The sequence below is a fragment of the Photinus pyralis genome, unplaced genomic scaffold, assembly GCF_008802855.1.
Source record: "Photinus pyralis isolate 1611_PpyrPB1 unplaced genomic scaffold, Ppyr1.3 Ppyr1.4_LG5, whole genome shotgun sequence".
NCBI classification, from domain to species: Eukaryota; Metazoa; Arthropoda; class Insecta; order Coleoptera; family Lampyridae; genus Photinus; species Photinus pyralis.
This window is the reverse complement of record NW_022170596.1, coordinates 2,247,541-2,391,719: the sequence shown is the minus strand read 5'-3', so window position 1 is coordinate 2,391,719 and position 144,179 is coordinate 2,247,541. Positions and strand designations below refer to the sequence as shown.

At 36.4% G+C, this 144,179-nt stretch overlaps 4 protein-coding genes and 1 long non-coding RNA gene across 7 annotated transcripts in view; 4 read left to right on the top strand and 1 right to left on the bottom strand.

Moving 5' to 3' along the window:
* Positions 1-64,953: 64,953 nt before the first annotated feature.
* LOC116170472 lies at positions 64,954-65,299 on the top strand. The gene is made up of 2 exons (XR_004145244.1): positions 64,954-65,071; positions 65,126-65,299. It is a non-coding gene; the product is annotated as an uncharacterized LOC116170472 (long non-coding RNA).
* A 15,798-nt stretch (positions 65,300-81,097) lies between these two features.
* On the top strand, positions 81,098-93,760 carry LOC116171911 (transcription factor glial cells missing-like). 2 transcript variants are annotated; one of them, XM_031488947.1, is made up of 6 exons: positions 81,098-81,250; positions 88,053-88,393; positions 88,446-88,696; positions 92,633-92,729; positions 92,785-93,304; positions 93,356-93,760. In XM_031488947.1, exons 1-6 carry the CDS (start codon positions 81,240-81,242, stop codon positions 93,675-93,677), a joined length of 1,542 nt encoding a protein of 513 aa, XP_031344807.1. In that variant the 5' UTR covers positions 81,098-81,239; the 3' UTR covers positions 93,678-93,760. The 2 variants fall into 2 exon arrangements, with proteins under 2 accessions (XP_031344807.1, XP_031344806.1); XM_031488946.1 differs by having other exon boundaries at positions 92,785-93,760.
* Positions 93,761-96,798: 3,038 nt separating this feature from the next.
* On the bottom strand, positions 96,799-113,090 carry LOC116170301 (RB1-inducible coiled-coil protein 1). Of its 2 annotated transcripts, none has more exons than XM_031486583.1 (12): positions 112,792-113,090; positions 112,338-112,459; positions 112,073-112,287; positions 111,743-112,025; positions 107,684-107,897; positions 107,454-107,636; positions 107,047-107,406; positions 106,535-106,992; positions 106,225-106,351; positions 99,891-100,944; positions 99,549-99,844; positions 96,799-98,612 (listed from the first exon to the last, which is right to left on the bottom strand). In XM_031486583.1, exons 2-12 carry the CDS (start codon positions 112,403-112,405, stop codon positions 98,343-98,345), a joined length of 3,528 nt encoding a protein of 1,175 aa, XP_031342443.1. In that variant the 5' UTR covers positions 112,406-112,459; positions 112,792-113,090; the 3' UTR covers positions 96,799-98,342. The 2 variants fall into 2 exon arrangements, with proteins under 2 accessions (XP_031342443.1, XP_031342445.1); XM_031486585.1 differs by lacking the exon at positions 112,792-113,090 and adding an exon at positions 112,737-112,755.
* An 8,900-nt stretch (positions 113,091-121,990) lies between these two features.
* On the top strand, positions 121,991-130,125 carry LOC116170248 (cytochrome P450 4C1-like). Its single transcript, XM_031486489.1, has 12 exons — positions 121,991-122,072; positions 123,456-123,615; positions 123,663-123,769; positions 124,450-124,540; positions 124,595-124,780; positions 126,262-126,331; positions 126,421-126,547; positions 126,982-127,137; positions 127,193-127,261; positions 127,313-127,481; positions 129,481-129,660; positions 129,712-130,125. The coding sequence occupies exons 2-12, from the start codon at positions 123,456-123,458 to the stop codon at positions 129,876-129,878; spliced, it is 1,482 nt and encodes a 493-aa protein (XP_031342349.1). The 5' UTR covers positions 121,991-122,072; the 3' UTR covers positions 129,879-130,125.
* Positions 130,126-143,703: 13,578 nt separating this feature from the next.
* Positions 143,704-144,179, top strand: part of LOC116170249 (aquaporin AQPAe.a-like) — a 63,349-nt gene continuing 62,873 nt past the window's right edge. The window contains exon 1 of the mRNA XM_031486490.1: positions 143,704-143,842. The gene's annotated coding sequence lies outside the window, so the exon portion shown is untranslated. The remainder of the gene's footprint in view (positions 143,843-144,179) is intronic.

The following is a 144,179-nucleotide window of genomic DNA, read 5'->3' as shown; positions in this document are numbered from 1 at the left end:
GGTGTAGTTAGTAGGTAAACAGACTAAAAGTCCCCGCCCCTGAGGAGTGAGCTAAAGGGGGGAGGGAGGGTCAAAGGTGCCATTTTTAGATTTTTTCATTATCTTGGAAATGGTGGACTCTAGAAAAAATTGTTTTACATAAAAATGAAAACTAGTTAAATTTCATATAAAATCATTTCTATACATATTTGTCCAATTGTGAACGGTTTTCGAGATATACGTTATTGAATGTCGAAAATTTTCGAAAGATCATTTCATCTCTTTGCCACTAGTTGTTTACATAACATTTCAGGATCATTTCTCAGAAAAAAAGTTAAGAGCAATAAAGTTCCTAATTTGATTTAGTATAACTTTTGTTACTTTATCTTCAACCAATCAAAAGTTATGGAATTTCAAACATGTATGCTCAATTTCGATTTCCTGTAGAAATGAGCATTTAAGCAAGAGATTAGCTTCAGATTAAAAAATTCTCCTAATATGTCACTGTTTGTCCATACCGTTAACTCACTTGATCGTTACAATATTAGAAGATTCTAAAAAAATGGAGAACTTATTTAATATAATGAAGAAATCGAAATATTTACCCAGTCAATTTGCCTAATAAAAACGTGACCTACTTTTTATCGCAAAGAATTAAGAAAAGAAAAGGTTCTACGATTTCTCCGAGTACTCGATGCGCATCGCTGCTGAGAGTAATTAGCTAAAAGAATTGAAATCACTTTGGCTTGACAACCATAAAATGTTTACTGTAATTAGAACAAGGAAAGACATAATAGCGTATGCAATGCGGCTGTAGTAGGTTAAACCGAATCGATGCAGGATAGGTACGCCACAGGAAATAGCTGACGGCTCCATCTTGTAAATATTCGAAATTTCCTGTCTACTTGAAACGGTCGGGGCAATTCCCTTCTTACAGACAGGGGCTTTAAGGGCTGCAGTCCAAGGCCCCCGCGCCAGTGAGGGCCCCATGCCGACCACTACTTAATAAAAACAATAAGTCCAATAAGATGCTAAACTATCTTAGATTTTCAAACTTTATAAAGCACGAATGTCTCTAGCGCGCAATAGTCGGTGTAAATGTAACAGGTACATAGCCACGAGGCGAAACCTTAGACCTTAGAACATTTGTACATGTAATGTCATCTACGAGTTTCTTTTTATGATATATTTCATAATTACAGGTAGGTTGCGGTAATCCGACCTTTCGTGCAATCCGAGGTCCAAAAGAAAAACAAGATACGAAGCATCGTATACGTTTTGAGTAGGGGAATTTTTTGATACTTAGCTCGCATTCGGAAACGCAAGTTTTAATGCGGCTCATAATCAAAAGCACTGATCCTTGAACTCGTTGTAGTTGATTGAAGAAGATTTGCGCTGTTTCTTTTCGAGTTAGACGAGGTACAGACGGACGGACAAAACCATTACATAAGGGAAATTTCTTTCAAACAATTCCTCTAAAACACCTGAAAACTCTAATAAGTATTCTATTTTCATGTAGTCACCGTGGAGGCAATATTCTACGCTACTCACCCCAAAGCACCGGGTAACGTGTTGAAAGTCACTCTGATTCTCACAGGTCTAGTCCTAAAAATAGATCGTGGTTTTCGAGCTTCACTGTTTCTGTGTAATCTGTGCTTTTTGAAATTTGAACCCTACTGTATTTCAATATTTTTCATTCAATTTATACTTAGTGCGTTTGCCTTACACCTGTAATAATAATAATAATTTTCTGAAGAAATAATAGAATAGAAATGAAGATGTTTTTCGATAACCCGAAATTCATTAAGTAGTCCGCCCCTGCTTACAGGTGTCTTAAAGGAATTGTAGATCCAACTGTTCTGCCATCGGGGTAGCAATTAACATGTCGAAAGTAATTTGATTTAAGCTGGCAGCGATTGAAGATGAAAGAACGCGCTAACGAAGCATGCAGTTCAAAGAATAAATCCTTTGCGCAACCACAGCGGTCATAACTGAAACTAAAATTTAGCAATGTATGACAAGTTGCCTTACAAGAATTCGAACGGTTCTGAAGATTCCGAATGTTCCATTCATTCTAAGAAGCTTCTATTGAAATTTTAAGGGGATTCTAAGGAATTTGAAGGGTCTGTTTAAACTAAAGGGTCTAATCATTTTATCGAGATTCTATATATAAATTCTAGGAAGATTCGGAGACGATACTAAGAATAAAGTTTTAAAAACTCTAAATTGCGAAAAAAATATATATATGATACATATTTTGAAACCTGAAACCACCACGTATTTATTTTGAGAAGTTTTATGCAAAAGTTTTAGTGTTGATAACTGCTTGCAATTTACAGTGCGCTTATGGGCAATACAAGGTTTATAAAGCTCAGGCTATTTGTCTGCTGAACAATCCCACCGTTTTAAGAATGTATCATTAAAAGGAGCAAGATACATAAAAGACAATTAAATGTTGCTCATTTAAAGGGTGTTAAATTTCCGTTTTATGAAGCTATAGCAATATAACAGTTAGCGTGTAGGTATATTAAATGAGAAATAAGGGTGTACAATGGCGCAGTAAAAATCTTTAATTTGTTTAATTATTACACTCATTCAAGCTATGCGTCCCCAACCAGACAGCCGTTAATTAAATTAAATGAAGTGTATTGACAAATCGTAATTATTATGACCTTCAAAGGCGTATTTCACATGGTGGGGTCCGAGTTTAATCTGTTAAATAAGGTACCGGTAACCTTTTTACAATTACCTAATTGTTTGTGTATTTACTTTCTTGTCGGGCTGTATTTTAATAGCAGCTATCAAATTGTAGTGATAAATTAGTCTTCTTGTTTGTTTCAATCCTTTTTGCGAAAAAAACTCCCTTTGTGTTTTATATTACACATGTTCCACTCGTTCGATTGTCCAATACGAATTTTTAATGAAAAAATTTAAAAACTTCGTGGATTGTTTCTGGTTGGAAACTGAGACAGCAATTTCAAAATCATGTGTATATTTACCAGTACCAGAAAACTGCATCATAAACAATATAAAATTAACGTTCATTATGCCGTAGGGCGTAGACCATCTCAATCGATTCTCTGTTTACTTAACTGTTGTATTTTGGTTCGCTTAAGAGATCTCCTCTAACTGAAATTGTTACTACAAAAGGAGTTCTCTGAAGTTCCTACTGTCCAACACCAATGACAATAACGGGCATTTAAGTATGCATCTTCTGGATTACATTAATTTTATATGACATTGTACATTCTAGGTATAGTTGGCCATCTCTTCGATTAATATTAATTCTAGGATAGTTACCAAATTACACTTTAACCGCAACCTAGTTTACCTATGTTTCAACCACTTTATGTTTTAACTTTAGCGGCACAAAAATAAACATAAATATTATCTGACTTTGCCAACAGTTTTCTTTATCGCAATTTCAATTTTACATTGGATATTGCAGTAGCTTTCTTTATCACTTGTGGCACTACGTAGAGTGCGGTAATGTTTGTAGAATTTGCTGAATAGTACATGGACTATGAATATGGACAGTGTCTTTATCTAACTGATTTACGCTTACGAGCTTTTAATCTTCTACGCAGTGATGTGAAAATATTCCCTGAGCGTAATTTTGTATCACGTTAATCCTTACTGAGATTGCACTTTTCTCGCGAACTAAAGGGCGCGATAATACGCATTTAAATGTACAATGCGATCAAATATGGGGTGCTGTCGAGTCACCTTTGGAATTTTTGTTTAGATGGGAAATCGTATTTAACTTGAACTTCCAAAGCCCACTCGACAGCAACTCATTTTTGATCGCCCGTTACAACGATTGCCGCTTAGATCTAGATTACCTTTTTCTTCAAAGCTCGATTTTTCCGAACGCCAAATGGAATTACTTAGACTCTAACACAAAAAAAAACGTACAAAAAGGCCGTACTGACCAAAACGGATGTCAAAACGAGGTTATCTGGTTGGCGACTCCAAAAAACAGTCTTCCTAGCACCATGGCTTACACTCGAATTCCTCATTTCGTGCAAAGCTCATCCCCTCTTTCTATACTAAGTTAACTTCAAACGCCTCTTTCCCAAAGAATTCGCAATGTCAGATTTGAAACATTATTATGACCGCTTTATATCATGTAAAACGATACAAAATCTCACCAAAATACAATTAGGAACAAAGACGTTATTTATTATTTCACTCGAAATTCACGTTTGCAGTTTTGACTCCATCATCAGTAAGGTCTTGTCGGGGGCTATATCACATTCCCTTTGTCGGTACCCACTTCCGACGTCCCGTTCACCAGCAATTCGCGATTGAGCTCTAAGAAACTTTTGGGCGTCCAAACTCGTACCCCTCGAAGACGCGCACCTTGCAAAAGGTGGTTAATTTCATCTCTAGGAAAAAAAACAAAGTTCCGCCACGCAGGAGTTGTGCGCGTTTACAAGATCTTTCCAACGACACCCATTTGAAAACAATCGGACCAAAACTGTAGAAGATACGAAAAAACTGAAACATCTCCAGGATACCTACTATTACACGCTCAGAGATGGCGAGATGGCACCGACCCCACATGATGAAAGAGGGTATAATCTGACCCTTTTCGGTGCCTTTTGGCTAAATATGCAACTTTGGAATAACAAATATACTCGTATAAATCAGGTAATTAGCCCCTGAATGGGTAAATGGGCAAAGGGCAAATGATCGAAAGCCAACATGCTGGAGATTAAATGATGATGGCTACACGACAGTGTTGCCTTTACCGATGACATAGTGATTGTAGTACGTAGGGGATTTGAGGAGACCGTATCACTTGTGAGGCATGGAGCTTTAAATCTAGTGGAAACATAGTGCGAAGAGGAGGGCTTGTCTGTTAATTCAACAGGAACAAACCTCATTAGCTTTTCTCACGTACAAAAGGGCCGACAAAGCTAACGGACGTTGCAATGTAGGGCACCAAGCTACAAGTAGTAAAAGAAGGTAAATACTTGGGCAGCTTACCTTCAAATCACAAATGGAAAAAATAGCGAACGTCACAAGGTCCCTGTGGGGGGCACTCACTGGATATCCACTAAACTAATTATACCAGTTATTACGTATGCGTCACTGGTGTGGTGGAATAAGATCTTCGCCCAGAAGAACATACATATACTTATCAAGGTGCAGCGCAAAGTTTGCCTTAGAATTACGAGGGCAATGATACCGACCCTGACAGTAGCTATGGACATGGAGACAACTGACCGCCACTACACCTGTTAATTATGGCAGAGGCATTCCAGACGGGCATACTGGCTGAGAGTCAACGGAGAGGAGGAATCGTCAAGGATGAGGCATTTGCTTAGTCTTTGATGAAATCTCTAAAAATAAAATCCTCGGTAGCATAACTGAGAGGATATCCAAAACAGTTTGTGATAAAAAACTGTTTAAGATAATAATCCCCGCTCGATACGGATGGGAGGATAATACCAGTAAGGTAAGGCGAATGGAATCGTGTATTACACAAATGGCTCAAAAACTACGGAGGGCACCGGCTGTGGAGTGTACGGAAGCAATGGACAGGGCTTCATAATCTAGGACAAAAAGCAACCGTGCTCCAAGCCAAGGTATACGCAATCCTGACGGCAGTTGCTCAACTATATGAACAGAAAACCTTACCAAAAGGAAAATCTTTAGAGTAACAGACAGCAAAGCACCGATTGCAGAATTACACTTATATGTACTCGTAGTAGATTCCGAACTTTTCCTTGGATGCACACAAGTACTAAGTTTTTTAGGCTCTCTAATACCGGTGCTCTGGGAGTAGTTTGTTGTGTTTTCTGTTTTTTTTTCTTGGGCCATAAGAGTGGCACGAGTATGGGGGAAGATATTCCACCCGCGTCGTGCCCCCTGCACACGTGTGGGGCGACTTAATACAACGGTGTGGCGCCATGTGCTCCGAATGGATCAAAAGAAGAGGTACATTGGTCCGATTAGCTCCTAACACTGAAGAAAACATTCAAGACTACCCCAAGTTTTTCACTTTTTACACAAACAAATGCACTAAAAACTCACAGTCGTATGCAAACACAGAGAGTACGTGCTGATGCAACTAACCGGTAGCTCAGAGGTACGGCTACTGTGAAATGGACCTGGCCGCCCTCAACGATTGACTATTTGACCTATTGAGGGTGGAGCTCCAAAATTAGACTTACTTATATAACTATACTCGTAATTTATGGACAAAGATTAATTTGTAATAAATAAAGAAAAACAGATTAGGGGCTATGCCAGAATAGACCTGGCCGCTCCCAGGATGATATCTATTTGCTCTTTTTAAGAGTGACGCTTAAAAATTGCAATTACTTGCAAATGAAAGCCTTTAAGTAGCTCGTAATTCATGCCTTAAAATTAATTTGAAATAAGTAAAGATACCAGAGGAGGAGAGACTGCGTCCAAGTGGAAAGGCCGCCCCATCGATTATACCTATTTGCTCTTTAGGAGTGGCGCTCAAAAATCGAAATTATTTGTAAATGAAAGCTCTTAAATAGCTCGTAATTCCAGTACAAAATTTATTTTGATAAAAGTAATATTCATTGACTTGACTCGTGCGTTTGATTGCATCTCACACGACATTCTCGTTAATAAACTAGTGCATATATACAATTTTGATAAAAAAGTGCTTCCTTAATAAAGTCACATATTACCAATCGATTTCAAACTGTGCGCGTTAATAACGAATTCAGTGAAATACTGCCAGTGAATAAGGGCGTTCCGCAGGGAAGCACACTGGGGCCGCTATTGTTCTTCTTTACATCAACGACCTACCAACCAGCATCCTTCACGAGTGCGTATGTATAGTATATAACCATTTCCCGGATACCATAAAGGCTTTACCTTACGCAACCTACGAAACTCACATTAAACGCCTATTTCTATGGGGATATGTAGTGTAGACCGTATGTCCCAGGGAGAACGCACCATAGGGAAACAGAATTAATATTTTTTCTCGCGAAGGATCGCGGAGGCGTTATGGCACTTGCCTGATTCTACAAAGAGATTGGAGTAGTACGTTGAACGCTAATTTCAAAGGTATCGTGGATCCTTCGCGAAACAATACGTTGCCGTTTCCCTATGGTCCATTCTACCTGGGACGCAGTGTATATGTGAGGCAACCAGAAGTAAAAACAAGAAAAAAGGTAACCTAAAATGTTGCATTGACTGCTTTAATTTGTGGGTTGTTGTTTTTTGTCACTTATAATTGCACAAGAGTTTTGTATTTTACCGAGTAAATTTGGGTTGTTTAGGTAATGAAATTCTGTTGCTTAGCAATTGCTAAAAGGAAACAGATTTGAATTGCAACAACCCAAATTTACTCGGTTTCAATACAAGCCTCGAGTGTAATTCGGCAGGACAATTTAACGAACAAGAAATTCACCAAACTAATCAATTATTGACAGACGTCAAATGGGAAAGGATAATGCGATAATTGGTTCGAAAATGAATAAGTGAAAAAACCACTAGTGCATTTGTCACTGGAAAAGTTGCAGTTAACTTTTGCCGCTGTCAAAGTGACAATTGCACTGCGGCTTATGCGATTTTTTATACAGTTGAATTGTCAAAACAAATTATATTGACTGTTTTTGATAAAGACTTTCCCTGTAATTTTGGTAAAGAACCATCAACCATAATTTCTAGTGGGGGCAAGGCCACGTTCTCGGCAAGCCCCTGGCTACTAACCTGCATCATAAGCTTATCATCTTTCAATATACGTAAATAAAAATATGGTTCACATTTGTAACCACCGCGCGAATCAGCGCATTCTATAAACATTTCGGGCGCTCAATGCGTCAAAACCCTGAATAAAGTGGAAATTCGAATATAGGAAGTTTGTAGTACGCCAAGATTGAAATTTACGTTCATTATTGTGTGGTCAAAGTGAGAGTTGATCAGTGTAAACATTTTGCGAAAGGGATTTCCCCACATTAAACCGAAAAGTAAAAAACAAACGTTTAAAAACAAGTTATGCTCATTTTTTTCTTCAAACCACAAAGTTGAGCAATCACTAATTAATAGAACAACCACCAACACTACAAACTTTACGAAAACTGTAGTGGGAGTTAATCATATCCATGCCGTCGGATTATGAATGCGTTTCCAGCCATCAGTTGCCAACTGTACCAATGTAAAGAATCATCCCCGTGAGTTGTAAACCACCTAGGTCTCAACACCAAAGATCACCACGACAAGGTTACGTACTCATACTATATTGTTATTGTCAAACTTAATCGACAGCTTTATTGTCTTGTAAGAAAACAAATTTTGAAATAGTATTAGACAAATTAATTTCGGAACCGGGTCATAAAGGCGTCGAAAAAAAAATTGTATACATTTTTCTACTCTCATCGAATGAAATTTCTGAGTTTGTGACCAGTCTTTACAGACTTTATCATAGTTTTCTGGAATCCAAGCGAATTCCAATTCCTCTATGTACATTGCGTCGATATAAAACAGAATAAACTGTAATTAATCATGTCCGTGTTAGGTAGGAATGTCGGATTTAAGTCATTTCATAAAAATTACTGTACCTGTGTTTTACTCAATATATAAAAAGTTAACCATTTCGGTAGTTGTTATTGAATTGACCAGTGCAAATTATTTCCAGGTTTCCAGGTTACTGCGGCAAGTCCCTTGAGCAAACCAACGCATGACAGGTAAAAATTAAAAAAAAAGAAATCGAACCAATTGAGCTATTTACCGGAGAAATATTTTTGTGTGACAGTTTCCTGATTGCAATTTTCATTTTTTTTATGAAGCCAAGGTCAATAGGTAATTAACAAAATGTAGCAGCGTGTTAATATTGAACCCCCAGATACAATGTCTCGCATCTCTTCTTGCACCACCTAGAGTAACCTACAAGAGAATAAAATAAGATAATCACACCGTGAATTATATTGGTGGCCTTCTCCAAGTAGTGTACTGTTACGACGACCACTGTGACTACCATTGTTCTGCTATCTGCATTCGCACCTCCAGATGCAGTATGAGGTCTTATGGACTAAATGCCTCTCTTACTAATTCCTCATCGCAATGATGCCAAACTGGCATATGATTGAATTGAAGTATTTAAAACATAACATAATCTACTGTCTTTGTCACCTTTGTTAAAAAAATTGGTATTGTACCTACTGTATGTCCACAAGCACCATATTGCATCTGGAGTTGCGAACGCGCTTTTTTATAGTCAACCTGATACACTAGCATACAATTGTTATGAAGTCAATACCGAATTAATTCTTTGAGTAGATGAATACCTTTTACGTATACATATTATGAACTATTCGTCAATTGGCTAGAATGTTTGCATTGCATCTATATTGCAGATGCTGTGAGATGACATATAGAATTCGATTATGAAAGGGTATTACGCGGTGAATTTTAAATGCAAAAAAACTCTTCCGCCCTCCAAATTAACGTCACATTTATCAATCTTCGGTCACAATGTTACAAAATTAACCCACCCCCTTTAAACCCACCCTATGTCTAAACATATGTAAAAGATAAGTACCAGTGTTGCTTTAATAGATGTACCCTCATTAGCTTTTTTATTCAGCATTCACAATTGGATATCGAGATTTGAGCGTGTGAAAGTTAAAACTGTCAAGAGGCCTGACGTATTTATTGCTCGCAACAATTAAAATATGGAAGTGTTGCGTGCGGCGCGTTTAATTTTCTGATTGAGAATAATGATTGGCGTTGCATTTTGTGCTAATGTACGCATTGAACGAAATGATTTCATACATCATTTTAAACTATTAAATACGTTTGATTGCCAATATTGGGTAATGTACCAAATATCCGGCAATACTTTCCGATTTTATGTTTAACATTTCTCGGCTTCCCGAGTGAATAAATGCCACAGCGTATCTACTGCATGTTGTAAATAGGCCTAACACTTTTAAAACAAACCCCTATCCATAACACTCTATAGTTTCAACCCCTGACCACAAATGACCGACGCACTTCAAAATAAACGCGTGACACCCTTCATAAATAAATCACAAATCTTTTGTTTCAGCATAAAAAACTTGTAATGGCTAAAGGGTATTTACATACAATAAATAGTTTATGCCATTATCCTATTCTTCCATTATTCAAACTAATTTTTCAAATGCGACAATGCAAAGCTCGATTCTCTCACGATTTCAGTCAGTTTTTAGTTGAGAGAATAATGGTTTGCTTAAATTGTTTTTTGAATGTGGAGTTATTGTTTTACAGACTGATATAGTCAGTAAGTATGAAAAAATGATCAAAGTCCTCGTGTGAGATCGAAGGGACTTCAGCGCATTTTTGTGTGGCAGATCAGTGTTTTATTAGCCAATATTGACTCCACCATCAATAAGATCTTGCCGAAAGCTACCACGTTCACTTTGTCGGTACCATTTTCTCACTTACCGTGCCTCGCAATTCGCGTTTGAAGTTTTGACTCCACCATCATTAAAATCCTTTGGGGGTTACCATATTCCCTTTGTCGACACCCACTTCTGATCACCCGCAACAATTCGGATTTGAAGTTTGACTCCACCATCAGTAAGATCTCGTCGGGGGTTACCACATTCCCTTTGTCGATACACAGTTCCGACGTCCCGTTCATTCGTAATTCACATTTTGGTAGATTTCGCTAAAATCCCGGCATAAAATCGTATTCAACTTTTGGGTACTTCACATAGCTCGACCTTCTATTAGTGACACGAGAAAGAGAGACCGCGATTCGCGCTGTAAGAAACTTTTGGGCGCCCAAAGTCGACTACCCCTCGAAGCGCGCCGCGCAAAAGGTGGTTTATTTCGCCCCTAGGAAAAAAAAACAAAATTCCGCCACGCAGGAGTTGTGCGCGTTGACAAGATCTTCCCGACGACACCAATTTGAAAACAATCGGAGAAAAACTGTAGAAGAAGATAGATAAAAACTGAAAAATCTCCAGGTTAGTATAATACGCTCGGGGATGGCGTCCAGATGTCGTCGACTCCAAATCTTGTAGCCCCATCCCTAACGTTCTTAATTACACGGCCCCGATAGTTACATGTACACTCCTTGTCTTTTTACAAGCGTTTTTCTACGGGCGCGCATTTACTGCCAGCCAGCCAGCCGACCAGCCAGCCAGCCAAAGTGAGATTAAAAGCTACTTTTTACAAAAAAAATTTTTTGCAAAAATGCGCTAAAAATCCGTAATGATATAACGGTAACGCTGACATTTAATCATTTTTCTGGGACTGCGACTCTGCCCAATTTTTTGCAACTTGTTACTTTAAGCTCCTTTCCAGCGGGCAAGGTCCCCACTCCCAGGATCGAGGAGGAGTTTCCACGTTGAAGTGCGAGGCTGATTCTTTGGAAAAGATAACTTGTAGCTCGTCGTGCCGGGACTTTGGTTATTCTTGCTCCGATTGCGTTGATCCAATCCATGGTTTGGCACCAATAAACACAATTAATTTATTGATAATGGCAAAAAATTATTCCTAAACACAATGAAACAAAATTAGAACAAAACCCTTGCAAGAAAGAAAAGCTTACAAAGTGTGTTTGGACATACACGTATTACCCCGCACTCAGAAGGGCGACAAATAGGACTTGCAATAATCAGGCGCACTTAACTCACACAAACCCTAACAGCTTCTGAACTTCAGTTTGCTTTATAACTATATACTATAATATATAATAAAATAAGAATTAGATGAACACTTATTTGATGAGCAATATGAACAAATTTTCGGTGGTTGTTCAAACGGTAGAACCTTTTAACTTTTAATACGAAGAGAACTTTATCAAAAGGCCTGATTACATTAAACTGCTTCCTCGTTCAACTCGAAAAATCGTATAACACGCAATAAACTTTTTTGTTTCGTTAAGTTTAGGCGTCGATATTAGCCTATTTAGAAAAATGGTCAGATCTTATCAAACATTTCTGTAGACTTTAGAAACCTAGTAACGTTTTCGATGCGTTGTGTCTCGTCTCCAGGCTTTAGAATGACCTACTGCTCTCAAAAACGCCCTGATGTCCAGATGCCTCACTATCTGAACGTCCGTATGCCCCACAAAACCCCTTTTCCAACCACATCAAAACCGCTGTACAAAGCTTGAATCCTCTGGACGAGTCGATCGCGGGGAAATCTGGAGTTAATGCTCTTTTAGGGTACTCTAACTATCACTCGCAATCGTCTCAGTTACTGCTCATAACGCAGAATAACAAGGCCTGCCATATAGCATACGAATACAGTGAGTGCAGAAGGTAGACATCGTCCATTCAATTATTGCCATTGGCACAGATTACGCATCCCACTCCCGATTGTGTCCCAAACTCGTCCGTATAGGTAGCCGTTAGGTCACGGTGCTAATCGATGGTGGCTTTGAGCTCTCTCCGTGTTCTTCTCAAGATTATACAGATCGAGACAGGTGTCCATCTCGGGGACCGTCCAAGGGGGAACCTCTCCATAGCCTATAGGTAACACATTTGGCAGGTTTACGTTCAACGTCCGTAATAGTTCCAATGCTCTTACCCCGGTCGCTCTCGTCAACAAAGGTCTGTCCTCGCAACCATGCCGATCCCCGAAAAGAATTGCGTAGGTGAGGTGGTCCGACTGAGCACGTATCCCCGCTACATACTTACACAGAAGCCGGTCACGTCTTCGGAAGAGAGGAGAAAACCCAGTCACACGACTAGTTGGAAGCGCACCTATAGAGTATCTAAAACCCGTATGGAGTCTAGCTTCTTCAACGCAGACTTCCAAGTCGAGGAATAGACCACGCACCCGTAATCCATTTTTGATAGTGGATGGGAACGGTGGATATCCAACATAGTGTCAAGAACAGCACGCCACCTGGTGCAGCAAACGCTTTAAGACTGTTGATCGACAAGGTCATCAATGTGCAGATTCCACCTGACTTGGTCGTCAAATATGAGGGCTAAGAATTCCATCAATCTTGTTGTTGGGATAGCGTTATTCCCAAAGAAAAGAACTGAATCAAAATGCGGCTTTTTCAGCCGACAAAAGTGTAATTTCGGCATTCTGTACTATCTGGTTTATTGCAGGTTTGAGGTCACGAGAGGTTTGAGCAATAGTCGCTCCTGGGCAATAAATTGCTAAATCATCAACGTGAAAACATCTTTTTATATTATATTCGACGTTCGCCGCAATATCGTTCACGACTATCACAAATAGCTCCACAGGTAGTGGAGAGTCGTGAGGGATTCCACTTTCCGTCACCATAGGTTCCCCATCCGTATCGAAAAATAGGGCCACCGTATGATGTCGGTCCCTGAAAGAATCCTGCACAATGCTTTCGAGATAAACAAGTTGGTGGGTGGTCGAACGGTTCCAACGTAATCCCGCCTGATGGTACACCAGACACTTCTTCGTCTCCAAGTACCACATAAGCCTGTTGTTGTTGGTAATTCTATCAAAGATTTTGCCCATGAAAATCAATTACGCGCTCTGGCATTAAAATTGGTAGGCCTGTTTTTAATAGAACAATATCATCCCGGTCCAGCAGTTCTTCTACTTTACGACCTCTACTATCTCTAACATCTGAAACCCATATAGGGCTGTGTGCATTGAAATCGCCCCACCAGTAGGAAAGGAACCGGGGGCTAATCCAATAGATATCCAACATTTGCAACTTCCCCACCGTTCCTCGGTAGATATAGACTGCACATTGATACCAAAATCGGCCGGGACATTCGTAATACCACCGCATGAAGGCGTGTTTAGGTGTATCTTTTCAGACCGAGCGTCAAGCTTGGTCATAATGACGATTCCCCCTGCAGCCCTTACATCTACATCATCGTCCTTTCGTACAGTTCTGTAATTTCTCAGCCCATAAGGTTGGCCATGTTTCAAATGCATTTCTTACAGACACACACATAAATGTTCTTGTTTAGTCAGTACCGTCTTGAGGTCACAGTACTTTTGTACGACTCCGTTGCAGTCCCATTGAATAATAGTGTTAATTCTAGTTGATTGAATAAATAAATGAATCTATACATTTTTATAAATATCAACGATTAAACTTTTGTAGACAAACGAACATATGTATCACAGCCAAAAAAAAAGAATAAGATGGTAAAAAATGTACACGCTTCTTTCAACCGTCGCGAAAACTTGCAGCAGCAGCCACGTTTACTCGTCTCCAGTATTTAAGGAAAGACCATCATAAAATAAACTCGAATTTTGAATAACTTATCAATAAACAACGGAATACTCCAAACGTCCCCACTTCTCCAATATGAAACGTGCAATTTTTCGTAGCATCATCAGCATCAAAACACATGCGTTAATTTTCGCGTGATAATAAAACTTCTTATCGCCAACGACCTGTGTCTTACTTCTAACGCCTGATATAAATTGAATAAATTACAAAAACGCTTAAATTTAAAGAAGAATTACACAATTATCACAAGATTTTTAAAAGAACAAACTTGATAGCAAATAAAGACATCTAATTTACAGATCCTTGTAACAATAGCAAAAACAAATATTAATTTGACATCAAAATTGAATACTAAGGCTGTACGAAAAGAATGTCGAACGAGTTTAATATAAACATCAGGGTGGTTTCCATTACTTACACTGTTAACCAATAATTAACCACTATTAGGATTGATAGGTTAGCTTCATTTTTAAGGCATTTTGGGGTATACCCTCTTCTAGTTCATTGTCTATAAACAGCAGTAAATGCACTTCAGAGTTGAGTTGTTTTTACAGGAAGTTCGTCTGAACTAATCAAAATGGAAGAACGACATTCCACTCTTGAGTTGCACTGGTTCGAAGTTTTGCGACCCAGAACAGAAAGCCATTTGGACCTTATTTTGGAGATGTCGAGGGGTATTATGCAACTGCCTTTCCGTAGGAACTTACCCTTACGCTGCCGATGTACGAAATGACTAGAAAAAGGACAACTATATTCAATATGCTACTTTTAAAGACAAACAAAATATCAACTTTTTTACCAATCCTAGAAAAAAAATACCACTCTTATTCCGTTTCTTGGATGTTAACTGCAAAAGATTGGAATCGTATTCTTAATAAAGCTAATTATAAAAGTTTATAATTGCTGAAAATCGCGAGTAATTTCATAAATCACACGACGACGCAATGTTGATTGTCACCGGCGATAAGTTTACATGTGCAATAATATTCGAATTGAAACAGGTGGTCTAATTTTCATTTTCACTGTATGTAATGCAATATGCAATAAAGTTTAATTTCTATTTTTAAACCGCTGTATCCCTATCCTTCAATTTTAGTTTTATGCTAGTCTGTAACTTCCACTTAACTTAATTGAGTGAGTCACAAACGGAGGGTTCGAAAGTAACAACCCTCGCATAATATCACACACGTGGTCAAATGATAATCTCACTAATAAAAGCTATTAACTAGTAAGATAGGTTGTGCACTTAAAATGGCATAAATTGTCACACTATGGCCGCCGGTAATTACCTACTTTACGTGTACGGTATGAAACCATCTTTTGTAGTCTGGTTAGTTTGGAGATCTATTTAATTCAATTCTGTTGAATTTTATCTGCTTCACCCTTTAGAAGTCTGCGGTATTTAGTAGGTATAAGTAGCAATTATTAATAGATCCGAAAAACGTATACAAAAAAATTAAAAATGTTAGAACATCACTTGATCTCAGCGTAATCGGTGTCTCGGTGAGCTGTTATGCTGTTTTGAAAACGAATTAATACCAATTTATCACCTACGCGGGAGAAATGTAAAGCATATGTAGGTATAGAACATCCCATATTAAAAATGTTAAAGTAGCTTCGGACCTTCCTTTACAACAAAGGGGATGGACAGTGATAGAATCATAGAACCACACTGAGGGCATAAATTAGAAATAATTTAAATGTGTTGATCGGTCGATTCGCTTTAGTGAATTCCACGTGGTAAAATTTTAAGTGACTAAACTCATAAGTGCGTCTATTTATTTAGATTAGGGAAACATAGAAGGGTGAATAAATTTTATTTCCCTAAAGTATTCAATTGTTAACTGATCTAATTTAGGGATGTTACAAACACAATTAGTACCTTTGAACTCTTTCTCCACGCACCGACCTTCGGGGACGTAATCCTCACCGAATTTCTGGCTAGAACAATCAGCAAGTGCATATGTTACTATTATGTGCCGTAAAAACATTGTAGTAATGTCTTCTCCGTCTGTCCTTCGGTCCGTACGTCCGCACGTACATCGATCCTAAGCCGAATGGCTTGACACACCTACAATAAATCAGATTTAATACGCTGGTAACATACCAAGAAAAAATTAAAAAAAGACTTGGGCTACTTAATATGGAAACGATCTTGAAGCCAACATTTAACGTAATAATATATCGAATCCAATAAAGCATGCAAAGAGTTGGAGCGGGTACAAGGAGGTGGGTACGAATAGGAAGTGCGTTACAGCCTTCTAAGGAAATGCCCCAACAAAACCTAAAGGTACTGTTTTTCCAACAATAGCATACATGCTTCAACAATTATTTTTACAATAAAATACTTTTTTCTACAACTGTCAAAAAAACCTGTCATTTTCTGACGGATTTCGAAACGCGAAGTACTAGATTTTTAAACGGTTAATTAATAAGTAAGGTTGCTATTGACAACGTGCGCGAAATCGTCAACAGTGAAAAAAAGTATTTCGCGCACGTGACAAAGTTGAACTTAAACAGCAAATTTAATTAACAATCGGTTCAGTTGTAGAAAAAATATTGTATATAACGCTAGCGCGAAGTTATTTCGCGCATTTGACTGATATTTTGACTCGGCTTCGCCTCGTCAAAATACCTTCAGTCTCAATGCGCGAAATTGAACTTCGCGCTCTTGTTATATAAATAACTATTATTGTGCCAGTCCTGTTGTTTAGTAACTAAACGTCATGTGCTAGGACCCTAGATTTTGACACCGTACTTGATTTAGTTTTTAATTATGGAATATTCAACAATTTCTTGAACATCATTGAATATTTCGACCATTTTTTTTGCTATTCCGATGCATCTGCTTTATATCTCTCGACATGCTTGGAAAAACAAACTTAATAAAACCAGTTGAACTTTTTTACTTTGAAGATACTAAATGGGTAACAAAAACTTTAATTGCTTGCGGCACAACTAAGCCGTTTCAATAATAGTAAAATGCACATAAAATCCGTATCGGAATTTTAGCAGTGTTATTACACCACGAGTAAGTATTTGTACAAAATTTACGGCTTAATAAAGCTTATTGATGGAATGGTAGGAATTTAATTTTGTTAACTAAAAAAACCGCGATGATTACCGTTAAAACTGAAATTAAAAAAATTGTATTAACCATCATTACGAAGGAAATAGTCGTCAGTTAAGTGAGAGGTGGCTACGCATCAGTCTCTTTAATTATTATGTAAATTAAAGATGCATTTTTCTTACATATTTTATAAATAGCAAAAAAATAGTGCATAGGTAGGTAATGTTTTGTACTGTAAAACCTGTTCTATGATAAGCTGCATCCTGTAAAGGTGTAGAGATGAGAATTGAAGCGCAAGATGCGCGACAGGAAGATGCCCAGGTAACCTATAGACCTAGTACAGGTGTCTAGTCTGCCGTCTACTGCTTGGAGTTAGTTGCGAAGTAGGTAGCCCATTATTGCTTTTTAATTACTAAGCGCGAGCAATGCAAGTGTGCTTTGTACAGTAGACACACGTACAACCAGCAGGATTGCAAAATGACAAATTTTAAATGGTGAACTATTAAAACTTAAAAGCTTTAACAAGGTGTCGAATAAATTTCATGCCAGCCTATGTACCCGTACCTGCTACTTATACATTGTAACATATCCTTAAATCGTATCGGATGTCTTGAATTTATGAGAGTTTTCGTTTACAATGGCTGGCGGTAAGGCGGACGTGCTTTGCAAACGCTGTAAAAGTAAAGTACTTATTTGAAATAGTGAATTCCATGACAGATGTGCTGATAAAAGAGTGTAGTAGGTACCCGCAAAAATAACGGTAAAGAATTTATGTGTTGTCATGGACTGGATTTACCACTAGAGCTAGGGGCGCATGGTTCCAATGGACCCACGGCTGCCAAACCAATTGAAATTATTTCAAATGAAAAATGCACACTTAACAAAAGAAGAACAATTAATTATAATTATATACGGTCCCGCAACAGTGCCTGGCTAAAAAAAATAAACAGTTTGCTGTGGCTAGCACAGCTACCATACCACCCGCACATCTGCGCATGCGTGGTTTTGACCAAAAGCTTTTCAGTTCTTCCTTTTATGTCTAAGAATATGTGTACCATATTTGGTTCCAATCGGTTCAGTCGTTTAGCCGGATATGAGACGAACCGACAGGCCGACATCATCGAGATTTTGTTTGAATCGGATTCCGCAAAACGTGTATTTCCGTCAAAAAAGTGGGGGGTTTACCCCAATACAATAACTCTCTTACTAACGTGCAGGTGGTAAAAACGAAGAATATGTCAAAGGGACCCGAGTACCTTACTGCGCATGCTGTGAATAGCTACCAGTAAAGTTCCCAAAAAAAAACCACTACAAGTTTAGTTTCAACTTTTATTTTTTCATTCAAGCAAGTCAAATAAGTATTTTTGGATGTGATAATCTTCTCTTTTTGAATGTTCCGTGTTTCAGCGATGTGGTCAGTTTTCCAGATTGGCAGCAGCAATAGCTGTAATGAAAAATGAATTAAAGTTACCAAATGTTACTTGATGTAAAGTTTCATTTGGCTGGCGGAATAGAAGATTGGTCTGCTTGTATTCAAGAGCTGCCTTCCACTGTTGGTTATTATGAAAGTTTCTAAGGACTAAGGTGGGCAGTCCTAAGTCACGATCAATGACTAATTTTTTTGCCAACATTTGTTTTATTTAATGAAGAATAAAACAACTTACTTTCCTCTCTACAACCAGCGCAACTAGGCTGACATGATGGTGGACAAGCAATCATCACTGCTACCGCTACCGCGGCTAGGATGGTACGTAGGATACGAGACATAGTTGATGTTGTTTAGGCTTTTGCTTAAACGATCATGAATCTGCTCCGCTTTTATAGTGCTTTGGAGAGGTGCAATTTCCAATGCTAAATTGTTTACACATATTAAGTTTTATTATTTGAAATTTAGGTACAATTTTTATTATTTTAATTTGTTTTGTACTTTAATGTTATACTGCATTTATCATCCATATTTAGAATTTAACAAATATTTTGACTATTTTAAGTGCATAATAGCTATTTATGCATCAAGGGTATTAAGGCGTTATTTAGGCCGAGGGCGACAGACAGTAAGTCGCCCGAGGGTTATATATCGAGTAATGCTTGAGGTGCATACAAAATTTTATTTTTCATCGTTCCAAATAATGCATTTCCAATATACAACTGTAATGACTATCGTTTGCCTAACATTAAAATGCTTCATACGCATCAAGTAGCATCTTTTTAGCATTGGAAATGCTTATGTTTTGTATGGATATGAAGTTACCAGATTTGTGAAGCAGAAAAGAGACAGTGGTGTCGCGTCTAGTGTTGATTGTATCGTACTCGACTGCAATCGGTAGATTCAGGACTATACGGTACTATTAACAGTGCGTAGGGGTTTTGTTAATTCGAATTTAAAATTCTCGCACATCGCCCGTGATAATGTAACAAGCATGTTACGCCGCTTATTATTCAGATAGTTTACGTTTACGAGCAAGATTATTCCGTGTGAATAAGGGTTATTTGCTCATTTTAAAATTGTACCTCAAGATATAACAAATGAAGAAGTCGTACGAATCGTTAGTTCTTTCAAAACAAATGCTATGGGAGCGGATGGAATCAACCTAAAAATGTTAAAGCTAGTGCTTCCGTACTACGTACAGTCACTGACTCATATTATAAATCAAGCTCAATGTACCGAATATCTGGAAAAGAGCGGTGGTAATCCTCATACCCAAAGTTCCCATGGCAAATCAACTTAACGAACTCCGCCCTATTAGCATCCTTCCCCTAATGTCTAAGATAATTGAAACACACGTTTCCAACTATTTAAAGAACCATTTAACTGCAAATCACATACTCCCTAGCACACAAAGCGGTTTTAGAAAACAACATAGTACTGCCTTATTAAAAATAGTGAATGATTTCACAAACGCTGTTGATAAGTCAATGGTGACTTTCTTAATTCTACTTGACTTTAGCTCTGCATTTGACGTACTAAATCATAATCTACTTGTACAAAAACTGATTTATTATGGGATCGATGACAACATTGTAAAGTGGATAACAAGCTACCTTACTGGAAGAACACAAGCAGTAAAACTGGAGGTAGACATATCTGGATTTGAAGTGGTGAAGCGCGGTGTGCCCCAAGGGAGTGTTTTGGGCCCACTCCAGTTTACAATTTTTACTGCTGATTTACCCAAACAAATTTTCAGTGATTGAAACATCCACCTCTACGCGGACGCCACCCAGCTGTATAAATTATGTAAACCTGTTCAATGCAATAATACTGTTGATGAGTTAAATCGTGTATTAGGTGTGGTTAGTGAGTGGTCTCAACAAAACGGCATGATACTGAACCCCTCGAAAACTAAACTGATGTGCATCGGCAGTAGGAAATTGGTCAACAAAACTACAGCACTTCTCCGAAATAGAGTGTGGTTAGACAATGTGTGCATTGAAATTTGTGAGGAAGCAGTTAACCTTGGTATTCTTTTAGACAGTAATTTGAACTTCGAGAAACATGTAATACACAAACTAGGTTTAAGCTATATAACAAATTGAAATCTTTATGGAAATTTAGAAATATTCCCCTCTGAAACTAAGTGGAACTTAATCAATACACTTATCCTTTGTAATTTAGCATATGGCTCTATAGTGCAGCGGAGAGAGCCGCGAAATCGTTCAAAAAATTTTTTCGGAGTAGAAAGAATTGGGACCCACACCATTTTGTTCAGAAATGTTTGAACCTTCAGAATCTCGCTTTACGACATTTTCCCGTGGTCCTGACAAAAGTTATAGGCCGCTAAAGTTGAAATTTACTCATTTTCGCGCGCGCGACTAGACCACCGAAAGTATTTATTTTCTCAGCAACTAAGCGATATACATCAATAATTCCTTTTGTAAAATGAAAGTACATTTATAGCAGAATCTAAAGCATTCAATTTACCTACCTTGTTATGCACAGTTTTTAGAAAAATGACCGTCAACTTCCAAAATTCGTGTAGCAGATGAAAAGTGCGCACTTTGAACTCTCATAACTTTTTATTTCACGATATCGATTTCCAATATTTATAGCTCATTCGATGCTCCAAAGCATTGTGATTATTTTATTTTCTATAACATTACCGTGAATTTTTCATAATAAAAAAGTTACGGTCATTTAAGTAAAAACCTACCGACCTCGCCGAGTCGGTAATCGCGAGTGAGACGGAGAGGGAAGGATAGTCAGCAGCGTTCGCTAAACAAGGAGCGATGCGTAAAAGATTTTACTTTACTAAGAAATTTCTCTCCGAATACCAAAACTAGCTATTTAGGCCGTTTAGTTTACAAATGCATTCCGCCGAGTTGCATTGTAAAATCTCAAACAATTCATTAACTCCATGTATCTCAGTTCTTTGGTGAAATATATAGGTACAAATAGGTACCTTTCCCTGTAAATTTTGGGGGTTACTCCACATCAGGTATCTCTTGTGCTGTGCTGTATATTGCAAGATCAGCAGTAACAACGGTATGATTTTGTCCCAAAGATTCAGGCTTGTTTTTTGATTTCACTAGACGATTCATTCATTCATTTTTATTTAATTCCTTCGACAAATAACATTTGTATGGAACAAGTCAATATAACATTAATTAAACAAACGAACAGTTAAACAAACAATTAAATATTGGAAGATATAAAAAATTCTTGTATGTTGTAGAAACACCCATTGACTAGATAATCGTACAATTTCTTTTTAAATTTTTTTCATGTAAGGCAAGTTCGATGGTTAGGATGGTATTGTAGCTCGCTGGTGGAGAATTCAAAAACGGCATAGGTATATTATATTGAATGGTAGATACCGGAACTTACTTAGGAGGATTATCAGCAGGTACTTAGGCTGTTAAAGTCAGTTATCTGGTCGTTATCTAGTGATAGGTAAACGAGGAATTTGGATTTCTTCTGTCGATGTATCTCGCTTTTGAAAAAAGACTGTGCGTTGAATTTTTTTCGTCTGTTTCCACAGAATATGGCCTACTTATTCTTATTCTGTGACTGTTTCCTCATTGATGTCGAAGTTGCTCGCTGTGATAAAATTATCATTTTTTATTTGACAAATTTTTGTGAAATGTAGGTAGACACCCTTAGCAGAACATGTAATATTGACGTTTACTGTACTTGTTATGCCACTGTCGGAGAACATTTTCTGACCCGAAAGACCAATTTACAAATGAGTGTAACTTTTGTTTGAAAAATGACCTTAAAAAAAACTGTTCAATAATTTTGTTCCGTAAGTATGTACCTAGACAACAAACTTCGTGGAATTTTGTCAATTTTCGTTGTCCGGCCAAGAATTGCAGTGGAATTATTTTTTTCGAATTTTCAAAAACTAATTTCAGATTCAAAAACCACCAGATACCAAATTTCGTCGAAATCAACATTTTTTCGCACCCCTATTGAGGGGTGTGTCCTTTTGCGGTAGGAATTTTGAAAAATTATTTGCAAAACCGGAAAGGGCATACAGCAAAACCTATTCAAAGACTTACCACCAGTCTCTGTAACTGTTGCTGAGAAAAAAAGAAACTTTACCACTTTTTTGAGGGTGGCTCCTAAACGAATACATGGATTTTTTTTTTTGGTGTTTGGATCCATCGTTCCTCGAAATGGGGGTTGAAATATATTGTGTGATCAAAACTCTCTAAACCTTCCCCATATAGTTTTTATTCGTTGAAGTTTTTAAAAATAAAAGCGACTATAGTTTCGGCGTACTGCCATCATCAGGCGATGTGAAATTTAACAGGAAAACGGTAAGTTACAAACGTTGAAGACGAATAAGACGAACATGTTGTTTTTTAATTATTAACTGGCCGAAGCCAAGTGAAAAAACCTGAAGGGTGGTTAAACCGGAAAGGTTGTCCTAAGTTTCAAAACGAATTATTATCAAGCCTTGTTAGTTAAGACAACCAACCGGAGGGTTGAATTATTACATTAAAAGTTGAAAGTTGAATTTAACACATTTCAAAAGAACCGGGGGGAAAAAATAAACTCATAAAAGTTTTGAAACTATTGAGCTGACTTAAATTTAAATTATTTAAATTTTAAATAATTATTTAAATTATTTAAGTTAAGTTTAAATTCGAGATCATGCAGACGGCATGTCTAGAAATGATTGACCACCAGGTTTACCTATCACTAGATAACGACCAGATAACTGACTTTAACAGCCTAAGTACCTGCTGATAATCCTCCTAAGTAAGTTCCGGTATCTACCATTCAATATAATATACCTATGCCGTTTTTGAATTCTCCACCAGCGAGCTACAATACCATCCTAACCATCGTCTAGTGAAATCAAAAAACAAGCCTGAATCTTTGGGACAAAATCATACCGTTGTTACTGCTGATCTTGCAATATACAGCACAGCACAAGAGATACCTAATGTGGAGTAACCCCCAAAATTTACAGGGAAAGGTACCTATTTGTACCTATATATTTCACCAAAGAACTGAGATACATGGAGTTAATGAATTGTTTGAGATTTTACAATGCAACTCGGCGGAATGCATTTGTAAACTAAACGGCCTAAATAGCTAGTTTTGGTATTCGGAGAGAAATTTCTTAGTAAAGTAAAATCATTTACGCATCGCTCCTTGTTTAGCGAACGCTGCTGACTATCCTTCCCTCTCCGTCTCACTCGCGATTACCGACTCGGCGAGGTCGGTAGGTTTTTACTTAAATGACCGTAACTTTTTTATTATGAAAAATTCACGGTAATGTTATAGAAAATAAAATAATCACAATGCTTTGGAGCATCGAATGAGCTATAAATATTGGAAATCGATATCGTGAAATAAAAAGTTATGACAGTTCAAAGTGCGCACTTTTCATCTGCTACACGAATTTTGGAAGTTGACGGTCATTTTTCTAAAAACTGTGCATAACAAGGTAGGTAAATATGAATGCTTTAGATTCTGCTATAAATGTACTTTCATTTTACAAAAGGAATTATTGATGTATATCGCTTAGTTGCTGAGAAAATAAATACTTTCGGTGGTCTAGTCGCGCGCGCGAAAATGAGTAAATTTCAACTTTAGCGGCCTATAACTTTTGTCAGGACCACGGGAAAATGTCGTAAAGCGAGATTCTGAAGGTTCAAACATTTCTGAACAAAATGGTGTGGGTCCCAATTCTTTCTACTCCGAAAAAAAAAACTACCTCAAATAAGCGAGTTAGCGCCGGCTCTCCGCTGCACTACTACTGTATACTACAGCCATGAGCCATTTATCTCTACAGTTTAAAAACAAAATACAAAAACTCCAAAATTCTTGTTTAAGATTCTCTCACAACATTATTAATAGATTTGAGCATGGGCGTAGCCAAGGGGGGGTTTTCGGGGTTCAACCCCCCCCCCTCCCCGAAATGTTCAAAACATTAAAAAAAAAAAAAGAAAAACAGAAGAATAATTCTCCAATGCGATGCAGTTTCTGTGCTTTATTTTTATTCACATACATATTGACGTTATTTTATGCACTCTTTGTCGTTTTATTTACTTGAACCCCCTCCGAATCTAAAACCTGGCTACGCCCATGGATTTGAGCATATTACGCCACACTATAATAGCTTTGATTATCTCAAAATAGAAAGTAGTTTTACACTTACGTTTGCTACTTTGTTATACAATTTGATTCATATCTTTGTTCCAGATCATATTTTTAAATTGTTAGTAAAACGAGCTGATATGCATAATGTTGCTCTTCGAAAGATCAATACCCAGTACACTATACAATGACTAGGTATACCTAAACATACTACAGCAAAATACAAAAGTTCCTTTGAATACACAGCCCCTTGCATGTTAAATAAGTATCATCTACTATTTCAACTGTCATCTGTTCATCAATTTAAGGAAAAATGTAGAAATCATTTGTTAAATTTACAGAAATTAGCAAATTAAGCCAAGTCCCGCTTTGTAGTTTGCAATTAAGAATTATTACGTAAAATAATAACAGTTACCTATTTATAATAATCAAAAATACCAATCCTCTTCAATTTTGTAAATTTATTTCGATCAATCAATGTCTATTTGTGTTTACATTTTTATAATTTTAATTTAGATTGTAGGCATATAGAATATAATAATTATTGTTTTATTGTTGATTTTTGTTGTTTATATACATATATTTTATTGTTTCTATATTTAATCTAGTTATGCATGTTTATAAGACCATTAATGTTGTTATATTTAATTTTTTGCATGTTTATAAATGTTTATAAGATGTTATAGTTGAAAGATTGTCCAGGAAATATGGCAAGTTTTTAGGCAGGATTGAAAACCGGCTTTGCCGAATCTTGTCCTTTTGATTACTTAATTATTTAATAATCAATAAATATTATTATTATTATATTATTATTATATTATTATTATTTATTGCTTTATAGGTTATACGGTTATCATTTCCAATGTCTCCGATAGTTGCAATGATTGCGAAATCTGTGAATTTTTTATTACATAATATAACTCCATCAATATATTTGAGAGGCCGTTATTTTATAACACGTGTTTAACCGCATGAAAATCCGGACCTTTGTGATAAATCTATTGTTTGCAGACGACTTCCTAACACATTTGATTGCCTGCAGCTACAGAATGACATATTCAAGTTGTACGATTGGTGCAAAGTCAATAGACTGCACTTAAATATTCAAAAATGCAATATCGTAAAATCGTAAAATCGAAACAATCAAGTATGACTAGGTACCGGGTTGCTGGAATGTCGTCAAACAGGAAGGCACTGATCAAAGTTTTGGGTATAATGTATGATAGTGCACTCACCGTCTTATATGCACGCAACAGCAAAACAACGTTACCAAACAATTGGAACTATTGCAATATGTTATGAATGAATCATTAAGTTAAAATTGTCTACATTATTTACGTGAATAGGACGTGGTTGTATCTTTTTGAGGTAAAGCTATTTTGATAGGATTCCTTCATTCGTTAACATTTTTCTTTTTAGGTTACGTTTGCCATATGTTTTAATTTAATTACCTACGTTTCTCGTACCTATTTTGTCACGTCTAGGGGGTAGCTCTATGCATACGAGAGGTGACGTGACTATAGTTGGGGATCGTTGTTACAGATAGAGAATTGCATTGTTTAAAGGTTTATTATTTAAGTATAAGCTGAAGCGAATATTACAAAATCTTACCTTTGCATTCTTGTAGGAAGATTATAACTATTGTATGGCACTGGTGTACTACCGACTGCCTCTCTTAGCAATCATCATCTGCTATTTAACACTTCATACTCTTGGCGTCATATCCTCCTGACAACACCCTATGGTGAGCAAAGCACGAACACGTGCAGAACCTTGATCATCCACAGAATACTGTCAGTGGTTAGAAATTCTCATTACACAATTACGTGATTACATAGTACAAGGCTATTTTACCAATATCGGGAGGAAGATGACTACTTAGATTTTGAGTGAAATCTCCATGAGTAATTTCTTGTCGATTTATGATTATGTAGTCATTAAAAATTGGATAAATTCATTCATTGATTTTCTACTGTGTGACAATATCACAATCCGTAACCCATTTATTAATCGGGTACGTAAGTTTGAATTAATCGGATTTTAGTCTGATATTGGTATTGCAGTTCTTGGATGTCATTTCTTTGTGTACCTTACGAGCATTGTGGTGGTTGTGTTAAAGAAGTACTGTGTCCATGAAATGTAAACACTCACTTTTGAATTGAAGATTACTACCTGCCGGTTAGCTGCAACTCATCTAGTACATTATATCTAAGATCGAAGAACTGCTACGCAAATGTTTATCTCAAATACCGGAAATTGCAAAAGTGCAGGTAACCTGTAATTGTTTTTATCATTATTTTCTCTTTTCCAATGTCGTGACAAATTGCTCTGCAATTAATATCCTCAATATAAAAGGTGCCCGAGGATTCATAAAGTTGGTATTCTTATTTTCTTTTTAGTTTATATTTGTGCACGCTGGCGCTCAAAATTATAAGAGCTTTGTCAAACCTCGGTGGGTGTTTCACAGGAAGACCCGTTCCCCCTGGCTAGCCGTGATCAATTCCCTTTTTCTTCTCGAGGTTCGCTGCAAGATCGATTACATTATCGCAAATAAAACTGTTTAAAGTAAATCACAAGTCATTTTTACTATAAAGGTCGATTCCCACTTGCGCTGCACTCAGCTCGGCGACGCGATGCGATGCAGTGTCGCGAAATTTTCATTTTTTAAATGCGTGGCGTCGTAAACTTTCGTGTAGCTTAAAGTGAGAACGCATTCATTTATAAACATGACGAAGAATCGGCCTTAATTGTAGACACATCTTAAAATACTTAAAGGTGATACATATGAACTCCGTAACTGTGCGACCTTTTTGCGGCATCTTGTGTATTAGATTATTTTAAATTCAATAGTATTACTAAACAATCGTATATTATCATTTGGGAAAACAATTATTTAAAATGAATAAGTGCATGCATATAATTAAATGAGTAGTGGGAAATTGTCCTACAACCGAATCTAGCAACTTGCGAAGACTTAGGTATGTGGACGCAAAGTTTCTGGGGTTGTACTTTGGTAACATTGGATCTCATCCGTCATTCATGTCTTGAAATTAGGTAAGGGTAAATGTTTTCTATGCCGCTCGTAAAAATACCATAAAATTGTCGTAATTCCAGTCGTTAAAAATTTGCATATTCTCTTCAAATCGGTTACGTTTATAGATTCGCACCTCAAATTTGAATAACCCATATTTTCAACTGAATCACAATATTTGCATAAACCTAAGAACGCTCTAATAATAGACAATAGGTGATTCTAACTATAGCGGGTAAAATTTATTAGATCATAAACTTAACATACAAAGGGATGATGGGTAGTCAATGCGAACTCAACTTTACGCGTATGAGAATTTACGACCACCCTTTGAGAAGTTTACGATTTATTTCAGGAGATTAATTTTTATACTTACAATGTTATGTGTTAACTAGATACAGTGCCGTACTTTGTTCAACAATTGTTGGCTTAAAATGAGTAGACCGTGCTTCAGTTAAACATAAAAGGATTGCTTTCCACACCCCTTTTATTCGTAATTACATTCTTCAACTTACTAAAGGGTTATAAATTAAAATGGAAAGAGTTACCAATGAAAGGGTTATATTAAAAGTAATTCACCCTTTGCGTACCTTTTAACGAGTGATTGCTTAATCAATGTCATAAATTATCTTTAGTTAAATTAAGGCTTATTGACGTGGCAATGGGGATTCTTATTTATTTTCTCCTCTGTTTTACACTACTTAAATATTATTTTCTATGTAATCCCGTAATTTTTAGTTCCGAATAGGTAAAAGCAAGTAAATCGACGCACAGGACCTCTCGTAGAAGAGAATTTATTACTTTTTCGGCAATCTGTCGGTTATTAGGAAGAGCAAAGTACGGTTCACACTATTAGCGAATCATTAAGGTGAAACATAACCTCATCATTTCGACACGTGCTCACTAATAGCCTTAATGCACGCTAAGCAGATTCACACGGTAAAAATATTTAACAGATTAGCTTTAAAGGGAGGGTGAGTTATTTATCCACAAGTAAAGCTTAACTCTATAACCTACAACTACAGATCAAATTCACACAAATTATGGTAATGTAACTAGTAGTTTACCTTTGCAACACAAATGAAAGAAGTGTGTGTATACTTTATTAACTGCCGTTTTATACTATGCACCTTTGCAAGAAATTGCATTTTAAATGTACCTAAGCTAATTATTGTCGTGCGACAAACATGTGGGTACATGTGATAGGAGAATTTTTTTTCGTTATCGAACGGTGCCGTTTAATACAAAACCGCTGTTTATTATCTAGTCTAGTGTTACGCACTTAATTCCCAACTCAAATTACTTTCCTATATAAAAGTTCAATATTTATTTGTATTTAAATAATAGCCCATAGTCAAAGATGTAACTCTTCAAATTTACAATTTCCTTTTCGGTCCGTTTATATATATAGTAATGATTCCGATTTTATTCCGCGGAGTCGTTTATTATGGCGCCGCGCCGTTGTTTTGGCTTTTAGCGCATTTTTGCAAATTTATTTGCAAATTAACTTTTAATTTCACTTTGGCTGACTGGCTGGCTGGCGGGCTGGCTGGCAGCAAATGAGGACCGAACACCTCTAGAAAAGCGAGAAGTGTATATGTACCTACCGGAAGTCCCTTCAATTTCACAGGAGGACTTTGATAATATTTTTGTTAAATCGTTCTCCACATTCTTTCCACCGTAGTCTATCTTGTCTCGCGTATTCCATCCTACACATTCTTGCTTTCGTTTTCTGAGTATCTTCTTTTATCTCCTTTCTTACGCTTACGACTTTCATCTGTCACCTTCAATTTCCTGTTCCTCGTGTCTCGTAATTTTATATCCACGTACAGTTTTTCGTTTCGCTCTACTTCTCTCTTGCTTTGTTTTCTACCAATTAGGTCATCATCTTCCGTCGCCTGTTTTCTGTATTTCGTTTTCCATTCCTCCTTTTTGGCTCAATACAAAAAATGTAACAGTAAGACGAATTGTTGAATGTTAGCAGAGCTGAAAACCCAAAACGCCTCTGAAAGTCAAAACTTGTTCGTATTGGGTAACTAGAGAAATTTTAAACTGCCCATACGAGAAGGTTAACGGATTAATGGATAAGGCAACAAAACCGCAAATAAGCTTAGTAAATTGAACATCGAATTTCTTTGGCTTAAGAATTTTGGTTTAACAAACAAAGTTAAAACAACAAAATTTTGATTTTTGTGGGTTGTGTGAGAAGAATCACAATACTCAAGACGTCAAGACAAGACTGTTTTATTCCGTGGACAATGAAGGAAAGAGAACACAACTTAAAGGGACAAAGCGTTGTTTTACTTGCTTAACGTCGGACCATAGACCAAAAAGTAGCAAACATCCAGTAAAGTGATCTAAAATCAAAAAAAAATGGAAAGGATAAAACTTATCTACAAGTGTGGTGAGTGGTATTATACGTAGAGTATATGTAATTCTTCAAACCCTTCATGAGAAAGGCCTTGGAAAAAGTAAACATAAAAAAGTACCAACATTTATCGACCTTTGGGGAAATCCTCCCGTATATGTGATGTAACGCATAATTTTAGTTTTCGTAATTATTTTTATGTTTATTGAGAAAGGTTTATCACCCGCTACAGATGATTCGTCTTTAGGGAGGCGAGGCCTGTACCCTGGCGGGACTTATTCTTGGATAAAGACATCATTTGAATATGCTAACACTAGAAGATTGACAAATTAAGCCACCCTGACGATACATAATCAAAAGTGCTAAAGCGATGACAGTTCAAGAGGGCGATGTCAGCCGATATCCCAGGCAGTTGATGTATGGAGGATAAAAAAATTACTAATTGTAGGTACAGCACAGAGCACATACAGTTTTACTCTTGTAACGGTAAGAGATACAAGGTGTAGGTTAAATAAGGGAAAAATTGCTCTTTTTTGTAACTTAAAAAAGCATTTGAAATTTTTGAAAAATCTTAAAAATAACTGAGATGTCACTGAAAAACTGAAAATCGAGCTGAAAATGTCAAATTTTGTTTTCATTTTCTCTAGCTTAAACGGTCGGAAATGGACGGTTTCGGTTGGCACTTTCTTTCGAATATAAATCTGTTATCAGGATTTCCATAACACGTTAGATGTAAAAACTACAGGCCACCACTTTCTTATTTATTCTGGACGGCATATTGGATTTTTACGGAAAGAGATAGAGAACAAAAAAGGAAATAATGACGTGTCACACGTCATACTTTTACATAAATTTACAAGAAATTCATTTTACATTCACGGGGGACTATATAGATCTTGCTGAATCAACATGGCTATGATGGTGATGCATTAAAATGAATTTCTTTTTTGTCCTCTATCTCATTGCGTAAAAATGCAATATGGTGTCCATAAGAGATAAGAAAGTAATAGTCTGTAGCTCCTACATCTAACGCGCTATGTAAATTCTGATAACAGATTCAGATTCTCAGAAAAAAGTGTCCATAGAAGGTGCTGAAGGAACCGCTCATTTCCGACATTTTCAGTTTTTCGGTAATATCTCAGCTATTTTCAAAGATTTTTCAATAATTTCAAATGCGTTTAGTCACAAAAAGGGGGAAGCTTTGCCCCCATTTAACCTACTCTACTCTATCTCTCTCTCTCCGTTATAAAGATCCCAACACAACGCCACGAATTTCCATTTTACTACATGTTGAATCTCTAGAGGGGGACTGCTGCCCTCCCCTGCCTATCCCTGGCGATTCTCTTAGGTGACATTACATTTGATATGGTCCGGGCTATGCCCAATTTGAATTTCATTCAATTCGGTTCTCACTGGCCGAGATGATAAAAATTATCAAAGTCCTCGTATGACATCGAATGGACTTCACCGCATTTTTGTGTGGCAGATCAATATTCTATTAGCCAGTTTTGATTCCACCATCACCAAGATTTTGTCGGGGGCTACCATATCCCCTTTGCCGGTACCGACCTCCTACGTCCCGTTCACCCGCAATTCGCGTTTCCATTGTTGAGTCCAGCCAGTATCAGAAGTTTTTACAAATAAATTTGCAAAATTACGTTAAAAAGGCTCTGTGAATGTCGAATTGATTAAGCTCAACTTTTGGCATTGCGTATTATACTAAAGCTATGCTCAGCTTGAATTTCATGCAATTTCGTTCATAACTAACTGAAATGTCAAAATTATGAGTTACGTTACACAAAAACATTAGTAACTTGACTTTGGAATTGAAATATACCAGTTTAACAAAACTACAATCAAGAATGATCGATTGATTTGATGATCTTAAATATAAGTTTCCACAAAGAAATTGATGTTCCAATCACAAATGCGTACATATAGACGTATAGACCAAATACAAGCAAAACAAAAAGACAACGCTTATCTTGTGGAAATGGAAATGTAAATGTAAATTGGATGTCATCCAGAGAAGTGATCTCCGTTCCCGGATTTATAATAAACCTGCAAACAAAAGAAAACTACCAAGCCACAGAGCTCGGAATACAATGAACGCCTGAAGGGCTTCGCCTTACTTGCAGTAAACTTCTATCACAAGTAGGATACTGACTCGGCCGATTTCTTCAGAAGGAAGTGGCGTCGCGTGTAAAACTCGACCATAACTAAACAGGAAAGTGTGAAGTAGGAAAGAGTGAAGTTTTGCGAACGAAATTACGTGTTTTTTATGCACGTCAACTAGACATTTACCTACCAGAAACGACTTTGTATTGTTTTTTAATGACCCTGGCCACATATAAACCCTAAATTGGTCGACACGTTAAAATGAAGAGACTGTTAAGTTAATCTAACCACATTAGCAATTTATGAAAGGCACAGGGCACACTGTTATGCACTAATCTTCTAATCAGACGTTTGATTAATAAAAAAAAACTGTTAAAAGTCAGTGTGAGGCGCTGATACCAAAGCTTAATCTCTAGATAACATCAAATAAGGGGTGTAACTTGCAATTAGTATTAATAGATTTCAAGTTTAATTACCACTATATTTCCGAGGTCCTTAAAATTTAAACTAACAATTGATTATGAATTATAAAAGGGGGCAACACTTTCAATAGGATTAGATGTACGGATTCAATCGAGCGTAAAGAACAATCTGGAAAGCTTCCAGCGAAGTTGTTGCTTGAATTTTAATTAGAAACTGTAATTGGGGTATCAGCGATTGAAGGATGATTTTTTCTACAGTTAGTGGGTGCTTTTTTATAGGCGTTTAATGTCGCCTTACAGAAATAAACAGACCACACAAATCTAAAGACGTATTTACTTTATACACAATAGCGTACACACGTATTGTATTATTTCTTAACCCTTCAGTAGCATATCGTATAACGCAGGTCAAATTACTAATGCTATTTTTTAAGTTAACGGTAACTACAGGTAGGTTTGAATACAATCATTACAAACTTTTCGTTTGGCATAAACAACAAATTAAGGTGATTATCAGGTACATGAAGTACATTATTTTTAAATATTAAAATTAAAGCGTTGTATACGGGTTTGACGTAGGTATAGTTTGATATGGCAAAAACTTGTCGACTAGAAAGTTGCAAATAATTCGTACATCGCCCTCAAGAAGTGATAATTTCACTATCAGGTAGGGTAACTCACATGGGGGTACTTTCTATTTTTTAAATTAGACCTTTCTCTAATTGTAGACATAGCTTTTTATTCTCTACGATGGGGTGCCGTACAGAATTGTTTCAATTGACAGAACCTAGTTACGTACTTCGGTGCCAACTAGTAAAAATAGATAAATATCAAAAATTCATTTTAGGTTCTTACCAAAGAAGGGATGGTTATATTTCCTGAGTGGGCGTGGAATTATGTAATTCGTTCACTTGAAGCGTAAACCAATGCGTCTTTTGCTTTTTAGCGCATTTTTGAAAAATTTATTTGTAAAAAGTAGCTTTTAATCTCACTTTGGCTGGCTGGCTGTGATAGTAATTATGGAAGCTCATATGTTTTGTATCAAAGATACAAATCCACTGATCAGCTTCTCTTGGGTCCAAATTTTTGAAGAATTCACTGCCATAAACGCTGGATATTTGCTAAAAAAACATAGATAAGCTTAATAAAAAAATTATTTAAAAAGGGGTAGTGAGGAGGTCAGTTTTTGGAATGGAGTAGTCACCCCTAGCAAGAAGTAAAGAAAAGCACTTGGCTAGCAGAAATCCTACATGGAAATATTTGTTTTATGTACCTACATGGTACATGGTTTCGAAACTTTTATAGGCCATAGGCTAAATTTAAGAAAAAGGATTGAAAAAATTACAAAAAAGTTCAAATGATTCATAAAAAATTTTTTAATCTTTTTGAGTTTTTTGAATTTTTTTATTGTTATATTTTTGAAAAGAGAATTTAATACGCTAACTTTCTAGAATAAAATCTACAGGGTGTTCTAATTCAAAAAATGAAGTTAGGTCTGATTCCTTTTTTTTACCTGGCCATTTATTTTGACAACAATAATTTTAATCAACATTTTAATATACTTATCTCTATGAAATATGAAAAATATATAGCTAATCTGAAATTGTGAATTTTTTTATTTCGCCCCATATCTCTTAAGCGAGTGAATATTTTCAAATTTCGATTTTACCATTTAAGTTTAACCCAAAAGGGGCTCATAAAAGTTACATTACATTTTTGTCGCAAAACGGACACCCTGTACATTATCTTTTGGTTTAGTGTTAAATCGTTTTGATTTTTAGGCCAGTAAATGACCGTTTTGCCGTGTAATTTTTCGCGCCTCGACGGATTTGCTTCAAAATTTGGATTTAGGTTCCTCTTACCCTCTACTTCAAAGGTGAACATGAGCCCAGGGTTGCTTTTACTTGGGGGGTGATATGCACCCCTTCTCGGGGGGGGGGAGATACGTTCAAAATAAATTGATAAACTGAGTAATTCTAAGCAACTTTTGTTCTATAGAGTTTTTTCACTAAGTCAATAGTATTCGAGTTAATAGCGAGTGAAAATGTTCATTTTTCAACAAAAAAAACTACGTTTTGAGACGGTTTTTCGCAAATAACTCTAAAAGTAAGTATTGTATCGAAAAAAGTATTCTTAGCAAAAATATATCTTATAAACAGACAAACAAAATGGTCTATATATGAAGTCTGTAGACCCAGTAGAAGCAAAGTTGTAGCTCATGAAAAGTAGGTTCTCATTCGTCAAATTCCAAATCGAGTACTTCAACGTGAAATAACCAAAAAATGAAGCACTTTTCGGGGAAAAGTTATGAATACTTTTTTAAAGTCTTTGAAAAAACCTTTCTTTTTCTTTTCAAGAAAAGTTCCTAGCATCAAAACTAAGTGAGTTACGCTCAAAATAAAGTTGGTCCTTTTTTTTGCTAAAAATAATTGAGGAAATCACCCCCTAATTAGCACCCCAATTGTAATTAAGCTTTACCGCTTTACAGTTTATTGATTTATGTATTGTTTATATGATCTGTAAGTTTGACCGGTGCAAAGTGCTTATTTTTGAAAAAATGCAGTTTTGAAGTAAAAAAAATTTTGAAATTTTGAAAAATTGTCATTTTTTTTCCAAATAACTATTAGTGTATTAGTTTAGTTAGTGAAAAATTGCCCACTGTAGTAAACTAAACTAATACACTAATAGTTATTTGGAAAAAAAAGACTTTTCAAAATTTGAAAATTTTTTTTACTTCAAAAATGCATTTTTTTCAAAAATAAGCACTTTGAACGTATTTTTTTCCCCCCCGAGAAGTGGTGGCATTCACCCCCCAAGTAAAAGCAACCCTGGGTTCAAGTTCACCTTTGAAGTAAAGGGTAAGAGGAACCTAAATCCAAATTTTCATGCGATTCGGTGGAGACGCGGAAAATTACACAGTATCGCCGTATTCCACGTTCATTTACTGGCCTATTTGTCTTTTTATAATAATAGGATTAAATTACCATCACCAGAATTACACCACACAATTGGTTTTGTACACACTAAACTTTGCCGCTCCTGTGAAAATTTTCAGGTTGCACATTCTTGTGAACGCAGCTATCCTATTCGATAAAGCACTTCTACAATCTTAGTCCATTTTTCTGAAATCGCGGGTATTCCAAGTTCGTGCTAAGTTGCGCTTCAGTTCTTTCAAGTTCAGATAAAAATATCACATTTTCCTCAAATTCATATTTCCCATGAGTTCCCTTCACGATGTTTTCAAGTTCGTCTCAAATTTTCTTCAAATTCCCTTCATAACCCACTAAAATACTGGCAATTTTTCGCAAATCCTTCCGGTTTCTGCTTAAGATTCCTGCAATACGATGAAGCATAAAAACAGAAAAAATCGATTTTTATGGGATTAAGGGAGAATTTGGTCAATTATAGCGCATTTGAGTGAGAGGTCCAAAAATTATATGATTTCAGAGGAAGTAACTGTTGGTGTCATTGGAGCCGTAGTAGGTAGCAAATCCCACTATATCAATCACTAAATCAAAGCTGAATCCGGAATATTTATATTGACTATTCAATTCATCTAACATTTGTCACATTTCAACCAGTGAAATGTCTCGATTTCAAATTGCTGCGCCAATGGGAACGAATTATAGTGATAATTCACGTGTGGTATTTCAGCGATAATTTCACGTGTGGTATTTCAGCGACAATTCAACTCATGTATAAAAAATCGCATAAGCCGCAGTGCAATTGTCACTTTGACAGCGGCAAAAGTTACCTGCATCTTTTCCAGCGACAAATGCACTAGTGGTTTTTTCACTTATTCATTTTCGCACCAATTATCGCATTATCCTTTCCCATATGACTAGTTTGACGTCTGTCAATAATTGACTAGTTTAGGTGAATTTCTTGTTCGTTAAATTGTCCTGCCGAATTACACTCGAGGTTTGCATTTAAACCGAGTAAATTTGGGTTGCTGCAATTCAAATCTGTTTCCTTTTAGCAATTGAACTCGAAAAACTGTCAACTTAAAAATGCTCCACCTGCGGTGTCGCATTTTTATTAGTTGACAGTTTTTTTCGTCTAATTGCTAGGCAACAGATTTTCATTACCTTAACAACCCAAATTTACTCGGTAAAATACAAACCTCTTGTGCAATTATAAGTGATAATTGCACGTGTGGTATTTCAGCGATAATTTCACGTGTGGTATTTCAGCGACAATTCAATGCGATTATTCAATGACATTTGTCAAACTTCCACCAGTGAAATGACGCGAAATTTTGTCGTATTAACCGGAACACTCTTCTTAGTTTGTTAATCAATTTCGACAACCGTCTTATCACCACATCTTTTAATTTAATCACTCATAACGAATTAGCTTGGAGCACAAAAGTTCGAATAGAATCAATAGCAAAATGAAAAGCAACTTCCATAATTTATTTTGACGTTTATTGTTGTCATGGACATACATTCGCGTGGGTAATTATGCTTAATTTTTCTTTTGATTCATTGAATAGTCCTCCGAATACCATTCGTAGTCGAAGTATTTGTAGATTATTTTTGAGCTGCTGCTCCACTCATGCTAGTTAACTAGCATTCGTGACAGCACCTCAAAAATATTCGACAATACTTCGACTACTTATGGTATTATATATGAAAACAAATTCAGACCCTACATGGTGCGGCAATAACAACTAGTTTTGAGCGAAGAATTCAACGAGATCCATTTTGTACACGTGGTGTGCACTCTTTCGGAATCGTGTATTAATTTATGAAATCTTTCAAAGACAACAACTCACAGAGATACCGTGATATCATGGATCGGCTCGTCGTTGATGAGTACAAGAAGTAATTTAGAGTGAAATAATACATTGCTTCAATTTTCAAGAAAATTGGCCACTACGTTCACCTGACTTAACGCCGCTTGATTTCTTCTTTTGGAGACATATAAAGAACATTCAATATAACGACAATAATAACAATCCTGTAATTGCCTACCGTTTCTAAAAAAATGATTTCTTTTTACCTTCTACAGTAGGGTAGAATTTGAATTTGATAGTGTAACTTAAAGTTAAATTTCATTAACAGTGTAGGTACGTAATATTATTTTAGCACAGTAAGTAAAGGATTCGCAATTGTGTCGCAACAACTATGATTCATGAAGTAGGTGATGAAAAGAAAGCATCATTCATTCGCTCTCTGAAAGCGACCACATACGTTAGTAACGTGCAATATATAAAACCATTAGCGCTAAAATTTGTTATTTTAAAAACGGGTTGGTCTTACCTATAGTTAAAGGCTAAGTGAATTATAAAAGTGACTACCAGAAAAGGAGAGTAGTGGCAAAATTATTCGCCAAAAAATAAAAGAGCGAGAATAATTTACTAAGAAACCGTACGTCAGCTTCATTGTCGACACCGTGAAACCTCCCATTGGTAAATAGACATTTAAAAAAAAAAAGATTACAGGCGTATCTATAAACCGCATACCAGTAGCACCCTAATTTCTTTAGTACGTAACCTATTAGCTATACAGGGTGGTGATAATCTGCGATGCCATGGAATTTTCTAAAACAAAAAGATACCCAGTTATCAATTAGCAGCAGTTCGAAATGGATTTTATGATCGACTTGGTTACTGTCTTGCAGTTAATGGTGACTTATTCGAACATTTATTGTAAATTGTTATATTAGGAAACCGTTTTTAGTAATATGGTCTTTCTTCATGTTGAATTCGCTGTTCTAAATATAATACTTTTTGATCGAGTTTGATTTGTTTTATAGCAGACATTCCATGGCATGACGGATATTGGCGTAGTTTTTGTATTATAAAATTCCATGGCATCACAGATTATTGAAAAATATGGGGGTTTTATTTTTCCAAAATGTTATGAATTTTACATTGAAATCCCTATGATGCGCTCCGCAAGTCACCGCCCTGTATACCTATTTTAAAGGTTGAAACCCGTAACGAAATACACGTACATACGTCAGGTATGTATTGGGTAAAATCGTAGTGTTTGAAACGACTGACAATGGAGAAAGGTGTATAATGCTTTCGTATTATTATACAGTGAAGTATTCGAGCCTGGAAAACAAAAAATACCTGGGGCTTACACTCGTAATCACAACCTAGCTACATTCACCATCTATTCTGGAATCCTATACCTACATGCAGTGATCTTTTCTGCAGGTTCTCAAATTGTGGATGCGAAAAAAAATTTCTTCAGCCAAAGAGGCGTGCATCTATGATCACAGAAAAACTTTGGGTATAACATATTTTATAATCAAACAGGAACACAAAAATTGATTTACGAAAATATAAGCGAATAACAATCACAGTGTAGAATGGTTTTCGTTATTAACTCTCAAATTAGAGCTTTGTATTTGTACTCTCCCTCTTACATAGGTAGGTACTCATTCAATTGAATGTGTAACAAACCTTAAAAAATAAGTTAATTTGGTTAAACGAACAGTCAGTTAGTGGTTAAACGGAAAATACTGTATCCGTACTTGCAATAATAAAATGTTTAACAATCGCCAATAAACGCGCATTAATGAACGTGGGAAGTACACAAAAGATACTGACTTCCGCTCGATGAGACACTTGATAAGGGAAGTTGGTCGGATCGTGATTGTTAGAGGGATGAAACAGAACAATGGGGTCCTGGTAATTTGACAAAAGGAGAAAAACCGCATGAGTATTTGTCTAAAATAGGGACAGCCACGTCCGCTTTATGTGTAGGTACCTAATTTATTACCAAATTAGTATATATTCAATACGTTAGATGCGAACATCTTGAAAGTCGGACAAAGGTACTTTTACGTAAAAAATGCTACATTACAATAGTAAAATCAGTATTGATAATTCCGTAACATATCATCACTATTTTTGCATAAGCGTACGTAACAATAAAGTAGATAATAATAGGGGTGTTCGGTTCGGACTTTGAATTATGAGCAGATGTAAATAGCATCATCCATTACAAGTTACCAGTTTATAATTTTTGCGCAACTCTGTTTATTTGCTTTAATAGACACCTGCCCAGTTTTTACAATCAAATGCGCAAAGTAATAGGCGAAAATTGGTCGAGAAAACGCGGGTCACGTGACCCCTACGTCTGGCGCGTGGCGATGTCCAATTCACATCAAGCATTTTTGACGGTACATTTATCGTTTGAATGCTTGTATAATTTAGACACATTGCACGAATATTAATCACAATTAATCTTTCAATCTCGAATTTTTCGATTTTAAATTGCATTCGTCATTGCGATATATTAAAAAAAAGTAAGGAAGGTGTGGATAGTGAATATGAGTCTATTAAAGTGCTTAATACAATGAAATTATATCGCATTTTGGCCACAAAATAAAATCTACCTATCACAAGTGTTCTTGCCACGTAGTTTTCTTTGCCAAGTTGGGCAGAAAAAAATTATTTGGTGTAATCACGTAAAATGTAATTCCATTGTGTACACTGCAGAATAAATCAATTATTATTATTATATTATTAAATTCTTTTGTATAATTATAAGCTGTCAGTCTGTAAGTCTGTCGTTTTAAGACAAGTTAACGATTAAAATCTTTTTAAGTTCCATTGTACATATGAAATCGCATATACAGTAATATCTTCCTTTAGGTATTGTGGAATGGAAAGCTTTGAAATGATGACCAAGTGTAACGGGAGACTACATACGTATTTTCCTTCATTCGATTTTGTAAATATTCTATTGATTCGTATTGATGTTTCATAGTTTGTTGTTCTAACATTTACTCCTGAAGGAGCGAGCAAGAATAACCCTACCGCAGTGGTGACGAGATTATATTTACCCATTATTTATACAGGGTGAGTTTTTTTCATTTCCACTATGGGAATCTCGTAAACCGTAAGAGATAGAAAGTCGCTTAAATAGGCAAAGTTTTGAAATATTTTATGCAGATTAATTTTCCCTTGCAAAGTTTCTTGAAAAAATACAATTAAATATTGATATGAAGGAGTTAGATTTACTCTATAGATTCCTCAAACTGTGTTCCCGTTTAAAGATAGGACTATAAAAGCCGGAAACGCCAAGCTGTCGCGACATTAAGATGGAATTAACTATAATTACATGACGAGCTTGCTGACACAGGTTCCACTTTTATCTAGCCTGGGACGCAGCGTGTAAATTGTGGATTCAGCGTTTTGCTTTCTGCCAGTTTCTGCTGAGTATATGGGAAAGCAGGCAATTTTGGATCTTTGGAGATGTGATTGGCCGAAAGAAATGAACTTTATTGGTGGAACTGTCCGAATGGTCGCTGGGCGTAGTTTCAAAAATTAAGGTGGGGGAAATTAAGCTTTTAAGTTTCCGTCGGCAAATTCTACTTAAATGATTTTTCTGATGCATCGCGGTTTTCCGCACGAAATCTTTTTGAACGATTAACCTCTGTGTTTATACATTTTGAACAAGCAAAAAATTTTAGTACCTAGAAAGTTGGTTGTTAAACTATTTTATATTATTCTTAACTGAGTAGTAAGTAACAATTTGTACGCCCTAATTTTTTTACAACTGCGGGAGGGCGGGAGGCTACAACATTCTTATGATTGCCATTCCAAAGACAAAGTTCAATCCCCTTTTTTTGACTACCTCCAACGTGAGACAAAGGTAACGCGCTCGTGAAAGTAATCGGCGTGTCCGATGATCTTCCCCGAACAGAAAAAGCGGAATTAAATATGAATTTGTTCCTTTCTTTGTGAAAACATTGTACAGTATCTATAGGTACTGCAGTATGCAATAAAATTCATTGTTCGTATCTATTTCTCGAATTAAACAAAGAGAGAAACACGTATCTTCTAACTGAAGAAGTTACCTTTACAAACTTAAGTAAACAAACATATAAACAAATAAATAGCATTATTTAAAAGAGGATGTATACTAGGTATACTAATTCCGATTTAATTAATTACTTATGATACATAAGTATTCATTATAACTGTAAATAGGTTCTTAACTTTCATAATATCTTATGTTGGTCATATCGCCAAATTCCTTTAAGTAATTGGCGATTTGAGTTGAATTTTTTAATGATCTTTCTTTGTCCCCTCTAACGGTAGGTAGGTATTAGATATTTATATAAATCGGAATGTCAAGAGATTAAATAATTATTAATTATACCCGCGCTACAGGGGCAAATATATAAACACTTAAATTCCAGCGAACCGAGTTCAGTTTTGTCATACTACTATAGAAGTAAACAAATTATCAGAATCGAAAAAAAATTTAAAAGAGATCAAAAACGGATAGATCAAAGCGAGCTAATTAATTCCAAACTCAAGTACAAATAACTAATTTAATCGAGCCGTGTCTGATGAGACTGCCTGCTCTGTTCGCAACACGCTTACATCGGATAGCCCTTCTTGCTCTGATCGGATGTCACAAGTCTGCTAGTAAATCTATTGCATTAAACGTCAGCTGCAGAATCTTGATGCAATGTGTAAGGATGTAATCGACGTGTACGGAGAGGATCTGCGCCAGATGGTATTAAACTGTACGCGAATATTTGTTGAAATAAACACGGAATTCTATGTCCGAAAAAAGCAATAAATTAATGTTTTGTATAAAATATACAATTATGATGCCCTCAGACCGTGGCGGTGGCGTGGCGAACAATTAAAATACGCTTTAATTCGATGCCATCTCAAACGCATCTGTTTTAGATACGCGTGATAAAAGGATGACGCATATCGCAATTAACAATATTGTACTTGTACACCCTCACTTAATTTCATTACTTCTGTATAATTAGCGTAGGTATAATTTATTCAAACTATTAATCATGGTAGATACCCTAATGTTGTTGAGCACTGGAATTCTTTGTTTCTGGAGATCAGATTATACAATAAGACATACTAGCAAATGACAAGTTTCGCTGTGTTCCAAATTCTGATCAAAAGACATTGCTATTTTATTCGTACGCAAGAAGGATTAAATAGTATATTACCTACTTATTTTATACGGCCTAGAAATGTGGCGCATTTTTAGCGCATTTCCACAACAAAATTTAAAAAATGCGCTATTGTGGCCACTTTGTCCGTCCGTCCGCCCGTCCGTCCGCTCGTTCGTTGAGACGCTACTAGTTCTTTATCTTAAGAGCTATTGTTCTACTTTTTTCGCTATTTGGTTCGTTATGGTGTCGAGGCTTGCGTTTATTGCTAAAAAAGTTATTGTAAAGAAACCAAACAACCGTTTTTTACATGTTCCATAATTTTACAATTTTGCCGTTTATTAACGATCCTAGAGATCGTTTATAATTTTGCATTGCTATCTGTCGCCTGCCGGTTGGTCTGTCCGTCTGTTTCTTTGTCTGTCTGTCCATCTATCTGTCCGTGTGAACGATAACTTTGTTTAGAAATGTTCGATCGCTTTTACATCTCCGTTAGTTATGCACTGAATTGCCTGAAATTCAATATGGGCAGGGCATAGCTTTAGCCATATAATACGCAATGCCAAAAGTTGAGTCGAATCGAATGCATACAAAACATTTTTTTATATAGGTAATACATTTGGTCAATATTTAATTTAAGCAGCTTACCAAAATTTAATTGTATATTTTAATTATAGGCATTGAATAATAAATATAAACTTTGTTCAATGTTATGGGTAAGTCAAATGCCTCCACATGGTGTAGCATCTAAAAACCCACGAATCATAACTATTTGCGTTTTTTTCAATGGAACACCTCCATATTTCACTGAAAGGACTTGAGTCATAATTTTTTTATGTAACATACTAGCACACTCCGCGGACTACGTATCGCCTTTGAGAAATCTCGTTTTCTTGGTTGTCCATACGCCGGCTTTTGGCGGTTACGCCGCCTCATATATACGAGTATAAAAATCGGTCGAGCCGGTTCGGAGCAATGCGACCACAAACACAGTGAGACGAGATTTTTATATATTAGATTATACCCGATTTCGCTGTTATAACCTCTTTTCCTCAAAATTTTACCGTTTTTAAATTTTTTTTCAGAAAAACTAAATCGTGCCGGCGGTTAAGTTTTCGAATTGAGGCACAAGAGTCTTCCACCTTCACTAAATTTTGTTAGGTAGGTACGTCAGAATGATGATGATTAACTTTCTCCAAATGAAACATCCTCAAGGTGTTGTCCAGCGTCTCTACGAACCCAACCCACTATACATTTACAAATATCCATGCCCGAACCCGTATTCGAACCATAGGGACCCTTAGTACCGTAGTCGATATTCCACGTCACTGCGCCACACAGGCCGGTTGGCGACCACGTACGTTTGCGGTATCCCAGTACGGAAGCGGTCCATGAGCCTCTGGAAACTGACGGGGGCGTTTTTTAGCCCGGATGGCATCTCTTGAACATATACAATCCAAAGAAAGTCACGAAGGCGGCCTTGTCCCCGTCCTTGTCTTTGGGACACATGGCGACCTGACAATCTCCTGCGCGAAACAGATTGTCCATCCTTGACAGTGGATAGGAATTATAGGAGACCGTATTTCGCTTCGGTAATCGACGCAGAGGCGAGTTGACCCATCTGGTTTAGGCACCGCCACCACTGGAGAGGCCCATCCGGAGTCGCACTCTTCAATTACATCGTTCATAGTTATGGCGGAGTTTTTCTGAAGTATGGGTGCTGGAAGTCAATAGGGCAGCAGAGCAACAAAGAGTGGGGTGAGTGCTCTCACACACTACGTTTTAGTGGGCGTACAGAAGTTTGTTGAGTCGTCCCCTCATCCCGTTGGGTAGGTCTTATCCTTCGTGGGGCATTAGCTCGAGTGTTTGCCCATTCCGGGTGACGTTGCTTCTTCTTACGGGGCGAGTACGAGAGATCTTGGAAGCGAAGCCACTCTTAACTCGACGTACAGGTCCGCAATCTCGGGATCCAAGTCGGAGGTAGTCGAGGGTGGTCTCCAAAGGGTCGATTCAGGGAGTTCTTCATTCTGCGCGGATATATGGCAAAAGTATCGGGTACTGTTTCATACGAAGAGAACATTCCATGAACTACGGCCGGAGATTGTTTCAGAATTGATAACCTGGCCTGGGGTAAGCGCGTGGCCTTGCTCTGGATTGTGCAGGAAACTACCATTTCCGCGGCGCAGATTTAAAATAACCCCGGCGTCCTCAATGAAACCATACCGAGGAGAAGACGGCATTATTAACGCATTTCGGGCAAAGATAGTGCGCAGGATATGGTGTACAGGAAGCGTCGGGCCGAAGTTTTCTCTGAGGAGAGTGGTAGCTTCCTGCAAGGTGCTTACGGTATCCTTAACTCATTGCGACCATTTCCCTGCGGTGTCGCATAGCAGCATTGTCATTCCCTTTAGTGCATGGGCGTCACTCACGTTTTAGTAGTCCTTTTAGATGTTGACGGCATCGAGGAAGCCGTCGATGTCTGAGTTGTTTGCGATGGTAGCCATCTCCTTCTGTTTTCGTCTTTGGCGTGTTTTCACAACCATGAAGGCCTGCAGTTGAGCGCCACTTGTAGAAGGCGACACTACTTGCAGGAAGGTTTAAGTGAAAGTCTGTGGATGAAACACCGATGCCTAAATTTTATTTAACAACTACTACAACTTGTTTCGGGTAGCGTGTTATGTTATATATTTTTAAAGTGTGCATAGTAGTTAAATATGATGTTTCATCCTCCCTTGAACCCTCCTACAATAATAATTTCTTTCAAGGATTCTCCTCAACTTCCTATCGAATTTTTCTCACGTGCTCCCCATCTTTCATTGACTTCATCCTCAAGCTAAATCTCCTCATGTCGCTCTTAACCATCTCAGGTTATCTTCAATTTTCCTTCAAGTTTCTTTTAAATTTCCAATAAGTTCCCATCACATTTTTTTTTCAGCTAATTACACGTTAATTTCAAGTGTTCCATTTTCGTTCAGACCTCTTCAGGTTCACATCAAATTCCGTTAGTATCCCTAATATTCCTTGCTCTCCTCACGTTGTTTTGGAGTCTTTTGCCGGCCCGAGTGGCGCAGTTCAGTTGAAGATGGACTGTGGTACTAAGAATCCCTGGTTCGGGTATGGATATTTGTAAATGTGTAGAGGGTTGGGTTAGTAGAGCAACCTTGGCTGAAACCCCGCCCAGTCAAGAATAACGGCAAAATAAAAAAAAATAAAGATAAGTTACTCGAAACTTGCCACCATGTTCTTCTAATGAAGCTCTTTTTTTTACCGGAATAGTTGCTCTGAGCAGTTTCACAGTCGACAACCATCGGTAGAACTGGCTAGTGATTTCATGTTCCAGTCAACATACAGGAACCGGAGGCATTTTCCGGCGACTTCGAGTCAAAATAGGCATAAAATAGTCACGTTTTTACACTAGTATAGAAAGGTTCAACTAAGACAATGAATACGTAATCAAATTAGAAAAAAAATAGTGTAACTGATTTGTGGCCATGGAAAGAATATTTGTCGATTGAAAGGCTGAAAAATATGTAAACTTTGCACGTACTTCCCACATGGGAGATACGACTGCTTTAAATAAACGTTCAACAGTTAATGTTTGTCTGACTTCAAATTGATCAATTAGTTCTACTATCAGAACAATGTAATTGAGTATGAATGTAACACACCCTTTCCAGCTTTCATCATATCCACCAGTTTCTGCAGGTAAAAGTTAACCTTTTGCCTTCTTTACTATATCACCTAGACCACTACTTGGTTCTATTATGCCTATTATGGATAGTCCGCCACTGATTGTCATAGGGAATAATTTCAATTTCATTATATTGTTGTATTATGAATGAACATGGTGTAAATGTACTTTGTAAGACATTCAACACGTGCAGATTGTAGCAAGACTAGTAGGTAATAAATTAAGAGTACTATTATTTTATTAAGTGTTCTGCAATTTTTGGCGGCTAATGTCATACGCAGCTGCAACTGAAACTACACAAAAATTCATAATAGCAATCGTACAAACCACTTAGCATTGTTCCAGTGTCTAACCGCATTGCTCCGTAACGGTCCTTTGAAACTACAAGAATAACCTCTTAAAACGTAACGACCCTTAAATCTTAAGTAGCTGTTATTATATCTATATTAACATTGTGACAAATTTATTTTATTTGGGGGAACCGAAACTTAACAATGTTATCTTTATACATCTGAATTCATCCGAAATCACATTAAAGTCAGTTTTGTTAGAAAAATCGTAGTGCAACACAAAAAGATCGAGCAAATTGATATTTTTTTCGAAATCTCTTCAGTTATACCGTTAAGTTTGAAAAACACACAATAACACGCTGTCGAATGTCAGAAAAAAACGCTTATGAATATGCGGACAAAAGTAAACGCGACTATAAAAAATTTACCGCAAACACGAGTGGTCAAGGAAAAAAATCACCCCTCCGCGTTGCGCCGCGGGATGTCAACATAATGCGATAGCCCGGGGGGCAAATAGTACCAATAAGTTACAAAATGATAGTAAAATTCGCCCGTAATAACGCTGACAAAAGCCTATAAGTTTTATGGAACGATTCACCCTAGTATCAAATAATAAATGCACAGTGTAAAAGTTGCCCTTTGTTTTTTGAAGTGCCCTTAAACAATGAGTAACACTACACCACTGTTTAGTATAATATGCAATAAATATAAAACTAAGTCTACTCGTGGGAATCTACCTCAACTCGACGACGCCAAAGTATAAGAGGAATTAACTACGATTTTAATTCAACAACTACGTAAATCACCCAGAAAAGTATCATGGCAAAGCGACAGGTAAGTACACGTAGATCAGAGCGAAACTGTTGCTCTGATGTACCGAAAAATTTATTGATTCCACACCCACATCAAACGATAATAAAAATGGTTATAAGCCAGTGTGAAATTTTAAACATGTGTAATTACCGAAAACCACAAAGTCACAACTGTTTAAATTTAATTGTTCGTGTTCAAAATTTCGACTAGTCTTCCGGGAGTGAATTTGCCTGTGGGCGTGTTTTCTAGGGGGATAGTATTCGGATGGCGACTTTATTGGAGAGAATTTCCCGACACAAAGACGATAGATAGAGAAACCGTTATGGGAAAATTCTATGCAGGGTGTAGGCTGTTTCACGCAAACCGTATCCTAAAAGTATTCAGGCTTTCATTGATAATTTAAATTTGAAAATTTGCATACCAACATCGTTATTCTTTTTCATGACCTATGGAAAGAAAATATTATCATGATCGTTTTCAGTTTTACCGGATGTGGATAGCAACTTTCTTATTTTGTATAGAGCACCCTGTATTTTATTGTATATTCGAAATGTATATGAAAGTACATCGTTAAATACCATATTTTCGTATACCCAGCGTCGAAGGTTTTAATGTAGATTTCGAAAATGCAATAAAATACAGGATGTTCTATTTAAAATAAGAAAGTTGCTACCGGTGCTAGCACTCCTAGTGGTATCTTATAACGCGCAAGCTTAGAATGCAGGGCACTATAAAATACTATGTACAATTTGAAATCAACACACGCCGCTGATCGGCCAGGTAGGCCCGTTATCAAAATAGTTAAGAGCGTAGAGAAATATGCTTTTACTCAGGGTAGTAGGTAAGTGAATTAAAAACTTTGACCACAAATTATTATAAAAGGTTCCAAGTAAATCTCCGCAACTAATACCTGCTGGTGCTTCGATTCAAGTCTTTCGGGCGCCACCTAACTCCACTAACAATTTTATCTGCAGCCACCGGAATTAGGAAAGGTGGCTTCAGTATTATTTGAGTCAACAATTGACCCACAAGAAAAATTATTGTTTATTAACCAAAGAATATGCAAAATACAAAAAAAAAATGAAATCTGCCCATGAACCATTAACGCAAAAATTAACCCACCAACAATCCCTGAAGATATGTGACACACCTCATATCGCTAAGCAACGACAAGTATAATTACTACAAATTAAAATTGAAATGATGTACTATAATTGGTAGCTTGAGGTGTTGAAGTTAATCGTAGTAACGAGCTCTTTACCTTACAAGTGATTACTTCTCTAGAGTAATTCGTATTTGATAGTTAAACAGTCCTAAAGATCAAGCATACTAATTACACGTAAAAATTTCCACTTACATATGTGGGTTAAATAAACTGTTCATAGATATTTAGATCTTAACAACAAAAAAAAGAAAGAAAAAGGGTGAAGGTACATCACCGCTAACGATAAATTGTGTCGGCAATTCCAAAGGTTCCTGGTGTAACCAAAAATAACCCCTACGGAGGTAACCAAGCTTGTGAATGATTCTACGGGATGTTTTACAGCACACTCATCTGCAGTATGCCGATTATTTTCCCGGATTCAGCTGAATATTAACCCTCTTGCATTGACTCTAAAAAGTAACCTAATTACGACTAAGTTATAACCCACAATGATACTAACCTCTTAGTCAGAGAGTACACAAAAGAAAAAAAACTGGATACGTCCCAAACGACTTCAAAATTTACTATATGGTCGGTATTTGTTCCCCTACAATTGAAAAAAGAACATTGGTAACCTCAATTCGTCCACAAGAAAACACTTACTGCTTGAGTTTTCCGTATTAAAAGTCCATTTCGGAAAAAATTGTAACCGAACGTCCAAAAATAAATTGTCGGCACAACGGGTAATCGACTGATTAAAAGATGCTTCCGCTATGTAATAAATCAATGCGACCATTGGAAAATATATCAAACACCCAAATTCGGAAATTTAGTACGACCGATTCTATTGCAGATTGCTGGAAGACACCACAAGTTTCGAAATTTTACCCAAGCCAAAGCTACGGATAGTTATCTCTGACAAATAGTAGGGTAGTATTTGATACATAACCATATAAGATAATTTAATGGTTAACATAAAAAAAGCAAAACAAACTAAATGTCCTCTAACGACAACAAGTTAAATCGGAGAGGCAAACACAGAAATGCAAAAGTAACTAGAAATTGGTCGCATTCAATGACTCGAGAAAATTTAGAAAATATACAGGTGGAAATTGAAATATGGACAGAAATGTTAATATTATTTTAAAACTGTTACAAACTTTGCTTTGTGGATCAAGTTTGCGATTTCTTTGGTTTGTTTCGATATCTTGAGTGCTACGCTGCGGTAGTGGCTACGTCACATTCAGTGTACTATATTTAGAATCTTGGAGTCACGACTGCAGCTATCCGCGTGCCTACCACGAACCCTTGCAACTTACTTCCGACATTTGCACTTGAATGCGTTCTCTTTGTAGTCCCAAGGTTTGTGCGGCGCTATCTGCAGTAAAGGATACTTGTGAGCTGTGACCCTTGCTTGATGAAGACAAAATCCCTGTGATCGTTGCTTCGTCGCAAATACTATCGTATACTGCGATTACCAGTAATCACCACCTTGGAACAAATCCAGGGTTTTCTTTTAAACCCCGCAAACATGCCTAACGTCACCGTTCCCTTTACTGAGAAGGCGAATGTGCATATCTTCGGATAAAATCCTATGAATTCCAGACATCTCACAGATCAATGGTTCGGTGACGGTCTTCACGAACGAGAGCATTGATTTTGTCGACGTTTTCGTCACTTTTCGACGTTGAAAATCGAACTATCAAAACCAAAAATATTGAACCTATAATTCTATACCAGGTAAGGGTTTTGTGTAATGTTGTATGTTCTTTCAGACACAATTAATAGACATGACTAAAATTAACCCATATATTTCGAGAATTTGTTAAAAATTCCGTATTTTTTGCAAATTTCAGAGTGTTTTGTTAAAAGTTCGCGGAGGAACTATTTCGTTAGAGTATGCTCTCTCATTAGTTTTTAATTTTTTTAAACTTTAGCTTTGGTAGTGTCCAGCATATTGAACAAAAATGAATTTGAATACAAAAATACAAATATCAGGATATGTAGGTCAAACCAAAAGTGAAAAATGTTATGCAACGCGTCGCATCGGGGCAGAACGCAACGAACTTTTGTCTTGGAGGCGGATTTTTGCGAACGCTGCGGCTCTGTCCGTCTCTAGTCGACGCATATGAGTTGCATTTGCGTCGGTTAAGACAGTCTCATATTACCTTAAACCATGAATGACGATTTATTAATTTCGTTAGTATAGTACAATACAAACAAATGTACGACACAGGTGATCCGCTTTACTATGACAAAAAAAAATATCTGGGAAGAAATTGCAGGTATAATTAAATTAATAATGATTATGATTAATTAATACATATATGTACATTGGAATTCATCATCCTGTTAATACTGAATTCATACATCAACTGTACGCCGCATATACGCTATAAAGAAAATAAATTTGCAAATCCACCAACAATGGACGCAGTCACAAGAAATGCGGCTCGGCCCGGCCCGTTGCGAGTTGCGACCCGTCTCAAGTGGACGCTTAGCTTAAACAAAATAAGAAGCTACGGACACACAGAGCGTATGAAAGAACTCTCGAATCACTCAATAATTTAACTCTTTTGACCTAAACAAACTGGGACAGCACTAATAGGTTGCTGCTTTACTTATTATCGACGATGGCAACCAAATGTTTCTGTTTGTTCATTTATTATCAAAGACTGGTGATGTAGGCCTATTCCCGTAGAGCCGCATTTATATTTTCTACACGAATAGTAGAAAACAATTGTAATAATCTAAAACCGATCTAAAACGTTCCATATGCTCTTCGATGGCACGCGCGATAAACGCTACCTTCAACCCCCAAAACATATCTAAATGATATGTAAATGTATACATTTTGCCGAATGTTTAACTTTTACTATTTTAACAAGCAATTTTTAATTATATAATACCTATGGACACGTATTACAAAGAATCCATTCTGTAAATATAAGCGTGTGACCACAACAGAAAAACATGAAAAATGGCACGCGTGCATATACTATTCCTCAATAGTTGTCAGATAATAAGACTGATCACATATTGATGGGCACAAATAGGCAGTTGTCTATTGTTTGTCACCCTTCGTACATTATAAAATTTTTGACAAAATAGCAAGTATAGTGACCGCAACAATAATTCCTAACAAGCTTTGCATATCCATAAACTAAATCACTTCCGTCACAGCAGAGATCGCAAATAGTATGTCCCAGCCCAGATTTTTATCGTAAATACGTAACAATTGCAAATCCCGTATGCATAGGTACACAAATTGCGCAACGTTTCTAACACAAATAAAATGTGGTGAATTTTCCCACTTCATAACAATTCGGCCACCCTCGCAAACAGTCAAAATAACATAACGTATTTGAAACGAGAGAATAATAGACTGATTGAATTAACCGGGGGCTTAACATATGTATTCTGACGTATCAGTCACTGGATACACTCTTAACAATATGTGTTTATAGGATATAATGGAGGGTTTGGACCACGGAACGGGGGTGCCGAACTACTACGCAATAATTATTTCACAAACGGTGGCTGCCTTTCCAAATAGGTTTATAATAAACGTTCGAACCCATATTTCGTCTGAGATTTCTCCCACAATGGATTTTTTATAAAAAAAGAAGGTGCGCGAAATAACTCTTCTTTTAACGAAATGGACATTAATTCGGCGCGTGGTTAAGATGCGGGTACAGCTTACTGTAAAATTAGCGTTAGCTCGTGCCTTTACGGTAAGCGAGCACCAGGCTTTTTCTACCTGGGGGAAGTAAAAGCTCATACACCTGGATTGACTTTCGGGTGATCACTCAAGTAAACACCGCAGTTTTTTTGCGGCTGTTTAAAATTTTATTACGCTATGTGACTGACTACGATTAAATTCTGTTTAATTCTCTTTATTTATTTTAGTATAATATGTATACGTACTTTGATGCATCAGACTAAAAATCTACTGCTCGTCTGTAATGTACAGAGTGTTCAGTTGTGTGCATTCTACCGGAAACCCACCAATGCAAACAGAGTGTGTATACGCATACTGCATACGACTGTCGGACTATCTTTTTTAACGGAGTTGGCCCATACTTTGTTATTTTCATGTAATCTCCTCAGTGGCCACTATACAATATACATACAGTGAGTTTTTTTTAAATGCGAACATAGGAGTTTGCAATGCAACTTTAGGATACATTTTTCTTATACTTACGGTAACTTGACCTCACAGGCCACTCACTGACACCACAACTCATTGTGAACCAACCTTCAATTATTTGTAGGTCATGTGCACCTGGTATTCTACTAATTTGATCTATTCAATACATAAATGAAGAAAATAAGAAAAAAATAAATACCGAAAACAATTACCTACAATAAATGTTCGAAGTGTCCTCCTTCACCTCCTTGACATTCTAAGCAATAACTTAACCGATTTCGTAATTAAATTTGACGGCGGTATTTTTAAAATATGACAGCGGTCAATAATTGTATCTACTACTCATTTGAACTACTCAATAGATTGATGTTTTTTTAAAATCGAACGTTAGTGCTTGTTCACAATGGACATAAGCGTTACAAAAACATAACAGATACATAAAACATAATATTGACATAAGACATAATTTTACGCAGGTGGAGAAAGTGTTCACAGTGACCGTAAGATTATAATTATCTGCGTAGGCGCAAATCCAAAATTTAAACTCGGCAAAACGTCAAGAACATAGCAATATTATTTGTGGTGTATATGTGTGTGTCACTGAGATGGATGGAAATTTCAACAGTTTTATTGCTTTTACTGTTAAGAAGACAGAGAGACAAAGTTGTTACAAAACAAAAACGGCGTTGGTGGGTCAGACCTATAAATCGAGACCGAGAGAAAAGGGGAGAATTTAAGAATTTAAGCGTGTCTAGAAATGAAGCTGCATGATGAAGAATGGTTTTTTTCATACACCAGGATTATTCGATCACCTATTAACCTTATATCTTTTGTCCCCTTTATTAAACAATTAGGGTTTTAATCGCACCAAACTAATCAGTAATTCGACGTCTATATGTTTTCCATGCCGTGTTGGATATAATCAAAGAACAACACACGAAGGACCAAACAACACCAAACTATGAAATAATGCGCCAAAAACTGTGTGCCAATTTAAAAATAACCAGATTATGTTGGCAGAAGAGATGTCATCGACGTTAGACGTAGTAACTGAAATGTCAAACCAACAGCGCAGTGCTGCATCTTTGCACCCAACAGAAATACACCTAATTCCACTAGATTTTTCATAAAACCTACGTAAAGTTGAAACCGACCCAACTTTATGTATTTTTTATGTACCCTTTCGGTAGGACATAAAACATACACAAACATTTACAAAAAAATAAAAATTATGTAATCATTGTGAACACCTACGTTGGTTTGCTACTATTCAACATTATGAATTATGCATCTGTTATGTTTTTGTTACGCTTATGTCCATTGTGAACAAGCACTTAGGGAAATTACATTGCATGCAAACTCCTATGTTCGCATTTAAAAAAATTCACTGTATGTAAGGCCATAGCTGGTCGATCACTATGACCGACAGAGGGGCCAAATTAGTCCCCATTTTACCTTTTTGTTTTGTCACCAAGATATATGGTTAAATACGATGAAATTTTTTTGTTATCTACTTCTCGCCTTAATTTTGTGTAAACTTTTTATAGCCCCATCTTCAAGTTTGATTGCAAATTACAATAAACATGTTTATTTGAGTTTAAAGACGCGAAAATGTGTTAGGTCCAAAGCAGCGTTATGAAATTGATACCAAAAGAAGGCAGTGTCAGAAGAATAATCCATGAAAGAATAGTGGGCGTGGGAGTACGGAAAAACAGCGCATCCTATTTTTAAGTCAAATTTCGGTAGTAGTTGGACAGGGAATGGATTGATGATAACTCAAAATGTGGAAAATCTTTGGAAGCACGAACTGGCGAAGTCATCAAGGAACTTGAAGCTTTGGTGTCGCGCGAGGAAAAATTTCTATTGTCTCTAAAGAAATGGGGATATCAGTAACGAGTATTTTTTAAATTCTACATGAACATTTGAGGATGAGCAAAGTGTGGGGACGATGATTTTTCAACCTGCTCAGTCCCGAACGCAATCTGTATACATATGTATATATGATAAAATTCCGAAGAAAACTTTCCTGTTTTATCCCAAGGTGAAGACTGGAGATGCCATCTACTGGGGTCATTCTACGAAACTACTACTTCATGCAATAGGTTCATACAGGCTCTCCACCTCTCCAAAAGGCGAACCCGAGCACGTGCATTTCAAAACTATAAAGTATAAAGTTATGAATTTATACCTACATTAGACGCCGCTGCAAAAAATGTAAAGCCCTAAATTTGCTAATCAGTAGATCTATTGCGCAATTAAACAATGTTGGCTCAGCTCACCTCCTATTATACGAGATACACCAAAAATAAGGAATTCGAATTGTGCACAGTGTTGAATGTTTATAGTGCTGCCCAATAGATGGCGCTTTTAAGTATAAATACTACAGTGACATTGTCACTGTATAATACTATTATAACTTATATAAGCTGGTCAACTTTGTACAAGAAGTTGCATAGTAACTCAAATATTATTTTTTGGTTAAGGGAAAGTAAGTGAGCAACATTCACCGGTAATTGAACGTTATTAAGTAATAATCCATTGTAAAGTAGTTCAATTTGATCATTATTTTTTGAGCACTTAAAGAAGATATGATTCATGTCGCATATAGAAGCATTATCGCATGAACACACAGCAGATGGAATAATGTGCAGCTTCGCGAGGTGAGCTGGGAATCTACCGTGGTTACATTTTAAGCGTGATATAGTAGCAGCTGACTTTTTGGAGAAGTTGAAGGTGAATATATGTGGGATGTCTTTTGGTAAGGAAGGATGAAGGAGGAAGTATTGGTTATAAGAACTATGGGAATTTTCCACCCATTTAAAAAAGTCACTTTATACATAAATGTGTCACCCATAAAATGCATAAGGTTAGCAATCTGTTCTTTGTGTATATCTGTGTCTGAATTAATAAAGACAATTTTATAAGTGGATTGATGTTATTTCTTGCAGACAGAGTACTGTTGGTCTGTCTGTCTGTCTCAGGATCTTAATTCTTCCGTTGGTCAATACAATTTTGTTCCGCAAATGAGATTGGCGTACACGCTCAATTTAACTGGGTGGTTATTAAAACTTGATTTGACATTTAGGAAATCTCTTAGTCAAATTTTACACACTACAATACTTTTTTTTTCTTAGCGACACAAATATCAACTTAAATATTATTTGATTTATTCTAACAGTATTCTTTGTCGTAATTTCGTTTTACGCATAAACTTAAACTCAACTTCCTTTTACTTGATTACACTGCGTCGACACATGGGTAAAGTTTTTTGAGGAATTTACTGACGAGCGGTTATAATTCCATTGACGCACTGTGTTCTTTACTAACTGAAATCGACTCGATTGCGAGTTTTTCAACTCCCACAATGCGTAAACATCCCTTGGTAAGGTTTCTAACAATTTAATCCTTGGTGAAATGGCACTTTTTTAATGAGAGCACTTGAAAATTGACCTCAATCACAAAACAATCGGCTTGGAGCAGCGTTACTGCAACCATCTGATTCAGATTTTTCGCAAACGATCTTACTCGAAATCCAGTATGGGGGTTCTGCTCAAAGCAACGACCTTTGATGAACTATTGACCTCTTCAAACTTTGATGATAACGCCGGCGCGTTTGATAACCTGACCTCGTGATGTTTTACCTTCACCGCCACCTTTACCATACACTTTGAATTTGATGATGATATTAGGGTTATTATTTGGTCAGAGCGTGTGAGATACAAGGTTTGACCATGCCGTGCCATGCCTAAATATGAATTATAGGCCTATTGCAAGTTGTCTGTTTATACTGAATTAACTGGCTCGAAGTAGACACGAAATTGTTGCTTCCTGCGACTGGCATTTGCATCCAACAGGTCAGAGGATATTGCTATGTCACTTAGTTTAGACGACAATTACCTAAACCACTTTCTTACTTTCTAAATGCGTTTAAGGCGCCGAGCAGGCGTGGTAGATTATTAAGTTGGTCACCTGTAGTTTGGCACCGGGTACCTTTTTTATATTGTGCGAAATTCGTGTTTTGTAACCTTCAATTCCAAGAGATAATTTACGGCATAGAAAATTATTACGTTGAATGCGAACAATACCGTTAATTTTAAACGCGTGGAAGTAAATCATTGTAATGTTGTCTAAAGGATAATGCAAGTATTAAACTACATGCCGTAATTGGCAGTGCGTTTGTCGCGGGCAAATTCGCGCAGATAACATGTTTTAATAGCGTTGACGCTTGACGTCGGATTACGTAATTTTGGAACTTAAAAATCAAAGACGCCATTCATTATACGAGATCTAGGATTTTGTATCAACTGTCCTTGCAACCGTGGGATAAAGAAGGTAGACAATCAATACTTGTTGTTGAACGATTTGGTAGTATTTTTATATTCGAAATAAACCGGTTCTTTTACGAGTGTTGAAAAGTTAGAATTTTTGTCATTCGCTTAGTAACGAAAACAACTCTTAAGCCCCATTCACATAGGTGGTAGTGCGGTGCCGTTGCCTTGTTGTGCGGTGCGAGTCGGTGCTGTCGAGTTGACATTTGCTTTCACAATCACCGCAAAATTGGCCCGCCTACACAAGTATGACCAATCAACGACAACAGCAACAAATATGTTGCACTTCTATTGGTGCTTGCTAACGGTAGTGCAGAAAGTTTGAAGTTTACATACTTTCGGCACACGGCTGCAATTCGTCTGCACTGCACATGTCATTGTGAATTGTCATATGGATATGCGTATTTCAAACTTTTATACAAAGGCACCGCACCGCAAACAGCACTGCACTACCACCTATGTGAATGGGGCTTTAAAGAATCGGTGATTTCACTTTGGCCGTTTCAAGAAATGTAAACGTATAATAAGGTTGATTCTCACTTAACATAACGTTTCCATACCATATCCTTTCCATAACCATTCCGTAAATTATTATACCTATGAAATTGACCTTTAAGTGATATGTGCGTAAGACATTTAGCCGCGCGCTAATACACATTCTCCTTTCCGTTCACATATGGAAGGCGAATGTGTATTAGCGCGCGACTGAATGTCTTACGCACATATCACTTAAAGGTCAATTTCGTAGCCTATAATAATTTACGGAATGGTTATGGAATGGATATGGTATGGAAACGTTATGTATAGTGAGAATCAGCCTTAATTCATTATTGTGAGGACTCATCTATAGGGGAAAGCAGATTTACAAGTGTACCTAAATTTAGATAACGAAAATCCTCAGGCTGGGTTCAATATACTTATTTCTTTTAAATTGTAAATTGTTAGTCCAGGGAATAGTTATCCCTTTGTTTTTTGATTAAGGGAGCATGGCGTTACTAAGAAAAGGTGGACACTTAAATCATTTTTATTACTGGCTGTTGTAAACAAATTAGCATTAGGGCTGTAGATGAAGGCTGACTGATTTTCTTTAATTATTGCAGATATTTCGAAATTTAGACCTAATTTTTTGTTGATAATTTCGAAGCATACATTTATTCCTTGACACTTCAATAACGGTCACATACGTAACAAAATTCCTACTTAAAATTGTTGGAAATATTAAAGATTGGAAAAAGACTGCACAAAAGCCGGGTGTTATGTAAACTGATAACGGGAAACGTGTTTTGTTTGAATGATAGATTAAAAGTGAAACACCTTGCCATGTATTCATGTTTTAAAACAATCACGTGCAACTATAAACCGTTGAAATAAGTTCGAGTACCTAGGTGATTCATTTGTTTAATTCTAATGCGTATGCGTATCCACCTACAAACAGTTAGTTCAATTTGTTAAAACCGTCGATCTCTTAGGGAAAGAAGCCAACGGTGAAAGGTAGGTACGTGCTAATTGGACGCGATAACAGTGCCATATAAAAACCACCAAACTTCCCTTAAATGTTATCTGAAAAATAGTCGGCCAGAAGCAATTATAGCTGGATTCACTATCTTAGATTAATTGTGGATTAAGTTCGATCTTTAATGCTGTTCCATTTCTTTGATAAGGGTCAATTGCTGGCATAAATAAAAACAGGAGAGATTATGGAGACATTACTTCTTACGGATTGAACTCGTTTTTAACACTTTTTGTTTGTGCTTCAGTAATGGACTTGCAAAACAAAAGTCTCGCCTGCACTTTCAACTATTTATCAGGATAACTTCATTACGACTATCTTATATAATTTCTCACTAAACATCCAAGAGAATTCATTTATTTTTACTTTGTTGCGTACCTCATCCTCTGCATCCAAAAGATAAACTTCACAATTACACGTACATCAAATATCAATATAAGTTCTTCCGTGTAGAGGAATGTACCGATCTGAAACCTAATTCGTGCCATTATGTAGCGAAAGCTCTACCTTGAATACCTATTCGCGATTCAGATTAACACTAGAGGCGCTGGTCTAATTTACAAATGGCGTGTATAAGGTGGGCCGTTTTCGAGACTGGAAAATATAACTCCATAATCCCATCCTACCTGACCTTTATGTTAAAAACTCGATGCTGTCTTAAATTAGCTTAAATTAACTTAATTTTCTAATTACAAATAAAGATCACAATTTAACATTCAATTTCTAGCGCACTCGTACAACTCACCGACATTCCTTTACGTCGATTATGCTTTAAAACAGCCTTACTATTCGTGGCATAATTACACTGACCACAAACAATCCGTACTTTTCGATGTGTCGTGCTTGTGTATACGACGAGTTAAGTTTTTAGCGCATTTTTACAAAAAATTTTTTTGTAAAAAGTAGCTTTTAATCTCACTTTGGCTGGCTGGCTGGCTGGCTGGTCGGCTGGCTGGCTGGCTGGCTGGCAGTAAATGCGCGCCCGTAGAAAAACGCTTGTAAAAAGACAAGGAGTGCACATGTAACTATCGGGGCCGTGTAATTAAGAACGTTAGGGATGGGGCTACAAGATTTGGAGTCGACGACATCTGGACGCCATCCCCGAACGTATTATACTAACCTGGAGATTTTTCAGTTTTTATCTATCTTCTTCTACAGTTTTTCTCCGATTGTTTTCAAATTGGTGTCGTCGGGAAGATCTTGTCAACGCGCACAACTCCTGCGTGGCGGAATTTTGTTTTTTTTCCCTAGGGGCGAAATAAACCACCTTTTGCGCGGCGCGCTTCGAGGGGTAGTCGACTTTGGGCGCCCAAAAGTTTCTTACAGCGCGAATCGCGGTTTCTCTTTCTCGTGTCACTAATAGAAGGTCGAGCTATGTGAAGTACCCAAAAGTTGAATACGATTTTATGCCGGGATTTTAGCGAAATCTACCAAAATGTGAATTACGAATGAACGGGACGTCGGAACTGTGTATCGACAAAGGGAATGTGGTAACCCCCGACGAGATCTTACTGATGGTGGAGTCGAAACTTCAAATCCGAATTGTTGCGGGTGATCAGAAGTGGGTGTCGACAAAGGGAATATGGTAACCCCCAAAGGATTTTACTGATGGTGGAGTCAAAACTTCAAACGCGAATTGCGAGTGCACGGTAAGTGAGAAAATGGTACCGACAAAGTGAACGTGGTAGCTTTCCGCAAGATCTTATTGATGGTGGAGTCAATATTGGCTAATAAAACACTGATCTGCCACACAAAAATGCGCTGAAGTCCCTTCGATCTCACACGAGGACTTTGATCATTTTTCTTACTAGTTGTGGCATGCGTAATCGCACAGAGTGCACGTAACATCCTTTAATGTGAATATTCCGCTTTAAATTATCGTGAGTAGCGGAATTACACTGTTCGCAAATCAAATGTTTGAGAAGGTTGTGTGTGTTAATAGGTGACACTTTAAGCGAACGCTTAATTGTGGCGTAATTGCATTGATGACAATGATAGAAAATTATTCAAAACGGAGTGTGTCAAGGAATGACGTATATATCTCCTATTTTTTGTTCTGTAATTGCACTGTTCACAATTAAAGACTTTGGAAATATTATGCGTTACACTACGATTTCTTAAATTATCCTTATTGTTGGTTACATAATTACACTGATCACATTTAAAATTCTTGAAAGTAACGTGATAAAACGTGACTTTTAAACGTTTAAACTATCCTCGCTCTTTGAAGTGTAATATTACATTGACTGCAAATGTAATTTTTGCAAATGTATTAACTTTTACAGCCGTAAAAACTATAATATTGATTACTTTGGGCCATTGTAAATGAACAGAATGGCGGTATTACACCACCAATAGTAATGTGAATGTGCTACCACCAGAGGTCTCACTGTTAAACTAAATCACGGATACATTTCGAGATTGTAAAATAAGTCCGTCGACATAAACTTCCATCTAATATTAGCTACACTGGGTCCTCGTATCTGCTATTTCGTAACCATTAAGTTTGTGCCAAATCGAAATTTATTCACAAATCTTTTTTGAAAAATGAAAAGAACGCATGCTTTGATAGGCAGTAACCAAATTTCGTAGCCTTCCTGTTTTGATCAATATTTTCGACGATTGTCAAAACTTAAAATGTGTATGGCTGTGATACCACGCATTATTTTAGTTTGTAATTTTTTTATGTTTAAGAGAAAGATTGCTTACGCTACAGATAGTTCATCCTAGGGTCCGTCTTTATTTAGATTAAATGTAGACCTTTGTTCGATAAGAAAGTTGATGGAACCCGTATGGAGATTTTGAGAACCTGATAGCAATTTAAGTAAAGAGTTTCGGAAGACCCTAAAAGACGCTTCATAGGAGCTTGAGAGGGATTCGAGGGGACCTTATGGAAATTTTCAACGGAATCATCTAAAGAAATTAAGAATATAACTTTGAAAGCAGTTTGAGAGAAACTTGAAAGAAATTGAGAGAGTTTTAAGAAGAAACTGAGAGAAACTTAAAGGGAATTGACGAAAAGGAGTGTATAGGAACTTTAGGAAAACTTGAGAGAAACATGGAAATACTTGAAACCTGAAAGAGAGATTGAAGAAGTTGAAAAGTGAGAATGAAAGTAATTTGAGGAAACCTTAAATTGTTAGGAATTTTAGAAGAAATTGGTATCTAGAAAGTTTAAGAGAAACTTTAGCGAAAATCCTCCAAACTGACAACTAGAGTCTCTAAAAAGGTCGTCGAACAAAGAGAAATCAATTGATGGAAATTCTTGTAAGGAAGGTTTGGCATTTTCTTAGAAATTAGAAATTTCAAGCGATTGCAAAATTACGCAATCGGTCGGATCAACTAATGAAATGCGGCACCGGGTTGCGTTATTAGGTGGTTATTTTTTTGTTAGTGAAACGAACTAGAAATTTGATTAGTTTATGGTTTAGGTCGTTACTTTTAACCAGTAAATACATTATTTTATTGTGTTATATTATACATGGTGGAAATTTTGACTGGAAGAGAATATATCTTCAAAACAACATTTTTAAAGATTTTGTGGTATCCAAAATTATAAAAAGTTTTCTACCAACATACGTACTTTAAATTTGTGAGCAGTGGCGTCCTTCTGTATGGTCAAGGGGGTATAGCAACCACTATTTTTATTACATATTCTTAAAGTCCCATTTTATGCTGCTACACCCAAAAAAGTACAAGTGTGCATCTAATAAATTGTAATGAAAGTCACCGTGGTACAAATCTCTCGATCGTTCTGAACGAAGTACTAAATAAAGAAGAGCACCTTTTTTGTTGATTTACAATGATTCAGCCGTCATGACAAACCGACAGAGACAGAGACAGACTAGCAACAATTTCGCGATTCTGTTATAATAACGCGACAGAGCCATCATAATTATTACATATATTCCATCGTCTTTTGTAGATGTTTCGTATATGATCAAGATTCTAGATGTCCGCATGGATAAGGTTCGTATGGCTAAATCGCGATTTCCAAAGAAGCTTGTATAACGGTAAACTAAAATTTCCATAAAACAATCGTTTCTCATGAAAACTCAGACAGAAAGCAAATCGAATAAAATTGCATCCCCTAAATTGACGTAACCAAAGTGGTGTCCCACAGAGTCGATTGCAGATAAGCACTTTGGACCACCCGTTCACACGCAAAGAATGTAACCCCAATACAGTTTCACCTGGACTTTTACGCAATTTTACACCAAAATCAAAATACATATAGAAACACCCTACCTACATACTAATTGCTCCGAAAATTTAAAGAAAAATTGAGTATAATTACGATATCCAAAATTATAATTGAAACTGAGCAATTAGTGCCGGGCGTGTGAGTATAATAAGATCTATATCTATAACCGTCGTTATTACTACAATTGGGGTTGCTTAACCCTTTAAATGCGAAGAAAGTACAAGCTGCAGAGCTTTAACGAGATCTCCAGTGTTTAAAAGATGTTATCGGTATTTACAGTAGTAACTCCGACTTATTCTTTTGACTGTTTGTAGCTGATCGTGTTAGATAGGACATGTTTGGTGGCCATTGTTGTGAATTAATAAAAATAAATTATCCCTTAAAATTGCGTCAGTTTAAGATACCCACTTCTTTACATCCACCAACGGTTATATTGATTTGATCGAACTTGAAACGAATACGCATCAAGAAGGCGCTTTTAGTGCAGAATTCACTTACGCAGAAGCGGATCGATTTGCAAATAGAATTTTAATTTATAAATTAAGTCTTAATGATCCGTTCAGTTATAAGAACTGTAAAAGAACGATATTTTACTAATTAGTTATGTTTACGTTTTCTATAGCTTATCTTAATTATTAAATGAACTGATTTCGCTTTAGATAGTGCCTTGAAGACCGATCGAAATGGTCGTTTGTCTCCTTAATTAAACTGCGTTATGGATCGATTAAATTTCGAAAAATGCGAGTACGAATGCTAAAAATACTGCAAATAATGTCCCATTAACTGCATGCTATTACTTAAACTTCTTTGGATTTCTTTTCCCCTACTGCGTTAATATCTGGTTCCGTTTAGAAAGGTTTTGCCATAATTTCTCATTAAGAGTATGAACTAATTGACCGCAATAGTTGCCGCTGGATTATTAAACATAATACGATTATCTCTCGCATTACTGCATGTCGCTTGTCTGCCAATTGATTAACCCGCCGAAGTTTAAATGCATTATTAATTGAAAATTACAAGAGCGAATTATTTTTAACAGCTTTATTGGAAATTTCATTCCTTAACGAATATGCATCTACAGATTCCACTGAGTGCAAAAGATGACAGCTTAACCTTCCTGTAAGTGAGGTATATTAGCACACATTTCTGATTCCTTAGAAGAAAAGGGATGCATTTATTTTTTTTATTGAAAAACAACGCACCACAATTTTTTGATAGCGAGAACCTTGTTATAGATTTTTTGTAATCGAAAAACCGTCGACGTCGAAATTTCGGCACACGGACCTACAAGTAATGAATTCCAAAAATTCCTCCTACCGAAACATAGATATACGAGAACTGGTCTAAATCATGAGCAGTCCTTGGCATTGCAAAACCAAAACCTCCCCCATGTCAAAATGTTTACGGTATTACGTTTTTCTTTCCCTACGGGCCTGTGTCACAATGTCAACAATTAGCATTAATCTGGCGAAATATACAAATGGTATAAATATACCAAATATAGAATTTAAAAAAAAAAGTTTGCCTCAATCGGAAATCGAACCCTGGCCGCCCGCGTGGCAGCTATAACGATTAAACGAACGACGACGATCACTAGTATCTTAATTAGATATTTATTTACTTATTTATTTATTGCTCCTCTTGTTCTAGGCCCTCAACAGGCTTACGCCCAATTACAGAGTGACCCGCATAATGCTTTTTAGAGGTGCCCCTGCAGAAGGTCTTAAGTTGTTCTATTCTACTCCGGTATTTACCTTAAGAATTAGGAAAACTGCAGGAAAACCTAATTCGGAGTAGCCGGCAGAATGCTCGAAACTGATCTAAGGAAATTCCCATCTCTACCACAGATGAAAAATTCACCTCAAACCAGGTTCGAACACCCGACCTCCGGATTTATAGATATTATCCTCGCCATTAGAGATTGCCGGTACGTCATAGTTCACAATCGTATGGTTTAATATGAAAAATATGAGTCAAATTACTTCCGTAATAATGCCAACTTGATTAGAAAATATACTCCGAGGTGGCGACAGCTGTCATTTATTGGATGTTTATTTGAAGGTGCAAAACTGTCAAATCGCAGAAAGTATCGTTAGTCGATTTTGGTTTTTAATTGGTATAAAATATCGTAGTTTCGTTATTAACGTAATAAAGACGGTGAGAAAACGAAATCCTTGTAATCTAACAGGTCATTAATGCGTTATTTTTACAGGCCATTGGGAAGATAAACCCATTTTTGTAAGCTGCCTCATTACAATGGAATTTTTCCAAAAATGTGAACATTTAGTAATTACGCTACGTCAGAATTATTACAATGGTCGGGTCTTGCATTCATAAGTGAGTTTGCCGATAAAGAATTATAAATTTACAATTAGAGTATTCAATTCATAGGTTATTCGATTTCCATACACCCAGCTGCACATTTTGCAAGACTACCACGTTTCAAAGTTACTCACTGTTACTTATGATGGCTTACAATAAGGATAAATTCAAAATGATACACTAAATGGATATTAATTATGTTCAAAATATATTATAATATACGACGCTGTCACTATCACTGTATTTCTATTTCATATTTATACTTTTTTTTACATTTTTAACACAGTGTTAGATTACTAGGAATCAGAAATGAGAAATAAGCAGCCTCTCAACTGGATCCTGATGTTGATCTTCCTTCTACCCTACGCAGTATAGAACGTGTGTAGAAATGTTTTAACGAAACTTGCGGGGCCGTTTCTTACCCGGGCTTTCCAAAACAGGGTTAGATGCCGCCCTTGTCTTGATGCTTCGCACCGTCCTCTCAGATATACCCAAATCGTTGGCCATTCGCTATAATTTTGTGTTTGTACTAAATGAAAATATAAGTATATATAATCACACTTACTTCTTGAACAGCAGATACGGGTTTCAATGGATCACCGTTTTCTTTCTCCTTCTTAAAATATTGCACTAAGTTTAACACAAGCTGTTGTGCTTGTGCATGCAAAGTTTTACCCTTTGCAGACATGGGAATTCGTAGAGAGAGTTTAAAGTGATTAATAGGATACACGTAAGTGACGGATTAGTTCTCAAAAAAACTGATTGAATTCATACGGTTTACAAAACGCATTAGTTATTCGTTTTTGTTTTTTCTCTTTCTACCACATTATCTCATTCAATAACTCACTTCGTTTCCTTCAAATGCACTTCGAATATTCACTGTCTTTATTTGATGTGCTGTTTTTCATGTGACTTTACTATAAAAGTTTTGGATAGCTAGAATCATTTACTTATGACGTACCGGCAATCTCTAATGGCGAGGATAATATATGAATGCCAATGACAATAATCTAAACGCGCCGACGAAAGGCAAGTAGGCTTGTGGAGTTTGAGACTATTCATATTTGTAAAGCTACGTCTTAATACTTTGGGCTGGGGAAAACTAAGACCGCATTGAAGGTCACATAGTTTAACACTTGGAAAAAGTTGAGGCAGAAAGGTAAAGCACCTGAGGAATGAGGAAAGTGCAAGGAACAATGGAAATGGGAGAAATAAAGAAGGGAAAATCATGAAAACTCCGACAGCAGAAGGTAAATTAATTCAATGTAATTAAGCGACTGGGTGCATGTAGATGTATGTATATAACAACTATAACAAACTACCAAACAAGAAAGTGAGGATAGTAATGAGACCTTGCAAGAATCCAAAGGAGAACAGAACGCAACAGAAGTTATACCCCAAGATGTCAAATGAGGGAGATTAGAAAACCTCATTGGGCGGTTGGGGAAGAGAGTGCCGAAGAGACCAAAAAAGAAGAAAGGTTTGCCGGATGCCATACCATTATTATAGAACGCTTGGAGGAGTTGATGCATTCAATTTTAAACGATACCGGAACTTAAGTGAGCGTAATATCGGAAGAAATGTTTGGCAAAATTTAAAGAAAAAAGCCAGGAACAGTGGATTTATTGAGCGGCGAAATTTCATTACAATGAGTGACAGGTTTCCAAAGTCATAAAGCGAGTCATAATTAATTTGAGAATAGAGGAGGACCAACTTGAACACCAATTATTGGTAGTTAAAAAATTGGAATTGATCCGTATTTTATAGTCCGGGAGGTAGTGTCACTTTTCAACGTACCATAGTATGCACGATGATATTGATTTGTTATAATAATAATAATAATAATCGCATGTTATGAATTTTACATTGAAATCCCTATGACGCGTTAATCAAGTCACCACCCTGTATACTTGTATGGTCACGTTCAATACTTATAAGTACGAATGTAACAGGTCCGACTCGCAGACCAATTACTTTTTGTCACCAAAAGAGCGAAGGTCGGTCCCCTTGGAGTATTTTTTAAGGCGATCTAGATAGTACACGTACACTTGAAGTGTTAAACCTAGAGGAGCATGTGGAATTTTCTGAAACCTCCAAGTAGCGAAAAAGTTCCTTGTTTTCGCTTGCAACCCTTGATTTTCAAAAGAAAGCACACAAATACGTTTAATACATTAAAATCCGTAACAGACTACCGAAGGCTATAGAGGCTGTAGAAAAAGTTGACGGCGCTATTTTATTTGACTGGCAACTGGCACTATCACCAGTAGATTGCAGGGCCCTAATGAGCACGAACTGTAAACCACTTTGTATAATCGAGTGAACGGAATTGTTCATTTGCAAGCTGCCCTGCCATTATGATTTTTGTATGGATCCATATTTCTTTCAACAAAGACCGCCGAAGACAGCTCTTTTTCAACTGAACAAGTAAATTGACGTTTATCCTAATAGGGTGAATATGAGTAATTACACGACGACGTATTACCATGAACGCTACATTAAAATAGCGATTTTTAGTCGTCGTCTTGAGTCCACAAGAGGAGAAAATTACAACAATATACTTACAGTAAGAATGAAAAATAATAAAAACAAATAAAAGAGAAGATTATTACTCAATCCAGCTGTATCGATCTGCACGGGGATTAATTCTCAATCTTTTACAATCTGGTTTGATGTTTTTTCTTGACCTACGGCAAAACGAGATTTGTTGACAGGGAATGTGATCTGACACACTTACAATATACTTATGCCGTGTTTAAATTAGAATTTATTTCCATAATTTCACTCAAATTTCGGAAATTTGATTTGTAATTCCTAAATTGAACACCAATACACATACAAAATGTATAATAAATTAACATTTATTAAACTAAAAATTAAATTAGCAAACGAAATCTGTTTTATATCACATTTTATACATTTATACGTTTTATTGCAGGAACGTGTTCAATTATGGGCAGCCCAACAAATGAAATCTGAAGAAATGTCAAAGGTGCAGCACGAGAAACAATTGATTGAAAATGCATAATTATTATCGGATGGTGACGGCCTCCGAGGATTCGATTCATCCAGAACCAATCGATTTCCCGGATTTACCAATTCCATCTTGCCTGTTGCCAGCCTTGAGATAAAAGAGGAAGAAATCACATCCGCCATTTTATCTTTCTCAAATAGTTCTGCTGATAAGAGCTGCATACGAGATGCTTCTTCTAGTAACAAAAAAAACAAACAAATCCAAATTCAAATCAGGGTTGGCATCATACAATCACACGAGAGTAGCTCTGGGGACTTCATTGATTACAAGGAAGGAAAATGAGCTACTGAAAGCCTTCCAGGAAATATACTCACTTTCCAACTTTCAATTATAGTAATTATTATGTTATAAAAATTTCACGGTATGCCTGTATGTAGCGGTTATAGGGGTCAATTGCATTGATATGCCAACGTGTAAGTATACAACATACCTTACATACCTACCTATTTGGCAACAGTGTTAACAAAAGAAACTTATGAACTGTGAAACTGTTTTTAAAGTGGTTATAGTGGTTTTTTAGTTACTGCAAATTTACTCATTTGCTGTGAATTGTCGAATTCAATAGGGCATATGTGAAATTTCAAATTCTCTAGCTACTTTACGAACCGTGATTTGTTTAGATTTCTTCTACGGATGCTAAAATATTTAACTTCATTTTTACGGCAAGTTTTCTGGTGTATTATTGATTAACAATGTACAACCATCAATATGACAGTTTTTGCTGTTGTAAATTGTGCCAACTGCCGGAATTTGCTTATCGTAAATAAATCCGGCGATTATCGAGATATATCTGAAATATTTCCATTTTTCTTCATTTCTATACATTTTATTAAGAATACAATAAAAATTTAATAAACAATTTAGATGTTGAGGTTTATTGAAAACCATTTGAAAAAGATGAAAGTAGGTGAAATGGGTTGCATATCTTAAGGAGTAGGGTATTTGACTTGCATATTTCAGAATTGAACATAGGAGATTTGTATGTTCAAAGCACTGTATATAATAAAGAATTCTTAATATAAGTATTTGAAGTAGTTGCTCTAGTAAAATTTTAATATGCTACTTTATGATATTTAACGGAAACCTGAGTATTGATATATACCGATATACCTACCTCTCTATGATTTGTTATGCATGTCTTAAGGCGCGACGTTACCGCTATAGCCCATATTCTTAAAGTTAGTTCAAGTAAAATTATTCACTTTTGTAGTTCTCCCCAACGGCCCAATCGACCAAAAATACTATATCTACAATTTTTTACCTTTCCAAACCGATGTGAAATAATATTCTGTTTATTTGCTAATGAGAAGCAGTGAAATAAATAAAATCAATAAAAAAAATGTTATGCACGTAACGTTCGCGCACGTGTCGAAATAGTACAATGCGGGCGTCCACGCGCTTAATCAAAGAAGTATTTGCTCGTCTTTACGCAACCATCCTGAGGTTGTTCTATTTGCACCTGGAGTGGATATCCGCCAACCGTTTCACCAAAGGGGCGACGACCAGAATTATGACAAGTTGCGGAAAATAAAAATGTAGGATAAGTGCTCTACGGTTTTTTTATGTAAGGGGGTAAAATTATCATTACTAAACAATTAGACGACGTTCCTGGCATTTTAAACCGGATAAAATACAAACGTCGGTTTTTTTGCATTCTCAGCCGCCAATGTTTAAATGAATTAACTTATTCTAAAGTCAATCAATTTTTCTGCACTTCCTGCGACAAAACACTCTCAAGTATTATCAATCTGAAAAAAAATGGTGGATTATTAAAAATATAAATTGACAAATGCGCCTTGATCGTATACCAATTTGTTTAATTATCCGCACCGCTAATTACAAAAGCTCGGTTTAATTGACTCACAAAGATCCGGTTTGAGAGACGGCACCTGACGATATCACTGCACTATGCGATATCTCCTAATTACAAGAGTATAGACAGCGCTTTGGTAGTCGCTATCAGATTGGACGTATGGGGTAGATAGTAGCTTGTAATTTATCGTGTTGGTAATTAACAAGATGCCTTTTGTAAACCGTGGAGGAAGCTTAATTCCTATTTTCGGTTTTTCCTCTCGTATCCACTTAATATATTATACGGTACCGCAAGTGTGCGTAGTAAAATTAATTGGACTGTATAAAAGTGAACAGTAGTAGATAAGGTCTCATCATCATTAAATCGTATTGTGTTAATTATATATTTCTGCTCGACATCGACCTTTCAGAAGGTGCGGAATACCTATGCCGCAGAAAAAATGGGAAAGTGTTTTAAGATAAGATTTTCTACAATTTTATTGCAACCGTGTTGAAAGCATTCTTTTGTGGATCTGGAATAACAACTCACTTATGCATTTTCCCACAGACACCACTCTCGATTAATTCTCAACAATTTCAAAAAGTAGTTTAAGGTGCTAGGTATACGTGAAGATTTTAATATGATCTCTCTAAAAATAATTAATACAAACAGGGGTACATTTTTTCCACTTCATTTTTACCACTCCGACCCCGACCATTGATAAAAGTTGCTACTTGTTGGTAAGTTAGGTTAGGTTAGGTTATGTTAGCCTAGGCGAATCATACAGGACCTCCTTGACCAGTACCTATATCCTTTAGCGAGAACGGACCTTACGAGTTTGGCACACCAACTCAAACCCATATCAGAAAGACGCAGACTGGAAACTTACATTCCACGTGGACCGAGACAGAAACCTCGAAGGGAAAGCCTCAACGACAGTGCGCGAACTGTATCCAGTGCTCGCGGAAAGCAACCCTCAAGAAGTCGACAAAGGCTCCGCCGTCCTGTGTATCACGACATTTTACACCCCAGAGCTACAGCAGAAGGTAGATAGATATATCTACAATATGATATCAACTGAGGAGGGAGGTATAACGACGTTGACGGACAGAAATACAAAGCGCTCAAGGACCTGCAGGAGCAGATAAAACGGAACGACCGAAAAAAATGGCGATTGGTATATCCCGAAAAAATGACACAGATAGAAACACACTCGCCGAGCGAGAAAAGGCTGAGTGTGAGAGATCAAAACCGAATATAACTGGCTTGTTCGAGAGACAATGGGACAATGGTAATAAAATGCCCCTATGGAGAAGAAGGCAATAACGTTTAATCAATCGACAAGTTTCAAAAGGCAATCAAAATTTAAAAAAAAAGAAGTTAAAGGGTTGAGCCCTTATAGAAGGAAAGATAGCGCGAGCAAGCTGATGAAATTATGAAAGTGTGTGTTCAAATCAAAGCGTCCGATAATAAGGCGACCTTGAGGGGACGAAGGACATTAACCCCGCAATTCAAATCTGGTAAACCAGGGCAGAGAATAGGCTTGCAAGGATGCCAAGATTCTGCAAACAAAGGGAGGATCCAGGTGAGCTAAGGTGGGTAAGCAAGGTGCAGGGCGGTAGATTGCGTCATGCTCGACAGTGGTTTTAAGTGTCAAAGATTCGGCCACACAGGACGAGGGACTAGATACCAACAGAAACGAGCGCTACAAAATGCCCGAGGTGCGGTGACACGCCACATAGAGCGAAGGCCTGCACCATGCATTAAGCGTTACTTACGCGGATGACTTGGCTCTGATAGTCAAAGGTAAACGGTAAGACTTCAAGCCAACGTCAAGTATGTTCTCTATAAAACAGCGCTACAACTAAAAGAAAAGAGAATCAAAATAGCCTGGGAGAAAACTCTACTATACGGGGACAGGAATATCAAAGAGATTGAGAGGAGCTTTCAAGGGACGACCTTGGTGTCTCTCCCTATTTCCAATACACGGGGGGATATGGTGAGACATTGACGATAAGAATGGGAGCACAATAAATTTCTCGCATACGATGTCGCACAGGCTCTCTCAGACAACTTTGGCAGTTACTTAGCCAAACACAAAAGGAGGGAGAACTACCCCCCTCAACATGATAAGAGGCGGTACCGCTGGCACCACCGAGATACAGGGTCGATAAAAGCTTGAATTCTTTCATTCAAAAAGCAGATAGGATGACAGCAGGCCTGCAGTGGAACTACGGGGCCCCATAGACGGAAGCTAAGGGAAGCTCTGGATAAGCTCCAGAGGAAAATATGCCCTTAAGGGTAGCGTCGGCATACCGAACGGTATCCTCAGCAGACCGCTTCGTGCTGGCTATGACAGTACCATTGGGGATACTAGTAAAGGCCAGGTGGATGGTACGGACTAGGGAAGTCTTTAAAGCTGGCAGGAAGAATAGAATGAGACCCTGATCCCGTAAGGAAAGCTATGGATCTGGAATGAGAAAGAAGCACGGGGAGACTACATACCATGTCACCCAATTCCCCACTGGACATGGTGAAAACGCCACTTAAAGAGAATTAGAAAGAGAGAGCAACTGTAGCGACTGTGGTGGATGGCGCGAGGCACGCAGTGCTGGAGTGTTCGTTTGATGAAAAGGGGGCGGCGTCGTCTATCAATAAGGATAGGAGGGTTGCTGTACGCGGGAGACATTATACCACTAATGCTAGAAGATAAATAAATGGATAAACATTTTGTGTCTGTTAAGTTTATTAACGGGTTTTTGAACACAACAATCTAGCATTAACAAAGGTTGAAAAAAGGATAGACTCCTGCGTATGGATCATCTTTCTGGGGATTTCTTTTCAGTGATGACGCTTTGGAGTCGCTGAGAAAGGTGATATTGGCTGCGGAGTAGAGAAGAACAAAGAAAATTCCTTAGCGCATTCCATTGGTGTTTTTTCTCTCTCTTGTGACATGTTCACGCTATAGGAGCAGTGGTAGATGTTCACGTCTACGCTATTAGCAGGGGTAGCCCTAGAGAAGATCTTCTTCGCTATTAACAGCTGAAGCAGACGCCTACGCAGGCTCTTTCTTTCTACGGAGGGGGTGGGGTGGCTAATACCGAGTGGTAAGATGTTTCTTTGATGGGGGTGTGTCACTGTCAGCTTATTGACGACAGTCCCAAAATATTTCTCCTACCAAATAGTGCTGTACAAGATGGGTAGAGGATAAACGCACTCGTCTGTACTGTATAATTTTTTAAGCAACTTGGGGCACATTGATGGGAAAAGTAGTGCAATACATCAGACTCGTAAGGAAGCCAACTTTTTTAAGCAATTTTTGTGAAATTTTGAGAAGGTGCATATTTTTTAGACAGCTGAACAGTTTCAAAGGGAAACAGAAGTGGTAGAACTCCTCATGGTAACTGACGAAATCGAGCTGCAAAGAATATGGAAAAACATCAAAAACATACTAATCAAGTCAACAGCGCCATTGCTAGATGTCTGTGGAATTAATATTAAAAACAAAAAAAAACAAAACAGACTGGGAACGGTGATATTAAAGTTGTAACGTCCCGTTGTTTCGTTGAATGTACTCTTGGTTTGGGTGACTGACTGAATGCGCTCTTAGAAAAGGAGAAAATATCACTTTTGGTCTTGCCGATTAAATGACATGTTCTTATTTGGTGAAAGGTGCGTTGGTCATCAAGCTAAAATTGTCTTAATTATTTATTTAGGCGCATTTGCGTGAGAGAATGGTTGTATCCTTTCGAGGTAAATTTATTTTCATATAATTCCTTATATGTTAACACGGTCTTTTTAAGTTATGCTATATGTTTTAATTTAATTACCTATCTTTCTATTACCTATATCGCAATCCGAAACCCATTTATTAATGGTGTATGTAAGTTTAATGGATTTGGGTCTGATTTTGGCATTGAGGTTTGGGGGGGTGACGTAATAAATCATCTAGAAGAGGTGAAGGAACTGAAATTGGTGTCTGAAGGGGACAACAAAGTGTAAACTTTTGGACAGAAACTAAAAGAAAGCGAAGTTAAAGGACGAAAAGCAAAACAAGTGTAAAAAAAGGAAGCATGACATAAGAAGAGACCCGAATGGGTTGAGAAACAGGTGTGGAGAAAGCGAAGAAAAGACGAAGAATACATCAAAAGAGTTTGAAGAAAGAGTGAGGGTGGTATTAAAGAACCACAAAGGAATGTATTAAAGGAGAATAGGATGCAAAAAATAGATACTTTAATACATTGAACGAGGTGTAAAAAGCGTATGGCGAAGGAGAAAATTTTCAAAGCAGGCGTCGCGAAGGAAGAGTTGAAAGAGTAAATAGTTAAAGAGATCATGAAGAGCTTTTGAATAAAGCAAACAGGGGGTACTAGAAAAGTATGCGCATATCATTTGGACATCTATAAAGGGTGAGAAACGAAAAACCAGTATAACGCGAGTGCAAGCAAAGATAAATCCTGCAAAAAAACGAGGAAGACCAAGAAAACCACAGAACAACGAGATCACACAAGCATTGCAAAAGAAATGTACACGATTAACAGAAGCAAGTGTAATAATAGTAAACAAAAAATAATAAAGTTCGTCAATACAGAAGTGTAAATGTATCTACGATTAGTATATATTATGAAGAAGACGTATACAAATGTGCAAATTCAAATCAAAGATGGGGCCACGATAATATAAAAGTCAACATAATTATGTATTTATGTTATTCAGATCCACTTGTGTTTACATTTTTTTGTAAAAACTGTAAGGTGAGGCAACGAAATCCATGTTCTTTTTATTTCTGACCAATGTTTATGACGTATTAAAACTACTTTACTTTAACCATTTAAAAGGATAGCGAATCTAAATTGAATAGTAGGAGGGTTGTGCTTTTCAGTCGTAATGTACCGCTATTGTTAAGTCAAAAACAATATAGAATCAAGTATAGTACAACCATCACTTTAATTCCGATTATCATTAATTAACATATCTCGACACGCAAAGAATAATCCATATAACATGTGGTAGCACAGTAATCAACTCATAAAAGACTACTATAATTACGGTGTCAGATGCAGAATCTAGATAGTTCCTCATTCCCAATTTTCATAAAGGGGTGGCCCCGTATTATTCATATGTTTCATATGAAAAGCATATGTTTTTGTATAGATATCTGCATGTAAAGTTATTTGAAAAAATTGCACGAATTTTCCTTCTTGTATACGAGTATTACATTAAACAGCGAAGGAAGAAAATTCAGATTGTAAAATAAAGCGTGAGAACGAGCAACTGTATTTCTAACGAAGCTGCGAGTAACTTTAATTCCTTTCCTCTGCGACATCTTTCCGCGTTAAATCAGAGCTTTCAAACAAGTTTGCGTTTAATATAAATTCGGGTATTTGTTTCACAAAGGTCTAGTTCTGCAGGCGAATGGTGAATGAAATACGAACTAGATTGTCTTGCAGGGTTGACGCAACAAGACGTGGTGCCCGCGAAAGAAAGCCTTCAGGGTATAAGAAATAGCCAAACATTTAGTATCACAGTTTCGACTTGGTAAATATTTTGAGTTAATTAAAGAACAAAGGATCTAAAATTTGTTGAGTTAGGAGGGAAGCAAATAGTGTAAGCTTTAAGAAGCAACCAGGCATTCTGAATGCGTCAAGGGGTATCAACTGTTAGAGTTGCGAATGGTGAAGGAATTTGATTCATACGCTTCCGTCGCTTCAGGTTAAGTCGAAATTATCATTTATTGCTTTAATTGTCTACAAAAAGTAGTTCAACTGGTAGCAAGGATTAGTGATTCCTGAATTACACATAATTAGGTAAGGGTAACGACGTAACGTACACATTACATTCTTCTTATTCGTTAATTATAGTTAATTGCTACACAACCACTTAATTAAGATTAATCCGCTCAACTGCAACATCATCCCTAATGGCACTATTATCATTAGAAACGGTTGCACAAACGCGTTCATTTTTCAATTCAAATGGTTTGACGTGCGTTGCAAGCAAGGCAAGCAAAAGAAAATTGACAATTATCACCCCATGTGCTTTTTAAATTGTGGCGTTGACAACCGATTGGTGCTTCCACGACTTTCATCAAATTACTTATGCAGTAGATACGAGAATTGCTGGAAAAGCGTCTGGAAACGATCTGAAAAACTAACTACACAATTGATCGATTGTTTTTCGAAGTGGGTATTACTCTTTGACGTCAATGCCATTTTTAATTCGTTCGAGCCACCGAGAATCTCGCAAGAATCTCGTTCTCCAATCTGTGCCAGTAGCCCAGTCTGCCCAGTACGAGCGTAGAGGGCTTGATGAATAAAGAACGGAAGCAAAACTTAATTATTAGTTACTGTTCTCTACGAAAAAAAACTCATTTGAACTTGGTTTTAGTTTCTTCTATGGTTAAAATCTAAAATCCGTGGCGCAACCAGCTATGGTTTGCCACCAGAAATTATCAGATACTAACAGCCCCTCGTATTCTTCAGAGCGTATAACGACAGAAACAGAACGTATGAACATATCGGTTCGGCTCGGCTCGAAAGCTCGACTTGAAAACGAGCCGAGTTTTCGGGACATGCTCAACTTATTTTATTCGAAACTAGCATCGAGCCGACCTGGTGTGTTTTTCGAGTTTTTCGAGCTTTCTAACTTTCTAACTTATTAACTAATCGAAGTAGCTCGACTGAATTTATTATTAAGCGGCAAAGTAAAGTGATGCGAGCTTTTTAAGAAAGTCGATGCTGCCTGTTGTAACAGGTGGGTGCTTTAAAGATTTTTTTGTTAAATTTACAAATTTACCTATATAGGAAATTGTATACGTGTACCGCAGCTTCATAGGGAAAGAGAACGGAGCTAATATGCGAGAAAATGAAAAGCGTTAAGATAAGAACGAGTGTTCAGCCAGATAAGAGTCGAACCGCTACAGTGTTGCCGTTTATAAAAACCGTCGTAACGTAAAAGGAGGGACGGTGTTTCTGTTATACCTTTTATAAAACGAGAGTGAACGCTTGGTTTTCGTTGGGCCGTTTCATAATTCGAGCTCGGAGAGTACTTAAGTAAAAATTGGGTGGGAGAAAAACATTCTTAGACAAACTTTCGAGGCAAACCTATACAACATAAACGCGGCGATTTTTAGATCGCGTAATTAACACGAATTTTTTCGCCAAGTTTTCAAGGCTAATCATATGGGTTGTGTGCGCCGTTATTGAGATCGCGTGGAGATTCGTTTTTAATTAAACGCTCAAACCGAAAGCCATATAGCCGCAATATACAGGGTGGGGCAGAGGAACTTGCTGATTTGTATTCGGCGCCCTTAGGCGACGGTTGCTCCGACGAAAGTGGGAATAGGTATATTTGAAAGAAGGGCATATAAAGTTTTTCCGCCGCGTAGTGTAGTCACCATCAGGGGGTGGACGAAGGCGGAACGCCCGTTCGCCGTCGAGGCATGCTTTTCTAACGGTCGCTCAGACGTAGCCACGCAACGTGCATTCCGTACTCATATTTTAATATCGCGCCACGTGGACGTGTTCCTGGCCGGCAATCCATTGTTTCATGGGTAAACAATTTTAGGGAAACTGGTGATGTGAAGAAAAAAAATTAAAATGAGTACGGAATGCACGTTGCGTGGCTATGACTGAGCGACCGTTAGAAAAGTATGCCTCGACGGCGAACGGGCGTTCCGCCTTCGTCCACCCCCTGATGGTGACTACACTACGCAGCGGAAAAACTTTATATGCCCTTCTCTCAAATATACCTATTCCCACTGTCGGAGCAACCGTCGCCCAAGGGCGTCGAATACAAATCAGCAAGTTCCTCTGCCCCACCATGTATAAAGGTATCGTTAGCCGCACAACCAGAGAATTGTGCCACCGCTTCCGACGAAATTAATGCCTATTGTCGGGGGTAGTTTTTAGACTCGTGACCAGTTCCATTGCAAATAAGCAAATAATAAGTGACTGGTTTATGCAAAAAGAGGAACTTAAATGCGTAGCGCAATCGACCGGCCGGCTGCTATAGTTTTCAACCGTGAATGGTGCTAAGTATTACCTACGTAAGAGAACAAATTCGTTTTATAGTATTATCGGATTCGCGTTCTCTCGTTTTACAAATTGTTACCACGAAAGTGTTGAGGTCAAAGGTGATAAACGTTCATTGCGGATGTAGTTCAAGCGGTTAGACGATTAAAAAACAAGTTTGTCAATCAAAACTGGGCACCTCCCTTATGTATACAGGGTGTTGTTAGATGATAAAAACAATTAATTCGTGCTTTTGTTAGCTGTCAAATCGCAAATTTATAAGGGTAATTTTGGACGTTTCTATACTGCTGAACATTGGTGAATTATACTAATGAATGAGTCAAATTTCAACTAATAAATTGTTTCCGGGTCGTAAGCATAAATTGAAGTCTCATGATCCGTAATGATGCGTTGGAGCTTGTCTTGATACTCAGAAAGCATTGTTTCACACACATCAACGCGACGACTATCCTAGTAAGCTTTTTTATTGTTAATCGATGGTTTTCAAGTACCAATTCTTTGATTTTATTGACATGTTGCTTATTAAGTGATGTGGATGGTCGCGGGGGACGCTCTTTATCTTCAACACGTTGTCTGTCTTCTTTGAACATTTTGTACCAATCAAATGTTTTTTTATAGAGCTTGGCCTGTAAGCGGTCTGCAAAATTTACAACGTTTCCGCAGCGGTTATTCCATTCAGAAAACAAAATTTCATCGCACTTTTTGGTTTAATAAAATTTTAGACTTTCGATAAATTCACCTTTAACTAAAATTTATGATTTCAAAAATTTGACACGGATAGGTCTACGTTTTTCTAAAGATGTGAGCGACTTCCGGGATAGTATCGTGTCAATGTTGAACAAAAAGACTTTTCGTTCAACATTGGCACGATCCTATTCCGGAAGTCTCTCGCATCTTAAGAAAAACATAGATTGTAGATCGACACAAGGTGTGCTGTGACCGGCAATCTTTCCTGGCGAGAGTTATAGGTATATATTTATTAGTTTCCAACTTATATAAAATTACATTGCATACATTTCTTTTGTAACTGAAACGTGATTTACTTCTATACAAATTCAATAATGAACAACAGTTGCGAATTACAATAAATGTTCGAGTTGGTTACCACATTAAAGAGACACAAATCCACTATTTTCTTCATGTTTTCGAAAACTGCATGTCGTTGATGTTGTCTTATGTTTTGAACCGTCGCTTTTATAATTGCACGTAATTCTTCAATGGCGTGTAAACGATTTCTATAAATAACGTTTTTTTAGATACCCAAATGAAAAGTAATCCAAAGGTGTTAGATCAAGTGATCTTCGCGGCCCACGGTTGCTTCCAACAATTCGGTCATCAAAATACTGTTGTAAGAATGTTATTGTTTCACCAGCTGTATGTGCCGTTGCATTATCATGTTGAAGGATGTTCTTTCAATTCGATCAATAAACGTTTGTAACATTTCCCGTTAACGTTCGGTATTAATAGTATTGTCAAATAATATCGATCCAACAATTCGCCTTCTCGACATCGCTAACCATACGCCTACCTTCAGAGGATGGGGGAACACGCAGGTTTTCGGCACTCCAAGTAGTTTTGGGAATTAACGTATCCACTAAGATGAAACCAAGCTTCATCCGAGAAATAACTTTTGTCTAATAAGTTGTCGTCTCGTAGAGTTTCATTAAACCAATTGCAATAATTTACACGTTTCTCCAAGTCGTGACGATGTAGTTCTTGTAGCACGGTTACTTTGTACCGGTAGAAATGCAACTTTTTCCTCGTTATATTCTGACAGACTCCGTATGACAAACCAGTGTATTGGGATCGCTGTCGCAGTGGATTTTGCTGATTTGTTGAAGACGAGCACGCACGTCTTCTACTTCCTCCTCGTTAGCAACTGTTGAGCGACGAGGGGATTTTCCCCAAGCAACACTTCCTGTATCGTCAAATCGCTTAATTACACGAAGAATGTGCTAGTAATCAACGACATGTTTAGGATATACATCTTGAAATTTTTCCATGCATAGGTGAGTTGAAAACGTCCAAACTTCGTTTCTGTCTTTACTTCCATTACGAAAATACTGCATAAGCAGCTTATTTTCTTCCAAAGTAAAAGGCATGTCGCAGTTGCTGAATATTATGATCTAAAACGATAAAACATTAATTTCAGATTTAATTTACCCACCTTGTATTTATTCATTGCAAATTGGTAGCCTTGACAAAGGCTATTTTGTAAATCGAAAATATAATGTAGACCAATGGTTGTAGAAGTATGCTGATTTACAACTTCTTTATTATAATTGTTAGATATGTTATGGCCCATTTGCAATAGCTATTATAAATATAGGTATAAATATGTACTTGAGAAAAAAATTCTGTGTTGCTGCTTTAGTCCCTTAAATAAAAGATAACACAAAGTCCATCTTATCTACGGAGTACAAAAAAGAGGTTCTTTGCCCTCCAATTCACAAAAATGAACCCTATATATTTCTGACGCTTATTTAGATATACTTTTCAAAATTGCTTAGCCTATTTGATTCAAAGCGTAGCTCTGTCTTCATAATTTGGCATGATGGCAAGTTATCAAATCATTTCATTACAAAACAAAAATTAATCTTTCTAGAAAGAGGGGTCCCGACGATCGTTTGCGCGAAGGCCCATGGTTCCATATATTGATAGTGAAAGTATAGGAGTATGCTTTAAAGTTTGCACGAAATAGGTACATACCTATTTACTTTAGGTAGGTAGAGTTAATGAATACAAGCTCGGCCTTTTTGCCCAAATTTCGTGTAAAAGAAAAGAAAATTTTTCATGAATGAAACATAAGTGGTAGAAAAAAGTGCATTAATGTAAACAATTATTACAAAATATTATAGTAAAATAACTGCTAAGGTTTTCCGACGATGTGAAGGGAAATTGAGCTATATAATTTCAAAATTATCTACCACAAATCGGTAAAACTTCCGGAAATATCCACTGAAACAATTTACCAATAGACTTTGTTTCAGGTAGAAGGAATTAGAAAACGTAGATGGAAAGGTGTGGTTCTTCAACCTCTGTTATTTTATTGGCGAACAAGATTTTACAACGAAATTGGAGGGGTAAGTAAGGGTGTGGCTGAAAATCCCCAGTAACATTATTCCAATTATCCTTTAAAACGGTTAGTTGCTTCTGTTTCGTTGTCGTATAAGGGTGGATGTTCCTATACTTAACACGCCACGTTACGCGCGTTTATTTTGATGTAATAGGTATATAGTGGCAGGTTTGTTCCCGTTTACGGAGTGTGCTAATGAGCTCTGAAGACAATTTACGAACCTGATATAATTTGGACAACTATAATAAGATATGGTAATTCTGTAAGTACATATTTCTTTTAATAATTCACAACTATTAATTAGGTATTAAAGTACCTACAACTTTTTTATTTGCGTTATTAAAATGGGTACGTGTAATGACCGTTCATTGAAATTACTGTGTAAAAAGCAACAACTTTAGGTACTTGAACAATATACCTTTAATTATTTATTAAAAAAGAATGCCTTACTTGCACGGATACTGACATATATACCGACTTGTGGTATTTTTTTTTAACTACCTACCTACCTATTGACTATTGCCAATGTTTTATTCATTTCGTCAAACAATGCTAGACAGAAGACAGTATTTAAAAACTTTAATCGCGATTTTGTATTTGGAGGTATTTGATGTATACAAAGTTTTTGAACATTTGGAAATAATGAGGCCGGATAAGAAAGATTTCATGATTTCTTATAAGGATAGGTGTTCTAAACATTACCTATACTATTCAGTGATAGAGCATTAATTGTAAAGGCAATCTTAGGTACCTAGGTAATTACGGCAAAATGTCGAGGGTTAATTACTATATTTTGATCTCCCTCTACCTACCTATCTCATTTTCTAACAGCTTTTGCAAAAATAAGTTTAAAACAAAAGTTGTTTGTACTAAGCACAATTATTAAAATTTGGTAATTTTATTTATACAGGGTGTTCCAAAACCGGTCCACAGCCCTCAACTTGAAACTTCTAAATGGGACATCCTGTATTTTATTCGATTTTTCTGGATCAATGTTAAGTTGTCTATGGGTTGAAAACCTTGAATTATTGATTGCGTTTTGACACAACCGTATCTGTTCATTGTAGGTAATTGTTCGTTGACAAATAACATAACATTTATTCCGGCTACACACTAACTAGCAAACTGATAGAGAGAAAGACACAAACCACGCATGTAAGCGATCGATGGACAAATAATTAAAGAAGATTTTAATTACGTACAGTTTTTAAATAATCCAGTTTGGTGTGAGGTTTACCTAAATGAAAAGTGCAGGGTTTAATTTAAGATTTCTACAATGCATTTTCGTTCGAAAACCGGAAACAATTGTCAACTTACCATCGCTACAGCTTCCGAAAAGGGATGATTTAGCACAACCGAAACACGAAAATCCCCATCTCCATTAAAGCTTTTTCGATAGTTTCCGTTGCAGCGTGCCCAAGTTCGAAGCAAATTCTGGTAGCACATCACTCCTTCAAATTAATCTTTCGGTTCTAAAACGAACTATAAAATCTGACACGTCCAGTGTTGCCATAGCAACCATTACAGTACAAGTTGCGGTACTTAACATACATGACAAAATTTAGGAGGTGATTTTGCGCTTTTCAACGATTTTTCAAATATTCGCATTTGATGGAGTAAGGCCAAATTTAGAGGAGTTCTATATTAAGTAGCACAAGTGATATCTACTACAGTGAGTAGGTATATAAAAATTATCAAAGTCCTCGTTTGAGATCGAAGGGACTTCAGCGCATTTTTGTGTGGCAGATCAGTATTCTATTAGCCACTTTCGACTCAACCATCAATAACAGATCTTGTCGAAGGCTACTACATTCACTAACCGCTTCCCACTTTCCGCGTGCACCCGCAATTCGCTTTTAAAGATTTTACTCCACCATCAGTAAGATCGTGTCGGGGGCCACGTTCCCTTTGACGGTACCCACTTCCAACGTTCCGTTCACCCGCAATTCGCGTTGAAAGATTTGACTCCACCATCAGGAAGATCGTGTCGGGGGCTACCACATTTCCTTTGACGGTACCCCCTTCCGACGTCCCGTTCACCCGCAATTCGCGTTTGAAAATTTGACTCCACCATCAGGAAGATCGTGTCGGGGGCTACCACATTTCCTTTGACGGTACCCCCTTCCGACGTCCCGTTCACTCGCAATTCACTTCTATTGGCGACACGAGAAAGAGAGACAGCGATTCGAGATTTACGAAACGTTAAACCGCGTGAGTTCGCAACGGAAGGTAAAAGGCGCCCGAAGTTGACAAAAAACAAAATTCCGCCACGCAGGAGTTGTGCGCGTTTACAACATCTTTCCGACGACACCAATTTCAAAAGAATCGGACCAAAACTGTAGTAGAAGATAGGAAAAAACTGAAAAACCTTCACGTTAGTATACTACGCTCGAGGATGACGCCCAGATGTCGCCAACCCCACATCATGTAGCCATGTCCCTAAGGTTGACAAATTTCACGGTCCTGTAGATACACGTACGCCCGTTGCCTTTCTACAAGAGTTCTTCTACGCGCCCACATTTGCTGCCAGCCAGCCAGCCAGCCAGCCAGCCAGCCAGCCAGCCAGCCAGCCAACCAGCCAGCCAGCCAGCCAGCCAGCCAGCCAAAGTGAGATTAAAAGCTACTTTTTACAAATAAATTTGCAAAAATGCGCTAAAAAGTAACCCTCGAATCTTACTAACTAATCCATATACCTAAACTGATATTCATGATGGTATGTTCACATATGGCCACTTCCTCCGTCGGTCTGTCAGTACAGTTTTCAAGATTTGTAGTTCGTTCTTTTTGCATTCGGTAGCTAGCGTTGACAACCAACAAAAATTTTGACAATTAATATGCGCATGCGCAGACTGCGTGATGTCAACTTTCCTATTTATACAGATAACATTTTAAATGGTTATTCATCTAGCCCAATTCCTATTTTTTGCTAGTGCGCACCCCAGGCATTTTTAATCCAAATATATCAAATTGTGGTATGGGCGAAGATTTTAGTCGCATGCCAAAAAAAAGGTAAGACTGATTACTAAAGTTGCCATAATGACGTGAATTTTATGCTCTTCTTGCCTTTTTGGGTAATTTAGTTGTGCCGCATAGCAAAATGTATAACCACGATATGAGGGACATGTTTGGTACACTCGATCATAATTGTTGGCGGGACGAAAAGTGTCGTACACAAAAAGTCGATGTGTCACTGTCCAGGGCTGCATAGCTACTGAAATCCACAGAATAAGACCCTGTAATTAAAAATACTATCAACTATACTAAAAACATTCGTCTGTCCTGGGGCGAAGTTACAGCCGTCGCAAAAACTTCACACCTCCCCGACTCACCTTGTGCAACATTTCAGCTCTTCTTGAACTGCTTCATTTGGTAATCTGTGTAGTCTATTCCAACCCATAATGCTTCGTAGAAATTTCATTTCCGTTGCCTTTCTGGCTTCTTTTTGGCGACCAAGTCTCACTTCCGTATGTTTCAAGATTTCTTTTTTGGAGAAAAATGTTTTGCTTATAGCATGGTAAACCTTTAGTGTGTTTTTAATTCTTCTTCCTGTGTACACTTTTCTTCTAATATTATTTCTAAATTCTGAGGATTGTTGACTTGTTCTATAGTTCCCTATAGCATTTTATTCAGATTCTCTTTTCCCCGTTCTCTTCTTGCTAGTATTACTTTGGTTTTCAAGATGTCATCTCACATTCTCATATATTTAAACCTTCTTACTTTCCTTGTTTGCTGTCGGTTATACCTACTCGTAATACCTGCATCGTGGCCAAACGCGCAATTTGCTATTTCCGCACTTTCTGTAGATATCTGTGTCTTACGAGCATCATTTTTGTTCTGGATGGCGGTAGGTACATTGTTCAATGACTTCGTCCATAAATAGTGTAAAAAGGACACTCACAATCATTGTCTAAGTCGATGTCTTGTTTTAAATTTTTCCGATTTTATGCCATGACTCACTACGTAATTTCCTATTTCTCTCATACAAACTTTGTATTGCGCTCCCATGAGGTTTTTTCTACTATCCTACTCTTTCAAGTTTTTTTAAATGTTTCGGCTTCTTTATGTTCATCGTTCATTTAATAAATTCATGTTTATTCTTTATTGCTAGACCCTGCACGACTACATTGTTTTTCCTTTTTTTTTTCCTTTTCCAAACGTTTAATCCTTTACATTTCTTTTGCTTAGTTTCCAAAGTTCAATCTTGATTTTCAAGTTTTCTCGTTCATTGCGCATTGCGTTGAATTTCCGCCAAATATTTCTTCTTCCGTTTTTTCAAGTTTTCTTCTATTAAATTTGACGTAGCTTGTCAGCTGTTGGAGTTATCGTATGCGTAAAGCGGTATAGGTGTTCGACCCTGGTCAACTCGTAGTAAAGCGTTCACCTCTCACCTCGTATTAAATTGCTTAAAAAGTCCCATTTTTGGGTTACTTTTTCGGAGCTATTGCTCTTCTAGTATTAAAACAGTCATGTCAATCATAGCAGGTAGCCGCTTACTGCAAAACTGGTCGTCTGTGAGATGTGTGAGAATGTTATTTGAAGTGAATTTCGCTTGCATCCAGATATTGCTTACAGTAATGTTGTTTACGCCTACCTGATGTTCCTGCAGTTCTAAAACTGTTTGCAAGCGAAATTCACTTCAATTAGCATTCTTTGACGTAAGCGATACGACCTAAAATCGCTTAACTGTTGCGGTACCTTATTTTGCTCATTCTTATTCTGCACGTCAACAATAACGCGTTGCAGTTTGTTTGAAAGAATTGTTTATATTTAATCGACGACGTGAGGTAAAAAAAGTTAACACTGCATTTGGTGGAGTTAATTACATATCGGAATAGTGATAATAATAACGGATGGACTATATTATATTTTCATTTAGCCCATTCCAAGAAAAAACCTAAGTTTTGCAGTGGGCGGTTACCTGCGACTGTTTTTTATACTAGACGATGACGTATAGTAATACAAACTCCTATTCTATTGCCACCAAGACCGGATTCACAAATAAGTAATAATAACATTTTATGTTTAACATATGAAATGATCTAATTACTTACACAACAAATAGTAGTGAATCCCAACTACATAAAACATAAGAGTAATTGCAAAAATTCAGATCAAATATAATTTTAAAAAATAACCTATAAGGCGCTCCTAAAAGAAGTAAAAAACAGTGTGTTAGAAAAGCTAATACGGATCTAGTATAAATAAACTACTTAGAAGTTAGAATTGAGTGCAGTTCAGAAAAATTTGCTCTGTGGCTAGCACAGATCCCAACCACACACCTGCGCATTCGCGATTCTGCTTCAAAACGTTTATTTCCGTAAAAAAGTGAGTGGTCATTTTTTACCCCAATTTACCCCTAATGGGGTATTTACATGGGTAAATTTTCGCCGTGCGATTAATTATTGCTTCACAAATCGCATCACAAAGCCGCATCGTCACCTCATTTACACATTTGATTGAAATCGCAAGCGACTAGGTCATTTTCGTCCAAAATATTGAGCAGATTTTAATTACCACCCGCATGCTGCGGTCCCCGTACGGCCAAAAGTCGGATGCTAGTATACTTTGGAACAAGCGATTTTAGTCACTTGCGGCCTAGCCGAATTGTCACTTTGACGGTCGATTTGTGCCGTACAGCTTTGTCATGTGGCGAAAATCGACCCGTGGAAACCCCTTTAATTTAATTTTAATTTATTTTAATGTAATAAATGCTTATAATGCCAGATTGTGAATGCCCCTTAATACCATTTTAGTACCGTTTTTCCACAATGTGCCACATGGCTACCTACTATTAAAGCCGCTTCCCTTTCCTGCATCCTTAGCTTCATCTCACGTTTGGGATGACTTGATTGACGTTGCGGTGTGCGACGAATCTATAGTTAGGTATATGTAGTACAAAGAGCCCGAATTTGAGGCCTAGGTAGACGTGGACCCTACCCTGTCCATATCCTCCTATCGTTAACCAGAATCCACAGTGGGCGAAAAATATTGAAGAAAAATGATTAGTGTTTTCCGATGTGTTTTTTATAAAATTCGATACAGAAAAAATTGGATAGCTCAGAAAAACACCACCAAGAATAAATTATAGGCTTTTCGTGCAGATTAAGTTCTAGACACTTTTTTAATTCTGCCGTTTTGGGCATCTAAATATGGGCGTAAAGTAGGCAACTGGACATACACAGACATTTTCACTTGTCACAGCAGCATTTTTGAGAATCATTTATGGGGGTGAGGCTCGCATCTAAGGTAGCTGACGTTGAGTTTCAAGGAAACAATCATCCAAAATCATGTTTCTTTTGTAACCTCTTTAATGAGGTGAGCTACAAACTAATCGGCGGGGTGGAAATAATGGAAAACATTCTTTCCTACCACATCTACCCAACACTTTTGAAATAAACATGCTTCCGATAAATCTGATTGTTAGGTAAAATGCGACTATTCCGTTAAAGATAAGCCGTAATCTGTGTCAAAAGGTTGCCATTTTTGAGATTGCTGATGTGTATTGCATACCATGGTGACTTAATTTTAAATCGCTTCGACAAGAATTCTAGAAGACAGAATTTCAACTTCACATCAATATCTTCTAATTCCTAAAATAGGTGCCTACCTCAAAATACAACTTGCCATACAACTTTTTTCCACGCGCCTACAAGAGAATCACGAGGAATCTATGTCTGAGTGGGTAGTTTTACGTTCTAAAACAACAGTTAAAATATTAATTCTCTCACTAATAAGATAACTAATTACTACTTACCATAAACTCTTCTTACATGCGTACCTAGCTTATTAGACAGAAGAATTTAATGTTATGTTAATTTCTTTTTTATTGAATAAGAATATTTTCCAGAGTAATATGGAGTCGTAAAGCAGCTTAAGGCCGATGCTTTATAACAAAGGTTATTTACAGTTGTCACAAAACTGGTAATTATCATACCCAATTAATTATAGCATTCTTTGCATAAACCTTTACATTGCGTTTAAAACGCCCAATCTCTCGATTAATACGAGAAATAAAACCACTAACGCGAATATTTGTTCAAATTTTCACCGTGTTTTTTTTGCAGCAATGCGCCATTGTCCCCGGGCATGACTTGCCGGGTAACATATTCAAGCACATCATCAGATTGGGACATCAATGACAGCACGATACCCCGTATTAGTGAATTCGATTCGTTTTCCGAATGGGCGGACGGTCATTGCAGACTAGTGTATCCTCAAAATTCCGAAGAGGCGAAACGGCATTCCTCGGGGTGGGCGATGAGAAATACGAATAATCACAACGTGCACATTTTGAAGAAAAGTTGTTTGGGGGTTTTGGTCTGTTCCCAAAGGTGTATTTTGCCGAATGGTGAACGCGTGCACTTACGACCAGCGATCTGTGATAAAGCCCGAAAGAAGCAACAAGGTCCGTCGGTTCACCGTCAAAGAAAAGCGTAACTTATTTGTGCTCGTTTCAGGTAAACCGTGTCCAAATCGACAGTGTTCGGGAAGACTGGAAATTCAGACATGTCGTGGGCACTGCGGTTACCCAGTTACCCACTTTTGGAGACACACAGAGTACGCGATATTCTTCCAGGCTAAAGGCGTCCACGATCACCCAAGACCTGAAGCGAAGAGTACGTCTGAGGCTAGACGTAGTTTGGGAAGCGGGCGAAGGGTGCGCGGTCTAGCTGTACTCCTCGCCAGAGAAGCTGCACTAGGAAGTAAGGTAAATATCGCATTTTTTCTGTGACCAATGACCACCTACACGTCCCTCACGTGAAAGTATCAATATTAGTTAAAAATTCGATAATCATAGACCGATCACTTTATAAATAGGCGCTATTAATTATCATTTCAAGTCATTTAATTGTTAAGTGCAACCCGTTATTAGCGATGTGTGGTCGATTTATTTAAGTGTAGCCGATTTGTTACATACGTATCGATGAATGTTGGTGCTTAATCATTTGTAAACATAACCGGTCGTTACAGTAGATATCTTAAACTTTTAATTTTGTATTTTGAGAGACGTCTGCAGGGTCGAATTTAAATATCGTAAACATATTTACACTCATTATAAGAGAGATTTATTTGCTTCCAATTTTTTGCTTAGAATAAAATTATACCACATATACCTGTACATAAAAGAATAATCAAAAGTGCCTATAAAATACAGTTGAAAGAAGCAAGGTGAAGCAGACAGAAAAGAGAAGTATAGTTATTTAATGATCAGGTATGCTACTGCCACAAACCCACAACTGCTGCATACCATTCATCTTGAAAATGCGGCGAGAGTACGTGTTGGAAATTTTCACACAAAGTAAAGAGTCAATCGGTAATGGATTGTGCTCCATTTTCTGAGCCATTTTCACGCCTTGCTGAAAGCACTAACAGAACAGCTATGTTAGGCTGAAAAGAACGTCCATCATGCACGTAGAATGAGTTGAGAACCATATTAACATGAGACATCAATCACAATTTTATGGAGAAACGAAATACTAATGGTAGAGGTTACTCGCGGTATGATTTTTGAATTCCTGTCCATTATTTTGAATTCTGTAATTTCCTTTTTTCAGTTTCTAGAAATGATTCCTAAAATCAGATGTATATGCTTCAGCGAACCTCATGTTTTGTGCTCATAGAATTAGTGGGCTTTGTGCTGCCGCCAACTTGGTCACGATTAGAGCTCCCTCCCAGTCCAGCATCCTTAGGTTCATCTCACGTGTGGGATGGCTTGAGTGAAGTTAAGGGGCGGACGACTCTAGTCAGGGAGGTTGTTCAAAGGACCCGAATTTGAGGCCTAGGTACGCGTGGACCCTATGCATCCTCTTATCGTAATCCAGAATCCTCAAACTCGAAATGGTTTGGGGACTTAAAAGAAACCTAATATGCAAACAAAGTTATAAATGGCCAATATAAGCAATGTTTTATAGTTAGAGGTATAAGGTTTGAGCAACAAAATTTTGATTCAGAGAAGGCCAATTAAAGTGACACTTGAGAGGACCTAAAACAACCACAAATCAAGATGCAGGAAAAAAACTAAAAAAATAGTGAAACTGTCATAGAAAACGAGTGTACCCAAAATTTATACCCTATATCTCAAAAGCAATTGAGGTAATACAATAGTTGTAGACAAGTAGACACTCAAGCACTAATGAAGCACTAATGTATACCTCAAAAGGTTGTGGACGTGCTGCAATATTTTTGGTGAACTCGAAGTACAATCTATCGTGGTTTCAAGGCTTTTGTGCGCTAACCCCAAAGCTACGTTGTCTTGCACCTTCCAATCGGTAACCCGGATAAAATATGGATTCTTTGAACTTCGGTGGCAGAAGCGTTTGCTGAATGACAAATACGAGCAGTACTTGCCCAAAAAAAAGTTCATGTACTACATAACATCTTCCGTACTCCCCAGATTTGGACCCGTGTGGCATTTTTCTATTTAAAAAATCCATACTGAAAGGAGCCCGATGTGAAACTATAGAGAACAAAAATCGGTGGAAGTACTCTACAGTTGGACAGACGACAGAATATGACCTGCATCACCGCTTGCTTCGAAAAAAACAGTGTAGTGGTAGGAAATGAGACTAAGTACCGTTTTATCAATGCGGTTATTTAATATACAACCTTCGTACTTCAAAATGAGTAGTGATCAAACCAGTTTCGGTCGAAATGGTACCAATATAAGTTCAAAGTAACCATACTGAGAGCATACTTACTTTACGCTTTCCTTCTTTGAGTTTAGATTAAAGTATCTCAAAAACGTTGGTGTGACCCGCAAGAACTCCACAAAATACCCACGCAGAAACTTCCATTTATCATAAAAACTAACCCCTCTAGATAGTGCATAGCGATTGAATCTAGAAAGGAACAAATATTAAAGTTAGTGGAAGTTTTGGTGGAAACACTGAATATATTTTTAAAGAAACGTTTCATAATATCAACAATTTAGAAAGTTTGCTACCAATCTACGTGGGTACTTTAAATTTGTGGTCAGTAGCGTACTTCTGCATGGGGGGTTAAGGGGGCATATTTTTTTAAATGGTAACTACTAGTTTTCAATACATTATGATTAAGAACACACTTTTTTGAATATAGCAGCATAAAAGGTGTGCACAATAAAAAATGATTGTTGCTATTAAATAAAAATGCCCCCTTTGACCATGCAGAAGTACGCCACTGACCGCAACTTTAATGTAAATACGCAGATTGGTACGCAGAATTTTTATAATTAAACAGAAATGTTGTTTTGAAGATATATTTGGAGTTCCAGACATTCCCACCCTATATAATAAGCGGCAAAAGGGGGATGATCTACGTCATTTCAGAGCCGCAAGCCTCGAATTCAAGAAGCAGGCGGTACAACGTTGGTTAAAATTTTTTAGAATTTTTTAGCCGATTTTGATGGATTCCTACCGCCTCTCATTCCAGACAGTGTGGAAGGAGACTAGTGAGCACTGAATAAACGCTCAGTGTATTACCACATGGCATTTAACATAAACCTGTATTAACGTATATTCAAATTTAAGTAACAAAAGAAATTAAGTAACAATTAAGATTGCTGTAGTAGGGATTATACCCTAATTTAACATTTGAAAGGTAATTGCGATAAATAAGCTGAGACGCAACAATTAAGTAATAATTAAACATTACTAATGTTCTCATCAGGCTTGTGTCCAATTACAGAGTGACCCACATAATGCTTTTTAGAGGCACAGATTTAAACACTCTAAATCTGTGTTTAAAGGTGCCTCTGCAGATTTTAAGTTGTTCAATACTGTTCCGGTATTTACCTTACGCGAATTAGGAAAACTGCAGGAAACCCTAAATAAAGTAGCCGGGAGAATACTCGAAACTGATTTAAGGAAATTCCAATCTCTGCCACAGATGAAAAATTCTTACCTCAGCCCAGGTTCGAACACCCGACCTTCCGGCAATGTAGCCCAACGCTCTACCACTGAAACACACAGCAAATAAAAATTAATTACAATTGGCAATCATGAAATGTTTAGGTGTAATTAACTAGTAAGGAACATGGCGCACTCCTAATGCTATTAGAATGTTAAAACGAAACGACGCAAGTATTTACGGCACAGGAAATGGTTGTCGTCGCCATATTAGAATAATCCATAACCTCTTATATACGTGAAACGGTACTTGCTTACAAAAGCTGTAGATGGATCTTCTCTACCATCGGAGTAATAATTAACAAGTTGAAAGTAATTTGGTTTAAGCTGGCAGCGATTGAAAAGATAAATCCAAGAATGGCGCAATTACATTAGGTATATTTTTGAAGACACAATTTTCCTTCAGTGAAGGCGTGGATAACGAAATGAGAAGGCACATTATTGGATCAAATAAGACCCACGCACTTCTACTTTTGATGTGGATGATGATGGAATTTAGTCAAAAGCACGATGAAGAGGTAGTTCGCTGTATTCAAAATTAATTTAGTTTCTTCAGAAATATCTGTAGAACGCCGAAACCGTACACTTAATGAGATTCGGTTTTCTTTTTTTGTGGGGAACGAAAACAAATTTGACGTTCGTCTTTTTACTTAGACACGTACCCTTAACATTACTTATCGTCAGTACGTTGTATGCGGTCACAATACTTTATGTTCAAAAATCCAGTTGTGTCTAATTGATTATTAAATTCTTTCCAGCTTATGTCACTAAGAGAACCAAAACGACATTGCAAGGACATCAATTCAGTTTCCAGATGTCTAAATCCACCACCTCTCATTGCTGATTTGGATAAAGGTGGGTACCTAATTGAGTTTATAAACAATTTATCAAACTAAACTTTTGGCAACAGGTTACTCATGCTCCTGTCCACCTTTCGAATGCATATGCACATTTCAATCGGTCGTGCCAGTTGCGCATCAGCAATATACACCTCATTCGCCCTCAGCTTATCAGCCAATCGGCCAACAGTTAGATTCGTACTGGACACAGGAACCACTCCAAGCGCAGTCGTATCCGTTGGACAACATGGGGAACGTTAACAGTCAGTATGATTTCGCCAACGTGACTGGTGACCTATTTCAACCGGAGGAAATCTTTCAACTTGATCAACCGATACGTCCCGAATACCCACAGCAAGGTACAACAGATTTGTCTCGTTCGCCATCGACGTTACTGGATTTGGGTAGCGGCACCATACACAGAGAGTTCAAAAGTGAAGATTACTGGAATCAGAGTTTGTCTACGTTGATGAACGATGACAGTAACAACAGCAGTTGTAGTCGATATAATCTAGTTTCATCTCCAGATGGTGTTCAACCATCTTTGGCACATACCCCACTAACTCACCAAACCGACATCGGCGCACAAAGGTACGATAAATTGCAATTAGAAAGCTACCTAAGTGATGATTATGACAATAGCTATAAGAACCAAAGTAACTTACTAGATGTGATAAGTGACACAAAGATGTTCTTCGATAACAACCTGCACAACAACTCTTATGAAAACTTTACGGATGCGAGGCATATGTACAGAACATGTAACGTAGATACAAAATATCAAGATAAATATGCCGAATTGGCACAATTTGTTGATTACACGGCCTTGTATGATAACAAAAATGAAACCGTAGTTACAATGAGCGAACTTGATTTCCGAATCAATAACTACGCGAATACGAATTCACATTATAATTCGGATTTTTGTAACATAAATACAGGCATTCACCACGCAAACAATTAATCTTCCACAGTATTCACCTAAGCACGTGCCTTTGTATTATGAACCTATAAGCTTTCCAATGATCTTCGTAGTATGCATAAGTTTAGCCGTATTAAAATGATTACCTATTACCATCATTATGTAAATAGTTGTAAATAGTGTAAAAATGTAGTTAAACTTAATAAATTGTGATATTTGCTCTAGTTTACAGTTTTTCTTTCCATTGAAGGGCAGCTATAGAGATATTTTCTAATAGGTCGGTCTTCACAGGATCATAGCCTCATTTATAGGTTTTTAAAAACTATAATTACTACGAGTTATTACTGAAGTTTTACTATTACAAAATTTATCTTACAATTAATTTGCTGTCGGTGCAAAAAATTCATATGTGGGCATCAATTTTCAGAATTTCCTTAGAATTCATGGTGGTAAATCCATCGTCGTGCCGTACCATACACTGTTCCACTGAATTGTAAATAACCATCATTAAAAAGTTTACCCATTTATGAATTTCGAAGTACCAAACGACTTCTAGGCAGAAAGTCAAGATATCAAGCTTTTGAACAAAACAACGGTAACACTTTGAATCAAGAAAGTACTTAGGTCTGAGAGCGAAAACGATTGTATAACTCGGCTCTCTGCCCAGTATGACCCACCTGACCCACAAAATGCTGAACTACCAACCGAATTTTAGGGCTACCTACTACTATTATAAATAAGACCGCCACTCCACTATTCATCGTTAAAAATACTTTCAAAATGTACCTAATTATTGCCGTATTTTCACAAGTTTCAAAAAATTTTATTTTACAAATAACTCTTCGGCTGCCCCAAATTAGCAAGAGGCTCAACATTTACTGGGTTCATAAACATAATTCAATATAAATATAATGGTCAAAATTGCTTGAAGGTCACGGCTTGTTTTGTGATGCGTCAAGTTTCTCGAGGGAATCGAGTACTCCGTGAAAAGTTAAGATGATATTCATATTCTCAAAATTTGATTTATTCACTCCTTAAAGCCCGATTCACATTATCGGTCACGTCACGGTCAGATCACGGTGACGGTCAATTATTGCAGCGTGTATTCCTTAAATCCCATGGTCAGGTAACGCTCAGATGTTCATAAGGAATGCACTCTACAGTAGGTGACCGCACCGTGACCGGACCGTGACGTAACCAATAAAATAGATCATGTCGGTTAACAAGCGCACTTTTGGTCGGGTAATCACACAGTTCACATTTTAAAGTTTTTATGTATTGTGGGTTGGCTATTGCATTTTAAAACTAGAACTTTTATGTACATAAAAAATCCTTGGAAGTCTAGTGCGTCCAGAGCATATTTTAAGCTATAACGTAGGCAACATTAGTGCCGCCTAGTAAAGACTTTTTGTCGCCCAGTAGTGTGTAAGGGTAGCTACCAGTGGCAAAAACCTTTCAGCTATCTTTCAAAAGCAAATTGGTGGCCTGCCCGAGGGGTGTCCCAGTGCGGCGACTGGAGCCCCCAAAAATTTTACACTGGAGTGGAGCCCCCAGTATGGCACACCGCTGCTGGGTTCAGTGCCGCCTAGTGGAAGTTATTTAAACTATGATCTGAGTGCGTCAACAAATTCACCAGAAAAAAAATAAAAACGAAATCGGTAAATTTCGATTTTTCTGACATATCTGCGAGAGTAATCGAAATTTTCTTGTTTTCTTTAAAGGACTCTTTAATTGCACATATTTTCTCTAATTTTACCATCATCGATACTTTTGCGATTTCGGGGATCCCTATGATACACATCCTTATCTTATCAGGGTGTTCCTAAATATGATATCAATACGGAAGGCGCTAATTCTGGGGCTAAATAAGATTCATTATAGACATTGAATTTACAACTGCCATAGGTCCGCAAACGCTTCGTTACTGATCGACAGGGTGTTATAATTTCTAGATTGCCTATAATTTGATATGCACGCGCAAGATACAATGAGTTCAAATGCGAACTAATAAAAACAAGAGAGAACGGTCGAAAAATCGCAAAAATTACGAGAGACCAAAAAGTTACTAAATAAATCAGAATATCAAATTCTTATTTTACAATCTACCAGTGACGCACCAAGAAAAGTTCAGGGGTAGAAAATGGAACAGAATTCTCGAATAACAAACACCCTGTAGATTCTCATTATCACTGAGCATCATTTATATTTAAAATCTGAGCAAAATATCTCAAAAATTGCAGGAGATACCTTTAAAGAAAAAAACTTAAAAAATCTTGAAATTTTAACATCTTTTAGTAGCGTTTGCGTTTTTATGAACAATTAGTCATAAAATAAGCCAAAGAACATTCCGCTTCCGTATTTACATCATATTTAGGAACACCTTGTATAAAACTTTGCTTCAGCTTACTTCTGTTCCCAGTTACTTACCTTACAGTATCCTTCAATGCCGTTGTTTCCTACTCACCTTTTACAGATTTCTAGCAATATATAGATCACTGTAATTATTATAGTTTCCTTCCTGTCAATTTGTCTTTCTTACTCAATCTCTCAGATGTCAAAACTATTATGAACTCTTTTCCTTAGGTCAAATATATTGACATGTATGATCTAAGCTCTTTTCCAATTGAATAATTTATTCGAGGAAAATTCAAGGCAAAGATAGTACCATTGAATTGTGGTTCGAGGAACAATCTGGCGCCATCTGTTATCTCCAGATTCTAACATGGAAAAACAAAGCCATCCATGTAGATTGTACTTAGGCCATGGATTGTACTAGATCATATATGGGAAATTTCTGGAGTGCATGACACAAGGATGCGCTATCCTGTCCAGTAAAATATCCATAAAAATTAGCGTTATTTGGTGAATATAGCCATTGCGTAAAAGATGTATATACAATGATATAGCTTTGGGAACAGCGAAACGCCAAACAACGTTACAAAGGGTGTCACGATATCTGGTATCAAAACACTTTCATACATGCTCCCTATTTCTTGGTGGAAATGTCATAAATTACAAAAAAAATCGATTTTATTTTCTTTATTGCACATGGGCTTTTTATATAAAAACTTTGTAAATATTTTACAATAACTGCAATTCATGTATACTTTAAACACAATACAAACAGTAAATTCAGATTTGCACACAAATGAAAGACAAGCCGATTTTTTTAGAAATTTAATTAATTGTCTACTTATAGTTACGGTTAGTTAACTTAAGATTAAAGAATTGGTACAAGGATCATTTACAACCTAATAGCTCGCAAACACTTGCATGGTAAAATATCACACTATAACCATACAGAATCTTTATAAGCGATAGAAAAAATATACATCAAATTATACCTACAACAGAAACTTTTTGTTATATTATCACAATTAAAAATTCACTTAAAACAAATTTATCAACATATTATGACAACATAATGAATATAAGTTACCCAACAACAATTACATAAATTTAATTGCCGCATACCACACGTTCCACGTTTTCGAAAGTATAATGTATACTATACTACAAGCTCAAATCTACGATTTAAGACAAAACAGCTTCATTTTTGATTTGTAATATTTAATAAGGCAATAACAATCTACCACAAAAACTGTTAAATGTACTATGCCCTAGCACTTTTATAAATATTATCATGTAGATATAGGTACTGTTTTATTACTGTTTAATCTACTGAATTTGTTTTAATTTACACAAGTGCGAATTCTTAGTAAGTGGTAAAGGTAAACGTAAGCAGCAATGTACCACAGATTAGAGACATGTAGGACAATAAGGGCTATTCACAACCGTTACTAAAAGTAATACGTACAATTAACTTAACGTGTCTACAATGTGTTCCTTTAGCAGTCTAAATTGTACAATGATAACTACTAAACAAGATTCAAACTTTCCAACCAAATGAACATGGCAATATTGTTGCGTAATAATTTCACGTTATCAACTCTAAAGGAACAGACGGTCAGATAGTCAATTATTTTTTATTTTCAATAGGTAGAGACAGTGATAATAAATAAATAAAATATAACAAAATCACATCATAAACTATTGAAGCAGTGAAGTAAAAACATCCATAATAAAAAAAGTATACACAGGTAAGTAACAAATATCTTAAGCTTCCATCAGAACTATTTTTCCAAAGTGAGTTATGAAATCTAGTGACTTAATACACAAATTAAAACTATATGGCATACTCAAAACAAGCAAATTTGGTCATTTGTCTTATGATTCCATTGTTTTGACTAACAAGTGAGAGTTATGACTCATGACTCGCTTTGGAATATAGAGTGCACATATTTAAAATGTAATTATCATGCATATGCCACTTTATTTGATAATAAATATATTTATTGAACTGAAGTGTGGGGACCACCGAAGGCATACCGCTCAGTTTTGGCGCCTGCACAGGTATTGCCAAACAACTACCTTTGCGTTATGAGTGATGGGGCATTGTCATCAATTAAAATCATGATAATTTCGAATAAAGCACTTAAATGTATATGGACAAGTGAATGTATAAAATAAACAATTTTTCAATAATTAAACAAATTTAAGTAAGATGTTTTTGCTGGTTTTACATACTTTCTAATCTTTATAAATGTTACATAGCTGATCACATGAAGTTACAGATACTCTATACAATTAATGTAGGTTGTTGTTATTTGAAAGCAGAAAAGATGTAGATAAAAATAATAGCGAAGCCTACCGTTTACTTGTCGACGCTTCCATTGTATTGTTGTGGTCACTTCGAGCTTCATCGGGCGATTGTTTCACAGGTGTCGCAGGAGAAGACCAACTCACAGCCGTATTAACTAGATTAGGTTCTGTAGAAGTGGAAGGTCCGGCTATTTCACTCTGAGACATTTGTGATTTTTCTTTCGCGCCTTCCCTTACTTCTTTCAGATTGGGAATCGGTTTCACTTTCACACGAAAAAACTTGGTTCCTATAGGGACGTTGTATCTATTCCCAACCTGAAAATTGAGATGCTGAAAAAAGGAGCCAATGTCTTATAAATAAAGTAGGGTGATAACAAAATCTTTTTCATAGAAACACTAAAATATTAACATTGAACCATTATGTAGCCAGTATGTAAACTTACATATGTGAGGTTGGAGGACAAGTTACTTGATAATATCAGTTTTCTTTTAAATTGGCAATGTCTAATTCGTCTGAAAATACATGAGTGACAAGACATTTGTAAGTTCCCCTAGTTTCAGTCAAACATAAAACCAAACGTCATACAACTTTAAAAATTTAAGGGGACCATTTTCCAAAAATTTCACCAAACGTGATTGGCAGTAAACAATAGATTATATGGAGCAGGTATCTTGATGATCGTTAAACTTCCATCGTTGATTCAAATAAATGTAAGCCAGATAGACGCACAAAATGATGGTTTATTTCATTTTATAAGAAGACGTTTAAATTGAATAAAATCTGCAGGTGTGGCTGTTGTTAAAAATTGATAAACAGTATTACATAGATTACAATTTCATAAACAATGTTAACAAAAAAAGTTCAAGGCATCTTGCTGCGCGACAATTTTACAACATTATGTTAAAATCTCTCAGAGCATATTTCATACATGTACCGTTAAAAAGTTACTCGATCCTAAAGTAAAGCCGCATTAAGATGCATATCCACTTCCTTATTTTGCCGAAAAAGATCTTAGTTACACATTCAGAAATATGCACCGTTTCTTTTCTTTGATACCTTCTGCTTTACAGTGTAATGTTAACATTGTTTGCAAAATAAAGAGCATTATTATTATTATTTAGAGAATACACATAAACTGAACGTAAATGACGACGCCAACGACCTTGCGGTGAGTGAATCTACACCACCTTCTAAACCAGTTGTAAATTATGAGATTAATAATTATCAACAATAGAGCTGTATTGACTTACCTTCTTCGCATGGCAATAATCTTTTTCAATAACCTCCCCCATGTAGTAAAGCTTACGATTCTCTGTCGACCTGATATTCAATCCGAACATTTCCAAACAATCCGAATGGAGGAAGAATAAATGACTGCTCTCTTGAATTATGCGAAAGTTTCTGTACGCGGGATCCCACAATATTAGTACGATGTCACCGGATTGACACGAATCTATGCTTAATTTATTAGATTTAACGAAGGAAATTTGACTTTTCGTCAGCTTCTCATTAAGATTAATCGGACTTGTTGCGGCGTTCACTTTGCCTAAAATTCAAAGAGTTACACTGAATTACTAACAACATAAAGTCACCTTCGCACACTGCGACCGATGACGCCAAATCATAAGTACTCTCTTCGTTCCTTTTCGATTTACTTAAAACTAACTGTAATTCTAAATCACTTTTTTGTCTTTCCAAGGATTCGATCCTTCGAATTAATTCAGCACTTTGACTACTGGTTTCGCTATCCGCCAACTGCTGAATTGTGTTTTTATATTTGATACATTCGAGATTAAGATTAGCCTCCCGTTCCCGTAAAAGATCAATTTGTTTCTCTTTCTCATCCAGTAATCTTTTTGTAACTTCCTCAAGCGCAATCTCTTTCTCTATCTCGAACTTAATTCGCAGATTTTCAATTTTTTCGTCCCACTTGCGAGACTCTTGAATAAGCGCCTCCTGCACCGCTTTTTCCTTTTCAATTTCGTAATTTTCCTTTAAATGCAAAATAATCGCTTCGTGATTGTTTAAATCTTTAGTGTCAAACCTTTCCAGTTTTTCCAAATTTGGATCAGACGGGCTACGGTCCATTTTTAAAAATGGCATTAGTCGAAATCTCGTTCTGATGTTTTCAATTTCTGCTTTATGTTCACGATTTAAAGTTTCCTTCATTTCCCGCAAGCTCTGCTCCTTGTCCGATTTAGTTTCTTCCAACTCCGCTTGAAAACGATCCCTTTCCTTTGTATGTTCTTCTTTGAGATGATCAACGGTGGTCTTCAAGTTGGTTAATTCCTCGGAAGAATTTTGTAGAGAGCATTTCAAATTCAAGAGTTCCTGACTAAGAATTTTAAGTTCTTCTTCTTTGGCATCTTTTTCTCTTTTAAAAGCATTTATTTCCAACTCGTGAGTCAATGTAATTTTCTCCACCATTTCTTTTTCTTTAATTTCCATTTCCGCAGTCAAATTTTCCCACGAACTCGTTAAGCCTTCACAGTCAAACCTAATATCACTTTTTATTGACATCACAGATGATTTAAGTTCTCTTAATTCGGTTCGCAGTGATTTTAAAGCATCGCATGACAGAGTGGACATTTTCATCATTAGAGCTTTTAATCGATCACGTTCGGTTTGTGAAGTTTGAAGATTATCCTGTAAAAGCAAGCTATTGTAGTTGTACGTAAAAGTCAAATGAAGAAAGTGTAACAGAAAAGTACTGTAAACTATTACAAATAATACATAAAGCAAGCAGAATAAAATTAAGAGTACAAGGCCACCAACTAACAAAACAAAATCGGAAATGACCTATTATGTGCATTATCACAAAAAACAATGGGTAAATTGATTTCTTTTTGTATTTCTCTTTAAGATGGGGTCGTGAATCATAAGCAAAAAAGTACCATTTTTGAGTAAAATATAAGTAAATTTGCAAATATACAAATATTTCTTTACTTTTTTCATCAAAATGGGAAAAGTGCATTTTGGTTTTGTATGATTTCATAAAAATAATTTTCGTTTTCGCCAGTTCTGTAGAGATCGTTTGGAGAATAATCTCCGAAGAGCCATAATAGATGCGTTCAAAGCCAATTGCCCGCTGAAACAGCAAGCGAAAATAGGTAACCTTAAAAAGGGTAGTGGGACCTATACTCTATTCATTTTAAGATGGTAGCGGTAGAAAGCATAGGGAAGCTTTGACCTTCACTGTGATTAGTTAAAATACGAATCAGTATTATGCTGAAAAATAAAACGAGTGCTGAATTTTGTAAGCTGGTAGTTTCTGCTGCCAACTAAACTGTTGAACTGTCATTAGCTGTTAATCAGATCAAAGTGCAAAATCGTTTGATTTATTTCTGTTCACAGTGCTGGATATTTCTACTTTAAAACAAATTGGGACCGTTCTATATTTTTCCTGTGTGTGCTTATCTTCAAATGCAGCGCCATCTACTACGTTTTTATAATGAATGCAGTATAGATGAAAACTGGGAAAGATACACTGGAGCTATTGCTTCAAACACACTTTCCGAGGTCGATAATTACGGGGACCTACAGAGAATAAGGGCAATTCAAACCTGCCTATTCCAGATTGGAAACCATACAGGGAAAATTGGAAATTAGCAATAGGATCATAGATCAGGCAAGACATAAATGGGCGATTCAAAAATTCCAAAAATTGAAATCTATGGGACCAGATAGAATTTTACCAGTTCTGTTGTAATCCTCTATATTATGCACATTAACCACTGTTACTTTAGTTAGAGTATGCACCTCTAGTACAAAAAGAAGTAGGTAAAAGTGGTATTTCTACTAATGGCTGAACGCGTGTAAAACCAATCAAAATTGTTTAGGCAAATTAGGAAAACATAATTGAAAGACATATTAGGGAGAATGTGTTGGTCCTTTAAGTATGAACCGATATGCCTACCTAGCGAGAAAATCTTATGAACTGGCTCTTTATAGAACTGTGTGCAATCACTCAGTCACAAGGGAATTGCACTGGGTGTCTTCTTAGATGTTGAGGGGGCGATCGATTAATAAAATGAGAAACCATTTGCCTTGATATGACGTCTTCACCAAAAACACTACACAACTCGCGATGAATTTCAATCGCATTTTTATTTTTATTTAATAACGTTTTCGATTGGCAAAACTCGTGCTGCACAAGTGCAATTTTTACGTTCTATTGGTAATTTTAGGGCAATTTTCTGTGTTCCATTAGCAAATGTGATGCAACAATTACGCACTCGGTGCAAATTTCGACGCACGAGGTCCGTGAGCTCGTGGAGCTGCTAGTTAACAAATTTTCAAAACAAACGTGCGACAATTTGAATTTGTTTCTTGCGTTGGGAGAGTTTTTTGTCGTCATCTAGCGATAGCGAAGATGATGAACTAGCCATAACTTCTATTTTACAAAAAGTTGCACTTACTCATTAAACTGAACGCCAAAAATTGGCCCTTTACAGGAATTTCAAATTTATATTCCTCATCGTTTATCATAAATAATACTGAAATCGTTTGTCATTTTTTAAAATAGAGATTTGTCGATTACCTAAATCTAAAATGAGGTTATGGACAAATGACAACAAATATTTACGAATATTTATGTTCCATTGAGAGCAATTTTCACATGTATTTCTTCAGTTTCTCGTGCAACACTCGTGCAGTACGAGTTTTGCCAATCGAAAACGCTATAAGTAATCCTTGTTCATACTTATACAAGGTATAATCAGATCATAATTCCTTTACCATAAAAGATATTGAAAAAAGTGAATTTGCAAGACCTTATAACGCAAGGTTCATAAAAAATAAGTTGAGTTAATGGTAATATTTAGGGGTAAGTAGCTTTGCTTCTTTATTATTTATATACAGGGTGCCCATTATGTATGGAATATAGTGTATATTTAGGTAAATATCGAATGTATTTAAAATTTTTCTATAAAGTTGTTTAACATTTTATTTCCCATAATAAGGCAGCTTTCAGTTGTTTTTATTTCAGAAAACAAAAGAAACGAAAAACAATAGAATTTTTTTAAATGCTGCCTTTCCATTAGGCTCATTTGATAGATTTTTTTTCTCTTTTCGAAGATAGACATTAAAAAAATTTTTCAAAAAAATTTATTAAATTAGATCAATAACATTAATCCAGATATCCTACATCAAAATAAAACAAATAAACGTGTTCATTTCTTATTAAACCTTGAAGACAAAACAAAATTAGCAGTATGTTCAAAATGTTCACCATTAACTACAAGGCAGGCACCTATCACAAAAAGCCAGAAACCAAAATTAATTTGTGCTACACGGGTGCTAACGTGTTGTCATTGAAAAGAGAAAGAAAGTCTCTATCAAATGAGCCTAATGAAAGTATGCCTTGCTATTTAAAAAAATTCAATTGTTTTTTACTGTTCATTTGTTTTATGAAATAAAAACAATGGACTGATTCCTTATTATGGGAAACAAATGTTAAACAACTTTTATATAAACAAATTTTGTATACAGTCGACATTTACCAAGACATACTATATTCCATACACAATGGGCACCCTGTATATTATTTATAAGTAGATTTCTCAATTGAGAAGGTCGCTTCAGTTACATTTATAGGAATTCAATTGCGACTTAATTCCTTGAGCACAATTAATTTTTATCCTGTTTTGACGTCATGGTTAGACTTACTATGTGTTTTAGGGGAAGGTTGGAGATTAGTACAAGGTGTTAATCGAATTTAGTTTTTGATATGTAGGTAATTAAAGTAGAATTTTCCCATAAATGTGGATGGCTTTCATTTAAGATTGATATACAGGGCGTTTTTTCAATTTATAGTATTGTGTAGGTTTCGTGTACGTAATTGGAACAGTATATCTTAACAATTCGCAGGATGGTGATTTCAAGATTTTTATGATTTGATCAGATTTTACGATGGGTCGGGGTTTTGTTTGTGTTATGTGGGGGCGAGGTGGGGGCGTAATGGGTAATGGGCTGAATTTGTTTACAATGGTATTTTGCCGTTATCTTATTTTGCATAAATGCCAAATGTGATAGTTTTTCATGACTCCTGAATATTTGAATTTTTATGTTATATGAAAACTGTTATGTGATGAGTCTCGAAACCCTACTGCAAATATGCAAATATAGCCCTGTATTATTATAATGAAACAGGTTATGTCCTGCCCAAAATGGCAGGCGCTTGAGCTCTACCCATATTCTTCGTACACTCAGCCCTTGGTGTGAATGCTGGTCTCCGATATATCTTGGTAAATAATTTCATGTTTGTGAAAGATGGTGTCACGATATTTTAAATATGTTGTCGTACGGGTAATAAGAAATTATAAAATGCAAAGTACGCAAGTAAGTTTTCAACACCTCTTGCTCGTAATCAATGAAGTCCCTAGAGCTATTCTCGTGTGATTAAGAGGGCAACCCTGATTTGAATTTGGTTTTGATTGTTTTTGTTATCATTAACGTTTTTAATTTTAATTTTTTTAATTTATTTTGGTCAATCCTTAGAGTGACACACGCACATCCTCAAGCAACACGTTTCAACAACGTAGGACCTTTCAGTAGACAGGTTTGTTAGTTGACGATCATGTGCCATAGGTTTCAATTAGTTTTAATTTGTGGTTTTGAGTTACGCAGTCGTTTCTCAACTGGACTTGAGTTATTACAGAATTTTGGTGCTGTGACCAGGATGTGACCTTGGTTCATTACAACTATAATATTTGTTATCTGCAAAACCGTTTCTATGATCATTTATGAGAAGAGATTCAAATTAACCCCCGGGCAAAGTTAGAATGAATATTTGAAATCATGAACCGAACAGTGACACTATGCTTGATAAATTGGTTTTCTTTAATTTATTAATTGTGATTATTGTTTAGTATATATTATATTAAATTGATCTACCACTGCTTTTACATAAATGACATTTGATACATCATTTGATCAACATTATAAATGTTTAGTTTTGCGGAAAATTCAAACTGTCCTCAGACATTTTTGATCACCTGGTACAACTCACAGATATTTTACATTAAATATCTAATTCATGGGTCTAATAGGTCTAATACACAACTGAAATGCTTCAATGATTTAAAGTTAACTCATTCACTATTGACTTTTTTTTCTGTTTTGTAAATTGCATTTAATTGTACAAATGTTAACCTTGCCTTACACAGCATTATATGGAAGAAATCAGATATTGACTATTAAGGACTTTCTAAAGGACCTATAATGATTCTACTTTGATGTGCACATAATGATGTCATGCATTTGTAATGCATCTACAACAACTTGACACCAACCTTAAAAAGTCAAATCTTTAGGCAAAAGAACTAAAAATACAACTGCAAATTAATAACTACAAACAATTTTTACAAAAGTGTATACGGGGATAAATGCAATAGTGTCAAGTACCTGTAATAATGCCACTACATTATTAGCAGTATCGAGTTGCCGTACAAACTCTCCTTGGCTTTGTCCCGTTTCAATACTCAAACTGGACGGCAAGCTTTCATCAATATAAAATTCGTCAGTGAGAAATTCATTAGGTTGGTGGCCTTGGGTCGGAGAGCTCGGGGAAAACTGTTCGCACTGTATATCCTTCGGACTTTGAGGAGTATGCGGCGAAAGCGATTTAGAGCGCGAAAATTGCGCCGAAGCGTAACTTTGCATTTGTTGATGATGTGAATTGAAACAACTCTCCGTATTAGAATTAAAATTTTTAATACTCGAAAGTTCGTCAATTGACTCGAGCGAAGGGTTTTTTACGTTTGTGAAACTTTCGGTGCAACTTTGACTTCCGCTGCAACTTAATGTTCTTTGGGATTGAAGGGTAGTATTGGTGTTAGTATTAGAGTCATTGTTTGGGATGGGAATTTGGGATTTTTGAAACGTACGGGGTGGTTTTCTGGGTGGTAAAGCATTTCTATCACCAACCTCCATAAATGTCGAAGCGTCTTGAGTTCGAGGACGAGGTGATGGAATTTCTTTTTCAAAGTGTAAATCTAACGGACTTTGTCCCACTTTCTCAAACTCTTCGGTATCCGTTTCCGATTCGCATCCCCTACAAACAAATTGTAAGAAAAATCTTAACAATTTTTTAATTACATCACATTTTTACAAATTGGGAAAATTAGTATTCTATTAACATTCACATTATCGTTGACTAACTTCCTAATTTTATTAACTTGATTGATAGAGAAAAAAGGTGCAGTGTTACTTCACCATTTGGCACTGCTTCACTTACCTATCAAGATCTCTCAGGTAGGGAATACCGTGCATCATTAATGGTTCACTTTCAGCTGGTTTGAGTAAAGTCTGATCTAAATTACAACCAAGTCCTACTTCATTCACAACCTGAACAATTTTTTCGTCCACTCCCCGTGTATCCATTTTATCTAGATCAGATTTTACGATAGACTTCACTAAAAATAGATTGTTTATAGCTGCTATGTCAGGAATCACAACATTCTCGGCGAGCTCTGGCAAATCTTGCTTTAACTGTTCAAGATCTTCAATACTTAACAGCGGTAAATTAGAATCAAAAATTGATGGAGCTTCAACTGCAAAAGACGGAGGTAAATCTTCCATGCCCGGAAAAAGTGAACTTAAAAAATGATTCTCAAATGAAGACTGGAATTCCTTTCTTCGTGTTAACTCGTCGTTATGTATTGTTAATAGGTAACAAGCGAGTTCGGATCCCCACTAAAAATTGCGATAGTAAAAGTCAGCGCAGCAGGAAATAATGGGGATACATACCGACAAAAAGGCTTGAGAAAACGCTCTCCTACGCACAACCTCTGCAACGGCAGATAAATAGGTTGCTGGTGCCAAATGAATTTGTTGAAGAATTTCTAAATGTGTCCGCATCCGTCTAAGACTCTCGTGGTACACGATCATCTGCTGATCCACTTTGACCATTAAATTTTCCATATACATAACCCATTTGAGACGATGATGTAAGGTTGTGCCCAACTCCGACTTTGCCTTTATACAACGACGACGGATATCCGATAGATGTTGGTGATTTGTAAGCATAACCACTAGTTGTTTTCTGTGTGACGCGCACAAATCCGGTAAAATTGATGTATCTCCCAAATTGCTCGCCCTATTTTGATTCTACAATTAACAATTTAACGTACTGCTATGCCAACAGGGCATCGCACCTGAATAAAAGATTGTGCTAAATCACCTTGCTCTTTAACATATCGTTTAGCTTCGAACATTAGCTGTTCTAAACCACAGAGCCGATCACTCAAACCCTTAATATCTTTCATTTCATCCTGATTAGCTTCGAAAAATATATTCTTTAGTACAGCATGTAACGAATTAAAAATTTTTGTATCATACTGAAAGATGACCCTTAGATTATTAAATTTAACATTTACCATCTTACCTGTTCTAGAACTCTCGAACAGTGTTCGAATAACTGATCAGTTGTACTTTTACTATCTGTTGATGAGATCCAATCTAACAAATTCGCACACGTTCGATTTACCTCTGACGCCGTAGAGCTCATGTGAGAGTCTTTGCATGCGTACTGGTTTTCGCCTAATAATAATACAGGTAACATGGGTATTTTGGCCAAGATGTTCAAATCTTCGTGAAAACTAGAAAAAAAATACAAAATCTTAATCTAGTTCATTTTTATTGCAGTGACAATGTTTTAATTTAAAGAGTTTTAATGGGTCTATTGCCTAATAATTAGATACATTCAACATTTAAGTACATTGTGACCGCCAACTACCGGCGCCCCTTCTACCAAAATTTCGAATCTTATATCGTTGGAAAGTTTTTAAAATGTGCTCTCTAATGAATGAACGTATGTACATGTCAGCATAGAGTATGTATTAAAGCATAATGAAACAAGTATATAAATTGTGCACATCTCTTGTGCAGATAAAGCGCATCTTTTTTAACCGAAATAGCTTTTGTTTTAACATCACCAATGAATATATATCTTGCAGACGTCTCAATCGCCCTTTGTGAGTACCCTCTTCTGACAATCCGTTGTTGAGGTATGAAGGAATATACCCGATCACGATAAGAGGTTGAGGAGGAGGGCTATGGTTGGTAGAAATGAATTCCTTTCGTTGAGACCTTTCATTAGAGTACCATGAAGGATAAAACTAGTTCCCCCCCCCCCCCCACTCGCCCTTAACATAACATAAAGAACAAAACTATAAGAACCTCCAGTGACATCAGGGCTGCCTTGCAGGCACTTGGTCCCTGTATAATTGCCTCTAGATTGGTTTCCGAATGTAACTATGCACTAGAGCAAGTGGCAAGCACTAACACCCTTGAGCTCGCGTAGGTCAAAGGGCATGCTGGAATAGAAAGCAATGAAAAAGCCAATAGGTTAGCCCATCTGGCCTCAAAACAGGCATTTTATGGTCCAGAGCCAGCTCTTCCACTTACAGTTGCAACTGTAAACAACTTTATAACTCAAGACACCCAAACCTAACACAGGGCTAGGTCGGGGGCTAGATGGAACATGATGTTAGATTGTCGCGATTGACGCGTTTTTGCACAGGGCTATCAAGAATGAACCTGATTCCCGAGTAGCGACGAGTCTTCTCGAAAGTTGTAGAGCAAAACACTTCACATTTCCCGGAAAGATTGCGTCATATCCGCCTTTGTTCTTTAACGCCGATGATTAATCTTTCATGGCACCTCTATGTCTATCAGGATTTCTGGAATATTCGCTACAATACCTTCGTTTCTATTGACTATTTCTTAATCTAACTAATGATTGTGAACTAATGACAATAATTATATAAACCCTCCATAAGCTTGGTTTGGTAGATATTATTCATTGAAATATCCATGGCAAGCATGATTTGTATTAAAAAATACTTTGCCAAGAGAAATGTAAATAACATGAAAACTATCAATTATAGGTATGAGACAATCCCATGTCAAATGAAAGAAAATGTCTAGAATTAATATCTGAAAAAAAAGGCATTCCATTCTAAAAGAAACATTCTTGCTAAATAAATTATGAACCATCACAAACATGATTAATGTAAGTTGACGGGCAAGTTCTTCATTCTTTAAGAATACCATGTGAAATTATGAACATTTGATTGTCAAGCATATTAGAGCATATATAGTACTTGTCTTGTCAAAAGTGGTCGCGAAAATCGAATGTCGAATAAGTTTCCATTTATGCGCAAGCGCATCGAGATACATACCATAAAAGTGAGTGGATTTGCGCCCATGCGCAGAACTGATTTTCAATATCAATGCAAATTGAACTGTAAGTAGTTACTTGTAAAAAAAATTAGAAGGATGTAATTGCATATTATAGTTTATCATTCCAAACAACTTTTCATAATTACAGTAAGATAAATAATAAAAACGTTTTGAATATGTTGCCAACTAAGTACACTGTATATAAAAAAAAAATTGAATGATAGAACAATTGAACAAATTGAATGGACTACAATAGTCCCAAAACTCCCAAAATTTGGGATTTTTTCTCAGCAACCACTAACATCAAAGAAGAATTTTAGGTTTTTGCGTTATGCTCTTTCTGATTTTGCAAAAACTACGCCTACTGGAGGTACAAACAATTTTCTGATCTCCATCTCGACCAAGTTTGGTATCTGGACATCCTTGACCACACAAATAAAGAAATGACATTCAAACGCAATGCCTGGTATAATAACGAAACAATCACTGTATATACTTGTAATTAGAGGCGCAGAATCGACAAGAAAAATACTTCTCTCTAATATTTAGTGAACAGCTAGTGATGCGATATCCTAAAAAAAACCTATTTTGGTCTACGTAACTATTTACACATACACGGCCATTTATTTGGAAAACGAGCATATGATGAAATATTTTTAAATAATTTTTGAAAATAAAAAGGGTACCCACCAAGTTTTATCAAATTTTGGCCTTTTTTGTAACCCAGTTAAGAATCTTACAGTGTGAAAACTTTTTTGAATTTCTTGCATTCAAATTTCAGAAAAAAATTACAAATGAAACACAAATGTTGAAACTTTAAGACTTGTGCACCTCTCAAACAATGCGCTTTGTACCTTTTGTTTAATTAGAAAAAAATGCTTGCTTTGGTATAGTTTCATAATAGTACACAGCGTTTGTCCCAAACATAGTGAGGGTCTAAAATGTTTTATTTCACTACATCCCAAAAATCCTACAATTTGCCTTTTCTTTCTAAGCAACAGTAAACGAGTATGGTATCTTTTATTAGATTTTGGAATATGTGCTTTCTCTTTTTTTTTGGTATCTTTTTTATTTGCACAAAAAAAATTTTTAATTTAATTTTTTCAATTACTTACCTAATTCAAAAAACTAAAACATTAGCCCAAAATATGATTTTCGTTTAAATTTAGCACCTTGCTCTAATTTAACCGACACCTTATCTCTTAAGATAACCCAAATGTATGTAATGGAATTGTGAAAAATGAGAGCTGGTCCTACCATATTGTGTTTTGGGTATAATTTTGGGTACAATTGTGAGCAATATTAGTTTTGATTACGGTTTCGGTCACCTCTCGGAATCAATTGGACCATTTCTTACACTATATATTTTAAATTTGGTAGTAGACATTTTTACACCAGGAATCTATTTCCAAAAACATGATAATGAAGTGCAAATATTTAGTGGTTTTTGTAAGACAGTTTTGTAAGAAACCAGAATACCAAACAAATAGACCATTGAATTAATTACAAAAAAAAATTGATTTGGTACCCTACAGCCAACTAATCAACATGCAGGATTTTTATATGTTAATCAAAAGCTCATTGAAATATACAATTTAGTACAGTGGCACCACGCTCAGAAAGTCCCTGACAGGGCGTGTCCGAGGGCGCTAGAAATTTAGACCGTACATTCTGATGCAAAATTTAAAAACACTTTAAGGGAATTACATACCCTATCAGATTGTAGATCCAAGCTATATGCGTCTTGAAAGAGACGAGTTTGTATAAAACTGGAGACGGAAAACGTAAAATAAAGCAAATACAACAGGAAAAGTGTAAACTAAAATAACGTGAAGCGTCAACTGTCAAAACGGAATAATTAATAATTATGGTGCGGAATGTATCGCGTCGTTTTGCTGACTTTCTATTGGCCAGCTTGAATTATTTCAAAATTAGTTCGCATATTTTCCGGGGCTTTTCTGAGCATGGTGGCACTGTATTGTTTGTTAATTTACGCAACTTTTGCCATTTCCAATCTGCTTGATCAGCCTGAAATATCACCATAAATGAGGCAAGTGCAGGGAATTAACATTGTTACAAACCTTGCCATTGTCTATTATCTTAAATCAAAAAATGTTACAACTACTTATGCAATCTAAGCAACATTTGTGCAAATCAAATGTACTCTTGTGCAACAATGGTGGATTTGTAAATTACAAATATATTGATATCCCAATACTTACCTTGTAAAATAACACAAAAAGCGACTATAAATACTTACTGCTGTAAAAATTTAAGAAATGTCTCACGTTCGTTCATATAATCTTCAAAACCCTTCTGAAATATTTCGGACCGTTTAGTAAATGATAAAATATTGTCTTCTAGATTTGCGATAACCGCAGCCCACCCTTGCTGTTGCAGATGCTGTTCGTGTACCAAATTTTGGCAAATCTTCAACTCTTCTTTGGCCGACTCGTGAAACTGTTGCGCTAACTGTGTTCTTTGGCAGACCGTATGATAAGTGGCAGGCATATCGTGCGATTCCTTAACTTTTGCGGTAAAATCTGAAATTATTCAATGAAAGGTCAAGCATACTGCGAATTAAACTAACCGATGTTGGATCCAATTTCGACACTAGGAGTTGGTGGAATTTTGGACTCGATATCAGTTCTGCTGAAAAGGTAGATCGGATTAGTATCCGTTCCCGCCGAGTACGAGCAGACACGAGCATTTCTGTCTAAAGATTCGCCACCGCTAACTAATAAGACTTGGTTATCCACGGCTATTTTGCAGATTTTTTCTATTTGCGTTTGAAGATAGCTTACACTGAAACAAAGACAATTACACCAAATTGTAGGTTACATAAACACACGCACCTTTCTACAGCAAAGCTCATATCGAAAGTGATCATGGTTCCTGTGTCGACATTAAATACATACAACATCTTAAGGCAGGTGCTGGTCAGCACTTCACAAGTGGAAAGTGCTCGTTTTTGTGTCTGTAAAAATGAAACATCACAATACAGCATGGCCATGTATAAACTTAAGCTTAGATAACATTATCAGTGTTTACTTTTAGCCTGTTAAAATCAATCAATAAATATGAATCTGAATAAAAAATTCGACACTTAATAGAACCAACCACCTATTTACTTAAGAACTAACTATCAAAGTATTAGATAAGGAGTGTTAATGATGTATTTAGACTACACCTACAAGTAAACAAAGAAATCAAGTTAATGACCCCCTGACATTACTGCAAAAAGTTGGATTTACTTGAGTGATTCCAAGACCTTTGTTGCTAAAATCTAAATTAAGTCTAACGACGTACTATTCAGCTTAAAATTTGCGACATTTCCTTGTCCATAGCTTTTGTGATGACTGTTTGACATTTTTACAGCTGATACAAATAAACACTTGAAATTTTCACTTTCGTTTGTCTATCAAGGCATACTTAGGTATACAGGTGTACGTAAACATTGGCTATCATTAGAAACCACCTTTACAAGCAGTCATCTCATTTTCACCAATTTTAAACGCACTTTCTTCATCAGCTGACCAAATTTTTTTTATCATTGAATAGACGACAATGAAGTTGAACCACACTTAAAACCAAGGGCATAGTTGAATGTTAGCATAGTGCAAAATCATTTGCAACTTTCATTGCGCAGTGCGCTGTACGTTACAGAAACCTGTGCTCTGGAAACATGAACCAATAGATGTCGCCACAAAATGTACCTTTGTTTGTATAGGGTGCTGAAGAAACAGGTGAATCAGCCATAACGTACCGCACTAACATGCAAAAAATATTCAAATCCTATCTCGTCACTTATAAAGGTAATAAGGTATTAACAATGAACTTTAGAATATTTATTATAAAGCAATGTTGTTGCGTAGGAAATTTATTAGATGTAATTGAATCATATTCTTTGAAGGCTCTTGTGTACACAGCATACCTTATAAGCGGCAAGATCATGTATCACACACGGTGACACTACCCGGACGGACCCTGCATTATTTTGAGTTTAAATATTACAATTGTTTTTTGTTCACCTTATTTACTATAAACCTCTGTTTTTTCCACGGGAAAAGGCGCTCAAGACTCAAGAGGTCTAATTAAATCATCCGTCACATTCTTTACATTTTACCCATATGCTTTTCCACCTGATATTTCATTTTCGGTTCCGGGTTCGGTTCCACTTTTAACATGGGAAATGTTTATGGTTTGGTTTCGTATATGGGTATAAAGTTACCAGTTTCGTTCACGCAGAAAAAACAACGGTGTTGCTCAAGTACCGATTGCACCGTACTCGATCGTGATCCGTAGGTGAACGAAAAGCCGCGGATACTGTCGATACGGTACTTACCTAATAAGGCTCAATTGGTTTGTTAATGCCAATCTAAAATTCTCGCACATCCCCTTTGATAGTAAAGTGAGGTCGCGTAGTGAAGATATTTTATATTGAGGAAATTCGTATATGAGGATCTTTTGTGTAATTAGGTACCTACTGTGATTCAATTTTGGAGACTTTGATTTGATATTTGAGAATAAACCAGTATTGCTGTGGGTACCTAAATTGAGTTCCACTGCGATTACTACCCTCATATCTTCTCGATTTCATACGGGAAGAGTTAAGATAGAAATTGAGTGGCGCTCAACCCCATTGGTATAGTGGAAACGATCTAACGAAGGAAAAAGATCATATGCCCAGAACGAACTTCCGCTGTGACAGATATCAAGCTTTTATTGTATTTCCCAACCGACTGTGTAGCTGAGTGGTAGAGCGTAATTGGGTTACATATTATCTTTGATTATGTAGTCGGAGGTTGGGTGTTCGAGGCGCGGAGATGAGAAATTTCTTAACTCAGTCTCGAGCATTCTGCTAGCTACTCCCGCCGCCCGCAGCGCCCACTCTGCCGACCATTTAGAGACCGAAATAATATCTTGGTGGAAGAAACTCAAACTAAATGTCAAGGAAATATCGATTCTCTATACCAGAGGCAATCAACATAAATAAATACCAAGATATTGGTGCGCTTAACACACAATTAACGTTTTTCCACCATGGTGATGGAAGGGATATTAAAAAAACAAACTGAAATACGTACTGAGAAAGCCAAAGACGCGTTCTATAGGTTTAGTCAAAAATAATTGATGGTAATGGTGATAGTTAGATCATTGAATAGATACAAAAAACTACTACAATCAGATCGTTCGATATTGATTAAAAAAGTTGAATCAGCTTTCAAGTCTCTGATGTGTCAGAAGATAAAATCATCAAATGCCCTTGGAAGTAGTGGCGGACTGGGCCGGTGGGCAACCGGGCAAGTGCCCGGTGGGCCGCTGTACTTTGGGCCGGCGCCAGTGCGGTCAGCGGTGGTACGGTGTCGGATGTCCCCCCAAAAAAACTGCACTTTTAATCGATTTTGGAATAAGTGCAAATGCTTTAAAATGCTATTTTAGGGGGTTACTTTGGAGAACAATTTCGGGTATAACCAACCCTCCGTTATGTGGCTGGTGCTGTTCGGTTGCCCGGGCCAGTTCAATTTGTCAGTCCGCCACTGCTTGGAAGTTGCAGTCTGAATGCACTTCTGCGATTTAAACAATATTTTCCTATAAACTTTGAGGCTACAATATCTATAGAAAACTTGTCTGAAATTGATTCATAAATCAATGACGTGCACCGGTTTTTATAGCGAAAGACGTATATATACATACCTACTTAGTAGGAAAAGAAGCCACTTCCCCCATCGACCAATGTTTGAGTAACAAACTAAACTAAATTTGTGATTGAAATTAAGTGGGCAAAAAATGGCTTCAAAAATCTATGTCCATTACTTTCCCTATAATAGTCTTTGAATATAATATTCAAAGCTACAGTAAGTAGTAGACTCAGATCGTCGTTGCACCTTGCATTGTAATAGATTTCGGTTTCTGCAAAGAGTATACGTTATATCAAAGAGCAAAGATCATACTACACTCTTTGCAAAGAGTAACTCTTTGGTTATATACTTGGTTTCTGTAAGAATTGGTAATCAACAGGTATAAGTGGACCACATGCGCTAAGAACTGTACGAGTTATTTGGGTTGCCTAACCGTGCCATTACTTTCGAACGTTAAATTCAATGGTTTAATAAAGCGCGGAAAACCTGTTTTATAAAATGTTGGAAAAACCATGTTAATTGTAGGAATTTAATTTATGCACATACACGCATAGTTTGTTTATCACGGGTTTGTATGCGTGTAAATACTTTTTATGAATTCAAAAAAATGTGGTAGTAATTGGATAAAAAAAATTCACAGATTCGCAATTCATGCAACCACAAAACACATGACGTGCATTGTGCATGCAACCATCGGAGACTTTGGAAATAACTTTTATTTACTCGGATCACTTGCTTTGCTCCACTCGCTGGCAAGCTCGCTCGTGTGGCAAACGTTAATTTTTTGTATAATAAGCGTCATAACATGCTTGTAATTAGTACCTAGGTACTATCAAAGCAGATGTGAGAGAATTTTAAATTAGCTTAATAAAACAATTGGGCACTATTGAGTACGTACTGTCTCGACAGTATCCTGACCGCCGTCCCAAACCCGCATGTTTCCTTGCCAAAGACATACATTAAAAAAACAAAGATAATAGCGTGGAAAATTACCCTAAATACAGATAAAAATAGTATATTAAGATACAAGTGTATAATCAAGTCTTTAAAGCACGCGCAACGAGTTTAAAGGCACGACGCAAAGCGGAGTGCCTTTAACGTTGCAAGTGCTTTAAAGACAATTATACACGTGTATCTTATAGTATTTTTTATTATACCTGCATATAATTTAAAAATAGGAAATCAATGAAATCATATTGACGTTATACTCGAATACATGTCTAATTAAGTGGGCTGGGTGTTCGTAATTTCACGATTGCCATGGAAATGTAACTTGACGTTTGCTTAAAAAATCATCGTCAATGTGAATTAAACGATTTCCGTTGAAAAAGATAATACACCGTCCATTAAATCGATTGTTGTAAAATCTAAACAAACGTTGGTAGGTGTAAAATCCACTCCAGTAAAGCCTATTATAAAGAATATGAAAAGTTGTTTCCATGGATGAATAGGAAGTTACTTACGAATCAGTCTTAAATGCATCCATAATGCTGGCATATATGAAGGAAATGTCAAAGGTATTTAAATCTTCTATATTTTGGTGCATTCATTCAAAACTTTAAAGCAATGCTGCGATTAAAAAGTGGAACAGATTTGGAAGCATACCCTAAATTACGCGCGTTTGTGAAAGCTTCAACCAAAGGATAGGTACAAAAGCCAAAGAAATGTTCTGCATTTACAGAAAGCGACCTAAGAGGATTTTTTTATTTCATCCAGATGACAGTTTTAAAAGTCATACTTGAAGTATCGTTACTTAGCAACGTTAAAGCACGTGTGTTTTAAAGGCCCTTTTTCGCACTCATTTGAGTGTTTAAAACGGAGATTGTAGTTCAGGTATAATAAAAAGACCATTATAGATCTATGTTTCATAATGATTTTTAGCAAGCTTGTTCTGCAGATTTTTGTACGCGATTATTTTTGGTGTAATGATAACCGACCACGGCCTAGTACTGTACAATCGTTATATATGAGGTGACACAGTTGTCTTTTGCGATTGAACGAAACTCGTAACGTTTTACCCATTACAAAAAACATAAACATTTCCTATGTTAAAAATAAAAAATATGGAACTTTATATACAATCATTACCCAGCTACTGGATTAGCAAGGTTTAGATAGCGGAAATTTCCTTTGTGGTGAATTTATCGATCGTGGACGGCTCAGACTAAAGCGAAAAGTAGATATTAAAAACGCGATTCCTGCAAGAGTTGAAGAATCAACTTCAAGACGTACCTACCAGAAATGGACACAGCACCTTAAAATTGACCGACGACTTTTCTGGCAAATAATTAGCAAAGAAAAAAAGTTTTCCCCTATATCATTACACAGTAGTTGCAACAACAAAACTATTTAAGGTAAGACTAAATAGTTACAATTGTTTAGCGGCATTTCATACTAGAATTCTAGTTATTTATAGATATTTAAATATCTGGTGATGATTCGCCACCGGCCTCTTGCACATTTCTTCATCTTCATCGCAGATTTTTTTAGATTAAGGATCTGCTTGGCATTGTCTTCAACAGAAGGAACCGTATTGTAATTTTCGTTTTTTCCCCGGTGTTAGCTAATTAGTGGGTTCGTTTGTGTGATGGTCAACTTTATAGAATACTGCTTGCATTCTCACCTGTACTTTTTCGTGTAAAATGAATGGTAGCGCGCATGGTATACGCGATTTTTTTGTTTGGTTAATTTTTTTCTGGTTTTTAGGTTTGGATTTGCTCCGCGCAATCAATTCGCGTCTGTAATAAATGTAAGTTCATTTGAGTAATTGAGCAAATTTGGTTCAAAAACTGCTACGAAAAAAGTAAACAAAATCAACGTAGATATCAGATATACCTAAAGTCGTCTGTAAAATCCAAAAATGTAAAAACATACCCTACCACTTACATTTTGAATTTTTTTGTTTGATATTTATTTATTTATTTATTCACTCTGAAAATATTTACATATGATTGAATTACACCATCATACCCAGGATGCTAAAGCAAACGCTTGTTTGCACCTTGAATTTAAGAAATTAAAGTTGCTGTGATCTCCGTTATACCTTTGAATAATTTTTATATTCAAAGGTTATACGTGGGTATACTAATAACACTTTAAAAAAAGGATGAATTACATCCATATAAAACAAGTATAAATTGTGCCCAACTCAGATGTGCAGATAAGGCGCATCTTTTTAACCGAAGTAGCTTTTGTGTTGACATCATACCAATGGATATATTTCTTGCAGACGTCTCAATCGCCCTTTGTGAGTACCTCTTCCGACAATCCGTTCTTGAGGTATAAGGGAATATACCCGATCACGATAAGAGGTCGAGGAGGAGGGCTATGGTTTGTAGAAGTTTAAATCCTTTCGTTAAGACCTTTCATTAGAGTAGTACCATGAAGGATAAAAATATTTCCATCCCCCCCCCCTCACTCCCCCCGCCCCGTACTTTAATGAGAGGACAGGAAGAAGGTAGAAAACGGTTCCTTTCGTTGAGACCTTTAATTAGAATACAATGAGAGTTAAAATTAATTTTTAAATTTTAAATGTGAAAATCGCCATTTTAAAAAAGTTCAAATATTTTAGTAACAAAAAGAGCTATCGAAATATCCGATAAATTGAATGGATATTCAATATAATTTTTTTTTCAAAATGGCGGTTTTCGAGATATTGACTTCCTTGTTTTGATTGGATGCCATATTGGATTTTTAAGTCACTCCATAGAGAAAAAATTACAAAACCAGTGATACTAAACACTTAGTATTTCATTAGGGAATCAACCTTGCAATTTTGCCTCGAAGTTTACAATGTATTTCTTATGGCAATAATTCCATGGCCGATTGTGATTGAAACCAAATTCATTCGTTAGTTTTCTCGCTCGCTGTTTTTGTATTTTTGTCTCTATCGAGTGACGTAAAAATCAAATATGGCGTCCATTTAAATTAAGGAGGTTGATATAAAAAACTGGAAATCCGCCATTTTGAAAAATTTTTTTGTACACCCATTGAATTTATCTCATCGAATCTTGCAACTTTTATTTGAAACTTTTTTCGATAGCTCTGTTTGTTTCTAAAATATTTGAATTTTTTAATATGGCGATTTTTCATTTTTTATCAATTATTTACGAAACGATTTATTTTTTCAAAATCTCGCATCGGAATATCCATTAGCATCAAAAACTATAAAACTTTTCCAATTTAACTAAATCTGTAAGTATAATAATAACAAAGATGGCCATGTTATCTACTCAATTTAAGACATCCTGTATAGTATCTACTTTTTTCATTACTAGTAACGAGCGATCAAAAATTAGTTACTGTCGAGTCGCCTTTGGAAATTCAAGTTGTAGGATTTATCATGTAAACAAACATTCCAAAGGTGACTCAACAGCAACTCATTTTTGATCGCATAGTACTTGAAGTCCTCTAAATGAACAGGTTTATATTGTTAAAAAAATGAACGGTTAGACAGAATTTTTGGTTTATTAATTTAACATGTCAATTAAGTGCGTGGAAGTAACAGTCAAGAAGGCCGTATTTTGTTATTGAGATATTTTCAAAGAGTAATTTTGTTCGAATTTTTTCAAATTGTGATAATTTTAAGTATGTAATTTCTCTGAAAATGACGGATCATAGTTGCAATTATTCATTTTAGAGTACTTGTCCAAACGTTTATTGAGCGAAATTTGGGGTTGTGTTCTCTAAAAGTGACAGCGTGACAGTTCTCATTATTGACTACTAGTTAATAATTACCACATTATTAACTACTTACTTTGAAAAACGGGCGAGAGAGCCTGCTTTACAAGTGGAAAAAAGGTTAATAATTTATATCAGACGCTAGTAGTGAAAGAATAGGCTTTTATTTTAGGTATCTATATAGATAATAATGGTGTTGATTTTTTTGGGACAAGGCGGAATTTATGCATTCAGAAATAACTGCCTTATTACTTTTCAAGTGTTTACCAGATTTTACCTCTCTGTGCACCTTCTGTCACATTTCGCATCTTATAAACAAATGAGTACCTACTTCTTCTTTACTTCCCATATACTTCCCCGTACTTCCCCGAACTTCCCCGTACTTCCTCCATTCTGTACAATTACTTCCCCAGGTGTTTACCCCCTGGTCGCACGGGTAAGTTATAATTTGTACAAACCAATTTATTTCGATGAGACCTTTCATTAGAATACGATGAAGGGTAGAACATGTGTCAACTTGGCACCACTAATGCAAAATCTGATACCAATTGGTTGTCGTATGTAAAAGCTATGCACGTTTTACTTTCGAAAACAGCATCTCAGGAAATAATTCGTGGGGGGATTCGTCTGGACCACCTTCAAGTTATAGGCTACCTACTGCAAAAAATTCCAGGACTCTAGGACCATTCCCCTAGAAGTAGTTCAAAACGGTAGAAGTAGGTCCGGACGGACGGACGGACAAAACGCAAACAATAGCACATTTTTTTAATTCTTAAAAAAATCGCTAAAAAATGTACCTATATTATTGCGACCAACTTTCCGGTCAAGAGCAAATATTTAATTGCTTGTTGAGTCAAAAACATAAAAACGGTAATAGGTACTGACAAAATTAAAAGGTGCTTAAATCGGTGGAATCCGTATACGGAACTTCGGGTGCCACCAGAAGGTAAACAAAAATCCTCGCTTCTGGACAAAGACGGCGGAATGAAAATCACGGGACGGTTACGGCTGCTACAGGTGCTTCATCGGAGAAATCGGTTAATCCAGTGCTCCGAAAAAGGTAAGGTAAATACTGAAGGTAATCTACAACAGAATTACGGACGACAAATTCACAGAACGGGAACGATAAGTAATTAACTCTCTAAACGAGGAGGATGCAGAGGAAGAAACAAATCCCCCCCCCCCCTTATTAATCCTAACGGTTAATATAGTCTCACCTCAAAAAATTCGAGCTTTAAGAAACCTTAAACCGCGTGACAATTCGCAGCGCAAGATACTTCTTGGCCGCCTGAAGTTGACTACTCCTAGAAGATGCGCGTCTTGCAAAAGGTGGTTAATTTAATCCCTATGAAAAAAACAAAATTCCGCCACGCAGGAGTTGTGCGCGTTTACGAAATGTTTTGGATGACACCAATTTGAAAACAATCGATCTTTGAAGAAGATTGGAAAAAATTGAAATATCTGTAGGTTAGTACACCACGTTCGTAGATGTCCCCCAGATGTCGCACATCGTGCAGCGCCGTCCCTAAAATTAATAATTACACGGCCCCGGTAGGTACAATATGTACCTGCACTCCTCGTCTTTCCACAAACGTTCTTCTACGGGCCCGCATTTGCTGCCAGCTTGCCAGCCAGCCGATCAAAGGAAGATAAAAAGCTACCTTTTTACAAATAAATTTGCAAAAATGCCCTAAAAAAGGATCCCATACAGTATTAGCATCTTTTTGGCTCACTCACTTTCTTTCTACGCCGGATAGTGTATAGTTTTAAAAACTTATTATAACCCAACATGGATTTATTTTGGGGGTCGGTTGAGGAGCAAGTATAAAAATTATTTTCGATATTTAATTGGAGATTATTGATTAAATATCTCCTTTTTAAACTGTTAACTTTTATTTTTCGGCAAACCGAGGAAAAATCTGTGCCTGATCCCCAATCGGGTCAGGAGCGTAGTTTTTCCAGTGCTTTATGGTTTATGGTTTAATATGGTTCCACCACGTATTCTACCGAAACGGGTTTTTGGTAGATTCATGCATTGTTTATAAGTAAAAAAATAAATCTACAAACGTAAATAATTTATTATAATAGAACAAGTTACGTTCGTAATCTAATTGAGGTCACCATTTCTTGCACTAAAAGTACTTACCTACGTACCTCGTTTTAAATTGCATCACGCATCTCCTAGTAGATTTCCTTGTACTGGTTCTAGTAATACAAACGGCAAGTTTTGCTTCAACCTCCTTAACAGTTGTTTCGGTAGAAATTGAGGTATGTACAACTTCTCCTCTTTTGATTTTCATTTGGTTCATTCTGACTATTTTGTGTATATTTATTAAAATATGCCATGAGGGATGTTTGAGTATTGAACTATTGACATATTATTTTTGTCAAAATAAAGGATCAATAGTGGAATCAAATAAATTTTACAAGGTGCGGATGGATATATGTTTAAGGAAGACAATCAATGTGCAGGTTTAAAGTTTCTATCGGTAAATATTAATAAATTATGAAAATGCAGTCCATCTGCAGCAGTCGTGTACACAAAATGATTCGATGCTTTGTTGACACTAAACTTGAAAAAGAGTGTAGTGAATAGGGTTATTGTGGCATTAGATCACCGAAAATTCTTTTTGATGTTTGAATTTTCTTGTCGAAGACCAGCCCAATTTTCAAATCAAAAACGCGACCGCGTCAATCCGTCTGTCCATAATGCAGAAGAAGCTATTGAGCTTTGAAGAATAAAATTTACTACAGGAACCGGCCTCTAAAAAAGCTAGAGATGACGCATCCCCACGATTCATATTTCATAGGTTGCTCCTGCAGACTCTAAATTACTCATCTGCGAATCGCCCGCTCTCGCCTCCTTAGTTGTCGGTTCCTGTACCTAAATTTTACGGATAGTGAAGGTAATAGTATACAGGGTGGTGACTTGCGTAACGCATCATAGGGATTTCAATGTAAAGTTCATAACATGCGATTATTGGCTCCCCAAATTATTTTTGAGCAAAAATGTATTAAGGTTTTTTGTAGAAAAAAAATTTTTACGTCAATCAACCGCATTACTTTTCAATTTTTTGCATAATAAAGACGGAAAATTGGAAAAATAAAACCCGCATCTTTTTCAATCATCTGTGATGCCATGGAATTTTCTAAAACAAAAAGATATCCAGTTATCAATTAGCAGCAGTTCAATATGAATTTTATGGTTCTGTCTTGGAGTTAATGGTGACTTATTCGAACATTTATTGTAAATTGTTATATACCGTTTTTAGTAATTTGGTCTTTCTTTATGTTGAATTCGCTGTTCTAAATATAATACTTTTGATAGAATTTGATTTGTTTTATAGCTAACGTTCCATGGCATGACGGATATTAGCGTAGTTTTTGTATTATAAAGTTCCATGGCATCACAGATTATTGCAAAGGTGCGGGTTTTATTTTTCCAATTTTCCGTCTTTATTATGCAAAAAATTGAAAAGTAATGCGGTTGATTGACGTAAAAAATTTTTTTCTACAAAAAACAATACATTTTTGCTCTAAAATAATTTGGGGAGCCAATAATCGCATGTTATGAATTTTACATTGAAATCCCTATGATGCGTTACGCAAGTCACCACCCTGTATAGTATAATAACCGCTATGTTCTTACAGATGGGGATCGGTATAATACTTTTTGCGGTCCTGGCACTATTCCTCTTGTTTCAATATCATTGGAAACGTCGACATTTGTATAAGATCTCTATGAAATTAGAAGGCCCCCCTGCACTACCTTTAGTAGGAAATGGTTTATCGTTCTTACATAAACAAGAAGGTAAGTTTAAGAGGTGCGCTGATAGATATATCTAATCGCAGTTACAGATTTTTTAGGAGTAATAAGTAAGATAATAAGCACATATACAGGCCCTACAAGGTTTTGGCTTGGACCACACCTATTACTTTTATTTTCTCATCCGGAACATGTGGAGGTAGGTACACTATTTAGTGCATCAATTGTGATAGGTAGTGAACATTAGCATTAGCATATAACCATATAAAAAGTGGGAAATGGAGGGGACTAAAACAAACATTTTTCCAAGGACCAGAACGTTTCGTTCATAGAAGGTTAAAGCTATAAGCTTTACATAGGTTTTTGGGTACACCTTTTCTGATTTTGTGTAAATGTTTCAAAATGTTTACAAGATGGCGCATCCCTAAGCGGAAATGTAACCAAGATTTGGTTTCCTACACCTCCCAATTTTTTTTAAATACTTTCCAGTGCGCCCTTGTATATTGGTGGTAGGACTTGTATATAGCGTAGTGTTAGAAAGGGTTTTTAATATATAATCCAAGATGACGAGCACACACTGCGAGCCCGACAAATACGGATTTGTTTCCCCGACATAGAATCTTAGAAAAGGAAAAGTTTTTAACAGGCTGGCAAATAACCATTAGTATCACCACAGTATTATGGGATGATTTGCTGCTCATCTATCAAAATTTGTCCGTATTATGTGTGCAGATAAATCCGCCTGTATGTAGCTCACGGGTGTAGGTGTTGGCACGTGAATAGGGTCAGTGAGGTTACTGAGTCATAAAGCACAATAAAAGTGGATTAACTGCCCCGTGGAAAGTTTCAAGAAAATCATCATATTTTTATGTGTTTTAGAAAATTTTATTATCCACCAAGTTGTCCCATAAGCACGAGTTATACGACTTCATCAAAATATATATTGGAGAGGGATTAGTATCGAGCTCAGGTAAAATGTGATTTTCTTATATCACAGATTGTCACTATATTGACATTGTTGTAGGAGAGAAACACAAACGATATAGAAAAATTATTCAGCGAATGATAAATACAAAATTCATATTGGGGAACATGGACACGTTTCAAAAGCATATCAACATTTTCTTGGAAAAACTCTCTTCACGTTGTGGAAAATGCACCTTTGATATACATGAAGCAATCCATTTGTGCTGTGCTGATATTATTGGTGGTGAGTTGAAGCAAAATATTTTAAATCCTATTGTTACTTAACTACACTTCATTATTAAGAGCTGGTATACATGGTGTGACAATTAAGTATATAAAAAATATGGTGGTAGAGAGGACCAAAAAACCCCTAAATGTTCCAAAATTTGTATTTCAATGTTAATTTTCCTCAGATCCTATAAAGATACGAGTATAACGCCTAACGCCTATCATCACGTATCAATTCTAACTTCCCTTACTTAAATTTCTTACACACTTACAGATACTGACAGAACTCATGTCTCGCTAAGTTACCAAGAAGTACCTAGTAGTTTTCCCTTGAAAAGGTTTTCCAAGAAATTGTGACAACTGGATCGTTCTCAAGGTGAGACCGCTTCCTTGAGACTCGCCCTCATATAGGTAATATTATCTCTGTTTGTGTTGAAAATTTCCGGATGATGAGTTTTATCTCGCCCGCACTCAAAACTTGGCGTGGATAGCTCCAAAATGTGCTCGAATTATTATTGTTTATATGTTGGAATAAAAAGTTAATTTCCACTGCACTAATTTTCCGATTATCATTAAAGATTAACCGAAACAAAATATCCCTTTAAACGCCATCTATTCGTCTTTAAATATTTAATACCGGCTTATAATTAAATGCCGGTTTATACAATCATTATCATTAGTTCACTATCAAAAAATAGCCAATAGAAACAAAAGTTCATTGCGCGTTGCTATCACCAACAAAACCATTCTGAGCTTAGTGAACTAATGATAATGATTGTATAAACTCACCATAGTTCTTTGCTTATAAGTGGCGAAGTTAATATTAATTGTGTCCACCAGTTAAATATCCAAAGGCGTTATATTCAGCAGATTGGGTTTACCTCGATATTTTATGTTCTTACACGAAAATTGGCTACATCTTTGCCTTTTCAACGATTTACCCGCACACATATCTAGACTGAGTAAACTAAATCTTACTACAATTCAAATCCAATATTTATGTAAAAATATGTAGATATGTATATCGGGCGATCAAAAATGAGTAGCTGTCGAGACGCCTTTGGAAGTTCAAGTTAAGTACGATTTCCCATGTAAACAAAAATTCCAAAGGTGACTCGACAGTAACTCATTTTTGATCGTATAGTATAGCAAACGGTGTGGCTAGTTTGGCATTGCGTATTATATGGCTAAAGCTATACTCATTTTGAATTTCATCCAATTTGGTTCATAACAAACGGAGATGTTAAAAGGGCCTTCCTTATTTTTGGGCTACATTGCCAATTCACGAACTCCGATCTACAAATTTGATAAAGAATCCACCTGCAAAATTTATTTGATCGTAATCGGTCCATTCGTTTTAGAGATATCGTGGTAACGGACAGACGGACAGACGAGCAGACTAGTTTGTAAAGTAACAGACGAATAATTTTTTTTAATTTTCATCAGCTACGAGATAAATTTCACTTTTCAGTCTAATGCATTCATTACTGTTTGTAGAGACCGTTCTGGGTATGCAGATGAAGGCACAGTATGGACAAAATATGGATTTCGTACATGCAAGTGCAGAGTGAGTACATTTTTTGGTACACTTTAACTTGCACAGAACTTTTAAATTTTTACACAAGGAGCTGGTTTTGTAGCGGTTCAATGTTGCAGGGTCTACACTGTTGCTTACGAACGTATAATGAAGCCTTGGTACCATCCTGATATTATTTACAACTTTACCTCTGGAAAAAAGAAACAATCACGGATAATTAGCATTTCCTACAACTTTATAAAACGTGTAAGTGAGAAATGTAAAACCACTGTTTAAATTTAAACAATGGTAAAAGTACTGTAAACAGTTTTATTGGTTACTCATTTCTAAACGCCGATGGATTAGAATTAGGATATACGTACAATTTATAGTTTCCACTAATTTTTCACGTTTTTGGTGGTAAACAAAGAGGTGATTTTAAATAAAGCGAGAATGTGAATTTCTATGGCCAATATTTGAAAAATCGCGGGATGTCAGGATATTTTTAAAACTTTCATCCCAGTGTATCATACTTTCGGAGTAACAAATAAAATGTTCTACATTATGCCATGTACCTAACAGTTTTTACAGGTTACAGGAGAATTAGAAGCTCAACTAATGGTTTACCAGTACACTTCTCCTGTCTCCAGTAAAAACCTCTTTACCATGGTAATCATGTAAAATACTATTTCCTTTCTCAGCACATTACGAATGCTATTGAAAGAGTTAGAACAGCCAAAGAGGATAAGAATGGGATAAGACCTCTTATAGACCAAATTGCGGATGTAATCGACAAAGACACTAGTGTAATGGACGAAACCGATTTTGTTTACAACATGTATACTCTTTATCTTGCTGTGAGTATTAAAGATTACTTTCCAAGAGTGGAAGTTATTACTTAATCACTTTTAGAGTGAAGACACTTTAACTATCATTATTGCAATGTTGTGCGTATGCCTTGGAATGTATCCGCAGTATCAGGTAAGAGCAGTAAATCTGTAATAACCTACGTATGAAATTGTTATTCTCCAGAAACGCGCAGCCGAAGAAGTTCGCACCCTACACGCTAACACCTCTGGGACCATTGCATACGATAACCTTTCCGGCCTACCCTATCTCGATATGTGCATTAAAGATGTCTTACGACTAATTCCTATCGCACCACTTATCGCTAGGAGAGCCAATGAAGACTTTGCAATAGGTATGGGTTTTACAATATATGCTGCAGCTCCTAGTTCCTTTTCTTTGATTCATTATATACCGCGCTCCGCCGTGCGTAAGTGCACGTCGGTCGGCCTTCAATCGGATCACTCGTTTAATTATTTTGAAATCGGCCTGTCCTGGCTCGAAATGGAATTGAAAACCTTCGTACCTTCCACTCTTGATAAGCATCTCTAAAATGTTAAACAAACGAACATAGTACCAAACGAGGTCCGCAGATCAACTAAACCTCTCACCAGGAAAGATTGCCGGTCATAGAACACTTGATCCCGGTCTACAATCTATGTTTTTCTAAAGATCTGAGCGACTTCCGGGATAGTATTGTGTCAATGTTGAACAAAAAGACTTTTCGTTCAACATTGCCACGATCCTATTCCGAAAGTCGCTCGCATCTTAAGAAAAACATAGTTTGTAAATCGACACACGATGTGCTGTGACCGGCAATCTTTCCTGGCGAGAATTATAGATCAGTAAGTGTGTAAGTGAAGCCTCATCAGCGATTCAAGTTTGGTTTGTCAGTCATTCGACTCTACTTGGATCGCGAGTCATTGGAGTCGGACCGCAGAGGGTTCTTACAAGTCCCCAGATCAAACCATCCATCTTGCCCCCTATCATGTAATAACATTTACCCAAAATCGTCATGAAATCTTCATTTTCATGCCTACTTTATGTTAGTTTCTATGACAGAGGCAGGCCAGACTACCTTTCCTCTGCTGCCTGTCACGTTACCGGCCACACCTGTGACATTACTAAATGTCTATAATGACTCCTGTCAACACTGACAGATTGACATTAATCAAAAGTTCTATATCAAAATTGAAATGTTATATTAAAATACGATTTCGGGTAAAATTTAGTACAAAACTCGTCAGTAAAATGATCATATTTGACCCGAAGATTAATTCAATATTTTCTCGCCAATAATGTGCTATTTTCCTGCCTTTTATAATAATAATAATAATAAAGTCTTTATTTACACTCATTATTTAAAAATAAATGAAAAACCAAAATAATCTAGGCGAAGTTTAACATGTGGATCTAGACGTTAAACTGTTGCTCTACCACTCAACCTAGTATATCATTCCATACGCTGTACATAGAGAAACACTGTAAAGAAGGTGAATTTTTGAATATATTATAATATCTGTTGTAGCAGGTAGTAATATGATAAGTAAATGCCCGTTCGAAAAAGTGAGTATTGTGGAAAGGAACATTTAGCAATCCCCTATGACGTATATTTAAACTATGCACGTCAGTTCTAAACCTTAATCTCGTAAGAAAGTAATGGAGGCGATTTGGATCTTAAAATCTTATAATACAATTACGAAGTAGGACATCTGGCGCAAATTCGGGGTGCTTGAGAAAATTAGTAAAAAAAACTTGAAATTTAATGACATCAAAAAATAGATTAACAAATTATAATGTAATTCCTAAACCCAGCGGTAGTCGGCGGCAACTAGTTGTTGGCGGTAGAGGGCGGTGAAATGGGGGCAGGAAACGAACGGCCGGACGAACGGACTCGAGCGCCACCAGACGAAGATCTCGCGCCTAAACGCGGTCGGCGGTATCAACGGTCTGCGGGTCGGTGTCGGTAGCCTCTAGGGTAAACTCAATCGCAGAAACAGCAGCTCCAAGAATTCGGCAGTGGGATCCAGCAAATGGCGGCGGTCACTTCGGTAAACCTAAAACAAAGTTAATCCCAACCGGCAGATTTCCTAGCGGAAGAAAAGCAATTAGGCACAGTTACAGAGTATCTATGGTAGTCTTCGGGAAAAAGTATGGAAAATTCTCCACCTCCCCCCCCCCTTTTGTAATTAAAGAAAAGCTTACCTTGAGAATTAATGAAGTGGTGGAAGAATTGCTAAACGCAAATTTCAATTAATACTGGGTATTATACCGACATGTAGATTGTGAAAAGTAACGGTCCCAAAACAGATCCTTGCGGACAAAATAACAATTAATTTTCATATTTTTTCTAGATGACTACGTGATTCCAAAAGATTGCGGAATTATCGTGTCAATTTTCGATTTGCATCGTAATCCGAAACATTGGGAAAATCCTAGCCATTTTCATCCTGATCATTTTTTACCCGACGCCGTTAATAGTCGCCATCCTTACGCGTACATACCCTTCAGCGCCGGACCTCGTAGTTGTGTTGGTAATGTTTTTTAGTTTTCACTCTTCTAATTAAAACTACGTTCGTTTACAGGAAAACAACTTGCCTACTCTTCTTTAAAGTTAATTATGGTAAACATCTTGCAAAGGTTTGAAATTGAGGCAGATGGAAAGTTTCCTGATATAGTTTTGAGATCCGATATTACAACTCGATCGGTCAGTGGATATAACGTTCGTTTGAAGGAAAGAGTGTGGAACTAAACTATGCGGTTCTATACATTGGAAGGACAGTAAAATCCTTCTGTTGCTTTTCAAAATGTAAATAAATAATAAACATATAGTTATTTTCCCAGTTTGAAGTTATGATAGCTCGCGCGCCGGGTTAAAGTGAAATCATAATTGCGCTGGCAGCAGGGGTTGGAACCCATATGAATTATAGGTTACGATTCCACACTACTTAGGTAGAATAATAGTGCCGGTACCGTTTTAGTACTGTGACTTAAGTAATTTTCGCTTCCAGTTGATTTCGGTTTTTTCGGTTTCTAAGGATTCCAAAAAACATATTATAGAAAAAAAAATAATACACGAAATTTAACTACATTATTATTTTGCATAAACATATTTGTTAGGTTTAGTTGAAAACTCTTTTTAGTTTACGCGTTCGTTTCATCTCTGTCAACTGCCCGTCTTTTTCTACTTTTGTTTTCTTCAGTAGTAGTTTCAACTATTGCTTTCTTCAACCCTCTTACCGTTTTTGATTCCATGATCTTGATTTTCGGCAGTCACATAAAATGATCATTAGTAGGACTACGTTTAACCCCACCCAACTTAGATACAATATTTTACTGTCATGTAATAATTTTTGAAATGTTAGAGCAAGCATCGGTTTTTGGTCATCTCACTCATCCGACAACTGTGGCATTGAATGTGCTAAGTAATCGAGTGTCGGAAATAAAGGGTATTTCTGAATGAATATGAACTTTCGTTTATTAGAGTCAATCTCGGAAAGCACAAAGCACTTTTGAGAGGAAGATCCTTTTCAAAGACAACCGTAACTATTGAAATGGGTTAAATCATAATGTATTTTGAGATGAAGATCCATTTCTTTGCTTCCTACTTACAAAGTAAACAAAATGTGAAAGACCTCAATCCTATCCGAGACCCAGCCATTAGAGGAATCTGCAATTATAGGAAGCAAAATAACAGTTACAAAGAAAAAGGCGATACACAACAAATGAAGAAAAAGTGAAAATTGTGTGAAACAGTTTTACTTTACCATCAGAAAGATTCTCCCAAATCCATCCTGCTCCAGTTGCGTCCTCTCTCAGTTCGAATCCCTTCCACCAAATAAATGTCGAATCTGCAATTATAAAGGAAATCCGTTAATTACTTCATTAAACTTCACTGATTATGTAAATTCACTTTTAATGATAAAAGTTGTGTTATTTTACTAGAATATAGTTTTTCGCAAAGATGGTTGTCACCCGAAAAAAATTATTATGTAAAGGAAATAAAGTGATAGTTTTGCAACATAGCAGAGAAAGACTGTCTATGTAGAAACAGGGCGAATGACCAATGAAGTTGATGCCCACAAAAACAATATAATATAATGTAAAATAATGTAATATAATATAATATTTAAGTTTTTGAATGCCCTTTAAAATTCTTCGTGCTATTAAAGACTCCATAAAACTGTATATCATGCACTTTAGAAACTACTAAAAGAGCTTTAGGAACTCTTAAAGGTTAGTAAACATGTTTTAACATCTTTTAAAAAGGTCTTAGACCTTATAGGCTCTTGGAAACCTTAACGTTTTCGAACAATTTTGAAAACTGAACGTTCTCGTTTTTTTTCTAACGGCGTTTAAACTCTTAGTTTCGTAACTTAGGTGCCAAAGAGTACAACACATAGTCGAGATGTTATAGCGATTGAAATTCCCCTTGGTTTTTGCTTGGTCTATATTGATGATAAGGAAGTTGAATCACAAGAAACTAAATGGTCGTTTATTCTACAGTGCAGGTCTCCAACTTGGAATAAATGCATTTAATCAATGAAGTTTTTTTTTTCATAAATATGCTCGGACACGTCTATCTATTTTAAATTACGTTCTTTTTAATGTAATAAAATGTTATACAGCGTGTCCCAAATTTGAGATATGACATAATCGACTATTTTTTTAAACGGTAAACCGTTTTTTTATGTCATCTGCGTGCAAAATTTCAAATGTCTAGTTCTGGTCATTTAGAAGAAATTTAACTAACGTAGTATGCCAAAAGGTATTGGTTTATCACTTTTTGTCGATCCGATGCAGGGGCGGTTTTTAGGGGGGGGGGGCGACCGCCCCCCCCCTAAACATACTGCTCGATTGTTTTTTTATTTCATTAGGTTTACATAATAATCAAATTAAATAGACCTAACCACAAACCACCTGACGGAAAAGTAAAATTGAATAAAATACAAAATAATGCCGCCGGGGGGGAATCGTGTAATGTCCAGACTGCGACTCACGACTGCACTCAGCACTGATTACCGCCGCATAATAATGAATATGGTGTGGATTTATGGCATTTTACTTATACGTTAATTTTGAATGCAGAATGTAATGGTTATTAGTTTTGGATCTATACGTTTCATGAAAAATGAAAGCGTTTGAGCCTATTTTTATTTTGCCTTTTTTGAACAATGGCGCTTTAAATGCTTTTTGTTGCTTTTATTTAAAGTTCATGCTTAAATTGGATTGGGATAATATTTGGCAAGTTAAGTTAATTGAATGTGGTACAGAATGTTGGGTATTCGGAAATTAATGCGGCAATAGATAGTTTAACAAAACAACAGCTGAAATTGTGCCAAAGCTACTTAAAAAAATTCCCGCGCACCTCTGCATTTGCAATTCTGTAGCTTTTTATTTTCGCCCCCCCCACCCTGAGTAGATGTATAAAACCGCCCCTGAGCCGATGTTTGTCATTTTGACATCTCTTAACACAATTGTATAAAAATTTGGCATCTGTATGTAACTTGATATACTCTTTATGAGAATAGTGATAAAAAATTAGGGTTGCCAATGCTGCCATGTAAAAAAAATAGTCGATTATGTCATATCTCAAATTTGGGACACGCTATATAAAATTTTATTACATTAAGAGGACAATTTATAATACTAATCGTTAAAAAAATGCTTTGATTGACTGAATTTATTCCAAGTTAGAGACTCTTATAACAAGGAAGTTGAACAAATCAACGACAAAATAAAGAATATAAAAATTAAAGTAAAAATAAAATATCCTAAATCGATCACTCTTATAAAAAATAAAACCAATTTAGTTTGGTGCCATTTAACTTTCTTGCTATAAATTAATAAACGAAGTAGGTAAGTAACAGTAGAAGTACTGTAGGACGGACGAATGGGCAGAGAAAAGTGGTCGCAAAACGCGTGTAATGTCGTTTGACCGCCCTCGTAGCCTAAAAATGAGGATGAATAATAATAAACTCCCAGCAGTGCAACAAATTGGAATTTTACTTCGACGTATTTTATTCTTTAGTTGCTTTTTTGAGAAACGTGGTAGGTATATAAATTTAATTAATTTTAAAACCATTTATTTCCTTTGGCAAGCATCCCGTTCTACTCATCTATGCTTGCATGTTCACTGTGACACACGACCAACGGTCAAAAAATATTTACTCAAGCAACCAAATAAGCTGAAGATGTTTTTTTTAAATCTTTCATTCTACTAGCCATGAAAGCAGTAGGATTTGTGATTAGTGATTACTATTGAACCAAAGTATAGTGGTCGCTCCGTTTCTCCACAACCATTACAGCCATCACCAGGAAAATATATGCTACGACATCTCCTTGATTTAATATCACTCGTATTTTTCCTAAAATGAGTGGAAATATTTCTGAAATATTTTACGACTCATGCTGTAGGTGGACTTGTGTGTACCACCACTTAACTACGTATATGAGTCTTTTCACGTGAAGGAGGAGAGAGAGAATGGGAACATTTCGTCCCCGTTTCGAATCGATATTAAATCATAATTAGGTACATCATTTCCATATTGGCCTATACTCCTACTTGCCCTCGGCGACTTAAGAAGTCTAGCATTTTCTGTCAATGAAACAAAACAAATGGCTATATATTTACCACTCCCTGTACATACGTATTGTTTAATGTTGTGCGCCAATTTTTTCGCAACGAAATGGTCCTTGACCTTATCCATGACCTGGCACGATTTTAGGTATAGTTTGCATATTTTCAGATAGTATTCTATTCAAATCCGGCGTGATCTGCATACTACTGTAATTTACTACAGGTCACGCAATCAAAGAAACGAATAGGAAGACGCTATCAATCAAACAATATTGGAAACGACGAATTAAATCACAAAGTAGCGTAAACTGTGATTAATATGAATTATAAATTTGAATTATAGGTAGTTGGTTTTTTATAGTGTATTTTTTTAAATTTTGTAAACGATAGGGGTAGATTTCTAATATTATAACTATAGTTAACGAGGTAATTAATAACGGATAGAGGCTTACGTGGCGCATCCTGCAGGGTTGGGGTTTTAGTTAGTGACTCCACACGCTATTTGTTAGACTACCCATCCTTATACTTTCCCTATCAAGGAATGGTTTCATATGTCAAGGTTTTATTACCAATATTTTGATGTACATACACAGAAAGGGAGGAAAATTATATGTACCATTGTATTAATGACAATTGTGTCCTTTTCCAAATGATAGTTCAGGGTTAAACTCTTCATTCATATAATTTATACATGTCGGATGAACACCCACAAAGTGGCCCCCGATTGCATTTCAATAATGGAAGGTTTAACACCTTATAGAAGATCAGTCAATAATTATATTCACCGCCTTATACGGAGTGACAATTTAGAAACTTACAATTGGCTATTTTACACAATCAAACTCAAGTTTTTATTTAACAACCAATATTACTTACACACGCACTTCTCATTGAAGATAAGGGGATTGACCCCTACAGATTTTTAACACTGTATCACAAGTGGGGTATGTTTTCAAAATTGCTATTTTACTTAGTAATTATTGATATACTGTGTACAGGGTGGCCAACTAAGAATGTGAGGTACTGTATCTGAGAACCTTTCCACCGTAGAGGCTTGCGGTAAAAAAGGTATTACTAAAACGGCCACGAGAAAAACCTGGAAAATATTTTTAAGTTTCTAAAATGGCCGCTAGGGGACGTAACTGCAATCTGGAATCTAAAAAGTGATGTTTCTGTGAATTCCGCAATATTAACCTAACAAAAAAAATGCCCGGTCTTTGAAGTCGACGATAATCTGAACCTTTTTTGTTTGACAATTATTGCTGTATCTCTAAAAATGAAGTGGTGGAGGGTATTCAAAAGTTTCCGTAAAGAACACCCTGTATCTTCGAAACGGCTTAGCCGATTTTAACAAACTCGGGTTAATTGAAAAGAGTTATTCTTCGGCTACAAATATTATAATATTTGAAGTTTTGTTAGTTTCACATATCGCCGCTTGAGGGCTTTTTCCGACATTCCAACAGAAATGGTTAATTTTCTCAAAAAAATTAATTGCATTGGTTCGATTTTTTTTCATGAAAAAGTAGCTAAATGGTGCCTAAACAAGCTCGCGAAAATTGCATCTCGATATCTTGTTCCTAAAATCCTAACCTCAAATTTAGGCCGTTATCCACGAAAACTTCTGAACGGCTACCATGAGAAACCATATATACAGGCTGATTCAAATTCGCGGGCCACCATGGGGATCTCGGAAACTGTAAGAGATAGGTAGGTAGTTTAAATTTGGCAAAGTTGCGTATTTTGATGCTTAACAAAATGCCATTTTGAAATTGTTATCCTGATACAAACGAAATTTTGCAAAATCGTTTTTATTTTTTACAGAATTTAATTAAGAATTTATTTCAAAATAAATGACAAATTTTTCCCTCTAACGTAACTATTTTTTTCGATGTCACAAACTAAGAATATTTTTAGTGCACTTTCCCTTTCAAAAAATAAAAAGTACTCTTGTTTAATTTCGTATTTCTCTATGGGAGAATATGAACAATGACTAAGTCTTTGATAAGAATTTTGGTAATTAGAAATAAACTTTTTTATTAAGGTCCATTCGTGTTCTATGCCTTCTGAAATATAAAGAACAGTACTTTTCGCCTTGACGTCGATACTTAGAAGTATAGTGTTCTTCCACGTCATTTTTTTCTATTTAAATAGTAATACGTTAAATTTGTCTACGCAAAAAAATGGCACTAACGTAGTACTGTACTGTCGTACATGAGTAGAATGCCGACACTCCCCCCCCACCACTTTCTGTGACGTCACGGAGACCTTGGGTTTTTCCCAAGGTCGTGGCCTTGGGTTTTTCCCTGACCTTGGGTTTTCCCAAGGTTGGCCTTGGGTTTTTCCCAAGGTCGTGGCTTTGGGTTTTTCCCAAGGTCGTGGCCTTGGGTTTTCCCCAAGGTCGTGGCTTGGGTTTTCCCAAGGTCGTGGCCTTGGGTTTTTCCCAAGTCGTGGTTTTGGGTTTTTCCCAATGTCGTGGCTTTGGGTTTTCCCAAGGTCGTGGTCTTGGGGTTTTTCCCAAGATCATGGTTTTGAGGTTTTTCCAAGATCGTGACTTTGGTACAGGATCATGGTCTTGGATCCTGGGGCAGGGTTGTGATTATGGATTCTGGATCAAGGTCGTGGTCTTGGATGCTGAGTTGAGATTGTGTGATTTGGATTCTGGGATTTGAGTTGGACTAAAATTGTGCTCTGGGATTTTCCTAGCGAATTTAAAAGAGAGAGGTGTAGAGAAAAATAAGAGATGTTGTATTACAAACCTAATCTAAGTACATACTCTTAGAAAATGGTAATCCATACATTTCAAATTTTACAAAGAAGAAGAAGAGGAAAAAGCAAAGCGAGAAGCAAGCAAAACAAGAAAATATTTGTGTACTTACTTTTTCTTAGTTTTTGTTTGAAAATCCTTGTTTTTTCCAAGTTTATCCACACACACACACACACCCTAACACATAAGAAAGAGAGATGCACAGATTAGCACTGTATAATTACGTAAACTGCAGTAGATTATGCGAGGCTAATAAAACTTGTAACAATACGTTAGGTGATGTTAATGAGTCGGTAGTCAAATACTAACTGAAATTAGAGCGTACATTTCTTATTTGGGTATTTCCCGAGGCCATTGCAATGGGTTTCCTCAAGTCATGGCCTTGGACTATGAACTTGTCGTAGCATTGGGTTTTTCCCAAGGTCATGGTCTTGGACTTTGACCTCCCCAAGGTCATGGTCTTGGACTTTGACCTCGAGTTTTTCCAAGGTCGTGGTCTTGGACTTTGACCTCGAGTTTTTCCAGGGTCGTGGTCACGTAGTCGACCGCTATGCTTTAAACCAACTTACTTATCAAATGCATTTAAGATATCCACACTCAACGGGGGCTGCACGAGGTCACTACTAAGAAGCTGTATCAATCTAGTTGGTAATAATCGATGTTAATTTCTCAACTACTGTCGCTTACTAAGCGAAATAAGAAAGGAATTGAAAAAATGCAATTAAGAAGGTGTAGTTGGAAAAACAAATTAAGCTGTGCTAGTGAAAGTATTTGTGTAATGACATACGGTGGAACTCAACGACAAATTATTCAAAACGCTGCTAATTGTAAACGATCAGAAGGCCAAAATAAATTCTCATTACCCACAATGTGTATTTGAAATATTTTTGCACGTTCACTATTGAAACTAGGAAAATTACTAGATTTTAGTTAACAGGCCGAAATTCGTTTTATTTTTTCACGTAAATAGTCTATTGAGTTACAGAACTTTTAACGAAAAACTACACTTTTGTACTCGGACTCTTATTAACCGTACCTACTGGTTGCCTTTAAATACATAAACAATGATTTTTTACGAATAGAAATAAAAGTCAAAATTGCTCATAACCGAAAACTCTTGCTAACGGACTTCAACTAAATTACACATACAAAATTTAAAAGCTTTCAAACTCAAAGGAAATTTAGTTTTTAAAACGTGTACCTACTGTCTTTATTGTGCATTTATATGTTTTCAGTTCATTTGATAGCATATACAATCACAAACATTTTAAAGACAAAATACGAAAGCAAAACAAAATGATTCAGGGTTTGCTCTGCCTTTAATAAAAATCTTCGAGTTTAATTTTATAGATTCATAAAAAAAGATTAGGAAGATATTCGAAATAATACGTTTCAGAACTTGTAACGTATAAGTGCCATCGAAATCATTGCGTATGTTGAGAGTTTATTAACTCATAAAGATCATCATCATCATGTAAGTGATGTCCAAGCTCATATAGATTCCAATTAAAAAAATTACATTATCAACAATTTTATTTAGAGGAAATAACATTAAGATAATACATATACCTCTTTTTTTGCGATATTGTACTTTCAATAACATAATTAATAAAAAACAATTACAAAGGAATAGTCAATATTTAACATTCTGCTTACAAGTTGAAAGTAAAAAAAAGTGATTGTTGTGATTCAAGTTTGTTACGGTAATTATACACCTAATTGCTTACTGTTATTTAATTTGTAGGTAGTAGGGTAGTGTCAATATAAAGAAAAGAGCATACTTGTCTGTTTATGTAATTTGGTTTTTATCATTATATACGGTTATAATGGAAGACCTAGTACGCCTATTGAATTTATCTGTAAGTGTAAAAAATTTGGAAAAATTAAACGAAAAATACAATTTAAATATTGAAGAGTTGTCAATGTGTTATAGTGCCATAAATCAATTGAGTGCGTCCTTTTTTGAAAACTTTGTCTTCAAATGTCAATCTTTTTGGTGTAGCATAGATACAATGCTAGAACGTGCCGTCGTTCCCGTACCAAATGACACGTTGTACAATTTGTGTGCTAAAAAAATGCTGCGGAGACCTTCTGAATGGATTAATTTACCAATCGATATCCAAACGGAATTGTCGTGGAAAAAGAAGAAGCTAAATGATCTCGGTAGAGACCTACTACATCTTGAAAAAGAAACGGACGCAGAGTTAGTTAAACGAGTGAGAGACATAAATAGTTATTTAATTTCCAGTCAAGAACTTGTAGATACTCTAATAGGTAGTTTAAATAAAATTAAGGATGATATAGATATTGAGTTGTTTAATAATAGTTATTTTGTAGATGTTAGTTTTAATTACTTAAACTTATACGAAAGGATTTGTATAAATATTGTTAGTATGTCTGATTGTTATAGACAGTATTATAGTAGATATAGGGACTTAATTTACAATTGGTCATGTATATATAATAAACAGATTTAACGAGGGGTATAAACAATCTTTTATTGTTCAAGTTTAATTTTATGTCGATAAAAAAAGGTTAATTAAAATCTCTGTCTTTACTTTGAATTTTCTGATTGTCTCGATTTACAAAACATCCAAAAACTCGTAACAAAAATTTGCAAGTTCTGAGGAAATGGTACAGGATCATTACCCACTACTTGGCTATAAGAAAAAACTAAGAAAATTGAACAAGTTAATTAAATAAAATTAAATTCGATTTTTTTTTTACAATCTCTATCTTGAAACATATACCACACACGTGCTATCTTCCATAAATACATATAAAAGTTCAATATCAGAAAACAGCAATCGCTTTTAAAATTGAATAATAATTTGAACTTAGCGAAAATTAACATTTTGTACCTCATCTCCTCATTTTTATATAATTCAAACTACTCTACTTTTCTGAAAAAAGACCATCACATAACTTCAAATCAAAACTTTTGTGTTTTAATTTTATTTCATCAACAATTTTGAATATTCGAAAAAGTTGAAAAAAATTACAACTACACAACGATTTTCGCGCGTATCGTACAAAACTTTGGTAAGTAGATAAACTTGATACCCAGTTTTTCACAAACATTCAAGACTACTACGTTTCGGTTTACAATCAGAATATCGCTCCGGGCATATAGCCCCGAGCAAAATATCCGATTAATATGCTTGTAGGACGTGGCTGAAGTGCATCTTGAAGAGAAGCCTATTACGTACTCGTTTTATTACAATACTCGTTCGCAATACCGTGAATTTTTGTGATTGTCTCGATTTACAAAACTCGTAACAAAAATTTGCAAGTTCTGTGGAAATGGTACAGGATCATTACCCACTACTTGGCTACAAGAAAAAACTAAGAAGATTGAACAAATTAATTAAATAAAATTAAACTGGATTTTTTTTTGCAAGTTCTATCTTGAAACATATACCACGCACGTGCTATCTTCCATAAATACATATAAAAGTTTCATATCAGAAAACAGCAATCGCTTTTAAAATTTAATAAAAATTTGAACTTAGCGAAAATTAACATTTTGTTCCTCATCTCCTCATTTTTATATAATTCAAACTACTTGACTTTTATGAAAACAGACCATCACATAACTTCTAATCAAAATTTTTGTGTTTTAATTTTATTCCATCAACAATTTCTTTGAATATTCGAAAAAGTTGAAAAAATTTCAACTACAAAACGAATTTCGGTCAAAAAAGGACGCACTCAATTGATTTATGGCACTATAACAGATTGACAACTCTTCAATATTTAAATTGTATTTTTCGTTTAATTTTTCCAAATTTTTTACACTTACAGATAAATTCAATAGGCGTACTAGGTCTTCCATTATAACCGTATATAATGATAAAAACCAAATTACATAAACAGACAAGTATGCTCTTTTCTTTATATTGACACTACCCTACTACCTACAAATTAAATAACAGTAAGCAATTAGGTGTATAATTACCGTAACAAACTTGAATCACAACAATCACTTTTTTTTACTTTCAACTTGTAAGCAGAATGTTAAATATTGACTATTCCTTTGTAATTGTTTTTTATTAATTATGTTATTGAAAGTACAATATCGCAAAAAAAGAGGTATATGTATTATCTTAATGTTATTTCCTCTAAATAAAATTGTTGATAATGTAATTTTTTTAATTGGAATCTATATGAGCTTGGACATCACTTACATGATGATGATGATCTTTATGAGTTAATAAACTCTCAACATACGCAATGATTTCGATGGCACTTATACGTTACAAGTTCTGAAACGTATTATTTCGAATATCTTCCTAATCTTTTTTTATGAATCTATAAAATTAAACTCGAAGATTTTTATTAAAGGCAGAGCAAACCCTGAATCATTTTGTTTTGCTTTCGTATTTTGTCTTTAAAATGTTTGTGATTGTATATATGCTATCAAATGAACTGAAAACATATAAATGCACAATAAAGACAGTAGGTACACGTTTTAAAAACTAAATTTCCTTTGAGCTTGAAAGCTTTTAAATTTTGTATGTGTAATTTAGTTGAAGTCCGTTAGCAAGAGTTTTCGGTTATGAGCAATTTTGACTTTTATTTCTATTCGTAAAAAATCATTGTTTATGTATTTAAAGGCAACCAGTAGGTACGGTTAATAAGAGTCCGAGTACAAAAGTGTAGTTTTTCGTTAAAAGTTCTGTAACTCAATAGACTATTTACGTGAAAAAATAAAACGAATTTCGGCCTGTTAACTAAAATCTAGTAATTTTCCTAGTTTCAATAGTGAACGTGCAAAAATATTTCAAATACACATTGTGGGTAATGAGAATTTATTTTGGCCTTCTGATCGTTTACAATTAGCAGCGTTTTGAATAATTTGTCGTTGAGTTCCACCGTATGTCATTACACAAATACTTTCACTAGCACAGCTTAATTTGTTTTTCCAACTACACCTTCTTAATTGCATTTTTTCAATTCCTTTCTTATTTCGCTTAGTAAGCGACAGTAGTTGAGAAATTAACATCGATTATTACCAACTAGATTGATACAGCTTCTTAGTAGTGACCTCGTGCAGCCCCCGTTGAGTGTGGATATCTTAAATGCATTTGATAAGTAAGTTGGTTTAAAGCATAGCGGTCGACTACGTGACCACGACCCTGGAAAAACTCGAGGTCAAAGTCCAAGACCACGACCTTGGAAAAACTCGAGGTCAAAGTCCAAGACCATGACCTTGGGGAGGTCAAAGTCCAAGACCATGACCTTGGGAAAAACCCAATGCTACGACAAGTTCATAGTCCAAGGCCATGACTTGAGGAAACCCATTGCAATGGCCTCGGGAAATACCCAAATAAGAAATGTACGCTCTAATTTCAGTTAGTATTTGACTACCGACTCATTAACATCACCTAACGTATTGTTACAAGTTTTATTAGCCTCGCATAATCTACTGCAGTTTACGTAATTATACAGTGCTAATCTGTGCATCTCTCTCTTTCTTATGTGTTAGGGAGGGTGTGTGTGTGTGTGTGGATAAACTTGGAAAAAACAAGGATTTTCAAACAAAAACTAAGAAAAAGTAAGTACACAAATATTTTCTTGTTTTGCTTGCTTCCCGCTTTGCTTTTTTCTCTTCTTCTTCTTTGTAAAATTTGAAATGTATGGATTACCATTTTCTAAGAGTATGTACTTAGATTAGGTTTGTAATACAACATCTCTTATTTTTCTATACACCTCTCTCTTTTAAATTCGCTAGGAAAATCCCAGAGCACAATTTTAGTCCAACTCAAAAACTAAGAAAAAGTAAGTACACAAATATTTTCTTGTTTTGCTTGCTTCTCGCTTTGCTTTTTCCTCTTCTTCTTCTTTGTAAAATTTGAAATGTATGGATTACTATTTTCTAAGAGTATGTACTTAGATTAGGTTTGTAATACAACATCTCTTATTTTTCTCTACACCTCTCTCTTTTAAATTCGCTAGGAAAATCCCAGAGCACAACTCAAATCCCAGAATCCAAATCACACAATCTCAACTCAGCATCCAAGACCACGACCTTGATCCAGAATCCATAATCACAACCCTGCCCCAGGATCCAAGACCATGATCCTGTACCAAAGTCACGATCTTGGAAAAACCTCAAAACCATGATCTTGGGAAAAACCCCAAGACCACGACCTTGGGAAAACCCAAAGCCACGACATTGGGAAAAACCCAAAACCACGACCTTGGGAAAAAGCCAAGGCCACGACCTTGGGAAAACCCAAAGCCACGACCTTGGGGAAAACCCAAGGCCACGACCTTGGGAAAAACCCAAAGCCACGACCTTGGGAAAAACCCAAGGCCACGACCTTGGGAAAACCCAAGGTCAGGGAAAAACCCAAGGCCACGACCTTGGGAAAAACCCAAGGTCTCCGTGACGTCACAGAAAGTGGTGGGGGGGAGTGTCGGCATTCTACTTACATGTGTACCTGCTTTTAAAAATCTACCAACTTTGCGTGTTTTTTTCCGGAAAGGCAAAACGTTGGAATCGTAATCTTCGAGTAGAAAACAACACTAACGTAGCACTAATGATTGTGTTTGTTTTAAAATGTGTTATGGGTAGAGCCAACTTCACATAAACTTTTAATTTTATTCATTTTTCTTTTTTAGGAACGGCGAAAGAGATCCAAACCGTTTTCCTGATGTTAAGCAGCACTAACGTAACACTAATATCTTGTGGGTTCATTATATGTATAAGCATGAGTGTGAAATCGGCCCTTTTTTGACTTTTCTTATTTTCTATCGCAGTACTAACTAACTGTTGTAACGCTGTAACTTCCGAGCACTAAAGAGCACTAACGTAGGACTAACTGTCCACACATTTTTGTCCAATTATTTTAAGTGGGCTGATCCAACTTCATATGCATAAGGTATTTTAGCTGAAAGGGACTGATTTAATTACCCACGTGTGGAACTTTTTAGATTATTAGTTGCCCAATATAATAATCGACTCACCTCGTCGTGGGACATCTTGTCTAACATTATATTGAATTAATTTGTTTAGGAATCGAGATCGGGACTTCAATTTATTCCCATTAATTGTTTCTAAACTAAATAGGTTTAAGTGGCATATTCCAAATAAGGATTTTTCCTTCAATAATTTTCCTCTACTAACATTCAACAGCAGCTTTGATGAATGAGACTGCTGCTCTCAAGTGAGGTGATTTGGCTCATGAGCAGAAATGATATCGCTAGCATAAAAGCATTCGATATTGTTATGTATTGTTTACTACCGTGGCGAGCGTTGCTAAGTTCGTGCTCTTACATTTCTTTTAAAGTAACCGCGTATAAAAAAGTTACCTTTTGATCGAATTTTAGTGATTTGTGAATTAATACGGCGGAATTAAGGAATTTCGTAAGTAGCCCTCTTAATTTTTCAATTAAATTTAGACCGGTTACATAAAATTGCCATTGTAACGTATGCGGGAGTTGTTTTTATTTACAAGTATCTAATTACCGTACTTTTATTTGGGCTGAATTCGTGTAGGGACTTGATGTGTCGGAATGATCCCGATATACTTAATTACTTTGTTGACAGGAAGAGTTCTTCAAATTAGATTGATCAGTCTCTATTTTCACCAATATTGCAATAATGTAAACCCCCACAATGATGACCGTAATTGATAATCTTAAAACTTTCGATAGATATGCGTAGGTTAAATTAAGTACCTACATTGTGCAGAGTTTCAAAA

Excerpts from the sequence above, each read along its gene's own strand:
- LOC116171911 (XM_031488946.1), top strand. Across the intron at positions 88,697-92,632 it reads AAGCTGCACTAGGAAGTAAG|CTTATGTCACTAAGAGAACC; the intron begins GTAAATATCGCA and ends AATTCTTTCCAG. Across the intron at positions 92,730-92,784 it reads CATTGCTGATTTGGATAAAG|GTTACTCATGCTCCTGTCCA; the intron begins GTGGGTACCTAA and ends TTTTGGCAACAG.
- LOC116170301 (XM_031486583.1), bottom strand. The coding sequence starts at position 112,405 with ATGTTGTATGTATTTAATGTCGACACAGGAACCATGATCACTTTCGAT. Across the intron at positions 112,026-112,072 it reads CGAAATTGGATCCAACATCG|ATTTTACCGCAAAAGTTAAG; the intron begins GTTAGTTTAATT and ends GAATAATTTCAG. Across the intron at positions 107,407-107,453 it reads TAGCACAATCTTTTATTCAG|AATCAAAATAGGGCGAGCAA; the intron begins GTGCGATGCCCT and ends TGTTAATTGTAG.
- LOC116170248 (XM_031486489.1), top strand. The coding sequence starts at position 123,456 with ATGGGGATCGGTATAATACTTTTTGCGGTCCTGGCACTATTCCTCTTG. Across the intron at positions 127,262-127,312 it reads GAATGTATCCGCAGTATCAG|AAACGCGCAGCCGAAGAAGT; the intron begins GTAAGAGCAGTA and ends GTTATTCTCCAG. Across the intron at positions 127,482-129,480 it reads CAATGAAGACTTTGCAATAG|ATGACTACGTGATTCCAAAA; the intron begins GTATGGGTTTTA and ends TATTTTTTCTAG.